Source organism: Salvelinus alpinus, chromosome 4 (assembly GCF_045679555.1).
Source record: "Salvelinus alpinus chromosome 4, SLU_Salpinus.1, whole genome shotgun sequence".
NCBI classification, from domain to species: Eukaryota; Metazoa; Chordata; class Actinopteri; order Salmoniformes; family Salmonidae; genus Salvelinus; species Salvelinus alpinus.
Genome location: NC_092089.1, coordinates 62,107,184 through 62,246,254, shown reverse-complemented (window position 1 = coordinate 62,246,254; position 139,071 = coordinate 62,107,184). Strand labels below are relative to the sequence as shown.

Sequence of the window (139,071 nt, the reverse complement as noted above, 5' to 3'; positions counted from 1 at the left end):
ACAGGACGACATACCTGTTTTGTAACGATGTGGAGACAGTCATTCCTTCTTCACTCAATGAACCCCGGTCCACTGTCATTCTTCAGATGAAACACATCTATTTGGTGGAAGAATGGCTGACAGCGTGAAGTACAAGAAAATAAATGTATGTGATAAGAATGTGATGAAAGCCTCAATACCATTTTATCAGTACTATTTGTGCCTTAGGAAAAGGATACCCACATAAAGTGTCAGCTTTATTTCTCAATAGAATGCAATAAACTGTTCTATACCGATAGTGTTCATTTCAGGACTTGGCCGATTTTATGCATGTAATTTAATTTTGTTGTTTGGCAGAAAAAAACATTCTGTGAAATTAAGTAAACAAATGCACTCAGAAAAGTATTCACTGGTTCTTGTGGGCCTCTCTTTCCATCTTCACATAACTTTTTCTTAAACATTGGAGTCCACATTTCTATGTACTTATTGACCTCATTTACATTTACATATACACCAATATCCAGTTATTATTTGGGAGTATTCTGTTTTTGAGTTGACGCATATAAACATCATATCCAGTTTACAATAACCCGAAAAAGCTTGTCTCCGGGTTAAGAGAAAGCCTGATAAGATGCCTGGGTTGTGCTGTTCTAAAATGGGATACTGTGGCATATAAATATCTTATCCCGTTTACCGTTCTTCTTGTGGTCTGCACAGGTTCAGTTTCACATACCATGAGCGTTGTGTGAGGATGCTTTCATCTGCTTGTCAAACAAATCACTTCAAAAAGTAGGCTACCTGCGCAGCTCCATCCACGATAATAATGTTTTTTGATCATTTACTACTGGCTACTTGCACCTCTAATTTAGACACGTTTCTGCTTATAATTCCAGACATTTGGTAGGCCATTTGTTTAACTATAGTTTGATACGTGCAGCTTCTCTCTCTTCTGTCATAACATTTTGCCCCAGAAGACTAAATAAAGAACTGGTCACCAGAATAATGTCTTACATCGATATAATTAATGCATTAGTAATCGAGTTAATAACACCGGAAAAGTTGTCTGTTTCGTTTAGTTACGCGGAGAAAACGCAATAACTTCAAAACAGTGGAAAGCTCGGTCCTGTGCAAAATGTCCAAATGTCATCAGTTTGACCGGGTTTTAAGGAAATTAAAAGCTGAGAAAACGACGAAACACGTGTATGATAAGACTTCAGTTCGTCTTGGCGGCATGTTTTATGTGGTTTAAATACTGTTTGCTTGTATAACAGTGTCAAAGATAACACATTACACGCTCATTCCCATTTTCTCAAAAGATGCTGACAGAAGGAAATTATATTTCTCCACTCCTGTTCCCTAAACAAAATTAACATTTGTTGTATAATTTCACTGCAAGAAATGCATAATTCTGCAGGAGTTAATATTATGTTAAGCTACATGTGAGAGGTCAGCATCCATATTTCAGTTACTATTCCATTTAACCCATATACTTAAATGAGGAATATGCAGTTTATTCATGGATACAGGGATACTCATGAGTGGGATATCAAAGGTGCATGTAAACAGCTTATCCCCAAATAAGACCTTAACCTGTTTTGGAGACTGGTTATTGTTCGGAATTTCTGGTTGACTGACGTGCCCAAAGTAAACTGCCTGTTACTCAGGCCCAGAAGCTAGGATATGCATATACTTGGTAGCATTGGATAGAAAACACTCTGAAGTTTCGAAAACTGTTAAAATAATGTCTGTGAGTATAAGTGAGCCACTATTCTGATGACTGTGTGCATGCAAAGGTGGTCACTGATATGTATTAAAGATCCTCATGGATATGCTGCCCTCTCGTGGTGAGAATTGGTAGCTCATTCACCACGAGAGTGGTGTTACCATAAGAAGTATCAAGGTAGTGCCGTGCCCTTGAGTAAAGAGTAGGAAGAACCTACACCTACACGCCAAGTCATTCATTCCTGTCTCGGTTACATCATGCCAGCACATATTAACATTTAACAGCAAACATGTTTGTAATATTTATCTGTGTAGAGTTGGCGCTGCTCACATAAACGATGTATCACTGTTGTAACATTTATTTGGGTTCGGGAAAGGCCTTCCTATGCATTCATTGTGCCAGGGCGTCCTGTAAGGTTTTTATTTTATTTTACCTTTATTTTGATAGGAAGTCATGCTGAGACCAAAACCAGCGAGAACATTGTTTCCTTGGGAGTTGTGGGAACGTAAGTTTAGGTTTCCCCAATGGTTCTGGGTACGAAGCCATACATTTCCTGGCCGGTAAACATTTTTTAAACGTACTAAGAACAGAAGAGAAATGTCTGCCTGTGCTGGTCGGGTGAGCTAACGCCGTGGTTCTCAAAATGGGGGTCATAAGAAGGTTTCCCCAGGTGAAACTGAATGGAAGAAAAAAATGTAATACTTTGTAACGATCGTCTACTTCGTCCTCCTCCTCAGACGAGGAGAGGCGAGAAGGATCAGAGGACCAATATGCAGCGTGGTAGTTATATGACATAATGAATTTATTAAACTCAAGACGAACACGAAAAACACTTGAGAATTTACAAAATAATAAACGAAGTCAACAGACCTGAACAAACGAACTTACATAACACGAAGAACGCACGAACAGGAAAATAGACTACACAAAACGAACGAACAAACGAAACAGTCCCGTGTGGTGCAAACATACACAGACACGGAAGACAACCACCCACAACAAACAATGTGAAACAACCTACCTTAATATGGTTCTCAATCAGAGGAAACGTAAAACACCTGCCTCTAATTGAGAACCATATCAGGCAACCCATTAACCAACATAGAAACACATAACATAGAATGCCCACCCCAACTCACGCCTTGACCAACTAAACACATACAAAAACAACAGAAAACAGGTCAGGAATGTGACATAACCCCCCCCCCCTCAAGGTGCGCACTCCGGACGCACCACCAAAAGTCTAGGGGAGGGTCTGGGTGGGCATCTGACCACGGTGGTGGCTCAGGCTCTGGGCGTGGTCCCCACCCCACCATAGTCAATCCCCGCTTCCATATCCCCCTCCCAATGACCACCCTCCAAATAAACCCACCAAATTTTAAGGGGCAACACCTGGATAAGGGGCAACACCTGGATAAGGGGCAGCACCGGGATAAGGGGCAGCTCCGGACTGAGGGACGGCAGCTCCGGACTGAGGGACGGCAGCTCCGGACTGAGGGACGGCAGCTCCGGACTGAGGGACGGCAGCTCCGGACTGAGGGACGGCAGCTCCGGACTGAAGGACGGCAGCTCCGGACTGAAGGACGGCAGCTCCGGACTGAAGGACGGCAGCTCCGGACTGAAGGACGGCAGCTCCGGACTGGCTGACGGCTCTGGCTGCTCATGGCTCGCTGACGGCTCTGGCTGCTCATGGCTCGCTGACGGCTCTGGCTGCTCATGGCTCGGTGACGGCTCTGGCTGCTCATGGCTCGCTGACGGCTCTGGCTGCTCATGGCTCGCTGACGGCTCTGGCTGCTCATGGCTCGCTGACGGCTCTGGCAGATCCTGGCTAACTGGCGGCTCTGGCAGATCCTGGCTGACTGGCGGCTCTGGCAGATCCTGGCTGACTGGCGGCTCTGGCAGATCCTGGCTGACTGCCGGCTCTGGCAGATCCTGGCTGACTGCCGGCTCTGGCAGATCCTGGCTGGCGGACGGCTCTGGCTGATCCTGTCTGGCGGACGGCTCTGGCTGATCCTGTCTGGCGGACGGCTCTGGCTGATCCTGTCTGGCGGACGGCTCTGGCTGATCCTGTCTGGCGGACGGCTCTGGCTGATCCTGTCTGACGGACGGCTCTGGCTGATCCTGTCTGGAGGACGGCTCTAGCGGCTCGGGACAGACGGGCAGCTCTGACGGTGCTTGGCAGACGGACAGCTCTGATGGTGCTTGGCAGACGGGCAGCTCTGACGGTGCTTGGCAGATGGGCAGCTCAGACGGTGCTTGGCAGACGGCAGACTCTGGCCGGCTGAGGCGCACTGTAGGCCTGGTGCGTGGTGCCGGAACTGGAGGTACCGGGCTAAGGACACGCACCATCAGGCTAGTGCGGGGAACAGCAACAGGGCACACTGGACTCTCAAGGCGCACTATAGGCCTGGTGCGTGGTACCGGTACTGGTGGTACCGGGCTGAGGGCACGTACATCAGGGCGAGTGCGGGGAGAAGGAACAGTGTGTACAGGGCTCTGGAGACGCACAGGAGGCTTGGTGCGTGGTGTAGGCACTGGTGGTAATGGGCTGCAGACACGCACCACAGGGCTAGTGCGTGGAGGAGGAACAGGGCTCTGGAGACGCACAGGAAACCTTGTGCGCCGTGTAGGCACTGGTGGTAATGGGCTGGGGCGGGGAGGTGGCGCCGGATATACCGGACCGTGCAAGCATACTGGCTCCCTTGAGCACTGAGCCTGCCCAACCTTACCTGGTTGTATGCTCCCCGTCGCCCGACCAGTGCGGGGAGGTGGAATAACCCGCACCGGGCTATGTAGGCGAACCGGGGACACCATGCGTAAGGCTGGTGCCATGTAAGCCGGCCCGAGGAGACGCACTGGTGGCCAGATGCGTTGGACCGGCTTCATGACATCCGGCTCAATACTCAATCTAGCCCGGCCAATACGAGGAGCTGGTATGTACCGCACCGGGCTATGCACACATACAGGAGACACCGTGCGCTCTACTGCGTAACACGGTGTCTGCCCGTACTCCCGCTCTCCACGGTAAGCATGGGAAGTGGGCACAGGTCTCCTACCTGCCCTCGCCACACTACCCTTTTTCCCCCTCCCAATACATTTTTGGGATTTCTTCACGGGCTTCCAGCCACGCCTCCGTGCTGCCTCCTCATACCACCGATCTTGGGCTTTCGCTGCCTCCATCTCCTCACGAGCACGGCGATATTTCTCAATGTGAGCCCAGTGTCCTTTTCCCTCCAGTATTTCCTCCCATGTCCAGGATTCCTGTGTAGTGGGCCACTGCTCGTACTCACGCTGCTTGGTCCGGGTTTGGTGGGTGGTTCTGTAACGATCGTCTACTTCGTCCTCCTCCTCAGACGAGGAGAGGCGAGAAGGATCAGAGGACCAATATGCAGCGTGGTAGTTATATGACATAATGAATTTATTAAACTCAAGACGAACACGAAAAACACTTTACAATTTACAAAATAACACTTTACAATTTACAAAATAATAAACGAAGTCAACAGACCTGAACAAACGAACTTACATAACACGAAGAACGCACGAACAGGAAAATAGACTACACAAAACGAACGAACAAACGAAACAGTCCACATACACAGACACGGAAGACAACCACCCACAACAAACAATGTGAAACAACCTACCTTAATATGGTTCTCAATCAGAGGAAACGTAAAACACCTGCCTCTAATTGAGAACCATATCAGGCAACCCATTAACCAACATAGAAACACATAACATAGAATGCCCACCCCAACTCACGCCCTGACCAACTAAACACATACAAAAACAACAGAAAACAGGTCAGGAACGTGACATACTTATTTTAATAAGCTACACATACCCTACCATTTGTATTTTATATTTATACATTTGCTTAATCGATCTGGTCACTAACATAGACCTACGACATTGCACCAAATTATATTTAAAAAAAAACATCTAATCTAATCTGTGTTTCAGAACCAAAAACATGCGTGTTTTTTCTATTGACCAATGACCAAAGGCGGGCGCACATATCCAGATTAGTAACCAGAAAGCACAAGTATAATTTTCTACGGTTTCGCCTTGCAATTTTTTTCCATATAAATAAAGTTTAGCAATATGCTATGGACGCATCTTTGCCTGAACAAACGCTACCTGGTGATTTCGTTGATAATTTTCATATTTCAGATAGGCCTAGTTTGGTTGGGTTAATTATATAGGCTACCTCAGTGGTCGGTAGGCCTACTGGCTATATGTCTAAAGATAGCTGTAACATCGCACTGCCTTCAATACATATGGGATGAAGATATAATATAGTCTGGCGAATTAATTACGATATACAGGGCATTCGGAAAGTATTCAGACCCCTTGACTTTTTCCATATTTTGTTAAGTTACAGCCTTACTCTGAAATGGATAAAAGTTTTTTTCCCCTTCATCAATCTACAGACAATACACCATAATGACAAAGCAAAAACAGTTTTTTAGACAGTTTTGCAAATGTATTACAAATAAAAAACAAAAATGCCTTATTTACATAAGTATTCAGACCCTATGCTATGAGACTCTAAATTGAGCTCAGGTGCTTCCTGTTTCCATTGATAATCCTTGAGATGTTTCTACAATTTGATTTGAGTCCACCTGTGGTAAATTCAATTGATTGGACATGATTTAGAAAGGCACAAACCTCTCTATATAAGGTCCCACATTTGAAAGTGCATGTCCGTAGAGCTCTGAGACAGGATTGTGTCGAGGCACAGATCTGGGGAAAGATACGGAAACATTTCTGCAGCATTGAAGGTCCCCAAGAGCACAGTGGCCTCCATCATTCTTAAATGGAAGAAGTTTGGAACTACCAAGGCTCTTCCTAGAGCTGGCCGCCCGGCCAAACTGAGCAATCAGGGGAGAAGGGCCTTGGTCAGGGAGGTGATGGTCACTTTAGACATATAGCCAGTAGCTCCAGAGTTCCTCTGTGGAGATGGAAGAACCTTCCAGAAGGACAACCATCTCTGCCGCACTCCACCAATCAGGCCTTTATGGTAGAGTGGCCAGATGGAAGCCACTCCTCAGTAAAAGGCACATGACAGCTCGCTTGGAATTTGCCAAAAGGTACCTAAAGGACTCTCAGACCATGAGAAGCAAGATTCTCTGGTCGGATGAAACCAAGATTGAACTCTTTGGCCTGAATGCCAAGTGTCACGTCTGGAGGAAATATGGCCCCATCCCTATGGTGAAGCATGGTGGTGGCAGCATCATGATGTGGGGATGTTTTTCAGTGGCAGGGACTGGGAGACTAGTCAGGATAGAGGGAAAGATGAACGGAGCAAAGTACAGAGAGATCCTTGATGAAAACCTACACCAGAGCACTCAGGACCTCAGACTGGGTCAAAAGTTCACCTTCCAACAACGACCCTAAGCACACAGCCACAACAACGCAGGAGTGGCTTTGGGACAAGTCTCTGAATGCCCTACAGTCGGCTGACTGACCAGGGCAAATTAATAAACCACCATTTATTCCAAATAAAGACCCTGCCAAGACAAAATGCTGATTAAAATCATGTCTTATCTTATTTTTCTCAGTAATGATGCCAGAGTCTGAAACAACTTGCTTAGGCAGGGAAGGAGAGGAATTTCCACACTTCAGTGCATTAACTGTTTCCCAACATTTAGAGGGATCACCAACAGAGTCTGAGATAGAACTCACGGGCACATGACAGCTCGCAGACGGGTGTTCGTCTGCCAGAGAGATACAAATAGATGAGACAAATTCTAGAGCCAATTCAGGGTCAGGCATCCTGCTGATAGAAAGCTCAGAATGATACATATAATGAAGCAACCCTTGGGTAGAATTTAAAAAAAGTAACGTCTTGATTATATGTGGATCAGTGTTTTTCTGTTTGGTATCTGCAATAGGACAGTGATCACTGAGATCATTAGCAAAGACACCACTGGACAAGTACTTGTGGTGGCTTTATGTCAGAATTAGGTCAATCAGCGAGGAGTTTACATTAATCTGTGTGGTAAATCCCAACAAATAAATAAATTAACAAATGAATGCATATTTTGGCTAATGGCCACATCTACAACCAGCATCTCACATTTCTTGGAACAGTAATATTTAGAGAACATGATACCATGAATATTGTTTGTACATAAATAGCAACTCCTCCTACTTTTTACAATCTATCACACCTGAAGATATTGTAACCACCAATTTCAATGTTATATATTATTGTAGTATTTTTTTATTACATAACTATTTATGAGAAATACTCAGACACATTTGATTCATTTATGGTACCTTAAATTATGTTTTGAATATTATTTTTGTCATGTTTAGTCTTTTGTTGTTTAATTGGATTAACTACAGTATGTTTGGTTTGTCTCCGTACGAGGAGCTATGGCTACATAAAGGCTTGAGTAGAGTCCTTCACGGCAGACCATGGGAAACTCTGATGCGTGTAGCACATAGACATCGCATGATTGTATCTGTCCCATTATGGCGTCTGTGAGAAATCAGGCTGCACCATTGAGGCCTTCTCCATTTTGAAGTAGTGCATTTTTTTCTATTATTTCTGAGTTGGCTAAAAAAAAATGGATTGGGCAGTATCCAGATTTTCAAACCATCATATCGTTTCTGATCCAGGTTACCAACAGAGTCTGAGATAGAACTCACGGGGTGTTCGTCTGCCAGAGAGATACAAATAGATGAGACAAATTCGAGAGCCAATTCAGGGTCAGGCATCCTGCTGATAGAAAGCTCAGAATGATACATATAATGAAGCAACCCTTGGGTAGAATTTTTTAAAAGTAACGTCTTGATTATATGTGGATCAGTGTTTTTCTGTTTGGTATCTGCAATAGGACAGTGATCACTGAGATCATTAGCAAAGACACCACTGGACAAGTACTTGTGGTGGCTTTATGTCAGAATTAGGTATTACCGGAAGTGCACACTAAGGAGTTATTTCCAAAAATATTTTATTTTGATGCACAAAACTATTTGGGCAACAGGGATCTTGATCCAGGAGGAGATTAAATCTCTCTGCTGTAACCAATAAACTTGATCTTGACATCTGGCCACTTAGCCAGCAAGTTAGCAAACCAAATGCATAGCTGGAGCCCTGAGCTGAATATAATACACATCTTAGATTTCTTATACACTGAAAAAAATATAAACGCAACATGTAAAGTGTTGGTCCTGAAATAAAAGATCCCAGAAATGTTCAAAAATATGCACAAAAAGCTTATTTCTCAAAAATATTTTTTGTTTAGATCCCTGTTACTGAGCATTTATCCTTTACCAAGATAATCCATCCACCTGACAAGTGTGGCATATCAAGAAGCCATTTAAACAGCATGATCATTACACTGGTGAACTTTGTGTTGGGGACAATAAAAGGCCACTCTAAAATGTTCAGTCTTGTCACACAACACAATGCCACAGAGGGAGTGTGCAATTAGCATGCTAACTGCAGGAATGTCCACCAGAGCTGCTGCCAGAGAACTGAATGTAGTTTTAGAGAATTTGATAGTACGTCCAACCAGCCTCACAACCGCAGACCATGTGTATGGCGTTGTCTGGGCGAGCAGTTTGCTAATGTCAACGTTGTGAACAGAGTGCCGCATGGTGGCGGTGGGGTTATGGTATGGGCAGACATAAGCTACGGACAATGAACACAATTGCATTTTATCGATGGAAGTTTGAATGCACAGAGATACCGTGATGAGATCCTGAGGCCTATTGTCGTGCCATTCAAACGCCGCCATCACCTCATGTTTCAGCATTATAATGCAAGGCCCCATGACGCAAGGATCTGTACACAATTCCTGGAAGCTGAAAATGTCCCCGTTTTTCATTGACCTGCATACTCACTAGACATGTCACCCATTGAGCATGTTTGGGATGCTCTGGATTGACGTTTACGACAATGTGTTCCAGTTCCCGACAATATTGAGTAAGTTAGCACAGCTATTGAAGAGGAGTGAGACAATATTCCACAGGTCACTATCAACAGTCTGATCAACTCTCTGTGAAGGAGATGTGTCGTGCAGCATGAGGCAAATGGTGGTCACACCAGATACTGACTGGTTTTCTGATCCACGCCACAACCTTTTCTTTAAAGGTATCTGTGACCAACAGATGCATATCTCTATTCCAAGTCATGTGAAATCCATAGACTAGGGCCTAATGAATTTATTTCAATTGACTGATTTCCTTATATGAACTGTAACTCAATAAAAAAATTGAAATTGTTACATTTATATTTTTGTTCAGTATAGTTAAATTACAGTTATAAGCAGTGAGTCGGGAGTTAATGGCGCTGCCCACGCTAAAAATGACTTTTGGGCACAAGAGTCCTCTATTTATCTCTATGGTGTAGCATCAAACATTTTGGAGCGTGTAACTTTTTAGGGCCAAATAGCCGTTGCCCAAAACCAAGTTCAAATAATTAATCTAATCGAAAGAAAAAAATCTGTGGTTGAAAACAGCCTCTGTGGCATCGATATGAGCCCAAAAAAGTTATTCTAATGTCAAAATTGATTACAAAGTGTAAATAGGATCATTTTGGTCATAAAGTCAGTCTTGTCCAAAATTGAGCTTTGCTAAATAATTAGGAAAAAAGGGTATGTCACAGAATGAGGATACGTAACAGTTTTCCTTGGGTTGGGTTTATTTCAATACTGCCAATATGCCCACAGCTGGCAGCACCCAAGTAATCATCAATTTGGAGCGCAGCGGCACGCTACCAGAGAGGAAGAGGCGAAGCAAGAGGGTTTACTCTGCCCAAAATCTGTCCACAAAAATAAGACTATGAAGTTAGGAGTTTTTATATGGAGGTCAAAAAATGTAATTGCTCATTTGCTATGTGAGGCTTATTTGATCAAATAGAAGTTTTGAAATGGTTAGGTTGTTACGAAAGCACTGGTTTAATGACTTTATATCGGAGTTGTGCCTGTTGTTCACACGCGTATTTGCTTTCTCATTTGCTAGAATGGTCCCACCTGATCTGTCCTGCCTTCCAATGTATTTCCATTGTTAGAGTGGTCACTCGACCATCTTGTCAATATCATAGATAATCTTTGACAAAACCCGATCATAAACCCATGGTAAATTTGGTTTGACTTTGATAACCATTTGGGGCTGGTTAGGGACCGTCATTAAATGATTAGGGACCATCAGTAAATTACACAATGTACATGGGACATCGTTTTAAAATTTCAATAGCTCAACATTTCAATGACTTAAAATCCTCAAACCAACTATTGTAGAAATTCATATACAAATACTGAACGTATTTAATGAATGAAAATATTCTCCTATTTACATTGTGTAATATATTGACGGTCCCTACCTAGCCCCACAGGTAAGTTATTCAAATACATTTTTCCATAGCCGCACACTGGCCGGCTGAAGCAAATTGGCGAAACAAGTTGGCTAGCTTGCTAGCTATCCTAGGTTACTTCCAGACACAAGACCTGGTTAGACTGTTTCAAGTTATCTAGAAGAGTGAGTGACTGTAGATGTGTACTGTTTTGGCAGACAATCTACAAACGCTTCCCACGTGCGAAAACACACACAAGAAACACCCACATCAAAGCACGCCTCCAAGACCCATATCTCATTCTCAGTCGCATTTCCTAATGAGGATTGAAACCGAGGCTAAATCAGTCAGTTCAGCCCTCTTTTAAGTCTAGCCTCTTGTTTTCTCAAGTTTATGATTTATTTTTGTGTGTAAAATAAACCAATGATAACTATGTCCCGCAGCCTCAATTCCAATGCTTTCAGGCCTCCTACTGCTGCAGGGCCAACCCCACAACTCTACTCAATTGAATGAAAGGACAACAGGAGACAGCAACTCATCAGATTACAAATAAAACAGAACCTGTGAAGATACTGTATGTGTTCACAATGACCAGGTAACAATATATCAGTGTACAAAAACACACTGTGTCATGCATAAAGCATGAGAAGACGCTCCAGAATGTCCTATATAATTACATGTCTCGGCAGGACCTTGGGCTTTGTAGTGAAGAACCTGTTTGGCATTCTAGACCCATTCCACGACATAAGGCATGGCAGAGCTAGTTTGTAGTGGGAGGAGTGAGAGTGGCATTCAAGAATGAGCATAGGGCAAGATGAAGTCTGGGGCAAGGTCTTCTCATAATCACTTGGTCATGATCTTGTTGAGGTACATAGGGTGTTAGACACAACTACATCGATTTACTGAGAGTGTATGTAAGGATTTCCACTCACCTTGAAACTCTTACAGACTTATGTGGAAACCAAAATGAATCTCTACGTATCTCCAATAATTTACATTGAGTGTGGATAAATGTGGAACATTTAAGTTCCAAATTTGCACTTCATTGTCCACTGAAAAAGAACCGAACCGAAGTCAGAGTAGTTTGTTGAATAGTAATGCAAAAAATGACTTGACTTAAACTGTTGAAGAGGGAAAGACCAAATCAGCTGCACTGACCCACTATGGCAGAGTGACGGCAATGTATGTTTTTGGTCCTGTCTGGACGTCTTTTTTTTAATAAACTATTTTGGTGTGGTCTGGACCAGCCTTAATTTCAACGTCCACGGACGTTGATATTTGGTCCGGTTTGGACCTGACCTAATCTAAACCAATCATAGATGTCTATTTTTGGTTCAGATTTGGTCCGGTCCGGCCTTGATTTGCCCCAAACATAGACGTCTATAATTGATTCAGATTTGGTACGGTCCGGCCTTGATTTGGCCCAAACATAAACGTCAATCAAGTTTGGACATCACAGTACAACACAGTACAGTAGAGTACAGCAGAGTACAGTACATTACAGTACAGTAAAGAAAAGTCGGATATAGTACAGTAGAGTACAGTAGAGAACAGTACAGTATAATATACCCTACTATGCTCTAATGAACTAAACTGTACTGTACCGTACTGTACTCTACTGAACTCTACTCTATTAAATAAAAATTGACTGTCCTGTACCTTACTGAACTGTGCTGTACTTGTGAAACATAGCCTAGACGTCTATGATTCCTTCGGATTTGTTCTGGTCCGGATCGACCAAATTTGTACTGGTTTGGAGGCAGAGCTCATTAGAATAATGCCCAGCATGCTTTGCAAGTGTTTGTTTTTTTACATTTATACAGTGATTTACAGTCAGTGCATTCAACTAAGGTAGATAAACAACAACATATCACAGCCATAGCAAGAAAAAAATATTTATGTAACAGGGGTGGAAGGTAGCCTAGTAGTTAGAACGTTGGGCCAGTAACTGAAAGGTTGCTGGATTGAATCCCCGAGCTGACCAAGTAAAAATCAGTTTTTCTGCCACTGAACAAGGCAGTTAACCCACTGCTCCCCAGCAGGCCATTATTGTAAATAAGAATTTGTTCTTAACAAACTTGCTCAGTAAAATAAAGGTTAATAAAAAAAATAAACTGTTACTGAGAATATTATTGTAGTGGCTTCATTCTATAGCTAGAGGACTCCTGAGCAGGGCTGTGGTGGTCATGAAATTTTGTCAGCCGGTGATTGTCACCCAAAAACAACTGCCGGTCTCATGGTATTTGCCAACTCACAAGGCAGGCAATACACTTGACTTCATCGTTACTAGATGCTGCTCACCCACTAATCTCACTACCACCCCCTCCAGGTCTCTGATCATTACTTTGTTTCCTTTTCTGTCTCCCTCTAACCACTCAGCCCCCTACCCAGATCAAATCACATCAAATTTTATGGTCACATACACATGGTTACCAGATGGTCATGTGCCGTCGCAATCTTCGCTCTCTCTCTCCCACTACTCTCTCCTCTTCTATCCTATCATCTCTCCCTTCTGCTAAATCCTTCTCCCTCTTGTCTCCTGATTCTGCTTCTTCGACACTACTCTCCTCCCTTTCCACATCCAATGACTCGCACTGTCCCCTTTCCTCCCGGCAGGCTCGGCTCTCTCCTCCTTCTCTGTGGTTGAGTGACTCATTGTGAGCTTACAGAACGGGGCTGCGGGCAGCTGACCGAAAATAGAGGAAGACCTATTATCATTTCACTCCCTCTCACTCTGCATCTGGTGCTAAAGCCACTTTCTACCACTCTAAATTCCAAGCTTCTGCCTCTAACCCTAGGAAACTCTTTTCCGCCATCTCCTCCCTCCTTAATCCTCCACCCTCTCCCCCTCCCCCCCTACTTCTCTGCGGACAACTTTGTCAACCACTTCGAAAAGAACGCTGTTGAGTCCACTGGTCTCACTCACACAGAAGTAATCTACGTCTTGACCTCTTTCTCCCCTCTCTCTCCAGATGAAATCCTGTGACTAGTGAGGTCTGGCCGCCCGACAACCTGCCCGCTCAACCCCATCCCATCCTCCAGACCATTTCTGGAGACCTCCCATTCCTCACGTCCCTCATCAACTCATCCCTGACCACTGGCTGCGTCCCCTCTGACTTCAAAATGGCCCGAGTCGCTCCCCTCCTCAAGAAACCAACACTCATCTCATCTGATGTCAAAAACTATAGACCTGTATCCCTTCTTTCTTTTCTTTCCAAGACACTTGAGCGTGCTGTCTCTGATCAACTTACTCGTTATCTCACTCAGAATTTGCATAGGATGGTTTTCTGGCCGTGTCAGACTTTTCTTACCCAAACTATGTCCATGCGACCGAAGTAGCTTGTCTTTTTTTGATTTTTGATTTTTGATTTTATTTTTAAAAATTTTATCCCATTTTCTCCCCAATTTTCGTGGTATCCAATCGCTAGTAATTACTATCTTGTCTCATCGCTACAACTCCCGTACGGGCTCGGGAGAGACGAAGGTCGAAAGCCATGCGTCCTCCGAAGCACAACCCAACCAAGCCGCACTGCTTCTTAACACAGCGCGCCTCCAACCCGGAAGCCAGCCGCACCAATGTGTCGGAGGAAACACCGTGTACCTGGCCCCCTTGGTTAGCGCGCACTGCACCCGGCCCGCCACAGGAGTCGCTGGAGCGCGATGAGACAAGGATATCCCTACCGGCCAAACCCTCCCTAAACCGGACGACGCTATGCCAATTGTGCGTCGCCCCACGGACCTCCCGGTCGCGGCTGAACCCAGAGACTCTGGTGGCGCAGTTAGCACTGCGATGCAGTGCCCTAGACCACTGCGCCACCCGGGAGGCCCCGGTAGCTCGTATTTTAGGTACGAGCTCCGTGTCTCCGTGCTCTGTGTCACGTTCACTCTCCTCCATGTTTGTTTGTGTTGCAAATTTCCTTCCACACGTGTCGAAAGCGCCATCCAATTGACAAAAAAATATTGCCGTAAAGAGTGTGCTTTGTGACACAACGAAATAAACGATAGAGCATAATATGAAATGATAGACGTTTTCATCGTCACACGATATATATATCGTCATATCGCTCAGCACTAGCACCAAGTACTACAAACCGTACTTTGTATTCTCCGATGGCTCAGAAATTGAACAAGTCAAATCACATCAAATCAAACTTTATTGGTCACACACACATATTTAGCAGATGTTATTGCGGGTGTAGCAAAATACTTGTGTTCCTAGCTCTGTCTGTCACACCATGATCTGTTTCACCTGTCTTCTTGTGTGTTTCTCCACCCCCCACCAGGTGTCTCCCATTTGTTCCCATTATCCCCTGTGTATTTATACCGGTGGTTTCTGTTTGTCTGTTGCCAGTTCGTCTTGTCTCGTCAAGCCTACCAGCGTGTTTTTTCCGTACTCCTGTTTTTTCTAGTCCCTGTCTTTTAGTCCTCCCGGTTCCGACCTTTTCTGCCTGCCCTGACCCTGAACCCGCCTGCTATACCATTCTGCCTGCCCTGACCTCGAGTCTGTCTGCCGTCCTGTACCCAACTGACTCTAACCTGGTTTATGAACTCCTGCCTGTCCTCGACCTGCCTCTTGCCTGCCCCATGTCTATTAATATATATCAGAGACTCGAACCATCTGCCTCTTGTGTCTGCATTTGGGTCTCGTCCTGTGTCGTTATAGCACAAACTGGCCCTGACTGACCGAGGAGACTCGGACCAGCTCCGCAACACTGTCTCCCTGCATGAAGTCACCATTGGAAGACATGAAAAGCTACTCCAGAACCTTATGGAAGGACTCCATACTTTGGCAGGACGCCATGACCAGTGCTTCAAATCATTACTGGAGCAATTTCGTAGACTATCTATCAGGCAGCATGCCACAACGGAGACCACCCGGATGCTCAGTAATCCCCGTTCCAGTGGTGATTTTGTCCAGCCTACCCTGGCTTCCCTGGAACCTGCCAGGCATTTCTTTCCCAGTGCTCCCTCATCTTTGAGCTGCAGCCTTTTTCGTTTCCTTCCCAGATCGTTCGAAGATAGCGTATCTCATAACGCTGATGTCTGGAAGGGCGCTGACCTGTGCTACGGCGGTTTGGGAGCAACAATCCGCTATTTGCCTTCGTCTGGAGGATTTTGTGGCAGAGGTGAGGAAGGTGTTCGATTCTCCGGTGTCCGGGATAGAGGCACCCCAAAAGCTACTTCTACTATGTCAAAACTCCCGTAGTGTGGTAGACTACGCGGTACTCTTGCACGTTGGCCTCCGTGAGTACCTGGAACACAGAGTCCCTGTTCGACACCTTCCTTCATGGATTATAGGAGGAGATTTAAAGATGAGCTCGCAGCTTGGGAGTTACCCTTGGACCTAGACTCCCTCATAGCCTTAACTTGTTATGGATAGGGGGCAGCATTTTCACGTTGGGATGAAAAGCGTGCCCAGAGTAAACTTCCTCCCTGCTCAGTCCCAGTTGCTAATATATGCATATTATTAGTACATTTGGATAGAAAACACTCCGAAGTTTCTAAAACTGTTTGAATGATGTCTGTGAGTATAACAGAACTCATATGGCAGGCAAAAACCTGAGAAAAATCCAACCAGGAAGTGGGAAATCTGAGGTTTGGAGGTTTTCAACTCTTGGCTTATCGAATAAACAGTGTCTATGGGGTCATTTTGCACTTCCTAAGGCTTCCACTAGATGTCACCAGTCTTTAGAACCTTGTTTGGTGCTTCTACTGTGAAGTGGGGCCGAATGAGAGGGGATTGAGTAAGGTCTGCCATGAGCTGAACATGCGCTGACCATGCGCGTTCACGTGAGAGCGAGCTCTGTTCCATCGCATTTCTGAAGATAAAGGAATTCTCCAGTTGGAATATTATTGAAGATTTATGTTAAAAACATCCTAAAGATTGATTCTATACTTTGTTTGACATGTTTCGACGGACTGTAATATGACTTTTCGTCTGAACTTTTGCCTGGACCTGCCCGCAAAGTGAGTTTAGATTGTGTACTGAACGCGCGAACCAAAAGGAGTAATTTGGACATAAATGATGGACTTTATGGAACAAATCAAACACTTATTGTGGAACTGGGATTCCTGGGAGTGCATTCTGATGAAGATCATCAAAGGTAAGTGAATATTTATAATGCTATTTCTGACTTATGTTGACTCCAACATGACGGATATCTTCTTGGGTTTTGTTGGTCTCTGAGCGCCGTACTCAGATTATTGCACGGTTTGCTTTTTCCGTAAACTTTTTGGGAAATCTGACACAGCGGTTGCATTAAGGAGAAGTATATCTTTAAATCGGTGAATAACACTTGTCTCTTTTATCAATGTTTATTATGAGTATTTCTGTGATTTGATGTGGCTCTGTGCAAATTCACGAGATGTTTTGGAGGCAAAGCCAAATGTAAACTGAGGTTTTTGGATATAAATATGAACTTGATCGACCAAAACATACATGTATTGTGTAACATGTTGTCATCTGATGAAGAAAATCAAAGGTTAGCGATTAATTTTATCAATATTTCAGCTTTTTGTGACTCCTCTCTTTGGTTGGAAAATCGCTGTATGCTTTCTGTGACTAGTTGCTGACCTAACATAATGATATGTTCTGCTTTCGCCGAAAAGCTTTTTTTGAAATCGGACACTGTGGTTGGATTAACGAGAATTGTATCTTTAAAATGGTGTCTAATACTTGTATGTTTGAGAAAATTGAATTATGAGATTTCTGTTGATTGAATTTGGCGCCCTGCAATTTCATAGGCTGTTGGCGAGGGGTTCCGCTAGCGGAACGAGTCCTAGACAGGTTAACTAGCCTCTCAAAGCACTTCATGATTACAGAAGTGTGCTACGGGGCGATAGTCATTTAGTTCAGTCATCTTTGCTTTCTTGGGTACAGGAACAATGGTGGACATCTTCAAGTAAGTGGGGACAGCAGACTGGGATAGGGAGAAATTGAATATGTCCGTAAACACTCCAGCCAGCTGGTCTGCGCATGCTCTGAGGACACGGCTAGGGATGCCGTCTGGGCCGGCAGCCTCGCGAGGGTTAACACGCTTAAATGTCTTACGTCGGCCACGGAGAAGGAGAGCCCACAGTTCTTGGGAGCGGGCCGCGTCGATGGCACTGTGTTAACCTCAAAGCGGGCGAAGGTGTTTAGCTTTTCTTGGAGCAAGATGTCGGTGTCTGCGACATGTATGGTTTTCCCTTTGTAATCCGTGATTGTCTGTAGACCTTGCCACATACGTCTCGTGTCTGAGCTGTTGGCAAGGTGACTGGGAATATGGTTGAATACAAACAGTGTAGTTATTCCCTCCGTAAGGCAATCAAACAGGCTAAATGGCGACAAAGTGGAGTCTCAATTCATGGTTAAATGCTGTGGTTTGCACTTTCAGTTTAGCGCAAATGCTGCCATCTATCCACGGTTTCTGGTTTGGGTAGGTTTTAATAGTCACAGTGGGAACAACATCCCCTATACACTTCCTGAGTCACTGTGTCCGTGTATACATCAATGTTATTATCCGAGGCTACCTGGAACATATCCCAGTCCGCATGATCAAAACAATCTTGAAGCATGGATTCCGATTGGTCAGACCAGTGTTGAATAGACCTTAGCACGGGTACTTCCTGTTTGAGTTTCTATCTATAGGAAGGGAGGAGCAAAATGGAGTCGTGAACTGATTTGCCGAAGGGAGGTCGGGGGAGGGCCTTGTAGGCATCCCGGAAGAGAGAATAGCAGTGGTCGAGTGTTTTCCCAGTGCGAGTACTACAGTCAATGTGTTAGTAGAACTTTGGTAGTGTTTACCTCTATGTTAAAATCCCCAGCTACAATAAATGCGGCCTCAGGATATGTGGTTTCCAGTTTGCATAAAGCCCAGTGTAGTTTCTTGAGGGCCGTCGTGGTATCGGCTTGGGGGGGAATATACACGGCTGGGACTATAACTAAAGAGAATTCTCTTGGGAGGTGAAATTGTCTGCATTTGTTTGTGAGGTATTCTAAGTCGGGTGAACAAAAGGACTTGAATTTCTGTACATTAATGCAATCACACCATGAGTGGTTAATCATGAAACATACACCACCGCCACTCTTCTTCCCGGAGAGTTCTTTATTCCTGTCTGCGCGATGTACGGAGAACCCAGCTGGCTGTATGGACGGGGACAGTATATCTGGAGATAGCCATGATTCTGTGATACAGAGAACGTTACAGTCTCTGATGTCTCTCTGGAAGGAGATCCTTACCCTGAGCTCGTCTACTTCATTGTCCAGAGACTGAACATTAGCGAGTAATATACTCGGAAGCGGTGGATGGTGTGCCCACCTCCTGAGTCGGACTAGAAGTCCACTCTGAATATCTCTTCTCTGCCGGCAGCATCTTGGAGCAGCCTCTGGGATAAGTTCAATTGCCCTGGGGGGTGCGAACAAAGGATCCAATTTGGGAAAGTCGTATTCCTGTTTGTAGTGCTGGTGAGTTACTGCCGCTCTGATATCCAAAAGTTATTTCCAGCTGTATGTAACAACACAAAAAACATTCTGGGCTAATAGTGTAAGAAATAAAACACAAAAAAACGAAATGCTGCAAAGTTGCTTAGTAGCTAGAAGCAGAGCTGCCATGTATGTCTGCGCCATTTTGCTAGATGCTAGATGTGAGTGAGGATAAATTACCTGCTTTTGCAGGTGTGGTGAAGTCCTCTGAACCTCAGCCTGATGGTAATGCAAAGGATGATTCTGGCCAAGTGGAAGTGACATTTTTGGAGAAAGTGGATCCCTGCCTTTTGGCTGACCCATATGTAGGCTCAGGCTGGGTAGAAAATAAATTGAGTACTGTTAAATTAGTGAAGCTAGCTCGAAGTGGACTTCTGATTATTTTCTGTGTTTCTGTGTGCTGAGGTGGAGCAACTGAAATGGATGTTTCCCTGTGTCTGACTCCCGTCGTTTGGCGAGTGTGGTGAAACTGAGAAGACACTGTCTGTCCTTTTGAGTTTTTAAGTTTCTTGAGTTTCTTTACCTGACAAAGTCAGTTATCCCGTGAGAGCTTTGTGCCAAACCCTCAAAGGTGTTTTAGATGCCAGGCATATGGTCATGTTGCAGCAGTGGTGTAAAACAGGTGTCGTATGCTGAGAGAGTAAAGGATGATGGGCGAAGGTTGAGTAGTAGGCCTAGGCCAATACAGAGTGATACGAATTTGTGCTTCAGTAATGTTGGCTTCTTAGCGTTCATTCGCATGGATGTCAACTGTACCGCAGAAATGGAATGTAAATCACACAGAATAGATGCTTGGGTGTACGAGGTTTTACTGCAGAAGAGTTCAGGTGTGTTGAAAGAAATAATCAAAATAATCAGTTAGGGTCAAATAGTGGAATGGGGTGGTGATTACTTTTTTTCTAATGAAATAGTGTTATATAGGTGTAGGGTTAGTTGGTGGTGCAATGTTTTCCTTTCCTTTTGTGTCACAAAATGTAACACTCCTGCACAGTAGGTGGCGGCATGCACAAAAATGTGGGAACACCATGATACCGAAGAAGGTTTGAACAATATCACTGCCAATTTTACAAGGGGAATGCAGTCAAAAAAAAAAGGGAAAGGGGGATGCATAGTTGTACAACTGAACGCATTCAACTGAAATGTGTCTTCCACATTTAACCCAACCCCTCTGCATCAGAGAGGTGCGGGGGGGCTACCTTAAATCGACATCCACGTCATCGGCGCCTGGGGAACAATGTTAACTGCAATGTTAACTGCTTTGTTCAGGGGCAGAAAGACTGATTTTTACCTGGTCAGCTCGGGATTCGATTCAGCAACCATTCGGTTACTAGCCCAACACTCCTACCCGCCAGGCTACCTTTAATGATATTTCCACACTACGAGGTCAAAATAACACTGAAATTGTGAAAATGAAGATAATGCCCTTTAAAGCTTTTGAAAAAGCTAACAAGTGCATGAGACAGATGGGCGCAATAATAAATATTCTATGTTGCAATCTTCAGTTGGCTCCTCGTTCTATATTACATGGATTTAAAAGTTATCGTGATATAATGCAAACTTCATTGAGAATGTATGTGCAGTTGAAATGTATGACCATTTAATGACCAAAAAACACATTTCCAATGTCCATCAGGTTAATTCTCGGGTCAGACTGAGAGTTGAATAATAAGTCAACTTCCGGAAAATACGTCTTTTCACCTCATTCAGAACCTAACTTCAACATCTGGAAAATACTTATTTGAAGTATTTTCAACTCATTTCGCTTACTGGAAAATCAAAGAGCAAAAGACTGGTGTATATAAATACAGGGACAGTCAGAAAGGCACTTCATAAAACATGATATAACAATCTCAGAGGCACTTGAAAGTACAAGAGGACATTACAATTTTTAGTAATAGATGTTTCCCTTATAATTATTTACATTTACATTTACATTTAAGTCATTTAGCAGACGCTCTTATCCAGAGCGACTTACAAATTGGTGCATTCACCTTATGATATCCAGTGGAACAACCACTTTACAATAGTGCATCTAACTCTTTTAAGGGGGAGGGGGGGGTTAGAAGGATTACTTTATCCTATCCTAGGTATTCCTTAAAGAGGTGGGGTTTCAGGTGTCTCCGGAAGGTGGTGATTGACTCCGCTGACCTGGCGTCGTGAGGGAGTTTGTTCCACCATTGGGGTGCCAGGGCAGCGAACAGTTTTGACTGGGCTGAGCGGGAACTGTACTTCCTCAGAGGTAGGGAGGCGAGCAGGCCAGAGGTGGATGAACGCAGTGCCCTTGTTTGGGTGTAGGGCCTGATCAGAGCCTGAAGGTACGGAGGTGCCGTTCCCCTCACAGCTCCGTAGGCAAGCACCATGGTCTTGTAGCGGATGCGAGCTTCAACTGGAAGCCAGTGGAGAGAGCGGAGGAGCGGGGTGACGTGAGAGAACTTGGGAAGGTTGAACACCAGACGGGCTGCGGCGTTCTGGATGAGTTGTAGGGGTTTAATAGCACAGGCAGGGAGCCCAGCCAACAGCGAGTTGCAGTAATCCAGACGGGAGATGACAAGTGCCTGGATTAGGACCTGCGCCGCTTCCTGTGTGAGGCAGGGTCGTACTCTGCGAATGTTGTAGAGCATGAACCTACAGGAACGGGTCACCGCCTTGATGTGAGTTGAGAACGACAGGGTGTTGTCCAGGATCACGCCAAGGTTCTTAGCACTCTGGGAGGAGGACACAATGGAGTTGTCAACCGTGATGGCGAGATCATGGAACGGGCAGTCCTTCCCCGGGAGGAAGAGCAGCTCCGTCTTGCCGAGGTTCAGCTTGAGGTGGTGATCCGTCATCCACACTGATATGTCTGCCAGACATGCAGAGATGCGATTCGCCACCTGGTTATCAGAGGGGGGAAAGGAGAAGATTAATTGTGTGTCGTCTGCATAGCAATGATAGGAGAGACCATGTGAGGATATGACAGAGCCAAGTGACTTGGTGTATAGCGAGAATAGGAGAGGGCCTAGAACAGAGCCCTGGGGGACACCAGTGGTGAGAGCACGTGGTGCGGAGACAGATTCTCGCCACGCCACCTGGTAGGAGCGACCTGTCAGGTAGGACGCAATCCAAGCGTGGGCCGCGCCGGAGATGCCCAGCTCGGAGAGGGTGGAGAGGAGGATCTGATGGTTCACAGTATCAAAGGCAGCCGATAGGTCTAGAAGGATGAGAGCAGAGGAGAGAGAGTTAGCTTTAGCAGTGCGGAGCGCCTCCGTGACACAGAGAAGAGCAGTCTCAGTTGAATGACTAGTCTTGAAACCTGACTGATTTGGATCAAGAAGGTCATTCTGAGAGAGATAGCAGGAGAGCTGGCCAAGGACGGCACGTTCAAGAGTTTTGGAGAGAAAAGAAAGAAGGGATACCGGTCTGTAGTTGTTGACATCGGAGGGATCGAGTGTAGGTTTTTTCAGAAGGGGTGCAACTCTCGCTCTCTTGAAGACGGAAGGGACGTAGCCAGCGGTCAAGGATGAGTTGATGAGCGAGGTGAGGTAAGGGAGAAGGTCTCCGGAAATGGTCTGGAGAAGAGAGGAGGGGATAGGGTCAAGCGGGCAGGTTGTTGGGCGGCCGGCCGTCACAAGACGCGAGATTTCATCTGGAGAGAGGGAGGAGAAAGAGGTCAAAGCACAGGGTAGGGCAGTGTGAGCAGAACCAGCGGTGTCGTTTGACTTAGCAAACGAGGATCGGATGTCGTCGACCTTCTTTTCAAAATGGTTGACGAAGTCATCTGCAGAGAGGGAGGAGGGGGGAGGAGGGGGAGGAGGATTCAGGAGGGAGGAGAAGGTGGCAAAGAGCTTCCTAGGGTTAGAGGCAGATGCTTGGTATTTAGAGTGGTAGAAAGTGGCTTTAGCAGCAGAGACAGAAGAGGAGAATGTAGAGAGGAGGGAGTGAAAGGATGCCAGGTCCGCAGGGAGGCGAGTTTTCCTCCATTTCCGCTCGGCTGCCCGGAGCCCTGTTCTGTGAGCTCGCAGTGAGTCGTCGAGCCACGGAGCAGGAGGGGAGGACCGAGCCGGCCTGGAGGATAGGGGACATAGAGAGTCAAAGGATGCAGAGAGGGAGGAGAGGAGGGTTGAGGAGGCAGAATCAGGAGATAGGTTGGAGAAGGTTTGAGCAGAGGGAAGAGATGATAGGATGGAAGAGGAGAGAGTAGCGGGGGAGAGAGAGCGAAGGTTGGGACGGCGCGATACCATCCGAGTAGGGGCAGTGTGGGAAGTGTTGGATGAGAGCGAGAGGGAAAAGGATACAAGGTAGTGGTCGGAGACTTGGAGGGGAGTTGCAATGAGATTAGTGGAAGAACAGCATCTAGTAAAGATGAGGTCAAGCGTATTGCCTGCCTTGTGAGTAGGGGGGGAAGGTGAGAGGGTGAGGTCAAAAGAGGAGAGGAGTGGAAAGAAGGAGGCAGAGAGGAATGAGTCAAAGGTAGACGTGGGGAGGTTAAAGTCACCCAGAACTGTGAGAGGTGAGCCATCCTCAGGAAAGGAACTTATCAGGGCGTCAAGCTCATTGATGAACTCTCCAAGGGAACCTGGAGGGCGATAAATGATAAGGATGTTAAGCTTGAAAGGGCTGGTAACTGTGACAGCATGGAATTCAAAGGAGGCGATAGACAGATGGGTCAGGGGAGAAAGAGAGAATGTCCACTTGGGAGAGATGAGGATCCCAGTGCCACCACCCCGCTGACCAGAAGCTCTCGGGGTGTGCGAGAACACGTGGGCAGACGAGGAGAGAGCAGTAGGAGTAGCAGTGTTATCAGTGGTGATCCATGTGTCCGTCAGTGCCAAGAAGTCGAGGGACTGGAGGGACGCATAGGCTGAGATGAACTCTGCCTTTTTGACCGCAGATCGGCAGTTCCAGAGGCTGCCGGAGACCTGGAACTCCACGTGGGTCGTGCGCGCTGGAACCACCAGGTTAGGGTAGCGGCGGCCACGCGGTGTGAGGCGTTTGTATGGTCTGTGCAGAGAGGAGAGAAGAGGGATAGACAGACACATAGTTGACAGGCTACAGAAGAGGCTACGCTAATGCAAAGGAGATTAGAATGACAAGTGGACTACACGTCTCGAATGTTCAGAAAGTTAAGCTTACGTTGCAAAAATAAAATAAAATCTTATTGACTAAAATGATATAGTACTGCTGGCGATGAAGTAGGCTGGCTAGCAGTGGCTGCGTTGTTGACTTTGTTTGAAAGTGTAGCTGGCTAGGTAACCTCGACAATTTCTCAAAACTACACAATTATCTTGGATACAAGGACAGCAGAGACAACTATGTAGCTAGCTAACACTACGCTAATCAAGTCGTTCCGTTGTAATGTAAGTTGTAATGTGAGTTTCTACAGTGCTGCTATTCGGTAGAAGTTGGCTAGCTAGCAGTGTTAGCTAGCAGTGTTGACTAGGTAGGGGAACGGCAGCGCGGCGGACGAAAATAGCTGGCTAGCTAACCGAATAATTACTCTAAACTACTCTAAGCTACACAATTATCTTAGATACAAAGATAGCAAAGACAACTATGTAGCTAGCTAACACTACACTAATCAAGTCGTTCCGTTGTAATGTAATCGTTTCTGCAGTGCTGCTATTCGGTGGCTAGCTGGCTAGCTAGCAGTGTTGACTACGTTACGTTACGACGAAATAGCTGGCTAGCGAACCTCAATAACTACACAATTATCTTTGATACAAAGACGGCTATGTAGCTAGCTAAGATCAAACAAATCAAACCGTTGTACTGTAATGAAAATGAAATGGTAATACTACCTGTGAAGCGGAGCGGAAAGCGGAATGCGACTACTCGCTCCAAACCGGACACACATGATCTCAACATTGAATGTCTCTATATTCTACACGCAAAAAAACTGTTTTGCAACTACAACAAAATAAAAGGTTACACTCTACCAGCACTGATTACAAGTTCAGTCAAATGCAGCCATTAATACGGTATATAATGTCTAACGCTAAACAACAGTAAAAACATACATAGAAAATAAAAAAGAATAAAGCATTAAGGCATCAAAACCCCTGAAAGCACAAAGGCTACAGAAAATCAAATAACAAATAAAGCTTTGTTTTTGAACTGGTATCACCAAATCTTTCTGATATAAACTGAAACGTTCTCAGTAAATTAAAACTTCTGGCATGGCCTAAGCTGGCTGGAAGGGAGTATTCTGAGTGTCACTGAGCTGCAGTCCGGAAGGCTGTAATTGGTCAATGGAGGCATTTTTCACCTTGCCTACCTGACTGCCCTTCACTACTACTACCATTCAGGGCAGGGGTCACATTGACTAGTCCTACCGGCCAAACTCCTCCTCTTACAGTACACTCCCCCCAGGACGCCTGCCAATCTGTCTGTACACTATAAACTCATCATCTACACAGAAACAAGTGTGTTAGTTTTCTTTAAAGTAAAGGGGTATGAGAACTCTGTAGTGTGTAAAAAGTACATTTTAATAAGCTAAATCCCTGAATCATGCTTGTAACTAGAGGAGGGCATGGCAGGGCTTTTTGTAATTCATCCCCACACCATCCTTCAAATTCAACACAATAATATGGACGTTGCGAGAATACACACTCCCCTGTAACGGCTTCAGTAAACATTGGATTTTGCATAGTCATCTAGGTGAGAGAACATCGCAACTCATTGCAATGTTATTCCTGACTGGCTTCAATACATTCACCATTGCACCTATTCATGTATTCCAGGAATTAAAGCATTCAAAGAAAATAGGAAATGGAATGCAATCATAACAGCGTATCTGAAAAAGAAAAATAATGACATTGATGTATAGTAATAGCATTATAACGACACAGCATTTTTTGGTTCGTTAATGTGATCAAGAGTACGATCAACATAGTCATCACCTGTAAAAAAATATATATATATATTATGATCTATGTCAATGAACTTCTTACAATCTCATTCACCTTGAATGTAAATAGTTTGGTTCCAGAAAGCTAAGACAACACAATATCAAACCACTACTTCAACATGTTGCAGGTCAAAAAACAATCATGTATCATTTCAAAAGCTACATAAGACTGACAATCTTATATGGTATTCAAAACAGACATCTTCAGTGACTCTATGACCATTCATCTTATTGACGGCAGCTCTATTTTTGCCAGAGTACCAAAGGCTCCCTAGTGGTGCAGCGGTCTAAGGCACTGCATCGCAGTGCTAGAGATGTCACTACAGACCCTAGTTTGATTCCAGACTGTATCAAAACCGGCACATGATTTGGAGTCCCATAGGGCGGTGCACAATTGGCCTAGCATTGTCTGGGATAGGGTTTGGCTGGGGTAGGCTGTCATTGTAAATAAGAACTTGTTCTTAACGGACTTGCCTAATGAAAATAAACAAGTTCTACAACAGTAACATTCCCACTGTTTGCACAAGAACTGAACATGGAGGAATAAATGAGGTGTTAAATCGACCAAAACCATCTCAGAACATTGCTATTGCCCTATTGCATGACAATGGATTATATCTTCGATGAGATTGTAACAGAAAATTCATTTTTGGTCCACAGTCTGACAATATTTGCTCAAAATGTTACACTGTGTAGCTGCACTGTAAACATTCAACTTTCAAATCAAAGAATCTGTAGTCTTGCAAAAAATGTCTAGAAAAAGGCACCGCATCTTGGATACATTTACACACGTTCCTGTATGGCACAATAACAATATTGGTTGTGTTTTATGTTGTTTGAGATAGATACTGTATATGTACACTGAATAAGACAAAACATTAGGAACAGCTCCCTAATATTGAGTTGTACTTCTATTTTCCCCTCAGAATACTCTACAAGGTGTCGAAAGCATTCGACAGGGATACTGGCCCATGTTGACTCCAATGCTTCTCACAGTTGTGTCAAGTTGGCTGGATGCCCTTTGGGTGGTGGACCATTCTTGATACACACAGAAACTGTTGAGTGAAAAACCCAACAGCGTCGCAGTTCTAGACACATACCATGTTCAAAGGCACTCAAACCTTTTGTCTTGCCCATTCACCCTCTGAATGGCACACATACACATTCCATAGCTGTGTTCGAATACCCATACTAACATACTGTATACTACATACTTAATGAGTGTATATACTACATACTATTACTTCATTTTAGTATACTGTAAACCAACAGTATCGTTCCAGTTGAGCATACTAGAGATTCGCCTGTCTACATGAAGTTGATGCTGTTGCTATGCAACGTCTTGCTAGCATAACAAATGACTAGCTAGACATTTTACGATTTCGGTGCGTTCGTAAATTCAATCTGGAGTGCCAGAGTGCGCTCTGGGCGTTCATAAATCCAGAGCGTTGTCAGATTGTTCTTTCTCAAATTCAGAGCGCACCCTGGACGCTAATAAATTGTCAGCCAACAATAACGTAACTTATTTGAAAAGTCTTTACTTTATTACATTGATCAACATTTTCTTAACATTTGGCTGTGAAGCCAAAAACGCTGTGAAGCCACACCCATTTTCTGAAGAATTGCATTATGGGCCCTAAATGCACAGAAATAGTGTACATTGCATGTATACTACGTATTTTGGCGAATTTGGTACAACATTCGAGAACTTTTGGCATACTAACTATATCCATACTATGACCAATAAGCATACTATATACTCAATTCACATCACAAATAGTATGGTTAGTGCGGTTAGTATGAGTATTCGAACACAGCTCATGTATCAATTGTCTCAAGGCTTAAAAATCCTTCTTTAACACTGATTGAAGGTAACATCAATAAGGGATCATAGCTTCACCTGGACAGTCTATGTCATGTAAAGAGCGGGTGTTCCTAATGTTTTGTACACTCAGTGTATATGTTGTGTATTAAGTAGGGTTGCAAAATCCCGGGAACTTTAAATAAATTCCCTGGTTTCCCCAGAAATCCTGGTTGGAGGAGTCAGGATTTCCTGCCTGTTCCCTTCTGATTCCGGGAATCCTCAAACTGGGATTTCAGGAAAACCAGGGACTTCCCAGAATTGTGCAACCCTACATTAGTATTAAGATCTATTTCTGTAGATATACAATCTTTAAAGCTGTTAACAGGACGTGTCACATTCTCCATTTTGAGATGAGAGGCTCTGTGAGTAGTGGACGGCATTGCTAATGGTGAAAAACAAAACATGTTTTCCTTCTCTTCCTTAGGGTAGTAGCCACCTCTGTCCAGTGACTCCAGTACTGAGGTATTACACTGGGCCAGGAACACCTGGTCCCCCAACTCCTTATAATCCTTACAGACCTCCTTCAACGCATTCACCCCTGCTGTGTCCAGAAACAGCACGGGGCTGCAGTCTATAACCACAGAGTGAAAGTTGACTTGATTTGGTAGGAAGATTTTGGTGGCGTTGGTCAACTCTGTCTCTTTATTAATCTTAGTCCTGCCCTCCTCTCCTGCTGTCATGGCTACTTCTTCCTGTTTCGTCCTCTGTTTCTCCAGCTTCCTCTGCTTGACCTTCTCCTTGATGGGGTTCAGGCCCAGGCGGCGGTACAGGGCCGTCTTGAACAGGCTCTGGTTGGCGTAGTAGATGGGCGCCTCATAGCGGAAGATGGCCACCCCAGGCTGGGTCTGCAGGCCCTTGTAGGATGCCAGGTCCACGTAAAGCTCCCGTTGGCCGGCCCAGCCCAGCTCTAAGGCCTGGGCTCTCTAAGTGCGCCCCAACACACAGAAGGCTGAGACCATCACCCCAACCAGCAGGCCTAGCTCTGTGTGTATCAACGCTGCGGTTGCCATGGTCACCAGCCAGCTGGCGGCATCCACACGGTTCACACGCCACATCCGCGGGATGTCTGTAAACTTGCGCAGCTCTCCCCGGAGATTCACCACAATGATCATTGCCAGCACACACCTATAGCCTCAAAGCTCATCACTAAGCTAAGGAACCTGGGACTAAACACCTCCCTCTGCAACTGGATCCTGGACTTCCTGATGGGAAGCAACACATCTGCCACGCTGATCCTCAACACTGGAGCTCCCCAGGAGTGCGTGCTCAGTCCCCTCCTGTACTCCCTGTTCACCCACGACTGCATGGCCAGGCACGACTCCAACACCATCATTAAGTTTGCAGACGACACAACAGTGGTAGGCCTGATCACCGACAATGACGAGACAGCCTATAGGGAGGAGGTCATCAACAGGGCTGTAGTGGAGCAGGTTGAGAGCTTCAAGTTCCTTGGTGTCCAAATCAACAACAAACTAGAATGGTCCAAACAGACCAAGACAGTCATGAAGAGGGCACGACAAAGCCTATTCCCCCTCAGGAAACTAAAAAGATTTGGCATGGGTCCTCAGATCCTCAAAAGGTTCTACAGCTGCAACATCGAGAGCATCCTGACTGGTTGCATCACTGCCTGGTACGGCAATTGCTCAGCCTCCGACAGCAAGGCACTACAGAGGGTAGTGCGTACGGCCCAGTACATCACTGGGGCTAAGCTGCCTGCCATCCAGGACCTCTACACCAGGCGGTGTCAGAGGAAGGCCCTAAAAATGGTCAAAGACCCCAGCCACCCCAGTCATAGACTGTTTTTCACTGTCTTTTTACTGTTGTTTTTATTTCTTTACTTACCTATTGTCCACATAATACATTTTTTGCACTGTTGGTTAGAGACTGTAAGTAAGCTTTTCACTGTAAGGTGAACCTGTTGTATTCGGCGTACGTGACAAATAAACTTTGATTTAATTTACTTCTGTAGAGAGTAGAAGAGGGGAACGATGACCAGCAGCACCAGTAATAGCACCAGGGCTGTGACCAGGCCAGACAGCAGAGTCTGGCAGCCTGTGGACTCCTTTCACTGGTGGTGCAACAGCAAAAGAAGGAGGGAAGGATGTTACAGAAGCCTATGGCATACATCTCCTGGTTGGGATCCACCACATAGCCATGTTTGTTGGCAAACATCTCAGACAGGGAGACGGTGATGGCAAACCCCACGATGGAGGCCAGAGTGGCGGCGATGACAACAAACTGCTCAAAGGGGATGGGGGCTTTGAGCTTGGCCTTGAAGCGGTTGTTGATCTGCTTGGTGGGGACCAACACTGTCAAGCACACCAGGCTGGTGACCAGGTCACACAGGTTAGTCTGGCCCGAGGGAGCCCCAGCCCTGGGCGCAAGGAAGCTTCAGTCCCAGGAGGTACTTGACCTGGGAGGTAAGGATGGTGAGAGGCCCCCGTGGCAAAACCACTCAGGAGGGAGTCTGACAGGTAAACAGATACAAAGCCCAACTGCAGGAAGCCCATCAATACCTACCACCACAGATTAAAAACAGAGAAGGAGTAAAGGCATTAGAAACATTTACATACAATAAAATTCATACATTTTATGACCAATGTCAATCAACCTGTTAAAACATGAATGCGTTCTGTTCGTCAGTGCTTTTTATCATGTGAGACATGAGGCATATATTTACCTGGTAGATCCCTGCAGTAAAGGTGACTGTGGCCCTCACCATGATGGCAAAGCAGCTCCTATCACAGACCGGCCCTGTGGTAGCGTTCCCCAGGCCCAGTGTAGTGTTGTTACCGCTACTCTCTGTGAGGTACCCTGCCAGGGCCAGCTCCCTGTCCACCACCTGGCCCACCAGCAGGCACAGCACCCTGAAGATGCCAACAGAGATGTGGCGTGAGGTGCCAAGCAGGGTATAGATGATGCTGGAGTAGAAGGAGGTGCAGAGGCCGTAGATAGGGCCCTGGCCCGCCAGCAGAGAGTAGGCGATGGACTGGGGCACCAGCAGGATGCCCACTATCAACCCTGACATGACGTCAACCAGGATCCAGTCTCTGATTTGGTAGCGTGGTAGCCAATTAGGATGGGGATGAACCCCAGAACCTGGGCCTTGGCTCGATCTGAGCTGCATGTGCACTGCTTTTTTAGTTGGTGTGAAACAGCTGCCTTCCAGTTTTCCTGCTTCTTCTCCCTTCTCTCCAGCACTAAAGGGACGTGTGGTCCACTCTTCGCTCCCTCATCTGCTGAGGCACAGCAGTCTTCTTCAGCCATCATACCAGGCCCACCTTGTCCCCTTTTGATAGAACAAGTCAGTTAAAGTCAAGACCCAGCTAGCACATTTGGTTCCTTAGAAGTTGTGGGAACACGTTTTTGGTTTCCTATTGGTTCTGTGAACGAAGCCATACATTTCCTGACCTGTAAAACAAAATGTTTTTAAAACGTTCTGAGAACGGAAGTGAACAATTCACTTTCATTTTTTTTGGTTTGAGGGAGATACTGAGAACGTTTTACTATGGTTCCCTGAAAGTTTTCCTGGGAGGTTTTATTAGCATTAATGAGAACATAAATTATAGGTTTCTTGGAGGTTTTCACTGAACGTTTCAATAAGACTGCTACCTCGTTTTATCTCTTTTGAACTCCAAAACACAGATAGGACATTTGCTTAGGAATTAATCATGCAAACACATTTATTTCCTTATTGTGGCATGGCGTCAGTGAGTTGAACCTATGATCTTTTGAACCTAGAATCTTTTCATATTTTCGTAAAAACTACTCCACAGATATGGCTCTTTTGCAACTTGGGGATAAGATATTTACAGCCCTTAACAATAATGAATATGCTCTTGGCATCTTTTTAGATTTATCCAAAGTGTTTGACATGGTTGATCATGAAATATTACTTTCTAAATTGCATTATTACGGTTTTCATGATTTTACATGTAATTGGTTATGTTTATGATAGAGAACAATGTGCTTATGCAAATGGCTGTGCATCTACCAGGGCCAAGCTATCCTGTGGTGTGTCACAGGGTTGGATAATCTGACCTTTGTTATTCCTAATCTATATCAATGACCTTGCCGCTGTGTCTTCTACCATACTTCACATGCTCTTTGCTGATAATACCAATTTGATTTTAATCACACAATAATTTTGATTCACTAATTTCTGAATGGTTCCAGATCATTTGTTTATCTTTAAAATGTTTTTTTTTTTATTAAACTTTATTGAATTCACTACTAAGAATAAGAAATATTTAAAAAATATATATATTTATATAATTTTTTAAATATTTCTTATTCTTAGTAGTGAATATATATATATATCAATTGGTGGGAATGAAATGGAACAAGTCACATCCACTAGATTCCTCTGAGTTCTAATTGATGAAAACTTATTCTGGAAAAATAATTTACAATTTGTCTGTAGCAAAGTGATGAAAATCGTTTGTATTAGGGTTGCACATTTTGGGGAATATTCAGAGGTGGAAACTTTCCGTGGGAATATATGTAAGATGGCTAAATAATGTGGTCCTATAAGACACAAACTCACAGTCATTCTTATGTTTAATAAATGCAACGTATAGTGTGTGTGTGTGGCAGGCTTACAATGATGGCAAGAAAACAACATTTGAGAGTGCACTGACCCTGGTGATAGAGAGGGTACGCAGCTGGAGGTTGAATGTTTGAAGGGGTAACGTTACGGGACTAAAAAGTTTGAGTACCACTGCATAATGGTTCTAACAACTTTAATCTCGTTAAGAACACATTCAATAAAGTCTTTGTAATAAAGTTGTTAGGCTATCAATATCTATATAATAGCTTAAAATATTTGTTGATAACTTTTACAACGGTACAGATTACATTATGTTATGAATGGGGACCATTGTAAACATATTGCCAATGTGTGAACCACCAGGTTACCTCCTGTACTTTGTTGACAGCAGTTTAGACTACATGCACATTTTAATACGTTACTCATCTGCTGAGCCTGTTACAACTCTTCGTTTATAGATTTATTAGTAACAAAACCATTGGATACTTTATGTATCGTTCTGCGAGGGATTCAGCATAGCACTCGGCTTGTGTGGCGTACGTCCTGACATATTCATTGTAGCACTCGGCTTGTGTGGCATACGTCCTGACATATTCAGAGTAGCACTCGGCTTGTGTGGCATACGTCCTGACATATTCATTGTATCACTCGGCTTGTGTGGCGTACGTCCTGACATATTCAGCGTAGCACTCGGCTTGTGTGGCGTACGTCCTGACATATGAAGCCAAACGCAAACGTCCCCATCACGTGACACACACGTTCGATCAGAAAAAGGGTTGCATTTTATTCTTACCCTATGTCTTTCAAGGGAGAAAAACAGTCTGAAGAATCATCCTTAAGAACATCACAACATGAATGTAGTATGTCAGTGTTATGACAATTTAATGTCTGCTTGAGAAACTATACAGTGCTGCAGATGCATATTCTTTACTGCCCCCAAATGGCATGCTGTGTAACTTTGACATGCTAGACATCCTAAACCAGGGACCCCCAATAGGCAGACCAATTATATTTGGCCCCCCAAAATGGTCATCCCAGTGTAATCAAGGTTTGAAATTATTCAATTTTTTGTCAAATTCGATATCTGTTTGAGGTTACTGTGGTCAATTTGCAGTGTACAAATAATTTACAACTATGTTCTGGACCCCTGACCATCCGCTCAACAAAAAAATCAGCCCTCGGCTGAATGTAATTGGGGACACCTGCCCTAAACCCAACCCATGGATGCATTGGCTTCTATTTCCAGCTCCCCCTGATAGGGTAGTCAAATCTGGGTGCAGATACATGAACGAACATAGATCAAAGGCTATATACTACAGCAGGGGTTTTCAAACTTTTCTTGCCCAGGCAAACCAGCGAAATTCTTCCATTAAGCTGTGAGAAAATGTTGCCATTTTTAAGCAAATTTCCAGCAATTCTACACAGTTTGGTATAGAGTTGTCAGACAAGCAAATGTTCTGCAATTCTACGCATTTTGCCATGGCTAATGCTGTGTTCCTCAGCTCAAACATTATAAGAAAATCAATGTGCCATGAATACCCGTTTTTTGGAACTTAGATTTTCCCTGACTGTCTAGCTTTTATTTGATTTGATCAATATATTTTCTGCATGCTTTCTATCTGGTTGTCATGCCCTGACCTTAGATCCGTTTTATGTCTCTATTTTGGTTTGGTCAGGGTGTGAGTTGGGGTGGGTATTCTATGTTCTATTATTTGTATTTCTATGTTTTGGCCGGGTAGGGTTCTCAATCAGGGACAGCTGTCTATCGTTGTCTCTGATTGAGAACCTACTTAGGTAGCCCTTTTTCCCACCTGTCTTTGTGGGAAGTTGACTTTGTTTTTGGCACATAGCGTTTAGCTTCACGGTTTGTTTTGTAGTGTTTATTGTTTTGTTCGGCGTCTTTTCTAATAAAAAAGAAAATGTACGCTCACCACGCTGCACCTTGGTCTACTTCATTTGACGGCCGTGACACTGGTTTAGGTCATTTAAGTTGACACTCACTGAAACTACTGTTTTTCCATCCTGAAAATGACCCCTTACTGTACATGTCCTGCCTCATTTTTTTATACAGGAAAAAACCCTGTAATTATGTCCAATTACTGTAATTTCCTTCATATTAAAGAGAGAGTTTTGACAATGAAGCCCTTTATCTACTTCCCCAGAGTCGGCTGAACAGGAACAGCTAGAATGCTAATTGTTCCTGTCGACTTCCAGTCATTGCACTAATACTTCCTTCATACTGGACGCAAGAACATAACAATGGTATCCACAATGGTAATCTCTTACAGTTAGTGATATTCATAAATTAATTATTTTCACATAACCTCCACACCAAAAAAAGTGTAATTCTAAAATAAAACATTGTGGACCGCCTGCACTACATCCGCTGACCCTCTGAGGGCCACTGACTCCAGTTTGAAAACCCCTGCACTACAGCACAGGACATGCAGGCTGACAGAAAATATAGGTCAGGAGTATTTGATACAAATATTGTCATATTTGTCATTGCCAAAACTCAAGGTAAGTTGAGGTTTTCATTAGGCAAGCATGTCACACAGGCTGTAAACTCACACTCTGGGAAATATTTGAACTTAAGAGCTTGGTAGGTCACACTCCATCTCATTTCAACATTTAATAACATTATTTATTAACTCAGCTGCAGGAGGGTGATACACTAAACCAGTTAAAATCATTCTACCACTCCTCTGTTTATTGCTTTTAGTGCCATGATAATTTTTCTGCTCAGTCTGTGAGTAAAATAGTTATTGGAAAGCACAGTAGGCTACGAATTATTTTCACGACACTTTAAGATATTTACCGTAGGACGTTCTGTACACCCAGGAGTACTGTAGGCCTACAAAAGGTTATTCATTGAGGAGACAAATTCCAGGTGGGCCTATAGGTCTGGCAACATGTGAACATAACATTATAATCTCAATGTGTAATTGGATGCAGGCTTATCAACACACATGACCATTTAAAACCATCCTGCTAAGTTCTTCTCAACTACCTGCAGACAGTTTAGGTACTCTCTGAGGAGAAGGAGGATACACACACACACACACAGCAACTGAGAAATGGCAGCCGTGGACAAAGATGTGGCAGAGAAGTTTCTCGACAGCAACCCCGACTTCGCCAAAAAATACTATGACGCCAAGTTCCGCCCGAAGGTCATCTCTAACCTTTTTCAAGACAACATGACTTCCCAGGTGAATATCAGCAGCTTCCATGAGCTGAACATGGTGGAAGAGAGTGAGATCATATTTGACATGGTCAGAGACCTGCAGGACAACCTCCAGATGGAGAAGGCTTCAATTTCATGAAACATCTCAGCTTCGTGTTTTCGGTCAGAGAACCGGATGAGTAACGGCACGGCTGGCCACGAGACTCTTGAACGTGCACAAGGACGCCACCCTGGAGGAGTGCCTGGTCCAGCCGGATAGTGAGATAGTCTTTCCCATGGACATTGGCGTCGTGGGCCATGTGATCACCACCAAGAAGACTGTTAACATTCCAGATGTCTGACAGGTCAACATATAAAGCGATAGATCAATTGTGGAGGTAAGAACCTAATCAGGTAAGAACCTAATCGCCACTTTACAGTTGATCTCCCAATGTTTGTGTTATCTTATACAATTGGACATGTTTATTTCTATGAAATTTAGTAAACATGAAGTATTCCATCCCGCTATATAGATGAGAGCATTAGTACTGACGGATTCAGAGTCCTACTTGTCTACTGCCCCTAGATGGCAGCATAAGGCCATCATATTTGTAATACTAATTCCCTCAAAGCCAGGTCAATTTTTATTAGAGCCAATACATTTAACATTTGAAAATGATTGCCAAGCTTATTTTCATACTTGACATGTTTGTCACGTTACTACTTGTCCTCAGTGGATGGCCATCATTGTCCATACCTGTATTAAAATGATTTATGTGTTTGCTGTTTTCATATTAAACCATGCAGTGCCTTTGATTACAGATGCATTCTTAATATCCACATCTGGAACCTTGTTATTCACAAACACTCACAGATAATATATCCTTTATCAAATAATAACAAAGTAATACAGCCAAAGTATCATCATGATTAGACATGTTTTCCTGTCATAGACCTCAAAGGTAGCATTGCTTGTGAAATAGAGACATATGATTACTCAACTGATATCAAGGATTACAGAGTGTCCAACCACTGAGAGAGACTGCTCAGTTCACTCTGGTATAGTTGGCAGAATTATTTATGGTAATTAGGGAGAGGATGGTTCGAGCTCTGTGTCTTCCTTTTCCCTAGTGAAAGGCAGAGCCACCATCCCTGCGATATGTAAGTGTGGTGTGGGATTGCCACGGCAAGGCAGTCCCCTCCCCCACCAATCGGTTGTGCAGGGAGGCATGGCTGCTGGGTGTTACTGGGCCTGCAGGGGATAAAGCCCTTTAATCTCAGCTGAATTAGAGCGATCCTGGATTATTTCTAAAGGTCATAGCCCAAAGCCATTTTCCCCAAGTTAGCGTAATTGCAAGAGATCTCACCTTCATTCTATTCAAAATCACCTGTAATGTCCTTTCCTTTAATCCAGATGTTTTTCATCATGATACATATTCTCCAGTCAAGAATAGCTCACAATGACACTGAGAGAACAAACCATTCTTATCGTTAGATGATATGACAGCGAATTCATTTATTCCTGGACTAATATGAGTCTCCATAAAAGCATATTATGTTTTTAGCAATGTGTTAGTAGTGTTATCGAAGTGAGTTTTTACATAATCACGTAATAATTTGACTTCTTATTTTACTTTGGCTCTAGGGATTCACTGTGACACGCAAGTTAAATGATCTCAACAATGGATGTATGGTCAAAAGTAACACATGTAACAAGATGGAGCACATTGACAGATGCTTGTTTATTAGTCTAAAAACTTTTCTCTGGATTACCCCTCAGAGCAGCTACTACAGTGACTTTGTGGACCAGATCCAAGAATACCAGAACAAAAGTGTCCTGGCTAACACATCATGAGCGGCAAGGATGTGGTGGCTTTTATGCTAGCTGTGAACAAGATTGGAGCTCCCCACTTCACTAAGCAGGATGAATAGGTAACCTCTCTAGCCCTACCCACTCCCCTCAGCAGCTGCGGACTGGGACCAAAAATCGGCCCTGGCATTTCTAACACACCCAGACCATTATTTTCCTTGAGGCCCCCACACCAGCACATTTTTTTTCACGAGGCCCCCACATTGTACCTTTTTTTCCCCCCTTGCGGCCCACATTATTAGCCAAATAATTATAACGTGCATAAACCCAAGTTAGACAGGCCCACTGGGCACAAAATGGACCGGCCAGTCTGCCGCTGCCCCTCAGCCTCCTTATGTTGACAGATTAAGCTCAGAAATACATCACTGCCTAAGTAAGACTGAATTTAGATTTTTTTGCACTTTACAGACTCTGTTGAAGTATCTCAACTATGTGAACTTGATCCTAAGAGTGTTCCATCTGAGCCACCATCACAATTGTGTCCAAGATTGTGATGCACAAATGCACAAATAATTGTTGTTGTTTTTTTGTATCTATTTGTATTGGTATTCTTTCACAGGTACAGTGTCAACAATGATTGAAATACAGAATATTGCACATGTGATTTTATACATTCAAATATACCATGAAAAAATGCTTTTTGAAGGATGTAGGAATGTATATGCCCATACAAAAATATTTAATTCTTAAGTAACACTTTCATAACAAAACACGTAATAAACAACAACAAAGTTTTTAAAAAACACGGCTAGTCTTCAAAATGAATAGAACAATTATAATAATAAGTCAGTCTAATATTAAACCCTAACAAAGGTAAATCAATTAAATACAAAACTAGGCTAGGCAGTTTGCTGTGGAGTAGAGGGAAATTGCATAGTTAAAGAAAGGCTGCCACCTTCGGTAGAACGCCGTAGGGTATATCTTCTCCAATTTACTAAAGTGTAAGACATTTTTAATCCACACAAAATGAGGAGGAGAGGGTGATTTCCCCCGAAGTAAAATCAACCTTCTTGCCAACAAATAATGATGTTTTGGCAGTAGGAGCAAAAGGTACCTGTAATACTTCAGATATGGTATTAAAGATGGCAGACAGATAGTTATGTAGTGAAGGGCAAAACCAAAAAGTATGTATCAATAAAGGAGTAGCATGCCGACACCTGTCGCAAACAGGGTCGACGTCAGATCTTAGAGAGTCTGAGCTTGAATGCATCAATTAAAACAAATATGATCTCTGCTACTGAAGGGGCTATAGTCCTGTGGCCAAGTGGATTATCATTGTAGTAGATAAATTGATACTGCTATTTCCAACACTTGGCAATGACTTATCCATACAAAGTATTTTAAATTTTAGTTCCAAGTCATGCATCGCTGAGAACTAACACATTCAATGTCAAGGATGTCAGGTTCAAGTCGTCAAATATTGTTTTTGTACTGCTGTGAACCCAATGCAAAGCCAATGACGTCAGATGGTTCCTGTTTCCTTGTCCTGTTCAGAAAGGGCCTGTAGTGTCACGCCCTGACCATAGAGAGCCATTGTTTCTCTATGGTGAAGTGGGTCAGGGTGTGACTGGGGGTGATCTAGTTTATTTATTTCTATGTGGTGTTCTAGTTTATTTTCTATGTTGGTGATTTGTATGATTCCCAATTAGAGGCAGCTGGTAATCGTTGTCTCTAATTGGGGATCATATTTAAGTAGCTGTTTTTCCCACCTGTGTTTATGGGATATTGTTTTGAGTTAGAGCACGTAGCACCTCTGTAGTCAAGGTTCGTTGTTAGTTTATTGTTTGTTGTTTGGTTTTGCTTTGCTAAGTTTCACTTTCTAATAAATTATGTGGAACTCAACATCTGATAATTATTCCAGCGATCGTGACATGTAGATACATCTGGCTTGACCATTAAGAACGTGCTGTCCCACCCCATTGTGAATAAGAAATAGTTGCAGTGGCCACCTTCTACAACAGGAAAGATGGGGAAACCCTTTGACGAGCAGGATGAAACTCTAATGGAGGTATGCAACTCTCAAGTGTTACTGAGGGGGAAGTAGAGCGAAGATACTGAGTCACCGCTGTATAAATAAACACAGGCCATTGACAGTATCTGCATTATTTATTGGTTGGAGTCAAGCCTCCTACTCTACTCTCATCCACTCTTACATTAGGGATAGTGCCAGTTAACGCATATTATAACTTTATAGAGCCTTTGAAATATTTATCAATAACATTGTAAGTTACAGTAATCAATTTTAAAATATAGCTTCCCAATCGTTATTGTACCACATCCCCCTCTCAAATCCCGTTTGATAGTGCCTGTGTATACTGATTTTGTGAACCAAGGTCTGAAATACAATAGTCTAACTCTATCGTTGGTCATTGCAGTCTCTTACCCAGTTCCTTGGCTGGTCTGTGCTCAACACAGACACCTATGACAAGTGGAACAAGCCGGAGAACAGGAAGGACATCTTCCAGGACATGGTGCTGTACCACATCAAGTGCAGGACGGATGAGACCCAGAATGTCTTGGTGGGTCAAGTTATTCACACACAGGTGGTGAAAAACAAATGTATAACATGGTAAATAGCCTGCCATACTAGATACAGAGTAATCAATCAATGGTGGAATGTTAGTTACCATCTGTGAGATTTGGACAGAGATTTTTACAGAAAAATAACCAAGGTTTTCAAGGAATCCAGAAATGGATTGATATAGCGTTATGTCATCCTAGGTGAACACTTATGGTGTTATTTGCTTTTAGAATACCAGGGCGAGGTATGGAAAGGAGCCACATGAGTGTGAGGATGCTGACCTGGAAGCAATCCTGGTAAACAACTATTCCAACTTCCATTTATTTTCTATTTGCCACTTGTGTCGGCTGGCTGGCTGACTGGCTGGCTAGCTGCCTTGGTAGTCTACATAATGCACTTTGTTTCCCTGTTTCCATACAGTCTGAAGTTCTACTGCCCTCTACCAAGTCGGAGATCTTTGAGTTTCACTTCTGTGACTTTGAGCACAGTCATTTAGACCTGGTCAAGTTAGGCATTAAGATGTACTACGAGTTGGGTGTGGTGGACAAGTTCCACGTCCCCCGCGAGGTGAGACATCTCTGATGAAGCAGCATCTTGGCAAGAGTCTCTTGTTCCTACTGTTACCAAGTCATGTTTTTCCCATTATAGATGCATAGTTCTGCTCAATAATGTGTAATAAAGCAACGCTATACAATTCAGTCGTAACAATTGCATGACTAACATTTAATAACTAAATCATGACAGTTTATGCTGGTTATAGGTAATATGATCCCGATGTAGAAGATGTTAGCTACCCTGGTTACATTGGCTTTATGATATGTGTTTCTGCTATAACTAGCTGACCCATAACTATCCCTATGTATGTTCCTCTCAGACCCTCACCAGGTTCTGTTACTCTCTGAGTAAGGGCTACAGGCAGATCACCTACCACAACTGGAGTCGTGGCTTCAACGTGGGCCAGACCGTGTTCACTCGGCTCATGGTGAGTGCCTCCTCTCATCTACAGCTAACCAGCATTCTATTACAAAACTAGGAGTCCCAAATGGCACCCTATTCCCCAGGTACTTGTAGTACTTGTAGTGCACTCTATAGGGAAAAGGGTGCCCTTTGGGACGTATTAAGCCTTACATTACACAAACCCTCATGGATAAAAACATAACCTACATTATCGTACACATACCGTGGGTGATGATACCATGACAGTTGATACATGTAATACATCTTCAAGCTGTGGTGGCCAGGTGTAAGAGTCTATCTTTACTGCGTTGTGAACCTCCTGACACCAATACCCTCCTTCCATGTAATGTAACGAGTCATCCAAGCGTGACCCTTCCTCTCTCTGCAGTGTCCCTATAATGTATAATCACAGTAAATTCCTCAGATATTCATAACTCGCAGAGGAAGGAGGAGCAGAGAGGAGCGTCAAGCTCATTATCAGCAGCCCTGCGTGGCTGTGTAGCTTGGTGGGTCCATGCTTCATTGGTTCTAATGAGGCCTACAGAGCCAGGCGTCTCCATAGGAGCAGGCTGGGAGCGGCGTGGGGGTGGATAGGGTGTCACTGCAAGGACATTAATAAGAGGCGCAGGTGTGGCTCCGTACTGCCCCTGGGGGAAGCTCCATGAATCCTGGCCCTAACCTAATTTCTTGTATCATTAGACATGTGACCTAACCTAACTTTCTGTATCATTGCATTAGACAGGTGACCTGAAGCGTTACTACACAGACCTAGAGACCATGGCCATGGTAACAGCTGGCTTATGCCACGATATCGACCACAAAGGCACAAACAACCTCTACCAGATGAAGTAATGGAATGACTGTGTTCAAATAGTGTTTGTTGTCGTTCAATTACTTTGAATGTTTGATTTGAGCCTGTCTAGCGTACCAGAGTAAGCTAGAGTAAGTTCAATCAAGCGTAGCGTAAGTATTTGAAGGAAAACCAATACTATTTGAACGCAGGTCTGCTGCCTACAGTGATACCTGGAAAAGTGTAGAGACAACAACTGAGAGAGCAATGACTCGTTTCTTACCAATGGCTAATCTATCTTTGCAGTCGATCTCAATCTTCCTCTCCCTCCTCCTGTGTTTGTCAGGTCTGGAAACCCTCGTGCCAAGCTACACGGCTCCTCCATCTTGGAGAGACACCATCTGGAGATTGGGAAGACCCTGCTGAGAGATCTTGTGAGTGAGGTTGCCTCCCAAATGGCGCCCTATCTGTACATAGTGCACTAGTTTAGACAAGAGCCCATAGGGCTCCAGTCAAAAGTAGTGCGCTATATAATGAATAGGATTCTATTTGGGATGCAGCCTGAGCCTCTCTAGGTTCTGACCTGAGAGGGACTGTGAATGATAATTAGGCAACTTTCAGTGTTCACAATATCGCCGGACCATGAACTGTGGCAGGCAGTGGCTTCATACTTCCCTCTAGGAATTGGAATATTTGAATTATCCTAGGACTTTGTTTGTTATTCCTTATTCATACATTTGATATATTATACACGTGTTGGTATTCCCGGATTCAACAAAAAAATTAAGTTATCACATTCAAACTTATCTTGGTACCTGTTTCAGGCCTTAAATATGTATCAGAATCTAAGTCGTGCTCAGCACGAGCATGTCATACATCTGATGGACATCGCCATCATCGCCACCGACCTCGCTCTCTACTTCAAGTGAGTGTATTGTATTTTTCAAATATGTTTTAAATGCATTGCCCCATAATACATACAGTACATACCTGAGGGCATAGAGATTGTTTGTTCATCCCAAATGGCACCCTATTCCCTACATAGTGCACTTGTGTTGACCAGAACCTTATCGGCCATGATCAAAAATAATGCACTTTATAGGGAATAGATACAGGGAATAGGGTGCCATTTGGGAGGCATCCTGGGTCATGGTAACTGAGGATGATTTTCTCCTGTCTGTAGGGAAATAACCATGTTCCAAAAGGTCGTGGACCAATCGAAGACCTACGAGAGCTGGGATGATTGGACCAAGTACATGACGCAGGAGACCACTCACAAGGCGATAGTCATGTAGGTGAATTTCCTAGCTGAGTAGTAGGCCTAAGCATATGAAGGTAGTTGTGCCCTATGGAGGAAACTATGGATGTCTTTGTATTATTTCACTTTTCAAACAAAACAGGGTAGATACTAAGACAAAACGGGGCAGAATCTAAGACAACACGGGGCAGAATCTAAGACAAAACGGGGCAGAATCTAAGACTAAACGGGGCAGAATCTAAGACTAAACGGGGCAGAATCTAAGACTAAACGGGGCAGAATCTAAGACTAAACGGGGCAGAATCTAAGACTAAACGGGGCAGAATCTAAGACTAAACGGGGCAGAATCTAAGACTAAACAGGGCAGAATCTAAGACTAAACGGGGCAGAATCTAAGACAAAACGGGGCAGAATCTAAGACAAAGATAAACTATGGATGTCTTTGGCTACAGGTCCAAGACCATATTGGACTTCAAAACACAATCCGTCATCAATTATGTTTTCACTAAGGTGTGGAGAAAAGAATTGTACAACTGCTTTTCCTAGAGACCTTCGAACTGTAGTACTACTCACACTCTATCTGTCCTCTACATACTCAGGGCTATGATGATGACGGCCTGTGATTTGTCTGCTGTCGCCAAACCATGGGAGATCCAGAGCAAGGTAATGCCTCATGTCCACCAAATGCATCAAACTCTTTGTGTTCCGGCAGAAGACATTCATTGTCAATGGAGTCGTCCCCAACGCTGCGTTGCGCTCTGTGTACTTCATGCGTTCAGTATTTTCCACTCGTGCGTTGCTTTACTTTGCGGTGGTACAAACGGAAGTACACACACAGACTCCAACTAGCTAGCTTTTATCTAGTTGAAAAGTTAAGCATATATATATTTTAGTTAAGCATATACAGTGGGGAGAACAAGTATTTGATACACTGCCGATTTTGCAGGTTTTCCTACTTACAAAGCATGTAGAGGTCTGTAATTCTTATCATAGGTACACTTCAACTGTGAGAGACGGAATCTAAAACAAAAATCCAGAAAATCACATTGTATGATTTTTAAGTAATTAATTTGCATTTTATTGCATGACATAAGTATTTGATCACCTACCAACCAGTAAGAATTTCGGCTCTCACAGACCTGTTAGTTTTTCTTTAAGAAGCCCTCCTGTTCTCCACTCATTACCTGTATTAACTACACCTGTTTGAACTCGTTACCTGTATAAAAGACACCTGTCCACACACTCAATCAAACAGACTCCAACCTCTCCACAATGGTCAAGACCAGAGAGCTGTGTAAGGACATCAGGGATAAAATTGTAGACCTGCACAAGGCTGGGATGGGCTACAGGACAATAGGCAAGCAGCTTGATGAGAAGGCAACAACTGTTGGCGCAATTATTAGAAAATGGAAGAAGTTCAAGATGACGGTCAATCACCCTCGGTCTGGGGCTCCATGCAAGATCTCACCTCGTGGGGCATCAATGATCATGAGGAAGGTGAGGGATCAGCCCAGAACTACACGGCAGGACCTGGTCAATGACCTGAAGAGAGCTGGGACCACAGTCTCAAAGAAAACCATTAGTAACACACTATGCCGTCATGGATTAAAATCCTGCAGCGCATGCAAGGTCCCCCTGCTCAAGCCAGCGCATGTCCAGGCCCGTCTGAAGTTTGCCAATGACCATCTGGATGATCCAGAGGAGGAATGGGAGAAGGTCATGTGGTCTGATGAGACAAAAATAGAGCTTTTTGGTCTAAACTCCACTCGCCGTGTTTGGAGGAAGAAGAAGGATGAGTACAACCCCAAAAACACCATCCCAACCGTGACGCATGGAGGTGGAAACATCATTCTTTGGGGATGCTTTTCTGCAAAGGGGACAGGACGACTGCACCGTATTGAGGGGAGGATGGATGGGGCCATGTATCGCGAGATCTTGGCCAACAACCTCCTTCCCTCAGCATGAGCATGAGTCTTCCAGCATGACAACAACCTGAAACACACAGCCAGGGCAACTAAGGAGTGGCTCCGTAAGAAGCATCTCAAGGTCCTGGAGTGGCCTAGCCAGTCTCCAGACCTGAACCCAATAGAACATCTTTGGAGGGAGCTGAAATTCCGTATTGCCCAGCGACAGCCGCGAAACCTGAAGGATCTGGGGAAGGTCTGTATGGAGGAGTGGGCCAAAATCCCTGCTGCAGTGTGTGCAAACCTGGTCAAGAACTACAGGAAACGTATGATCTCTGTAATTGCAAACAAAGATTTCTGTACCAAATATTAAGTTCTGCTTTTCTGATGTATCAAATACTTATGTCATGCAATAAAATGCAAATGATTTACTTAAAAATCATTCAATGTGATTTTCTGGATTTTTGTTTTAGATTCCGTCTCTCACAGTTGAAGTGTACCTATAATACAAATTACAGACCTCTACATGCTTTGTAAGTAGGAAAACCTGCAAAATCGGCAGTGTATCAAATACTTGTTCTCCCCACTGTATATATATCACCTTTAGTTAACCTCTAACTAGCCACAAACCCGGATCCGGGATCCCCCCATCAAAAAAGCAGACTAGCATAGCCTAGCCTAAAGCTACAGGGATATCATATAATCAAATGTTCATGAAATCACAAGTCCAAGACACCAGATGAAAGATACAGGTCTTGTGAATCCAGCCATCATTTCCGATTTTTTAAATGTTTTACAGGGAAGACACAATATGTATTTCTATTAGCTAACCACCATAGCAAAAGACACAACTTTTTTTTCTCCACCATTTTTTTCCTGCATAGGTAGCCATCACTAATTCGACCAAATAAAGATATAAATAGCCACTAACCAAGAAGAAACTTCATCAGATGACAGTCTGATAACATATTTATTGTATAGCATATGTTTTGTTAGAAAAATGTGCATATTTCAGGTATAAATCACAGTTCTACATTGCAGCTGCAATCTGAAATAGCGTCGATGCAGGCAGAATAATTACAGAGACCAACGTCAAATACCTAATTACTCATCATAAAACATTTCTGAAAAATACACAGCGTACAGCAAATGAAAGCCCAACATCTTGTGAATCCAGCCAATATGTCAGATTCTTTAAGTGTTTTACAGCGAAAACACAATATAGCATTATATTAGCTTACCACAATAGCCAGAAACACAACCGCATTTACCAGCAGCAAATGTTAGCGATCGTAACAATCCAGCAAAAGATATATAATTTGACTAACCTTGATAAACTTCATCAGATGACAGTCCTGTAACATCATATTACACAATGCATATAGGTTTTGTTCGAAAATGTGCATATTTAGCAGCACAAATCGTGGTTATACAATGTGATCAGTAGCAACATTTCATGCATTCTGGCCGGCGCCATCTTGGAGAGGCACCTAATCTAATCGATAAATAATCGTAAACTTGACAAAAAAATACAGGTTGGACAGCAAATGAAAGATGCATTAGTTATTATTGCAACCGCTGTGTTAGATTTTTTAAATTAACGTTACTAGACATACAGTGTGCGTTACAGCCAGACTAGTGCCGCAATTAATGGCGGACAAATCCTTTTACATTTTTCCACATAAATACGGAATAACATCATAAATAGCTCTTACTTTTGGACGAGCTTCCATCAGAATCTTGGGCAAGTTGTCCTTTGTCCAAAAGAATCGTTGCTCGGTTGTAAAACGTCCTCTTCAACTTTGGAACTAGCAGCTAACAATAGCTATGTGGCGCAGACATGCCCAAATCTTCAAAACGCAATACTAAGGAAATTCCGAAAATCGCAATATACTCGCATAAACTGATATAACTCGGTTTAAAATAACTTAGTTATGATGTGCAAGATCCCAAGTCCTTCTGTGGGGGCACTCCTCTCGCCTCACCTGTCACCCGGGCGTAGGTCGCACCTTGGAGTTCATTCAGCGTAAGTTCTGGTGGCCCACCATAAGAGAAGACGTTGCCACTTTCGTCAAGGCCTGTCCCGTGTGCTGCCAGGGCAAATCTTCTCACCTCCGCCCTCAAGGACTCCTTCACCCTTTATCTATTCCCCACCGACCCTGGTCCCATATCTCGTTGGACTTTATTACTGGCCTTCCTCCGTCCCATGTTAATACTACTATCCTAGTCATCATCGACAGGTTTTCTAAGGCGGCCAGGTTTGTTCCCTTGACCAAATTACCTTCTGCCAAGGAAACAGCTGAGTTGGTGATTAACCATGTGTTCCGAGTCTTTGGCATTCCGCAAGATATGGTTTCCGACAGAGGTCCCCAGTTCGCCTCAAGGTTTTGGAAGGCCTTCTGCCAACTCATAGGGGCCACGGCCAGTTTATCTTCAGGGTACCATCCGGAGTCCAACGGCCAAACCGAGAGGATGAATCAGGAGCTGGAAACCACCCTCAGATGTATGGTTTCCAACAACCCGTCCACATGGTCATCCTTCATTGTTTGGGCCGAGTACGCGCACAACACCTTGTGCTCCTCCTCCACTGGTATATCCCCGCACGAGTGTCAGTTTGGCTATGCTCCTCTATTGTTCCCGGACCAGGAGGCAGAAGTCAGAGTGCCTTCAGCCTCGAGGTTCATCAGACGCTGTCGGCTTACGTGGAAGAAGGTCCGTCTTAATCTTCTGCGTTCCTCACAGCAGTACCAGCGACAAGCCAACAGACGTCGCCGTCCCGGTCCTACCCTGTACCCCGGCCAGAGAGTATGGCTCTCAACAAAGAACTTACCGCTACGGGTGGAGTCTCGTAAGCTGTCCCAGAGATTCATCGGTCCCTTTAAGATTGCCAGGAGAGTCAATCCCGTTACTTTTCGCCTGCACTTACCCAGATCCCTTAAGATCAATCCAACATTTCACATTTCTTTATTAAAACCTGTTGTTTTTTCTCCCCTTATCCCGGCAGGCAGACCTCCCCCTCCGCCCCGTGTCATCGGAGGCCAGTCGGCTTATACCGTCCACCGGATACTGGATTCCCGCCGGGTGCAGCGGTCCTGGCAGTATCTGGTGGACTGGGAAGGCTACGGTCCCGAGGAGCGCTCCTGGGTTCCTGCCAAGGACATACTGGACCCTGACCTCATTCGTCAGTTCAGGGCCCTCCACCCTGAGAAGACTGGTAGGAACGTCAGGAGCCGTTCCTAGGAGGGGGATTCTGTCAGGTTTTGGCCAGGACTGTTCAGGTTTTGGTCACTAGATGTCCCCATTGCACCTTTTTTGTACCTTTTGTTTTTTCCTTGCTCTAATTATTGTTTGCACCTGTGTGTCGTTCCCTTGTTAGTATTTAAACCCTGTGTGTTCCTCAGTTCTTTGCTCAGTGTTTGTATGTTAGCACCCAGCCCCAGCCTTGTTGTGAACTTATTTCTCTTATTGGATTTTCCAGAGGTTCTCTGGTTTAGTGCTTGTGTATTTTTGAGTAGTCTTTTGAGGTTTGTTTTTCCCTGCTGTTTTTTCCACTTTGTGGAGTTTCTTTGTATTTTGGAGGATATCCATTTTGTGCCTCTTGGCTTTATTTTTGGACGTGGTGGATTTATATTCTTTGCCTGAAGATCTTGTCCTTTTATTAAACCACCATTTCTACTACTGCTGAGTCTGCCTCATCTTCTGGGTTCTGCCGACTATTAGTGACTGTTTCTCTCACCGGGTCCTGACACAAAATAATAGCAAATTAGCATTAACGCTGGAGTGATAGATGTGCAGATGATGATATGCAAGTACAGATGCTGGGGTGCAAAAGAGCAAGAGGGTAAGTAATAATATGGGGATGAGGTAGTTGGGTGTGCCATTTACAGATGGACTGTGTACAGCTGCAGTGATCGGTAAGCTGCTCTGACAGCTGATGCTTAAAGTTAGAGAGGGAGATATAAGACACCAGCTTCAGGGATTTTTGCAATTCGTTCCAGTCATTAGCAGCAGAAAACTGGAAGGAAAGGCGGGCAAAGGAAGTGTTGGCTTTGGGGGTGACCAGTGAAATATACCTGCTGGAGCGCGTGCTACAGGTGGGTGTTGCTATGGTGAGATAAAGAGGGGCTTTACCTAGCAAAGACTTATAGATGACCTGGAGCCAGTGGGTCTGATGACAAATATGTAGTGAGGGCCAGCCAACGAGAGCATACAGGTCACAGTGGTTGGTGGTATATGGGGCTTTGATAGACTACATCCAGTTTGCTGAGTAGAGTGGTGGAGGCTATTTTGTAAATGACATCGCCGAAGTCAAGGACCGGTAGAATAGTCAGTTTTACGAGGGTATGTTAGACAGCATGGGTGAAGGAGGCTTTGTTGTGAAATAGGAAGCTGATTCTAGATTTAATCTTGGATTGGAGATGCTTAATGTGAGTCTGGAAGGAGAGTTTACAGTCTAACCAGACACCTAGGTATTTGTAGTTGTCCACATATTCTAAGTCAGAACCATCCAGAGTAGTCATGCTAGTCGGGCGGGAAGGTGCGGGCAGCAATCAATTGAAGAGCATGTACTTAGTTTTACTAGCATTTAAAAGCAGTTGGAGGCCACGGAAGGACTGTTGTATGGCGTTGAAGCTCGTTGGAGGTTAGTTAGCACAGTGTCCAAAGAAGGGCCAGATGTATACAGAATGGTGTTGTCTGCATAGAGGTGGATCAGAGAATCACCAGCAGCAAGAGCGACATCATTGATATACACAGAGAAAAGAGTCGGCCCGAGAATTGAACCCTGTTGCACCCCCATAGAGACTGCCAGAGGACAACAGGCCCTTCGATTTGACACACTGAACTCTACCTGAGAAGTAGTTGGTGAACCAGGCGAGGCAGTCATTTGAGAAGCCAACGCAATTGAGTCTGCCGATAAGAATGCGGTGATTGACAGAGTCGAAAGCCTTGGCCAGGTCGACGAAGACGGCTGCACAGTACTGTCTTTTATCGATGGAGGTTATGATATCGTTTAGGACCTTGAGCGTGGCTGAGATGCACCCATGACCAGCTCGGAAACCAGACTGCGTAGTAGAGAAGGTACGGTGGGATTCGGAATGGTCGGTGATCTGTTTGTTAACTTGGCTTTCGAAGATTTTAGAAAGGCAGGGCAGGATGGATATAGGTCTATAACAGTTTGGGTCTAGAGTGTCTCCCCCTTTGAAGAGGGGGATGACCGCGGCAGCTTTCCAATCTTTGGGGATCTCAGACGATACGAAAGAGATTGAATAGGCTAGTAATAGGGGTTGCAACAATTTCGGCTGATTTTTTAGAAAGAGAGGGTCCAGACTGTATAGCCCAGCTGATTTGTAGGGATCCAGATTTTGCAGCTCTTTCAGAACATCAGCTGTCTGGATTTGGGTGAAGGAGAAGCGGGGGGGCTTGGGCAAGTTGCTGCAGGGGGTGCTGAAATGTTGGCCGGGGTAGCCAGGTGGAAAGCACGGCCCGCCATAGAAAAATGCTTATTGAAATGATAGATTATCGTAGATTTATCGGTGGTGACAGTGTTTCCTATCCTCAGTGCAGTGGGCAGCTGGGAGGAGGTGCTCTTATTCTCCATGGACTTTACAGTGTCCCAACATTTTTGGAATTAGTGCTACAGGATGCAAATTTCTTTTTTGACAAAGCTTGCCTTAGCTTTCCTACACGTCAAGTATAGAAAATGCAGGCTAGACATCCGGCAAAACAAAACACATATGTCTGGTGGACATGGGGGATTAACACAGATGTTTGAAGAATGAAGTCCTGCTGCTATTCTCATATGGCAGCATAGTAACTGCAGAACACTGTACACTGTTGCGCTCAGCAGAGGATGTGAGAGAAATGTGGAATATCCTTTCTGTAATGGCATTTTGCTCGTGAGGTCTGGATTGCATCAGTAGCAGGCCTTTCATACTACAGTATCTATGAAATCTTAATATAATATTTCCGTACTAACAAGAGTGCACAAACAAATGCACTCTTGTTGCTATGGACATCATCATACTGTAAGTTTCATATTCAGTGTTGTGTGTGTGACCATTCCTGTGTGGGCCTACAGGTGGCGCTGTCTGTGGCTGCAGAGTTCTGGGAGCAGGGTGACCTGGAGAGGACTGTGCTGGAGCAGCAGCCTATTGTAAGAACTGCATGGCGGGAGAGAGAGAGAGCATTCCCATTGGGCATGTGGTGATGTACTGCCTATTATGTAGTACACTGAGTCAGAAAGAGCGGTCACCACGGCCCAGTCAACTGGACCATATCCTGACTCACACCGTTTTACCCAGCCAGCTCCCTAGGAGTTTAATAGCATTTGTGTCAGAATGGGAAACTTTAGTTTTAGGTTTATTTGATTGCTTAAGCTGGAGTAAGTAGAGCCCAGTTGTTGTTTCAGTACATTTGCACTACTAATCCCATGATTCATATCTTTCCCCCCAGCCAATGATGGACAGGACTAAATCAGCTGATCTTCCCAAGATGCAGTGTGGTTTCATTGATTTTGTCTGCTTTTGTGATCAAGGTGAGTCCCTGCGTCTCTATTATGAATCAATAACTACTAGATGGCACTGAAGACCAAGCAAAATAGATCTAACTAGTATTTTGAACGGAATGTTTTCCCTCCCTCCTCATCTACCTCCCTCTTGTCTCACACCTCCCCTCCTTCCCCTTTTCTCCCACCTCCTCTAGGAGTTCTCTCGTTTCCACGTGGCGATCACCCGCATGCTGGACCGCCTGCTGATCAACAGAAGGGAGTGGAACGCTCTGAAGGAGATGCACGAAGCCAAGGTGGCCGCTCTGGAGGAGGCCAAAGACGAGGTAGCCGTCGCCACCACCGCAGCCAAGCAGGGTAAGACACAAGACACAAGGGGACACACACACACACACAGCACCAAGAGACACAGAGACAGACACAGGAAAGACCAGGGATTTAGACTGTTGATATTAATTACACAGTGGAATTTATAACATTGGTGAAGAACCTCATTCATAGTAATGACCATATCATTAAGAGATGCTCCAAACGTCCTCTTCAGACATGGAGGAAACTACTAAGAGCAGCTATTTTTGGGGAATCCAAACATGGCAGACTACCTCTCAAAAACTTGGACTATCTCTGTTTGAAACAATGTAAAGCTTATGCTCTGGGGCTAATTACATTTAATCAATGTGAGATCAGGGCCCATATCCATAAAACTTCTCAGAGTAGGAGTGCTGATCTAGGATCCCTTTTAGATCATAATGAATACGAGTATATGGACAGGGAGGACCTGATCTCAGATCAGCGCTTCTAGTCTGTGACGCTTTGTGAATACGGACCCTGTACTCTAACCCTGTGTTGTTCCATCTCTCACACAGGAAGTGCAGCCGAAGCAGCCCCCCAGTCAAAGACCTGTGTTGTCAACTAGACTAGGGAGTTCCCAGTCCTGGACCAAAGTGACTATTCTTCTCAGCACCAAGACAGGATCTTTCAGTCCCTGTACCCGATATCGATTTACAAGAGCTGGTTAACATTAGCCTAGCATAGCTTTACAGTATACGGCACTGTGCTGTACACTGACCTATATATGGAAGGAATTGTATCAGGATCCACAGGATGGAGCAGGGTGTGGACAATGTCAAACACAGCCTATTCCTGTGCAATGAATGTGAATACTTAGGCATTTTAGTGGAATTTACAATGAACTGATTGTACTCGTTGATTAGGCAGTATGAAATTGACTTAGAAATATGGAATTCAGTTAGAATGAAGTGGGTGGGTATCATTTCCAATGGCTAAACATATGTAGACATATATCTTTGATTTCAACAGTGGTTATCCTATGGTTATTAATAATGTACATAAACCTGTAATTCAACTCTCTGCACTGGTCCCTCACTGCAGAATTAAGTCCACAGCATTAGCATCGTACACTCTGCGACGCAGCATCCTCCCTCAGGATATAGTGTGTGTGTTAACTGTCCCACTGGGGCCATACATTACAATCTTACAAAACACAGAACGATGCCCGTGAGGGTGGCAACCTAATTGAGCGCGTATAATGAACACTGATTGGAAGAGGGGATCAGAAGGCGGGTTTTCCTTTCCTGTAGCGAAGAGCCGTGCGTCACCACTATACACCACACAGCTACACACGCAGTAGTGAGCACACGCAAGCACTTTGCTAAGCACTGCATTGTAGTGTCGTCACTCGCGATGGTGACGCTGCTGCCTCGCTCTCTGTGTTTCACCAATAGGGGAGAGCTGCAGTCAGGGTTGCCCGTATAGGGCTGTGATGCTCAGTGATGCTCGTAAGTGTCTCGTCCTGACACAAGGGCAGCGTAGCCGTATAGAGGCTGAGGCTGCAGAGGAATGAGAGACATCCAGTTAAAGAATATCACACTGATATGTGAATCACAGGCAAGAAGAGCGGAAAACTGGCCAGTAGCTCCTTAAGATACATGTTAGTCATTTAGCAGACGCCCTTATCCAGAGCGACTAGGTTAAAGTGCCTTGCTCAAGGGCACATTGGCAGATTTTTCACCTTGTGAGCTCTGGGATTTGAACGAACGACCTTTCGGTTGCTGGCCCAACGCTCTTAACTGCTGGGCTACCTGCCGCCCTTAATCAGTCAGTGTGTCCGCCCGCCTGCTAGGCTAGCTAGATATGTCCCCTTAGCAAGAATAACGGCTCAGTGCTGACATAGACACTCCAAGGGACCCCATCTCCCCTTCCCCAAGCCACTGTATCAAAATAATGAATTATAGAATCATACCAAATATGCTTGTGTCAGATGAGATGTTACTCTTTGTAGAAAGCAGGGGGAATGGTAGGTAATTGCTTTACTCCGACATTGCTCATCCTAATATTTATATATTTCTTAAGTCTATTCTTTTACTTTAGATTTGTGTGTATTGTTGTGAATTGTTAGATGTTACTGTGCGGTTGGATAACATCCGCTGAATATGTGTATGTGACCAATAACATTTCATTTGAATTGATTTGCTGTGTAAGCCTTTAGCTAGAGAAATACCCTTTTGTTGCTTCCTTGTGTTGTAATTACTAGTTGACGCAGGTCAAGGATCAGTGGCCTAGTATGCATAGTGTCAATGCACTTTATGTATTGGCTCTGAATCAGCAACACATAAACAAGGACTGTAAAGATATGATTTCAACTATTTTAACTACTGCGATTGTGTGTTGTCTTGTCCTGGTGGTGTTACACCAAATCATAGTAGCACAGGGATACTTCAAGACCTGCTCTACTCTATTTGCTCCAGTACATGTGTACAGTCTCAACCATTGACACATCAATTAATGCCCAACTGATTGTATAATGTCCAAACCTTCACATGTTGTTCATTAGGGTTTTATTTTTTGGAGGCAAATCAATAAAATATGTACTTTTTACAGTATATGAGGAACATTTCTACAGTTTAATAATGTAAACAATCTCTGAAGAGAAATGTATTCAGTTTAAAATGAAGCCATAGTCTTCATTTTGAAACTATTTACATGAATTAAAATATAATTTATAACATCAGATAATTTCAGTCTATAGATAAATGTATCTACGAAACTAGATTTGAACAATTCAAAAGTACTGAAATGCATTTTGTCTCCACATTCTGAAGACATCTGAAATCACACAAAACAGGGGGAAAAACACCATTAAAAGACATCCAAACTAAGTGGCGTATAAATAAAAAATAATAAACGTAAAATAAACCAACAGATGTAAAAATATAAAATCTTACTAGCAGTATTTACCGTTTACCAAAACTACATTAAAAAAGGAAATCATTTTGTGAATTTTGATAGTTATTAGATCAATAGCAATGAAAAAATCTAAACAAGAAAAACAACGTATGCCCTTTTATGTCCATTTTTTTCTTCCACCAAAGACCTGCCCACCGCTAGCTAGATTTTTACAGTTTGCAGCCTCCAAAGTGGCCATTGACATCACATTACCATTATGTTATCAGATGTTTTCTGTGTGTTGACAGAAAGCGCTCTGTCTGTTTGGGATACAAAATAACCTTTAATACACATGGCCATTTACATCCAGAGTACAGTGAACAGTGGTGATTCAAGGACCAGTATTGCACGAACTTTCTTTCTATAGGGCAAGTTTATTAACATGGTGAGTTTAAAGAGACATTTTCCAATGAAATAAAATCGGAAAACTTAAATATGTATTTGTGTGGACTATGTAGTTGGATAATGACAGTTAGAAAATCAATCTGACAAGGCTCTCCGAATTCGATTTAAAGCCAACGTCAAATATTGTTTTGGTCAACTTGCCTCAAGTTCATTTCTTGCCATTTTTTGAAATGAAGAATGGGAAGAATTGCATTCTGTTCTGACGAGGGTTACCTTTGGAAGGGGTTCAATTTGGATCATCTCTCAACCTAACAAATCCTAGGTTGACAGTAGTTGTTGAAATGTGCCGAAGTGCTCTGAAACACTGAGGAAAATGGTCAACATCAAAGTTTTCTATAAGAAAGTATATAATCATCTTAATATCTACACAAACACACAAATATATATTCATATGTATATATATTTATATACCTTTTATAATATGGCTGTATTGAAAAAAAGTTGTAATAATAAAACACATTGGATTTGAAAGGAGATAAAACGGTAATATTAAAAGCTATAGTGATAGCTTTAGCTTCCCCCTATTTGTTTTAAGGCTCTCCTCGTGAGAAATCGTTTTGTTGTCATTCAATTCTACTGATGGAAGGACTTCACTGGCATCAAGTAGTCTGAAAATTCAACAGGGGCTAAAAAGCGCAGTGACTGTTTTCGTTCCCTCTCTCCAAAAATAGAGTCATACATGTTCACAAGTTGCCAATCATTATACGAGTGTCCACTGAATTTCAACAAGTTTAACAACCTGTCTACCAACAACGTGTGTCAGTAATAGGCCTAGCTCCTTTCATGAAAAGTTGTGAACAGATATTTCACTATTTGGGGCTTTATGTGCAATGGTATTATTGTTATACATGATTTTTTTGATGTATGGCATGACTGACCACATTATTATTATTTGTCATTTTATATATATATATATATATAAATATTTTTTTTAACAGCAGTTTTACAACGTACAGTACAGGATCAGTTTTCAAGGATTTATTTAAACAACCAACCACTGAAATAACCACTTCCAATCTTTGAGAAAGGCTGTCTCATAGATATATGTATTGCATCTCAATTGCGTAAAAAAAAGAAAAATCATCAAAAATATTGAAATCATTAAAAAAAGAAATTCAACTTTCTATAGCATATCTAAAGGGATACTTTATACAACAGTGTTTGACTTGTGTCAAGTCATTTTAAAATAAATTCCCTTCAGTTCAGTTACTCCCTGTATTGTTCAACCTTGCATCTTTAAACAGTTTATCCTTGCCAGTCTGATTTGCAATGGTGTCCCACCACCTTTATAATGCACATCTACAAATCGCTGTATAGACACAACGATACATTTCATGTTTACACTACGTATAGTGCTATATACACATTATATATCATATTTAATTTTTTATCATGTAAACCAGCACATTCTCTCACTTTTTAGTAGTATACATACTAAGCACAAATAGTTATTCAGCTTTTCTTCTTTTGATTAGCAAGTTTTTTTTTAAATATGTTTTTTTATCAGTATGTATAGCACTAAATATTTTTCCTTTAGTAAACCTACTAGGGTAAGCCACGAAGGCACATCCTGATAGGATACTCTAACACTGAATAAGGCGTCTTTGTACTTAGTGTGCGCTCTAATAAAGTCGAACGAGAATTCAGTGATGTAAACATTCAATTTCATGTGTGTTACAGAGGAGAAGATTAGATAAATGGAGAAGATTAGATAAATGGGGAAGAGAGAGAGAGGAGAGAGAGAGAGAGAGAGAGAGAGAGAGAGAGAGAGAGAGAGAGAAAGAGAGAGACACAGGGATAATCTGTTAGAAAAAAGGAGGTTTGCCAAGGCTGGGGCAGCACGAGGCCCCATGCCCACACACAGAAGAGCTAGGCTGTACAGTATTGAGGGGCTGGGGGACAGGGGGACCTGGTCTTTGAAGAAAACAAGAAAGAGAGCGGGAGAGAAGAAAATTGGTATTCAGTCTCCCAGCACACCAGAGGGCCATTGGTCCTCCTGGGATCCCCAGCGATGGCAGCGCCAACCCGAACACGAGACAGACAGACGACACACTCAGGTACACATTGGATACACGGTCCAAAAACTGACACGCAAACTATTTTGAGTTTTTAGCCACGAGGCGAGTTATGGGAGTTTTAGTAGGAAAAGCAAGCTGAACTCTCCACCAATAAGAAAGGATAGCTTGGGAGAAGTAAATGAGTGTTTCAGAGGAGGAAGAGCAAGAGTAAAACGAGGGAGAGAGCACCCGAGAAGAAGAGGGAAGGATCTAAATTAGGTGGAGACGCTTGTCCGATGTGGTACCATCCATATCTCTGGGAAAATTCAACAGAGTTCAACAGACTTTTGATTTACCACCCCTCTCTGGTGTTAATGGTACGGTGAGCCTTGGACGCTCTCTCCCTCAGCTATGCTGCTGGGTGCATCACAAAGATACGGGCTGCAATGGAGCTCTATTAAGGAGCACAACTCCAGAGACTTGGATTCGGGTAAGGGCTCTACATTCAGATCAGTGAGGTGTACATTCCATTACTATAGTATAAGGTATATTCTAGAACCTGGAGTAAATGTCTGATTCTGCTCTGTCCTTGGCTGGGTTGCGCTTACTGATTGATATCAGACATGTTCAGATAGTACAAACAGTGCAGAGAATTGGCTGGGATAGATTGTGATTTTGCTCTGGAGAGTGAATGAGTTTTCATATGGTAAATATGCCTTGACGTTTACTTCATGACATAATAGCGTTAGTTGTCATAGCCCCATTTATGTGGAGTTGGTAGGATAGGAAGTGACTGCCATCCTAGATCAGCGTAACCAGGTTGTGAGAGTGGCTAGCTCAGCAGCAGTGAATAGGAAACCTATAGAGTAAAGCAGCCAACAGCATAGCAGTGTTGAGTGGCAGAGTAGGGGGAAGAAGTCGAGTGAGGAAACATGATTACCTCGTTAGAGTGCATAGATTAAATCAAGGAAGCACTAAAATGACAAAAAACAAGATTTTTTTTCTTTTCATTTTTCGATTTGTAAACTTTAAGCTGTTCCAAAGATTTTTTTTGTTTTTGTATTTTATGTCATAACACACACAGTTTGAACATCCACAATTTTGCTAATATTAAGCAGGTTTTGTTATATACCGTACAACGTAATGGCGAATACAGCTTGCAGTTCCACCAGTAGTGACCAAGGGGGTACAAAAAAACGACACACACACGCAGACACACACACCACAACGACCAACGGAGGGAGCAAGGTTTGCTACAGAGGTCTCGCCCGCCCACACGCCCATCGGCTCTCAACGGGACCACGACGAGTCACAACAAAGTCATGAACACAGACAGGAAGCAGCTTTTTGTGTTCAGATACATTTTATGTGGTTTCGTTGCTTTTTTTTTCTCCATCCCTCCAACCCCCGCTAGCTTCCTCTGTAGTATCCTCAGCTGAAAGAGACTAGGTCCGTTTCTTAATCCAATGTTAAAAATGTAAACATGACGAGGTGCCTTGGTTGAGGTACTGAGCCGAGTCTGGGGGTGGTATGAGGGTTCTAAGGCGAGTCCAGCCGAGTCACAGTCAGCGATGCAGGCTCTTCTGGGCCTCCTTCAGCAGGGTGTCAAAGTCCAGGGCGTCATACTTGCTCTTCACCGGCCCTGGTCCAGCTTCGTCTGGAGAGGGAAACACACAGCTTTGTTAGAACAGTGTCATCATAGCCATCAACATTACATGGAGATACAACTTGAACAATATCTTAGCATTGCTGCCATCTAACAGTTCATACTCCTTTGGGCGGCAGGTAGCCTACAGGTTAGAGCATTGGGCCAGTAACCAAAAGGTTGCTGGATCAAATCCCTGAGCTGACAAGGTAAAAATCTGTTGTTCTGCCCCTGAACAAGGCAGTTAACCCACTGTTCCCCGGTACGCCGTCATTGTAAATAAGAACGTGTTCTTAACTGACTTGCCTAGTTAAATAAAGGATAAATACAAGTAAAAGGTGCGACACATTTCCTTTGCATTGTAATTTCAGAAATATGTCCATAATATATCTGCCACTAATAGTGAAATGATAGTTTCACAGTATTACTTTTTATGTGAGAAAACAAGCATTGAATAGTGTAGGGAATCATTGTACCATCTAAATTGCTGTGAAATATACTAAATATATTTCACAGCGATTTAGATGGTACTATATTTCACAGCGATTGAGATGGTACTATATTTCACAGCGATTGAGATGGTACAATGATTCCCTACACTATTCAGTACATGTTTTCGCACATAATCTGAAACTGAGGGAACAGTGTAGAATTTCAGCAAACAGGAAACGAGCCATTTCCACAAGATAACACAGCCACAAAGTCAGAACAGCTTTCCCAGTTTGACAACAGTTGCCACTGGGCGGGAGAAATCAATATCAAAATATCACATACAATCACAACACTGGTGGGTAATACTGTGCAATACTGTGAAACACAGTATATCATGGACATGTTCTGAAATTACAATGCAAAAATTCTAAGAAATCCAATGTGTGGCACCTTTATCAACTTTCTACATTCATTTCGTTTGACTGTATCTCTGTTTACCCAGATCTATGTATCTCTTCCTGCTGAGCCTGTGCATGCCACCCGCTCCGTTCTGGAAAAGCGGCTCTCGTCTGTGCCTCTGGATCTGCTGCCCGCTGGGTGCCGGACGGAACTTGATGACTCCACAGCGTTCCCTATGCGCACACACACAAACACATGCGCACACACATCAACACACACAAAAGACAGAGAGTTTCGGCACGTGGTCCTCACCTTCACTGCATTCCGTACTCTGGAAGGTCACAGACAGGCCAGACAGGCTGATTTAAAAAAAAGGACCTACTCGTGTTTGGTGATGACTTTGCAGTCCTCCGGGTCTCCAAAGGCCTCGAAGCGTTTGCGCAGCATCGTTTGTGTGACGCTGCTTGGCAGGTTGTGTATGTAGAACACTTGGCAGTTGTCCTAGGCAACGACACAATGGCAACCGTCAGAACAAGACACTTGCCGCAGTGGCAAATCATGCCGACTTCACACACACGGTAAAAACTCATAATAGCAGAACTGGTATTTACCTCGTCAATTTGAAACACAGACTTGGAGATTTTGTTTCTCTGCTTGTCTCCGTGGCACGTCTCAGAGTTCTCACAGCTGAGGAGAGAGACACAAAGCAGAGACAGAATAAGACGGGAGCTAATGGAAGAACCTGAGTCACATGCCAATGAGAGAAGACAGTACACCTGGCTGTGACTGCTAATCAGACTAACAGTGGTTTACATTCTCACCTGAAGTCGGGCTTGCTGCTAGGCGAGTGGGGCTGGCAGCAGCTGGAGTGGAGAATGGGGGAGGGTGAACGGGAGGAGCGTTCCCCCGCTTCATCTGAGTTGTGGGGGGATAAAGCGTCCCCCTTTCTGTCAGCCCTGTTACCGTTACTCAGGTACTCTGGCACCTTGGAAAAGAGCCTGTCTTCACGCTGCTGTTCCAGCCTCTTGTCCCCTTGGACCCTGCGCTCAGCCTTGTCCCCCTTAGGCTCTGGCCCCTCCGGAGAGGAGCGTCCGAACAGCGAGTGGGCCAGCATGGCGGCGGTTCTCTTCCGGCTCTCCCCCAGACTCAGCAGGCAGTAGTCGTGGTCTCCGAACGTCCTGTGGACTTTGGGTTCTGCATCGATGGCCTGGCCCATCTTGCGGAGCTGGGCGTAGAGTTCAGTCTGCTCGGGGAGCTTGCGGGAGTGGGCACGGGTCAGCCACGAGCCCTTCGGTGTGGATTCTCCTTTCCCCTCTGGCTTGAACAGCTCGTCCTCCACTTGCTTGTGAGGGGGGGTGGTGGGAGGGGTGAGGCCTGAAAACACACGCCACTCTAATAAGTCACATGTACCTCACAGTGGTTTCAAACAGCTCTGTTGGGTTAACATTAGAGAAACATCAACAGTTCAGACAATTTCACTGGTCACGTTTTAAAACACTGCTCATGTTTAACTGTTACTGGGAGTACTCTCTGTTACTCTGTTCACTTCTATCTGTCTTTCAATGGCTTTCCCAATACAACAAATTGCTTTGATGCTGTTATTTTGTAACATTACAGTTAACACAGCACCTTGATACGGCACAAGGCGAGCACACAATCTCATATTAATTTTGACCGAAGTGCGTATTTGACTTTCAGTTGTTATTAACATCATGGCTTTTGAGGACGATATCAGCGGCAGACACTGTAAAGCATTGTTATATCGGTCTTCTCCGCTTCCCAAGTAGCTACGCAACCAAATTAGCCATGTCAAGATGACATTTACCCAGGAGACAGATCACGTCCTTAGACTCCAGTCATGCTCTTCACAACACGATACAAACACATTCCCCCTCTCCTCTACTGCTTTGCTACCGAGCTGTGTTAGCAATAGTATATCTAAAAGAGATAAACTAGTCTACAACACAGTATATTTGCTAGCTAGACTTTATTTCCCTCTAGACAAGCTACTTCTGACAGACACAAGGATTACGGGACATAGCTCCAAAACGTTGTCTCGTCAAGCCAAGGCGTAAAAGACGCCAAGATGATCAACACCAACTCAAAGCCCCAACATTACCTGCTGTGCCACACAGGTCCACGCTGAGAGTCTGCTCAAAGGGCCTGTTGGCATACTGTGTATCTCTGATCATGGGGAAAAGAGAGAGAGCGATTGCAGAGTCATCATCAGGGCCAGGGGAAGGGGGTGCAGGGGTCGGGGTAGAGGGGCGACAAAAGGATGTACTGTTCGGTGATGTTTTTTTTTTTAAAGGACTTCTTTTCTTTTGTTGGAGATTGTATTACATTTTCATTGTGAACGTGAACTACATGAGAATAGCTTTCCTTTACAGCCGTCTATGATTGGTATTACAGTACAAGCTCCTTCTCCTATTGAGGTCTATTTTTGGATCTGTGTTACCATGAAAGGCTTGTGTGGAGTGCTTTGGGGATATTACAGAGTCCACAAAGCAGCAAAAAACTATCTGGGGGCCAGAGAACAGCACAGTCATTTCACACATGGAAGAGTTCCAGAAGTGTACATTAAAAATAGCTTTGTGAGTCCAGTGGGGCTATGGGCTAGCAGTATATGTATTGTAGTGTATAGGACTATAGTACGGAAAACAAACCCGGTAGATTTGGGAGTCAGCGGCAGACAGAGGCAGGCGCGTTTCTCTGCAATCAGAATGACAGAAAGAGTCGTTGGTACCAATGATTACATACATGGTCAGAGAACACAACAGCAGATTCAGCAGGTATAAAAACAACATTTTTACCAGCCTTTTAACAGTGGCACTTGTGTTATTCATTCACATCAAATTGAAGAAAGATACTGCACGATGGAGCCATGTGGACTGAAAAATCGGGACAGGCCTTGAGAGCTTGGGGCTTCTGACATCGTCACCATCTTGCCTTACCGTTTTGACAGGAGAGGTTATCGGGTTCGGCTGCGTCTGCCGTGGTTTGGGAAGTACTGTTGTTATTGGCGGCGGAGTCTTTCTCCGGGTCGTCTCCCAGGGGGTGTTTGACCGCCTTGTCCTCCTCGTTAGGGCGCCGCTCCCCAGACGCAGGCTCCTCCCTCACCCGGCCTGCACGCACCTTCTTGGCGAAGCGGCTGGGGAAAGAGGCGAGCCTGCGGGAGCGACGGACTGAGAAGGAGGCGTCCTCCAGGTCAGGGCTCAGAGGGGCCTCTAGGCCGCGCTCTTTCATAAGCTCTGGTTTGATTGAGCTGGCAGTCGGGCTAGGGGTCTCAGTCTTTCTGTCATGCGCTGACTTGGTGATAGCATCTCTGTTATGGGTGTAGGGGGGGCTGTGGAGTCTGTAAGGCTTGCTCACGTCAAAGGAGTTGACCGTTTTGAGCAGTTCGCGCAGGAGAGAGTTGGCTTTCACCTCCCGTCTGCGGGTAAAGGCGAGGCGCGGCCGAGGTGCGCTGCTCTGGGCCTGGGGGGCAGCCTTGTGACAGTTCGGGTGGATCAGGGTCGTGGGGCACTCGGGCCTGGCCCTGCGTGCCTGGCCTGGGCACTCGCGCTCCTTGCGCTCCCAGCCGGCCTGCTTGCGCATGGGCAGGCAGTATGTGTGCATATACTTGATGAGCTCCACAACAGATTTGAGTTCTTTCTCCGAGGAGAACTGGGGCTTGGTGGGCTCAAGGGGAGTGGAGCGTTCACTCTCACTGCTCGAGGACTCCTCCTCTTCTTCCTCCTCGGACTCACTGTCCTCATCGTCATCATCTTCCTCCTCGTCCTCCTCATCCTCTGTGTCGGCTGAAGGAGTGTCTTCCGCCTCCTGTGCAGAGGTCAGGTGCCGGTGGAGCTCTGTGCACAGACGTCCTGCTGGTCGCACCGCTCGGGGCTTACGCTCCTGTGTGCTTTCACGCTACAGAAAGAAAGAGTTAGAGTTACTGACGTAAACTCACCCCATTCCGTACAAATGTGCGCAACCGCAACATTCAAACGAGGCTACAACGAAATGGGACTGTAGCGACTGTGTTGACTTCAAAATCGGGGGTGTGAACTAGGTTTCTATTCAAGCGTTGATCAACATGGTAATGGCTCTATAGTATTGGAGAAAAGTTGAAAAAACGGACCCTCCGTTACATCGTGACGTGTCATGTCGTAACGTACAGCACGCATAAAGCAACTATTTCTGTCCTACAATCTCTCTCCACCAGGTGTAGCACTTCTCTCATCGTTTAAAAACAAGAAATGGACAGTGACTGGGGTAAGGGGGAATACCTAGTCATTTTTTGTGTCATCATTGCATGCGATCATCATTCTCAAAGCCGCTCCCAAGATCACTTTAGCACCGCCCTAAAAACCCGATTCAAATTCGACACAAACCTTCAAATAGGTATGTAATCACACATTATATAAACTCTTTATAGTGTTTTATTTACATTTTAGAGGCGATAAGGTGATAAGTTGGACAGATCGAGTGAAAAAAAGCAATCTATATTGCTCTCACTATCACGCATTAGTTTCGCTTCCCCACTTGCCAATTTTTAAAAGACCCGACGGGGCTCATTGCCTGCTTGAATTATGCAGAAACGGGCAGCGTTTAGGTCATGTAATTGATTCTGTTGGAAAGGGCAGAAATTGTGCTTTACAATGGTATTGACATTACAGTTGATCTGGAAGTATTACGTTTTTGGGGCGCTAAAATAAGAGCAATTGTACGGACCAAGGCGATGTACGAGTTTACGTTACCTATAAAATTACCTTGGTGAGCCTCTGTGCACTGTATGGCCCAAAATATTAAGGAATGTCTAGGCAATGAGAACATACAGTGCCGAGTGAACATTTTCAACTTATGAGTAACCAAAACCAGCACAGAGAGCCACAAAGATCCAAAGTTATAAAACATTCCTTCATAATCATACCAACGTTCCCAGTATCATGAGAGAGAGAGAGAGAGAGAGAGAGCTTCTATGATGCACTCTATCTTTATGTAACCACCAGCTCATTGCCAGAGCTGCCCTAGCCTTTCTCCTGGTAGATACTACATCCATCTGTCACTCCAAACCCTCAGCATCACTCACTCTAATGGCACAGATGTCACATGCCTCGGCCACCACCACCGTAGAGGAAAAGCCAAGGCAGGACTGGGGTAATAAATGAGAAAATAAAGGCTAAAGGTTACTACAAGCCTCACGCCGTTGAACTACGTGCATGGGGGGGTGGAGATGGATTTTTGGAGCAACTGACACCTTTTGGTAACATGATCTCCACACCGGTCCCAGTCCCATTCACAAGAGGGAGATAGCAAAGTTTTTTTATTTGTATAATTTCAATTTGTTAGTAGTAGCTAGCTGACAGCCTGGCTAGCTAGCTTTAGCCTCGCTAAAAAACATAGCAAGCTAGCTAGCATTTTTAGCTTTCCACATCTCCATGTGAAATAATCAGATTTATAATAAAAAAATATATGGCCTGGCAAATATTTGTATACTTGCCGGAGTAGCATAAATCATTATCCCAATTTGATATGCTGTTTGTGTATTGATTCCGATATCAGCTAAAAATAGAACGTCATGTTTTGGTCATGAAAAAAAAAGCACATGGCTAGCTGGTTGTCTATAGCAGGTTCCACCATTTCACAATAGCCTGGAATCACGAATTATTATTTATAAACAAAATACCTTTTTGAGTGGATTCTTGTTGTTTGGTTTACTGTTTGAACAGTCGCTGAGATTATATTTGGTTATCAATGCAAAATAGGCTACTTTGATGAATAGCCTATAGATCAGATTAAGCAACCAAACAACAAACACTTCTGCGGAAAGAATGATACGGCGTGTCTCAATTTAAGTGATAATGCCCAAGAAGCCGGGGTTGGAGGATATGTTGGCATGGATGTTGATAGGCCCGAGACAAAATCTCGGGCCGGCAAACCATGCCAATATATCCTCCAAACACAGGCTACGAGGGCATTATCACTTTTATACAACGGGTTACCAACATATTTAAATAATAATTTACATATTTTAATTAAAAAAAATATTTTGATGAATTTATTCATACTATTTCATCCTTCCACAACATATAGTCCCGAAACAAATCTAGGGTTGCTACCCGACATATCGAGGGGTTTGTGCTGATTGTACGGACACTGTGACAGCCGGTTAAATGGCATCCCTTGACAAGGCAACAACAAGATGTATGTCAGGAGAAGTGCAGTATTATCATAAGGAGAGGTATACTTGGAATACGGAGGAGGAATGGAGGGGAAAAGAGAGGCAGAGGAGGTTTAAGAGAGAGAGGGAGGAAAAGAGTGAGCTTGAGTTGGTTAAAAATGGTGGGAAAAAGGCAGATGGTTTGTTAAAGAAGAATGGTAGAAAGTGTAAGCAGAGTGAGCTGAAGACAGGAGGAGAAATGGAAGTGAATGAGGGTGAGGTTGTAGGTGTGGTGAAGTTCTCAAAGCCCAAGGCTTGCACCGAGGGTCAGGATGAAGAGGAGTCTGGAAAAAGTGGGTATCAGAGGTGGTAGGTGAGGTATCAGAGGTGGTAGGTGTGGTGAAGTTCTCAAAGCCCAAGGCTTGCACCGAGGGTCAGGATGAAGAGGAGTCTGGAAAAAGTGGGTATCAGAGGTGGTAGGTGTGGTGAAGTTCTCAAAGCCCAAGGTTTGCACCGAGGGTCAGGATGAAGAGGAGTCTGGAAAAAGTGGGTATCAGAGGTGGTAGGTGAGGTATCAGAGGTGGTAGGTGTGGTAAAGTTCTCAAAGCCCAAGGCTTGCACCGAGGGTCAGGATGAAGAGGAGTCTGGAGAAAGTGGGTATCAGAGGTGGTAGGTGAGGTATCAGAGGTTGTAGGTGAGGTATCAGAGGTGGTAGGTGTGGTGAAGTTCTCAAAGCCCAAGGCTTGCACTGAGGGTCAGGATGAAGAGGAGTCTGGAAAAAGTGGACCCTTGCCTTTTGGCTGATCCATTTGTGGTTTCAGGGTGGGTGAAAACAGAGTTGGGTGCTGCGGAATCGGTGAGGGTAAGCAGAAGTGGTCTTATGATAATAGTTTGTGTTTCTGCTGGTCAGAGGGAGAAGGCGCTCCATGTTAAACGAATTGGGGCAAGAAATGTGAATTATTTTGCTCTCAAGAAAAGGGCACCATTGAAAGGAGTGATTACTGGGGTAGCAGTAAATGTAAAAGTTGACCAACTGAAGGGGAAGATTCCCAGTGTTTGCAATGCTCATCGTTTGGTGTAACGCAGACAGGGTGGCGTGAGTGGTGAAACATAAGAATCATTGTCTGTTCTTTTGAGTTTTGATGTTGAGTCTTTGCCCCACAAAGTGGTGTTAGGATATATAAGCTATCCTGTACAAGCTTTTGTGCCGAATACATTACGTTGTTACAGGTGTCAAGCTTATGGGCATGTGGCAGCAATGTGTAGGAGGGAGGTTCCTAGGTGTGAGAAGTGTGCAGAAGGGCATGAAACAAAGGAATGCATAGCATTGGGGAAAGTTGTTAATTATAGGGGTCTCATGGGGCTGGGGATCAGAAATGTCCCGTGCGAGAGAGGCAGGTTGAAGTTTCCAGGGTTAGAGTAGTGCAGAAGTTATATGCTGAGACAGTGAAGAAAGTAGAGTAAGATGGGTCAAGGGGGAGGGATCCTGAGAGGAGTGGTGTGAGTAGTAGATCTGTAACAATACAGATGCATAGGCCAACAAGTGATACATGTTTCAGTAAGATTGGATTTTTTGAATTTATAGCAATGGTTTATCAACTGTACTGCAGGGATGGAACATGAGTTGCAGAAAATTGAGCTTGTGGTGGCAGCTGCAGAGGCATTTGGGTGTGCGAGACTTGACATCAGAAGAGTTACAGGGTGTGGTGTTCCATCCTTTCAGGTTGTTGGCCTGAGGTAGGACTAAATATATTTAAATAGTGGAGTAGGGTGGTGTTCTTTTTTATTATTTGATTTGTTTATTTATTCATTTTTTGGTGAGTGTTGTGTTGGATGGTAGGGTTTTGTTTATTTTTATTTTTTTCAAGCAATGTATAAGGGAGTTGTACTCCAGTCTAGTAGGTGGCAGTAATGCAACATTTATTGGATGCCAATAGCCAATAAATCATCGAAGAAGGGTTTGCTACCCAAGCGGTCTGGTCGTTCGTTCTATTGGTTCGGTTGCCAGAGACGCGACACAGTTCAGTCTTTTTGTTCTGTATCTACGGACGCGACCCAGTCGTTTGTTCTAAATGTTCCATTGCCATACTGGCTGGCAATGTTCTTATCTCTTGCTTGCTAGCTAACCAACTACGGCTAACTTACAGTCACGTCAAACAGTGGAGACAGAATAACAAAAGTAGCTGCATTTGTTTAAGCTGTTTTCTAGTGACATTTATTTGGATACATCCATAACAATGAACTAATGAGGCACGATTTCGCCTGGCATAGAACATGTGCTCTGGTTAGGACACTGTTGTTCAGAGGAGCTAGCCAACAACACAGCTAACACAATAACTTCAAACTGAAGCTGGAAAGACAGCAAACTAGCTGCACTTACTTTCATTTAACCTTTTTTCAATTGACATTTCTTTGTATATATATCCATAAAAATGATGCTAGCTGATTCATGATTTCGACTAGTTGAGAAACGCTGCCTGCCTCTCTCTCATCCTGACTCCTACACGTTCATTACTATGGGATTTGACAGTTGGAGATGGAATTTGAATATTGAAACAATGTTGCAAATGTCGGAGAGACGGACAGTAAGGTTTATTCTCCGTAGAGCTTGTTGTATGTTTTAGTCTCTGAAAACACTATAATCTAAGCATTACCTTGGTGATTAGGACCCCTATTCAACCCATATCCTGGATCCGGTGTCAGAGCAGTGAATGAACTAGAAAAGGACTAAGGATCATAGCTATAGAAAACCTTTCCTGTCGTGGGGCCTATGTATCCGCTCCCCCTCTCTTTAAGTCTCTTGTGTTGCCTTCCCTGCTCTATTCTGAGATGCTAGACAGAGCTCTATTCTAGAACACCACACACAGAGCTCCAACTCACTCACCTTAACCAAAGGCCTGACAGGTTTTAGATGCAGGCTCCTGCTGCAATGGCGATGCCCGCTGTTGCTGCTGCCCTCTTTGTGTGATTCCAGGCCCGTGGGCACGTTGGGGGGGGACAGCAGGAGCTTTTTCAGCTGTAGGGGGACATGGGTTGGGACAACTGTAATGTACATGTCTGCCAATAAATCAATCAATCAGCAGAACATACAGTAGCATCAACGTGTAGTATCACTCTTGACATGACTCATCCACTCGCAAATCTATTTCCCCCTCTTTATTCTCCTCTTTCATCCAGCGTTTGAACAATAGAGCGCTCAAACCGAAGCTGGCAGGAGGAAGCTGTGTGAATATAAGATCAAACGGAAATGCGATTCTATAGCTCTCCTGCGCACTTTGCAATGGGGCGGTAATGCTGTAGCATTGCATTTCAAATGGAGATTTTACTTCCTCACATTTCCTTCATTACACTTTGAGGCAGCAGCATCACATGTGAAATCATCAGATGATATAAATCTGCTTACAACAACAATCCCCTAAGCTGCACTGGTTTTGGCACAGACTGAGGATAGCACCGGAGCACGCCTACTGTAGATGTGAGGGAATGATGCGGCTGGTTATGTTTGGCTGATAGCTAAATAGTGTCTGGTCCTATATGTCATGTTTAGAGGCTTGTTGAAACAGATGATGAAATAGATGAGTAGAGTGCTAATTGAGTTGCCCATCCCTGTCAGCATGTGCCAACTTGGCATGGGCTTCAATGGTGCCTCTCAGTGTTTCATTGAGGAAGTGAAGGGGCGCTGAAGGTTTCTGTGTACAAAATTCTGTTGGCACGCCAGGCCCATCCATGCCATGAAAGACTACTCTACTCTGGCCCACTTCCTGGCCAGCCTGGCTCAATGCAGCCCTTGTTCTCTGCCTGCTTACAACCTCATACACGCACACACACTGTCTTGCACACTCAGGCACGCACGCAATTTAGAGAACGTTTTAGAGGCCGCTATCTTGGCGGTGTAGAGAAAATTGTGATTTTTTTTGCCAATTTCCTGCAATTCTACACATTTCTCCATGGAGCTGAGAGACATTTTTGCAGTTTTAAAGCTAATTTCCTGCAATTCTATGCATTTTGCCATGGCTAATGCCATGTTATTTTACTCAAACATAATAACAAAATCAATACTGCTAAATTAAAGTCTTTTGGAATTTTCCATTCTCTCTTGACTGTCTAGCTTTTATTTGGTGATTATTAGTTCTCAAATATTATATTATAAAAATATATATAGGTCCATTATCTTTCCTACATACTTTATATCTGCTTTTAGTCGTTTAAAAGTTTACACTGAAAGCCTTTTTCCATCCCGATTAATTTGGGGTAATTATTTCATTTCCCCAAACATTTTTTTACACTGCTTGGTCTTAGGCGGCCTGAAAAAACACTTAGGCAGCCCACCCAAGGATTTCAATGGCAAAAACACCCCACACACACTGAGATCAGCTGCAGTTACAGCTTCTGCCAGCAGAGGGAGTAGTCCTCCACTCACACACCAGTGATGACAACACCAGGGTCACATGCAACAAATCCTCTAGGCTGTCTCTGGGATGGAAAGGGACTGACAGGCAGGGAGGGAGGGAGGGAGGTGGACTGGTACATGTCACCATGTTAAACCACATTTCACCATATGGATGGGCCCTTTTTTTGTCTAAAAACAGTGCAGAAAGTTATGAACATTATAATGAAATGGTGGCATCTCATTGGCCATCATTCCACTCTTCTAGCCCATAGGATCTACGGTATATATAGTTGTTCATGACTTAACATGCACAACAACAGTTGCATAATACCAGTTTTTGCTCATTTTGTCTTATTGCTGTTATCAGTGCCAACTGATACCAACTCCCATTAACATTCTTAAGCCATCTAAGGACATCATTAGGAACATGTAATCAAATTGGGAAGAATGTCCCTTCAGTAGGTGTATATATATATATATATATATATATATATATATATATATATATATATATATATAGTCTGCATGTTATCCTGTAATTGCAATTATCGCTGAGAGACAGAGTGAGTAGGGGAAGTCAGTGAACATGTAGGTATGTACATAGCTCGTTTCACTCAGAGCTGTAACACAACAGGACCTTTGTAACCCTTGCCTTGATAATGTGAGATCTCTGTGTCTCTTTAAACCCAGTCCAAAGTGTGTGTCCGTTTGGAACTTAAGGAAGTATGTTGGCTTTATTGTGGACAAGAACAATAAGGATGTATTACAGAACAATAAGAGGACATACAGTATATTACACCAGACTTCCTAGTTCACGTGCATGCTCATCCGAGCACACCGAATAGCAGCCAGCCAAATGTTTCCTAATGTAATGAAATCCTATCGTATTCTCTGTAAAAGACACCCATTTTCTGTTGCAATCCAGAACAAGCATGAGTAGATAGGGACAACAGTTGAAAAGAAAAACATGTTTTTCCTGGAAGCGTGGTTCTGAGAGGAGAGGGTTGCAGGGGTGAGAGGGGTGGAGGCATCCCGCAGGACAGTGTGAAAAGAGGAGAGGGTGGGGGGGTGTAGAGGGGGGGAGAATGGGGACAAGGGGGGAATAGTGGAAAAGGGAGGGACTGGGTCACAGGGTACTCTGCATCAGGATTGGCTCAACAGTTTAACTGCTGGAGCTATAGGAGGCTGGGCTAGGTCCTAGGAGGCAGACATGGGCACGAGAGTAGTATATTACCCCTTTAAGATGGCAAAGGAGTGAGAGAGAAGTAGAACAATGGGGGGGAAGGGGAAAAAAGGAAGATTTAATGAGAGTTAGGGAAGATAGGGGGGGTCAAAAATAGGTGAGAGCCACAGTTTCTTTAAGAGACCATAGTTGTGGTCCAGCCAGGTTGCCTGCCGGTAAAAAGCATTCTCATTAGAAGTAGTGGTTGCTAAAAAGAATGGAAAAGCCCAAAATGAGAAAAATTCAGACCTTTGTTGCCTATCATACCCATGCTGTGGGGTAGTCAGAGCAGAGGCCCATCCAAATCCACCTTAAACAGTGAGGAAGGGTTCTTACTAGAGACGGGGCTTCTGTCTCTGAGCTCAGGGAGCCGTCACTCAGGGAGCCGTCACTCAGGCAGCCTGAAGGGAAGGGAAGGTCCTCCTCAGACCCCTCCCCCAGCGAGGGAAACACAGACAGCCCCCCCACCTCGTCCTCCACCATGCCGTCCAGGCTGTCTGTGAGAGCAGCCAGCAGAGCCGCATTCTCATCTTCTATCTGGAGGGGGCAGGAGAGAGAGAGGGCATCAGTGAACGCACTACCCACTTACAACACAGTTCATTCCCCTCTTCTAGGGGGCAGGAGGGGGGGGGGGGTGTAAGTTAGGATACCACTCACTTATAGTTCCTTACAACACAGAGTATTCTGCTTTTAAATCCCACTCTTTCCCTGTAGTCTGAGGGGCGCCAACCATCCACACACTGTGTTGTTCGTTTCAACAGCAGCCATCTTGCTAAGAAGCATCGAGTCTGGTGGTGGGATGATAGCGGAGCGGAGACAGCCTACGGGAAGTGAGCGCGGTTTCATTTTACACCCCCCACCCTCCCAGCTGAAGGTTAAATGAACGAAGCTGGGAGATCAATGGATTCCACACAGGCATCCAAAACGAGGACCGGAGGGAATCGTCCCAATCCAACTTATACTCTACGTCTCCAAAATCAATCTGAACAAGGGATTATGATCAAGTGGATGGTAAGGTAAAATATACCCAGGAACAACAGTGTTGTGTTAGTGGATGATGTTTATGAACACATTATACGAGATCTGTGCATTAGAGAGATTGATAACGATCACTGAGGGGAATTCTAAGATGGGAGTCTAAAACCTTATCATAGACTCAGACTGGAGCCTCTTCAGTTTACCACTAATGTAGTCCACTGTGTAGTCTAGTCCTACGCCATAGGAGTCTACAGCCATATCTCAGGGCTATTCTAGTCCTAGTCCCTATGTTTGAGTTCCATTACATAGGTGTGGGAGGGGGTGGTCCTGGTGGAATCCTAGCCTGGTAGCCAGATCAGTTTCCAAGACAGTACAAACAGATCTGGGACCAGGCTAGTGGAATCCTGAGGTGGGAGGAGTGTCTCACCTCAAAGAACTCAGGGTCTCCTGTGCTGTACTGGATGGAGGCAGCAGATATGTCTGATTGGTCGTTGCACCAGTGGAGCTCGCTGAGGCAGTTGACTGAGTCAAAGTCGCTGGCGTCCAGCTGAGAGAGGTCAATGTCAGGGAAGTCAGTGTCCAGGCGGTCCGAGCAGACCTCCTCCTCCCCATACTGTAGAAAGAGAGAGAGGGAAAGAGAGAGAGAAAGAGAGAGAGGGAAGGAGGGAGTGGAGGAAGAAGAGGGAGGAAAGGTCAGTTTAGACTCTTGTTATATCAAAGGGCGACTCATTAAGAAATACAGTACATTGAAGATATCTTATAAAATATCAAATAGTTTGGAAAGTTCATGGGAATAATCATCAGCATTAATACGCTCATGTTAATGACACAGTGAGTAAACTACTACAGTACAGTACAGTGTGGTTGTCAATGACACAGTGAGTAAACTACTACAGTACAGTACAGTGTGGTTGTCAATGACACAGAGACCTCTGAAAGAGACAGTCCCCCTAATCGCTCTGCACACGCTCATTATAACTAATGGACATAGTGATGAAACATGTGCCACACAAAGTCACGAGACTGGCACCACCGTCTCCTAATGAGCCCTAGTGAAAGACTTGAGACCACCGTCTCCTAATGAGCCCTAGTGAAAGACTTGAGACCACCGTCTCCTAATGAGCCCTAGTGAAAGACTTGAGACCACCGTCTCCTAATGAGCCCTAGTGAAAGACTGAGACCACCGTCTCCTAATGAGCCCTAGTGAAAGACTTGAGACCACCGTCTCCTAATGAGCCCTAGTGAAAGACTTGAGACCACCGTCTCCTAATGAGCCCTAGTGAAAGACTTGAGACCACCGTCTCCTAATGAGCCCTAGTGAAAGACTGAGACCACCGTCTCCTAATGAGCCCTAGTGAAAGACTGAGACCACCGTCTCCTAATGAGCCCTAGTGAAAGACTGAGACCACCGTCTCCTAATGAGCCCTAGTGAAAGACTTGAGACCACCGTCTCCTAATGAGCCCTAGTGAAAGACTGAGACCACCGTCTCCTAATGAGCCCTAGTGAAAGACTTGAGACCACCGTCTCCTAATGAGCCCTAGTGAAAGACTTGAGACCACCGTCTCCTAATGAGCCCTAGTGAAAGACTTGAGACCACCGTCTCCTAATGAGCCCTAGTGAAAGACATGAGACCACAGTCTCCTAATGAGCCCTAGTGAAAGACTGAGACCACCGTCTCCTAATGAGCCCTAGTGAAAGACTTGAGACCACCGTCTCCTAATGAGCCCTAGTGAAAGACTTGAGACCACCGTCTCCTAATGAGCCCTAGTGAAAGACTTGAGACCACAGTCTCCTAATGAGCCCTAGTGAAAGACTTGAGACCACCGTCTCCTAATGAGCCCTAGTGAAAGACCGAGACCACCGTCTCCTAACGAGCCCTAGTGAAAGACTTGAGACCACCGTCTCCTAACGAGCCCTAGTGAAAGACATGAGACCACCGTCTCCTAATGAGCCCTAGTGAAAGACTGAGACCACCGTCTCCTAATGAGCCCTAGTGAAAGACTGAGACCACCGTCTCCTAATGAGCCCTAGTGAAAGACATGAGACCACCGTCTCCTAATGAGCCCTAGTGAAAGACTGAGACCACCGTCTCCTAATGAGCCCTAGTGAAAGACTTGAGACCACCGTCTCCTAATGAGCCCTAGTGAAAGACTGAGACCACCGTCTCCTAATGAGCCCTAGTGAAAGACTTGAGACCACCGTCTCCTAATGAGCCCTAGTGAAAGACTTGAGACCACCGTCTCCTAATGAGCCCTAGTGAAAGACTGAGACCACCGTCTCCTAATGAGCCCTAGTGAAAGACTGAGACCACCGTCTCCTAATGAGCCCTAGTGAAAGACTGAGACCACCGTCTCCTAATGAGCCCTAGTGAAAGACTGAGACCACCGTCTCCTAATGAGCCCTAGTGAAAGACTTGAGACCACCGTCTCCTAATGAGCCCTAGTGAAAGACTGAGACCACCGTCTCCTAATGAGCCCTAGTGAAAGACTGAGACCACCGTCTCCTAATGAGCCCTAGTGAAAGACTGAGACCACCGTCTCCTAATGAGCCCTAGTGAAAGACTGAGACCACCGTCTCCTAATGAGCCCTAGTGAAAGACTGAGACCACCGTCTCCTAATGAGCCCTAGTGAAAGACTTGAGACCACCGTCTCCTAATGAGCCCTAGTGAAAGACATGAGACCACCGTCTCCTAATGAGCCCTAGTGAAAGACTGAGACCACCGTCTCCTAATGAGCCCTAGTGAAAGACTGAGACCACCGTCTCCTAATGAGCCCTAGTGAAAGACTGAGACCACCGTCTCCTAATGAGCCCTAGTGAAAGACTGAGACCACCGTCTCCTAATGAGCCCTAGTGAAAGACATGAGACCACCGTCTCCTAATGAGCCCTAGTGAAAGAATGAGACCACCGTCTCCTAATGAGCCCTAGTGAAAGACATGAGACCACCGTCTCCTAATGAGCCCTAGTGAAAGACTGAGACCACCGTCTCCTAATGAGCCCTAGTGAAAGACTGAGACCACCGTCTCCTAATGAGCCCTAGTGAAAGACTTGAGACCACCACCGTCTCCTAATGAGCCCTAGTGAAAGACTGAGACCACCGTCTCCTAATGAGCCCTAGTGAAAGACTTGAGACCACCACCGTCTCCTAATGAGCCCTAGTGAAAGTGTGATATAATATAACACAGTTGACTTGGCGGTCCACGGATAGTAAAATTATTTTTGGGTATAAGCCAGTGTGAAGGGAAGTGACTCTAGTCACCTCAGGGGAGAGATGGAAACCACATTTCATGGAGAGAGGGACAGAACAGGAAATAGGCTATGCCTGTGGAGAGTGGAGCTGGAGAGGAGGACATGGAGGAGACTTGTACTGTCTGTGTGTGTGTGTGTGTTGCTGATAGCCTTCTCCACCTGTTGTCTTTGGCATGCCAGAAGAGGGGACACTTGTATACAGGGTGTGCCTGACTTTGACAATGCAGTTTGCAGGAGGTCCCTAGCCTAGCCTAACCACAACCTGAATATTCTGTGCCACAGAGCCCTAGCTATGCATCTTTGATGAGTGACTAACACTAAATACTCCAGCTCTGTTTCACGTCGCAACCGTCTCCGCTAACCAATCCAATCCAATCCAATTCCACTCATTTCATTAAACTGGCTTGGGGTCAGCCCGGTTTCAACCAATCATCAGCCATCACTTCCAAAGATGCTTTCTGGGGACAATGAGATGGGCAGTCGCATATAAACAAGTAGAACAAGTGTCATTTGTCCTTTCTAACACATATTCCATTTTTAGGACATGGATGTGCCACAAACTATCGGTGCCTCCTTGTCGAGTTAGTGAGATGTACCCAAATCTTATCACAGGAAGGATGTGTTCTCTTTGAAAAAACGCCAAACCTCAGTGACATTTTAGCAACTGTTTGTTGGATCAAAGATTAGGGCGTAATGAATTGATACCATTTATGAGTTCATAAATTGCAGATGTAAAGCAACACAGTTGTAGTGTGTGTGCCATTGTACTGATCAAATGACTGGTTCCTCAAGCAAACTGAATTACAATGTTCTATATATATATGAGAGAGAGAGAGAGAGAGAGAGAGAGAGAGAGAGAGAGAGAGAGAGAGAGAGAGAGAGAGAGAGAGAGAGAGAGAGAGAGAGAGAGAGAGAGAGAGAGAGAGAGAGAGAGAGAGAGAGAGAGAGAGAGAGAGAGAGAGAGAGAGAGCTGTGGTGGCAGCCTGGCTGGTGTGATATCTCAGAAGTTGACTCATCCCTTCCCCCTAGCTAAATTTACCCCTCCATCCTCCTTCTCTCCCCCTCTAGTCCCTCTCAGGAAAATAAGAGGCCAGGCTAATCAATTTCAACAAAGTCCGACCGTTCTTTATTTCCAGGCAGGCTTTGTCTTTTTTACCTGTTTTCTCCCCTCCCTTCTCTCCAGTCTCCTTTGCAGACTGCCTGGATATCAATCAATAAAAACATCCTTGGGCTCTGAAGGTTTAAGGTCACAAGCAGAACGTTCAGGCACACACACAAATACACACACATGTGCTTGCACACACACACACACACACAAATACACACACACAAATACACACACATGTGTTGCACACACACACACACAAATACACACACATGTGCTTGCACACACACACACACACACACACACACACACACACACACACACACACACACACACACACACACACACACACACACACACACACACACACACACACACACACACACACACACACTGACTGCTAACGCATTTGCAGTTACTTGAAGGATGTGACATGGACATGCATAATGACCCATTATCAGGAGCAGTCACAGCAGCCATGCTCTATGTAGCAGAGGACATAAGAGTGGCAGATTGAATCACATACCAGAACCACACCATTGCCTTATTTGAAGTGGATCTGGCCTCCGGAATCATTTAGTCATATCACATGCTGCTCACACACTGACTGTGGGGATAATGGGAGTAAGCATTAGAAGCCACTCCATTCAACTCAAGGGTCTTCTCCTCTGACACTCCACCCACCAATCCACACTGGTGGCCAATCAACTGAACTGAACACCAAGGCCACGCTCAGTAGCCAAACGTTGCAGATAGAAATGGCACAAATAGAGCCGACGTGATTCCTTATTCTACACGTCAGAAAGGGGTGTTTGTTCTACTTAGCATATTTCTATCTGAACGTTCCCAAAACGTTGTGTCCTGCTAAATGTGCCCCAGTTCAGGAATCAAAACGCAGGAATCTAAAGTCTAAAGCCACGTCTATGTGCCGTGATGCGGATTGTTGCCAAGTCAAAACAATAATCAACGAATCAAATGCAGAGTAGATATTGTCCTGAGTGCCTCTAAAAGGAAAAATGTGTCATCTGACAAACTAAGCTAGACACTTCAGTGTTCTAGTGGCATTAGGAACTTCCAATTAAGACATGAAAACAGTGTTAGCTCAGCCCTGTTCATTTATTTCACCTTTATCGAAGCAAATAAGTCAATTGAGAACCAATTCTTATTTAGAATAACGACGTGGCCAAGAGGCATAGCAGGCTCTGCGTTGTGTGGAACTACATACAGAGATAATTATGCTACTGTGGGTAGGCTGCCGCATCATTGTTAATCCAGCCATAACCTACTATCAAGAACACCAGCGCCCTCCTTTCAGCTCTTCTGTTCTCATCTCTGTGCTCTTTCTTCTTCTGTCTTCCACCTCATTCCTTGTTCTCTCGCTCCCTCTCAGCTGCTATGGGGGACACGAATATCACCACCTCTCAAATATGTGACATCATCAGAAGGCCTAAGGTGACCAGAACACTTGGGGGGGGCAGTATGCAATGTCAACTATGCACTCTTTTAGATATCCCTGTCTGCTTACAACCAACAGCCTTAATATGCTGCATTCAAAATAGGGAGGGAGGGGTGAAAAAAAGAGAGAATAGAATCGATGCTTTGTTGAATTTCCATTTGTGTTCGCTTAGGCGACACTTTCCTCTCCGTTCATTCAAAAACGGCAATGACATCTATATCGACTCCCCATGAAACTAATTACAGACGGCATATGAAGGATCTCTATAGCGTGTGTTGTGTTATATAAAACTCACACAGTCACAAGTGCAGTCATGTGCTACAAAGTCAGTGGAACGAGTCGCACAGTGCGGGTCACTGCTGCTCTCTCTCTCTCTCCCAAAGCGCAACCATACAAGGACAACCTGTAGGCTAGTGAGGACAGGGAGCATTGACTACTGTTACAACTACTGTTACTAAGATCACTGTGGTGTCTGGATTGTGAATGAATGGACAACTACAGTGCAATACAATACAGTACAAAGCCGACTGAACTGACAGACAACTGTCCTTCACTTTAAGGCCGTCAAAAGAGAAATAGTAAACCCTTTGCTTTGAGGTATCTTACTATGCCCATCAAAAGGGCTCAACTCTGAGAGAGAGAGAGAGAGAGAGAGAGAGAGAGAGAGAGAGAGAGAGCGAGAGCGAGAGAGAGAGCTCCTGTCCAAAACTCCTGACTATCCAGCATTTGGGAATTTCTGATGAGGGGGGAGGAAAAAAGGACCAACCCTTGAGATTCAGCAATACCTATCAAGTCCTGTGATTTAATAAGCAAACAGGTTGCTCATTCATCTCCAGCACTTGCTAGCTAATAGGCTCTTATCTAGGTGCCCTGTTCCCTTTGAGCCCCTTGCTATCTAAGGTATGTTATATATAGCTGTTATCCTCAGTCTTATGACTGGCTCTTACACAAGCTGCTTGTGACGGGCCAGCCAGGCTTTACATTCTGGCCATGCCAAATGCAGATGGGCTCTGCTCTATTCAGCCTCTCCAGGAAACAGACACACAGACGGCTAGACAGCTAGGAAGCCAGACGGACACGCATACACACAAACACGACACTCAAGCTGTAACTGTAAATGCAAATGAATGGTCTAGATGGGTTCAATCCAACGTCGTCTTCAATCGTCTCATTTAACAAATCCACAACAAACAAATAGCCGCCATGTCTATAACACTCCTCTAGGAGTCTCTGTCGTCTTTCACTATGAGGAGTATTGATGACTAGTAAAGTCTAGCTGTGAGGTCAAAGGTCAATGTGCGTCCTGTTAGTTTCCCCTGACCCCCGACAGCTAGCCTAACGTGACTAATATGACCCATCTCTAGAAACAGACGGACTAACTGAATATTGACGAGAGAGAGAGAGAGGCTTTTGATGAATGAAACTCCAAATTGGCAAGCACTTGTCCTGCTTGAGTTGTGACTTGTGAGTGGGGGCTATTAGATTTGTTCCTCATGAGAAGCCTCTCTGAAAGAAGGATGTCTCCTCTCTAACCATTTTCATTAACCGCAAACAGTCGGTTAGTAGAAGAAGTAGGTCAGTTAAAGTGGGATCTGGGAGAGCCTTGTACTATACACTCAATTACTGATTGTTCCTGTCATGGCCATCATTCAGTGCGATTGATACGTATGTCTTCCTTACAGGTCCAGTAAGCAGTTTATTACTTTGTTTAGCCTGGGTACAGTGTCCTTATGGCTTAAAATGGAGTGCCTGAGTGCCCCTCTCGGTCCCATCAGACATTGGCTCACTTTCAGCGTACCTTTTATCTCCCATGAAGCAACAGGACGATTGCTGTAATTAGATATGCATCTTACTGAGCTCCTGTTTGACGACCCAAGGAGAAGCATCCAGGAAAAATAAGAAAGGCCTATTGTATTTGGGAGGTGAGCATGTATTGAGTTGAGTCCATCTTGCTAAACAATACAGTTGGCAGTATAGTTGGCTAATATATCCATTGTGGTGGTGCCACTCCAAACTGTCTATTGTTTTGTGGTTTGTTGTGTTTGTTCACGATGCAGAACTGGGGGTTATTGTCTTGGAAACCTTCCTAACCCCTGTTTATTTTCTAGGGATTGTCGAGATTTAACGTGAATTAGAACAATAGCAGTGTTTGGATTGGGGGCCCTTCCTCTGGCCACTGCTTACTCTTGTAGAATAGATCCTTTACGCTCACCTAACCTCTATCCAACCCCTCACTGACAGTCACACTCTGACAGTAACATACTGTAATCTGTTCTCTATCCAGACAGGAACACACGCCCACGACGACACTAAATCTGGACTAAATCAGCCACCGGCTGGTGTGAAGAAGGGCTGATGACGATCGAAGGCCGATTCTGACAGATGACCCAATATTAGCTGTGCTCTGTCCTAGAGAAGTTATTACGGGACCCTTGTGTTCCTTGGGTGCCCTCAGCAGTCACCAAACAGTGCAGTAGCCACACCCCTTTTGAATCCCATTTAACTGTTGTCAGATTAGTAGTCAAACTAAATCTGAGTGGTCCTGGATGAGGCGCGTATCAAGTGCGCGTCAAGGACGTCCACGGTGCGGGGGAAGAGGTGGGCGATGCTGAGATGGAGGAGGGATGGAGGGAGAAAAGCACTGGGCTCTCAGGCACACAATCTCTCTCCCCTAGGTAGGACAGTAATGGGATCTGATTGGAAAGCGGATTCAGTGCTTAGAATAAGGATAGTCTACCAGTTCATTCAGGGGGAGATCTTTGCATTAGAAAGGAATGGACAATAGGTTACCAGTTTAAGACGGGGGTTGAAGAGGAACAAGAATACAGTTACTATAGTAACTCTTCCTAACAGAGTCAAATATCTGGTGCTTGCAGATCAAGTTGTTTCCAGGGACAGTTCGTACTACAGGCTAGTTGCAACACTAGTGATTCATCACCTGTAAATCAGTGTATCTGATGTTCTTTTCAATAACGTCATTATCAATTAGCGCCTGCTGATTAAACCAACCCCTACTCAAAAAAACACTACTTTGTTACTACAGGTAATGTGTCAATCACATTGTGTGCGCTCGATAGGAACCAACCATGCCAGACAGAATAGGATGGTGTACAGGTGTAGTATAGGCTTATTGAAAACGAGCTCCACTGTAGTAACAGATTGACACGTTCACCACGCCTCTCTCTACTACACAAACCTCTGGTCGCTGAGACTTTCCTGTCACGTGTCATCCGAGGCGTGACAGCAATTATTTCGGTCACATTATTTTTAACTGACATCACTTGGTAATCTAGGGCCCTTAAGGCCCTGTTTGTAAATCCTTAACGAGATTGGAGAGAATGGCGAAGGACCTTATCAGTAAGGGCAGGCCAAGAGATCACAAGGGTTGACAAGTCTCTTCGTCCGTCTGAAAATTGCAGTTCGTATGTGACGACTGGACAGGAATGTGTTTATATTTACATTGTGCAACTACACTGTCTGTATGTCAAGCCCTTGTAATTTACATTAGGTACAGACTATGCAAATATCATAGCCTAGGCTAAATCTCCATTTTGCATAGAATCAGATGACTGACAACTTCCCTTCTTACATCATAACTGGCATCTTTCCTCGCGTTGGTTTTAGAGACAGCTCATTCTGAGAAACCTTCCTACACTCACCTGTTCTGACTCTGATCCTACACTGACTACTATACTGGACCAGCTTACACTCCTTCAGAACTGCAGAACTCCACCACCAATCCCCCGGCATTGACCCTGAATCCCCCCCGCCTCTCTACTCCTCTCCTCTCTGGCGACGGTGATGCGTCCTGATTAATTACACTGCCTGTAGAGGCACAAAGGCCGACCACTGCAGAAAGAGATACCGTTGCTGCAGACACTCGCCCTCCTATTCTAATAAGCAGTATGTGAGGATACAGGGAGAATAACTGCAATGACCGACTTGGTGAAGTGCAACTTGGAGCCTGAGGTCCTCCTGGGGAGGTAACATGATTCAGTAACACTGGGAGAACATGTTATTCAAATCTGATCATCAATTATTAAAAGGCAAATTAAGTGACGCCATCATGAGTATCTAAACTTAAGATGTCAAAATACAGATAGATGCCACAATGATATATGTACTGTATGTCATATAGGCTGTGAAATCGTACATGTACCTTTTTTAAACATGCCAAAATCTAGACATCGTTTGCTAAACACTTTAGTCTGACACTGCCATCATTGAATTTGTTCGTGGTGACGAGGGGCACAAGGCACGTTGTACAAAATAAAGTAATCAGCGGTTGGATCGTCTCTAACCAATCAGAGTATCAAAGCCAATGACGAGTTTTCAAACCACCGCGTTACCATGTGTGTTCTGGCTCTGGCCAAAGCCATTGGTTTCTGGACCAATCAGACGGCCCCGAACGTGTTCACATTCGGTGAAGGATCAAGAAGGTACTCAGATCCAGACTCGTTGCGGAGAAGAAACTAACGTCTGTGGGCGTGGCATAGCGTTTGGATGGAGCTGGATAGCCAGGCAAGCCAAAATCTTCTTCCACTATCAACTGCATGTCAACCCTTGAAGCAGTGCTCAGATGTGGTCAAAATAAGACTGACGGCGTTTAAAAGAAATACTGCGAGAGGGATGAGAGAAGGGAAAGCGTGCCATCCTGTCTTGATATACATTTTTGATTGCTTTCTACTGGAGGACTCCATTCCCATCCTATGAGAGCGGAGCTTTGTCAAGTGCTGTCGGGGCTGTCTGCAGCGCCAGCCTGGGAGCAGCCAGCCCATCCAACAGGGTAATGAGATGGAGACTGGAGCGACCAGGGGAGTAGAGAGAGACAGGCTGGCTGAGACAAATGGGCATTGCAGCATTAGCAATGAGAGCTAATGATCACCCAAAATGTATTCTTATTTGTATTCCCAGATAGAAACACAAACAGCTAGCTAGTCTATTGCTTTGCTTACCACAGACACGTGTTCATTTCTGAATCCCTGCTGCTAATCAGCTGAACGTTTGTTAGTGATATGATGCTAAAACGACAACCCAGACTTCAATTACCCAAAAGGTCATGCACGCCTGCCATTAACTGACTGCCTGAGTGGGGGAAGACTGGGTGGGGGGAAGAGATGGTATGGGGTGAGAGATAGAGCTGGTTACCAAATGTTGGAAGAGATGAAGGATCTGCAAGAGATATAGAGGGGTAGTCAGCACTTCTGAACTTCCGAGGCCATATCCCATTGCAGTGGAAGAATGAGACGCACGCTTCTCAAATTTCAACACCTTGTGTAAGTTTGCTGGCAGGCTACTCCGTGTCACATGTTATGTTCTTAACACAACCTAACACAGCACAATTATTACCTGAAGAGGCGATGGAGGGGGGGTTTATGTTGGACCAAGCCAGCACTGGGCTCAGCGTAACCAGGCAGATATCATGCCGCTAGGCTAGCTATCACAGTAGGGAATCTTAATGACTTGGTCGCTACATCCTTCATCATACACATCTCTACTCTAACCCTGATTTATGGGCAAAGCAGCCATTCAATTATGATGACGGAGTATGGTGTGTGACAAATCAGGAGCATACTAGTTTTATTAGGGCGCTTCATCAGTGACGGCCAGTTGGGCAGGTAGCAAATTCCTTCCACTGACTGGATTAACATAATGCAGCATAACAAACAGAGGGGAGGATGAGGGAGAGGCCAGCCTGAGAGGGCGGGAGGAAGAGAGAGGGAGGGAAAGGAAAAAGACAGGAAACGAGCTTGGCCCTGGTCCCCTCACATATCGGAGACTGCGGAGCAGACGTATCACGACGCAGGGGGAAATCTGGCTGGTGTCCAGCTCCATCTAATTCAAATGCAGCAGTCAGCGACTGCCTGATAGCTGATCAGTGAAGACGGCTTGTTCTGTAATCAAATCAAAAAATGCTTTTTCCTCGGCTGAGTTCTCCAGTCTTGCCTGCGCAACAGGGCAGCAGCAGACACTGTTAGGGATATCACTAGGCTTTCTCAGGTGACCATTCCCCAATGAGCTGCGAGGGCAATTCATCTTCAGGGCGATGGGGCCAGCCAGACTGCTGTGTCCTTGAGCTATGCTCTGTGAGCCATGTCTCAGGCTGTTGAGGAGTGATGTACAGGCAGCAGCAATCTGCAATCAGGGCATGAAGAGCATGGGAAGGAATAGGAATATGAATTGTAATTCATATCCACTTAAACATAGAGGCGAGATGTCTGTTTCACAACATCTATATAACCATGTAATGGTGCAGAGCGCATGGCACACAGATCAAAGCGAGTCACGCTTTTTCAGGGGCCCTGTCGTCTGTGTCTCGCTTTTAATGGGAGTGAACATTCTTCTCCTCTGGACTGTCCCATAGCAACCCTGGCCTGCTGCATATGTCTCTCAGTTTAAATATGGAAATATTTTTTTGCCCTCTTGCTTTCGGGATGTCCGTCAGGAAAATGTACTGATGCACCAGAATGGGAAAAAAATTATGAATGGCTTCACTTGACCCGCGCTTCCCAAATGCAGTCATCCAAAGCGTTGCATTATGGGTATGGGAACAGTTAGACTAGGGGGAGGAAGGGAAGAAGGGTAAAGAGGGTGGGAGGTATGGCACTAAAACCAAAGTCGTGCAGAGTGTCACGGCCACCGGCATAAATCTTCTCAGGTTTCCCCGTCTACTGTTTGATAGTGGCCAAGAAATCGAGGTAGAAAATATCTGCTCCTCTATTTTGGGGTGCCCTGTGAGAACGAACGGGGTTTGTTTTGAAACCCAAGAATGGACTGAAGAGCCGCGCTGATCTTTGCCGCTGGAATTCAAAGGTTGAAAGGACAGCGCTGAGACACAGCTGTTCTAGTCTCGCACACATCGCTGGCGGTCGGCGGTCTACTCCGAGCAGACCGTTTGGCTGTAGAAACACTGAGACACTGTAAAAACCTCCAACAGCTGTCAGCTAAAACCTCCAACCTTGTCAGGAGATGTCCGAAGACCTTTCTTTGTTTAAGCCCTAGGGCTATATGACCCTGTATGACCAATAGGGCTAAACAGTATCAGTTCCACAATTATGTAAGGTGACCAAGCTAACCATGTTCACTGACAACACAGTAAGTATGGCCCTCAGTTTTCAACCTCTTAAGAAATGACTTTGACGCTCCAAAATACTTGACCCCATGACATAAATAGAGTTGGATTGACGCAAACACATTTTGATCCAACATCCTCATGACCAAAAGTGCTCTCTGGCATTAAATACAACCTAATAAAGGAAATCCGACTGACTGTAGATAATAAAATGCCTGGCAGTGCTAAAGTGGTCACCGTGAACCTCAAAATTCACACTGCTGCTGACATTGACCATGACATTGCTCGTTCTGATATTCCTTCATTAGATTTTTTTTGTATTTGTGTGTATTGTTTTGCACTGTTTGGTATAACTGCACTGAAACATAAGCATTTCGCTGCACCTGTGATAACATCCTGCAAAATATGTATATGTGACCAATAAAATTGTATTTTGATTTGCTGCCAGCTGCTCCAAGCGTGTTATTTCAGTGACAGTAGGTTCCAACCTCCCAAACCGGCAGTTTGCCCCTTCACAGACCCATAGGACAAGCTTCACACTCTGTAAATCTGCTTTTCAAACAGATGCAGACGGTATGGTAATCGGTTCTACATAAACGAGACACAATAAGAAGGCAAACATCATAACCCCTCAGATATCTGCTCTGAAATCTACTCTCTCAGTTCCTCCTCAGCCTGCCTAGCATAGCCTATAGTCTTCAGAATGAACCTGCATCAACGTGAGGTGTTTCCTATGATTCAGCATTTTTCCACGCAGCCCTTGAGGAAGAAGCGGTCGTTGGGTGAGAAAGAGGTCTATAGGACACTGCTGCACATGGATTCTTGGCCAGGTGAGCTTTGGAAGTTGGGGGTGACTCATCCCATCTAATGGTCAAACAGAAGGCTCTGCCATCTGCTAGCCTTCCTTCTTACTGCAGCCATTAGGGGGCTGATATCCAGTAGTAAGTACCTTCATAATGCTTCTTAACAACAACTGGCTTTGTTTACTGCGGATCCGCCTATTATCACTGCCTCCCTCCTATGCCTAAGGCTGTTGAACTGTCTTCTTTTTAAAATTATGACTAGGTCTGAAATAACAGAGAGATACTGACAGGTATGTATTATTTAAAGCACAGAGCCGTTGGCCTTGGGAAATGGTAGACAGGAAGACACTGTACTAACTGAACTCAGTTATAGCCTAAACTTAATATTGTTTCCTCTGGAAGCATTGTAGAAGTGTGGGGGGGGGTTGCCGCGGTGGGCTTGTGCGCCGTTTTCAATAACTCAGTTAACTATCATATTAATTCAGGCTTTCGTTCATTAGACCACACACAGGACATATAAAGTGTAAACCGGTGTGGCTGGTAAAAGTTTGAGTAGCCTTCTAAATAAATGTAGCCTATTTTTGAAGCCTATATTAGATTCTGGGAATCCCCTCCGTATGGCACTTGTAACTTGAATGCGCCTCGAGAGGAATAATTCTCTCGCACAGAACACACAACAACAAGTCGCCTAGGTAAATAGATTATTCTACTATGAGTTTATCAGCTTTTTCTATTCATCACTCGTTTTGTGTGCAGAGGAAAAGTAAATGTGGACTGTTTCAGCATCTTCAAAGGGCGCCTCATGTACCATCTTCTTTCGGCGTGGTGGCAATGATTTGTCTGTGACGCGGCGCAGCGGAAACACTGCTAGGCTAGCTAGGCATGGCTACGATTTAGCCTAGCACTCAACTCAGAGGAGGTTATCAGGCAACCTGTTTTTGGCCCCTAATGAATCTTCCAGGCTAAGCCCAACAGTTAAGGTCTTTAGCGGTAATTACTGCAGGGCAAGATTTCTTTTCCACTTCAGTTTTCTTCCTGTCTATGGTAGAGCGGGCTGTCATGTTAAAGACGTTGCACCAGCTTAACACGTGCTGAGCACTGCACCTAGACAGAGGGAAGGGACAGAAGGTCGTGACTGCGGACCGGCAGAGCAGGGGGGTTGAGGCAGGGGGATTAGTGGGCGGGAGAGTTGACCTGGCTGTACCCCGATGATGTACCCCGCTAACGACCAGGTCCCTCTGGGTGAAATGGCACATTCCCCATCAGGGACCCCCTTAACGGAGGGAAAGGGCTAATCAGGTCCTTCCAGCCATCTAAAATCCATGTACACATTCCATTCCTTTTAAACAGCAGGATACATCTCCTGTATGAAATGTACTGCACACAAATGCCTCACCAAGGTGAGCTAAGCCGTGAATGGGAGCCCCTGTTCCAGTCGTCTGGCATTACTTTCCAGAGTGTAGGAATAGGATCATATCTGATTGGTCTATGGACTAATCCATTCATCAATCAACCGGCTGTATGTAGGCCTATTAGAGCACAGTTGGATGCCCCCCAAAAAGTAGCTCCTGTGAACCGCACGTGTGTCATAAAGCTAACAGACTAATGAGCTTTGTGAAGCAAGGGGTCTGATCTGATAGTCTTTTAGTGTAGATTATGTGTGTACTCTTAGACATGCCATTTCAAAGGCACATGCGTGCCAACCAAATGAATTGCATTTTCTGAGAAATTGTGATGAATTCTCTTCTTGGCAGGTGACCAAGACAAATCCTTCTCTTTTTATAATTCAGTGCATTCAGAGTACTACGTGTGGAATATGATGGTATTTTCCTAGAGGACAACATTGCAGATGTATTTTCAACACAATTTAACAATAAAAAACGGGTTTACTCCCTGGAGACCTGTGACAACTGAGCAACTGTAATTCTGAATGTGATTGGAGCACCCATGGAAGTCATTCTGAACTCATGTGACGATGGTCAACCTGCTGCTTGCTTCTGTACCTGCTATTTCACCTCAGAGGCATGGGGTGGTGGGAATACAATGTGCCAGTCCCATCTCATCCCTGTGGTGTCTCTCAGCACCTTGCCTCTCCAAAAGGTCAGACCTTTGGGGTGCTAAATATCCGGACTCTAGCACAGATGGGTGGAAACAGAGACCCCCCACCACCAGAGATATTTGAGCATCTGAAACTCATGAGGAGACGACGGGCGGCGGGGGAGTCGGCCGCCGTGTCGTATTCCACACAGTGCACCGCCTCACCTTGGCCTGACTCATTTCTAAATGGAGAGGATCCCCTTTCCCTACTGAACACAGTAAACCTACACTAAGAGCTAAGCTACCCGGTAGTAGCCTGCACCCTCTCTCTCTTATGAGCCTGTCCACATTAGGCCATATTCACTGGACTGAGAACAGTGAATATACCTCGATCCGTCTAGAGAGCATGCAGACCGAGACAAAGCTCAAAGAGTACCGAGCCCTGGCACAATCCATGTGTGCCGTGTTGTTCCCTGCACGGCCAGTCCAATAAAAGCACCTTTCACAAGTGCTGAAGTTTGATGGATAGACTTGGTCCTTTCAAACGGAGAGAAGAATACTACAAAGACCTCGTATTCACCGCAGTGGGTGTAAGCAGAGAAAACATCAGGCACCTTCTCCCTTAATCATTTATCATGGACCTGGGTTGATGATAAGAAAAGTTTTTTTTTAAATACACAAGGAATGGACACCCTTTCACAGCCAACGACTTCTATGGAAATCAGGGTGCGAGGGGGCGACGCAATGGGCGTCTTGCCTTCCGCAAAAATGTTCTAATATGCTTTGATTGTGAAGCTTGAACTTGCTTGGCAGCCAGTCGTGAGGGAGGGCGGTGGTAGTAGTGCCACTAAAGATGTCTGTCAGACACATCCAGCTAAGCTGTTGAGACTAGGCTACACCTTGACCCATTCTTCCTCTGACGGACTTTCACTCAGGCATTAATTCCATGGTGAAATCAACCCTAGCCTAGGGATGCCTAAACAAAAGCATTGCTAGGAGACAAATACAGTAATAACCCCCCAAAGAGCACCTGTGTGACACATGAAGAGAATATGTAACTTATTACACATGAAGAGAATATGTAACTTATTACACATGAAGAGAATATGTAACTTATTATACACATTTTCTTATCTACCATCTACCAGACTGTTTTTATAGGTTAAGCCTTGTTGCACTAAATAGGAGCCTAGTTCAAATAAACATTGAGTAATGAGAAAGAATAGAGGTAGAATAGATTAAACTTGAAGTCAGTACAGGCATGCTCAGTGCAGTCACACCTTTCTCTTTAGCCCCCTGCCCCTCCCTTTGAGCCAGATGGAGAAAGTGTCCGTCTGCCTGCTGACTGATAGTTCACACATGTTCTCCATCGCCGCTCCTCTCATTAGCCGAATGAGCTGTGTCTGTCTGTCAGAGGAGGAGGAGGATAGGAGCTGTAGTGGTGAAACAGTGGTTGGTTTGCTGGTTGGTCCGTCACTCCCCCGCCTGACTTTACATCTTTTCACTGTCGCTAACCGAGCTGGTCTATTCAGCTGCTTTCATTTCAGCAGCAGAGAAAAAGGAGCCTAGCAGACGCTGCTATCCTTAGCCGACCCACGCACGCGCACCGCAAAAACACACACACACACACGTGACTGCAGTGAGAACTCAAAGTGTGAGAGAGTGAGAGGGAGAGAACCGGAGAGGGGAAGGGGCAGGCGCGAGTGAGTCAGAGATAGCAGGAGACAGAAAGAGGTAGAGGGAAAGAGGGGAAGGGGCAGGCGTGAGTGAGCAAGAGAGAGCAGGACACAGAAAGAGGTAGGAGGGAGAGAGAAAGACGTGTGGTTTCTAAGCAAAAAAAAATGTCTCCACTCCTTTAGCAGCCCCTCTTTCCCTCTCCCTCCAAGCCCGGCAGCATTGTAAAATACATCACGTTTGGTGCTTTTCACAACTCCCTGCTCTCCCTCTTCGTCTCTCTCTCTGTCTCTTCATCTATCCCTCTCCCTCAGCTCTGGTAGCAGGGTGCTGTGTCTGTTTCTGTGTCACTGCCAGTGTGTCTGCCGGTATCAAGGGAGGTGTGCTGTAGGAAAATAACAGACAGACGGGCAGCCACTTCTCTGGCTGCCATAGGTACAGGGATTGGCGCTAAGCGACCGACGCGGTGTTAAACCCCCACGGACGGCCACACCTTTCCTCCTGCCTGTCTGCCCAAATCTGCTGATACGCACAACACAAGCCATGAAGGGCACATTGACAGCGCAGCACACCGGTCCGTCCCTACCCGGCATCAAGGACACTATGGCAGAGTGGAGTCGTGCGGTGCAGTAGGCAGATCCTATGTCTCCCTTTCCTCCTCCTACACCGAGACTAGGCTACTGGCTACAGTAGGAGCCCTCCTGAGGGAGCTAATTGAAATGCTAAGAAAGTGGTCCTTGTCCCCTAAGGCCTATTACACTTGCCTGGCCCAGATTCACATTCGCTGCTGGGTGGACATACAGATGTAGGATCTTAATTTGATCACCCAGTTCTTGCAGGAAATTTCGTAGCGTATTCAAGGTATAAAAAGGCTTCTAAAGTTGTACTTTCCACTTGAACATTTCAGACTTGATTTGCAATAACAAAAAATGTATCAACCCCTACAAAAATGTCCAATAATTATAATCCACACAATAATTCACATTTCCATTTGCTGTAGGATAATTTTCCTGCTGTGAGAAACTGGTTGAATTAAGATCCTACATCTGTATGCTGTTACGTTGGTGACCAGATCTGTAGCACCTTTACAGGGTACTAATGTGCAGATCTCTGAGTAGAAACAGGCTCCAGCGTTAGTCCCTGCCGTGGTATGGTCAGGATGGCCCCTTTACAGTACTTTACAATCTCCTACCATCTCCCCTAATGATTATGAAGCCCTTTGAAATGTGTCATTGGCCTTCACGAGTAGCCATTCTGACAGCTGCATCATGAAGAGAAGAGCCTAGGCAGACACTAAACAGGGCTCTACAGTGCGACCATTTTACTTGCATATGCGCCTAAATATTTTGCTGCGCGACCTGGAATTCTAATTTAGGAGCAACCAATTCGCCTAGAAGAATTAAGGATTCTAGCTTTAATATCTCAAATATTTTTTATTGTGCTCCTAAATTTCTCTGTGTGCACCTACATTTTTTAACTTAGGCGCACACGTGCTCCTTGTAAAAAATGATTAGCGTAGAGCCCTGCTAAAGAGGGGGCTTAATTCCACTTAACATCTTAAACATGTAAAAAGGCAATTCATTGTGGTGGTGGCCGTAATATGCTAAAAAGTGTGTTGCTGGTGACGGTTTCTATTTTTCATGGCTTTAACCACTCAACGTGGGGAACACATTAAGCACCTTGAGCTCCTACGTTTCTCGCAGTTATCATTTGCTTATTGATTCAATTAATTAGACGAGGGGCCATTTGGGAAGCTTTTACTTTCTTACCTGTGTTCAGGTTTACCAGACAGACGAGGACTTGGTTCTACATTTCACATTACATTTTAGTAGGCAATCTTATCCAGAGCAATTAGACTTAAGTGCCTTGCTCAAGGGCACATCGACAGATTTTTCACCTAGACGGCTCTTGGATTTGAACAAGGGACCTTTCGGTTACTGGCCCAACACTCTAAACCACTATGCTAACTGCCACCGCTCTATGATCAGTGACCTCACATAGGGACTTTTACTATGTTGGCTAGTTCCATAAACAAAAGACAAGGTCCAGGATGATGCAAAGCATGACGGCATTACAGGGATTTTAGGCACTCTCTCTCTCCCTCACAAACACACGCACACACAGATACGGAGGGAGCATGTGTGTGCCTGGGGTGTAATAAATCCAGAGGGAGGGATGTTGGAGGGAGCTGTGAGGTCACAGCAGATGTCATTCTCTCTTTCGCAGTCTGTCCAATCTATCACTGTCAAGGTCCGGCTCACTGACAGAGACAGAACAGGGGGCTGGAGCTGGACCGTCTCCATGCTCCCTAGCCCCCAACCAACCAACACCACCCTAGCCCCTCTCACAGCCCCCCTGCTGTGAACAATCACTAGTGTCACTCAGAGTACAACCAGCCTCAATCACTAAGCCTTTCTGCAAACCCTGAAAATGACAATTTAATTCAGGGACTCGCGTGAGTTTGTCTCAAATCAGTGATCATTAGCTATTATGCGGTAGGTAATTATCAGAGCTGCTTGTGCATTAAAAGGTGACTTTTGGCCTGATGTTGACGAGATTCCGCTACTCAATTACAAGGCTGCTAGTGTGTTTGTGTGCAGAGAGAGAGAGAGACATAATAAAGGGTTATTATTTTACAGGTAACATACTCTGGTTAAAGTCATGCATGTTTAAAGTGGCAATCAGCAGTTGAAACAATCGAAAAGCGTTCTCCACGCCACTGTTTCGGTAAATATCTGAGGAATGGGGCTGGGGAAATGTAACCACTCTCAAATGAATAGACAGAGCTATGGATGCAAGGACCGACCATTCTTGATATCGAAACTATAGTTTTAACCATGTTTTGAGGCTATAAAGAGTTTGTTTACATTTACTTTGTTTACAAACACTGGAGTAAAACAAGCTTATATTTTGGGTTCCTATTGGGTACAACAGTTGAACTAAGCTCACGAGGCACTTACTGTATAAGTTATATTCTTTAAGAATCAATGGGTGCATATCATGAATGTAAGTCCATGCTAACCTGAACCACACTCTGGCATATTCCAAGAACTGCCCCTGGCGGATTAAGGTTGCACACTAGGCGATGTTTCAGATGAGTGTTCAGATATCGGTCACAACCCCGGCGACCTCACAACGACTGCTGTGCCCCTACCTCCCCTCCTCCTCCAAACCCCACCCCTGTGCCTTTGCTGGCCCACTGCCAATATAATCAGCATTGCTGTCCTTGAGCGCCAAACACAGGGTGAGGGATGTCTCTGTGACACATCATCACCGCACTTCCACCCCATTACTCACCTCTCTCCACTTTGCTCTCATCAACTAGCCCCCTGCTGAATCACCCCCACTGCCCGATACCCCACACGACGACAGTCAACAATGAACCCAGCCACCCCGCTCTCTCCCCAAGACTTCCTCAATCTGATATTGACAGGGACATGGTCAATGTGAATAAATCAGGGCAGATTTACACCATGCAGCCACATCTGGGTTACTGCCTGAAGATCACCGATCCCTGTCCCAGGCACGATTCCAGGACAGTGTCTGTGTGTGAGTGTGTGTGTGTGTGTGTGTGTGTGTGTGTGTGTGTGTGTGTGTGTGTGTGTGTGTGTGTGTAATGTTTTTTTTTGCCATTGAAATCCTTGGGTGGGTCGCCTAAGGGTTTTTTCGGGCCGCCTAAGACCAAACAGTTTTTTGTTTTGTTTTTTTATGGGGGGGAAATGAATTAATTACCCCAAATAATCGGGATGAAAAAGGCTTTCAGTGTAAACTTTTAAACGACTAAAAGCAGATATAAAGTATGTAGGAAAGATAATGGACCTATATATTTTTATTTTTTATAATCTTTGAGAACTAACAATCACCAAAATAAAAGCTAGACAGCCAGAGGGAATGGAAAATTCCAAACAATTAAATTTAGCAGTATTGATTTTGTTATTATGTTTGAGTAAAATAACATAGCATTAGCCATGGCAAAATGCATAGAATTGCAGGAAATTAACTTTATGGAGCTGAGAAAAAATGTTGCCGTTTTAGAGTGTGTGTGTGTGTGTGTGTGTGTGTGTGAGTCTGTGCGTCTATGTGTACAACAGACGTGCGTGGCGTGCTGTGATAAGGGATGGTGGCGAGGTGCATGACAGTTTAACTGTGTGTGTGTCTGCCTCAGGACGCCGTCGTGACGCCATCTGTACCACAGAGCGCCACGTGCTGCTGTGTGCATCCCTTTATTATCTCCGCAAATGGCTGACATTTGGGGCACTTTTCACTTCACGGCGCGAGACTTGGAGTAATGCTCCCTCTCTCTCAGAGATTCAGAGCACCACGGATGCCTGAAGGGGGATGGGGAAGGCAGCCACAAGGCAGCCATTTCCTCCTGTTCACCTCACCTCAGACAATTGAGAAAGGATTTCCTTCTGCGCTCATCATCACGACTCACTCTGGACACATTGGGTGTTCCGCAAAATGCATACTACCAAACCGGAGCACACGAGGGTCGGAGTATGAGTCCAAATCATAGTATGCGAAATAGACACAGCGGGCTCTTCTTGAATGCGTACCCCGTTTGTACATATTTTGAAGCATGCGTCGATGCAAGCTTCAACGGAAAGTATACAAAGAAATACGACGCAACCATGTAAAAAATGGCGCAAAAGGTATTGAAATCAATGGCGGCCATTATTTGAGCTGAAGCAAGAGAAAATAGACTCCAACTTCGGAATGAAATGTTGCCTATTCACATCTCATATGTTGCCTGACTCCAATATTTTATTTTGATACGTTAATAAATACATGCTGTGTTAATTTTGGCATGTTTACCTGCCTATGTACCGTAGATCACAAGCCCATAATAAGTCAATAGGGCTCACTGGCTAGCTACTAGTACTGTTAGCTAGCCAGATAGCCACAAAGAAATGTTAGCTCGCTACCCACGAAGAACCGACATATATCTTGCATAATATTAGTATTTTTTGCATGTTAAACTATCTGGTTAACTACATTATTATGATTCACATATAGCTAGCTGATAGTTATGAAGTAAAACAGTTGCTTTGTGTATATCTTGTTTTGTCTCTATTGCCATTGTTGTCCTGCTTGGAAGACGGTTCAGTGAATGGGTTAGTCCATAGTCAAAAGTCAATAGGGCTAAATGGCTAGCTAGCTACGAAGAATTGGTAATTACCTACAAAAAAATGTATATCTACCTTGCATAACATTAGCTTAAGGTAATTATTGCCTGTTTAAATAGCTGGCTAGCTAGATTATTAAGATTCACATATCTAGCTGATAATTATGAAGTAAAACGTATGCTTTGTTCCCATTGTCCTGGCTGGAAGAAGGTTCAGTGAATGGGGAGGTGAAGCGTGAGTTAATACAGTAGGGGGAGAGTGAGTGCTTCTCAAATGTATTGTTTTATGCATTCTCCACACTCTCGTCCTCACAAGAAAGTACCCAAGAGAACGTGGTCGGAGAATGAACTTGGAGCATGAGAGTGTGGAGCATGGTAGTATGCATATTGAGAAACATCAATTGGCTTTAGCCTTAGCAGCACTGACTGACAGCCTGCCTAACAGTAACACGTCTTGCCAAATTAGCCTCTTAAATTCCACACATTCACACAGAAAGACAGAATAGTACTAGAGACCAGGCAGCATCGTTGGACTGTCCAGCCCGTGAGACTCGCTGGCTGCTATCTTTCCTCCATTACCATTTTGGGTGCCTGGGTGAAGTGGGCAAAAGGGCAGGTGCTGTCAATCAGAATAGCTGTTGTGGGAGGGAGCTTAACTGACTGTGAGGAGATAACTGGGCATAGTGGTTAAGCTATTACTGTTCTAAGGGTTGAAAGAATGTTAGGAATTACACTACTGTAATGATTTTTAAGTAAACTGCTGTTTGCCTGTATTTGCAGGGTCTTATAGGCTTTCTTCTGTCTAATTGAGTTATAGAGAAAAACATCACACAGAAATGAACGTTCACATTTAACATCACACAGATGGCAGACAGTCTCAGCTCTGCCTTGACACAACAACCCTAAAAAAGATCCTCCTAGCTTGACTAAATAAATAAAAAAAGCTTGAAAGCTTACAGAGTTGGCTATTTTTCCCTTTGGAGACGAGACTTTAGTGGAGAAATCGGTGACCTCTAACATTATTTCGCCATGATACAGTTACAACATTTATAGTGTGAGTAAATCATCATGAGCAGATCTGACATTGGTGTCGTGTTGGTTAGCGGTACATTTTTTTCCAAGAAAATTATTGGAAGAGATTAGATGTGCAGTGGAATAACCCCGTTGAAACACTGTTGAAACACTGTTGAAACAACCAGGACTATGAGAACCACGTCAGTGAACTGTGAGGCTCTAGCAGCATGTGACTCCCCAGCTCACGGAGCACCACTGCCATATTTGGTAGAAAAACCTCATCTGAGTAGAACAGGGACAGAGAAAAGCGTCTGCAGATTCTGCACTAAACCCTGCTAGGCTGCTTGACTTCCTCAATCAATCACCAAATACAGTCAACTCAAGACAAGCCCACTGGCTGACTAAAAATAATAGTTACACAAATCTGTCTTTCGTTATTGGCCATTTATTTTTATAAAATGGTGTGTGTGTGTGTGTGTCTCATCGGTGCAGCGTATCTTATCAGAGAGAACAGCAGCTGCAGTTAAAAAAGGACATGGGCGACTACAAAAGGACACGCGTTCTCTCATCAGACAAGGCGCTAGTCCTTTGAACTTCACAGCTGTCCGATCAAAGAGCATCTTCCTTTGAGATTTCCACAAACAGCCTTGTCTCTGCCAGTCCCGCTATCGCACAGATCCGTGGCAATCACACAACACAAGCCTACGTCCCCAAAAGCGAAGACCCCAGCCCAAACACATGTAAAAATCACCCGCTTCACAAAGGTAACAATCAAGACTATTCTATTCATCTCTCTTATTACATTTCACAAAAAGGTGATTATACATGAATTCAAACAAACAGACCCAGTGGAGGAGTAATGTGGACCAAATGGCTCCACTCTCCATCAATCTCTCTCTTTCTCAGAGCTAGGCCTATAGGCCACCATGGGGCTGCTTCATTTCCCCCAGCTGTACTGTAAACCTTAAGCCATGCAGGTTCAAACTGTCTCAGACCCCCTCGTATGGGGCCACTGTATCCAGGCAGGCAGGCAGCACTATACGCTTGTTTGCTGAGGCAGTACTAGTAGTAAATAATACATGGCTGTGAAGCTCGTTCTCCCGGGCCAGTTCACTTCATCTCACGACTCACGAGTGACCTTGTGATTCCAAACTTGGAAGGCCTATCCCGGCCCCATGTTTCTTCCCTGCAGAGGGGAGGGATGTGGACACGCTACACTGGTGTCACCCTCAGGATGGAGCGGGTGACCTCGAGCAGTGGAGCTGTTTATGGCACCATGGTGACCTTCACGCCAGGAGTCCCACAGAACACCCTGTGATTGGTTAGGCTTGGCTTTATTTTATTCTTCTTCCTAACTGTGTAACCACTCTTGCTAATTGTGATACACTATATAAGTGTTTGAAATGTATCGATAAGGGTCATGGGTTTAGGAGCTAAACTAAAGAAGCGCAAACAAGTGCAGGCGTGTGAAGCGTGTTGCAATTGTTTTGGTGATTGTTCTGAGGCAGAGCAGCACCCTAACCCCTGGTACTGTTAATCACTGCATCATGTTTCTGCTGTCGACTGACTGTGTGACACTGTGTCCTCTCCAATGTCCCTGTGGCAGTGATAAGAAGATAGGAGAGGTAGAGGAGGGAAACAGTGAAAGAGGGATTGTGAAAGAGGTCCTCTCTAGACTTTGTGCCATACGTGATGATCAGTGGAAAGAGACACCAGGTGATCCATCTCCAGGCCCCTCTCCCCTCTTCTGTCCAGTCCCACCTCCTCCCATCCCACCTCATGTCATCAGGAAGTGTCCACCCACTGACTAGATGTCCCCCGTGACAGTCCACAGAGGAGAGAGGGCTGGCCTTGGTGTAGGAAGGGAGGGATTGGGGCAAAAGAGAGGAATGTCCCCTTCACAGCTCAGTACCCCTGCGGGACAACAGAAGACCAAGGGGGGGGGGGGCTCTGTGCTGCTGACGCTCCGCTGTCATTCACAGCCACGCTAATCCACTAATGGAAGCCCCTGGCAGTGGCACACACACGATTCACCAGTGACGGATGTGCGCCTTTGATGAAAGTGCCCCAGTACGTTTCCAACTAGTGTCGCAAGAGATCGTTTGCTAGCCCTGAACAGTCCACAACATCAAGGCTAGTGGTTTACTTATTAATGCCAGTGATATAGAGAGAAAATAGCCCTCTGGACCTGCCGGGCAAATACCTGAGGTACGGTTTGCTGAAAATTCCCTGGTGTTTTGTAAGTGCTGCCGTAGAATATTTCAGGACAGGTGTCGGTGTCAGTCGGCAGCACAGCACAGGGTGAATTTGTGGGTGTTTGTCGGGAGGTGAAGGATGTACTTATGCAAGGTTCACTGCTAGACGAGAGGACAGAATCTTACTCATTTCACCAACACTCACATTTCCCTCACATAACTGGAGTCGTTTGCTAATCCTACAGAAACGTAACACGACTGGCCTCACATTCATGGTAACGGATTGTGAAACGTGAAAAGTTACTACTCTGGCATGCAGATGTAGTAACTTGCCCCTTCACCTACAGTACCAGTGAAAAGTTTTGGAACATCTACTTATTCAAGGGTTTATCTTTATTTTTTACTATTTTCTACATTGTAGAATAATAGTGATGACATCAAAACTATGAAATAACACATATGGAATCATCTAGTAACCAAAAAAGTGTAAAACAAATCAAAATATATTTTATATTTGTGATTCTTCAAAGTTTGAGTTTATTTTATTTTTACAGGGACAGTGTACATTAATCAACGTTTCAGTAAAAGTGCCGGTTTTAGCCAGCCGGCTAATTTTCAACCGCAGTCCCTGGGCAGGTTGTTAAAAGCAATTACAATATAGACAATCATTGAGCAGTGAGCACACACAGAGCAACATAGGACAAGCAAAACATAGCATACAGACAGTAGCCACCCTTTGCCTTGATGACAGCTTTGCACACTCTTGGCATTCTCTCAACCAGCTTCATGAGGTCAGTCAATCCAGAACATTTTAAGAAGTACTTTGCACTTGAAGAAACCATGGCTCTCAACCATGGCTCTCATGAGGAGGAAAGGAAGGAAAGGAAGACCCAGAGTTACCTCTGCTGCAGAGGATAAGTTCATTAGAGTTACCATCCTCAGAAATTGCGGCCCAAATAAATGCTTCACAGAGTTCAAGTAACCGAAATCTCAACATCAACTGTTCAGAGGAGACTGTGTGAATCAGGCCTTCATGGTCGAATTGCTTCAAAGAAACCACTACTAAAAGACACCAATAAGAATAAGAGACTTGCTTGGCCCAAGAAACACGAGCAATGGACATTAGACCGGCGTAAATCTATCCTTTGGTCTGATGAGTCCAAATTTGAGATTTTTGGTTCCAACCGCCGTGCCTTTGAGACACAGAGTAGGTGAACGGATGATCTCCGCATGTGTGGTTCCCACCGTGAAGCTTGGAGGAGGAGGTGGGAGGGTGCTTTGCGTCATTACGTCATGTACCTATGTTATATAGGTATGCACGGCAGCTTTGACATCGGTTTTTAACATCGCCGTTAAACTAGACATCGGGCTGATACCGATGTCGGCATTTTTAGCTAATATCGTCCGATTCCGATATATCGTGCATCCCTAGTTGTAACGTAATTAAATCTGTGTTGCTGGTATGTCTCGTTCCTTCAGCTCGGCTGCATTGCTAAGAACATGGTGCTAGAACATTCTAGAAAAACTTACTCCACAGGTTCTTAACAATTCCAGCTCTATTCAGCCTTGTTTTGTACCAACCTTGAGGTTAAATAGCATGAAACAAATGGCCCAGCGTGCCTCTCGCATTCTAATGACCCTTCAGATAGAGACAGAGAGACCCCCTTCTGAAAGCATTCAGTCCTCACTATGGCCCACCACAACCAACAGACAATCATGGTGACACCACCCAAACACTGCCATGTACCCCAACATAAAAGGACAACTCCAGCAGCCTCCACATGACCCGACTCCTAATTAGGCAGGATTGTATTGTCAGTGATACCGCGGCTTGGCAGAAGCCTCTAAAACATGTGCTTGGCCTTTAGAGTCCCTGATGAGCTGTCTGAGACCAGAGGATGATGCATTCCCTTTCCACTGCACAGTGCCATACTCTCTCCAAACAGAGTGGGGCTTTTTTGTTGTTGTTTAGCAGACCGTCTTATCCAGAGCGATTTATAGGAGTGAGTGCATACATTTTTCATACTGGTCCCCCATGGGAATTGAACCCACAACTCTGGCATTGCAAGCACCATGCCCTACCAACTGAGCCACACGGAACATTTTGGGACAACGTCCTAATGAAACAGATCCCAAAAGATTGTTTTTGAGTGGAATTTGAAGAAAAATCATCAGGCTGCTGGGGAGATCCAGCACAGTCTTGTGACTTCAGCATAGCACCTTCAGTAGAGAGAGAGAGAGACAGCAGCGAAACATTGGATCTAGTTACAGACAAAGGAAAACTGAAATGGCTTAGCACGAGTACAAATCTTCCCAGGCAGACATATCTTCCGCATTTCTAGACTCGCAGCCAACCACAGACCTTCCCCCTTGGCCACATTATCTAAATAGAGTGTAGAGAAAAGCAGAAACAGTCCCTTGAGAAAGCGTCTGTAAAGTGGGCAGAGTGGGAATCTGTGCAAATCGTTTTCCATATCTTTCCTAAAATCACCTCAAGACAAATACCTGCAGAGAAATCAATGAGTCATCAGGGCCAGAGAGCATCCCCATCTTAACTCTCTTCAATATTTGCCTTTCTCATCCAGGCATCTGCCCCAGGTTACTGACACTTTTACTAGACACATGATAAATAAAACGGGGATAACGCCTACAGCCTCTGCTAATAGGTGTTCCTGTGTGTGTGTGTGTGTGTGTGTGTGTGTGTGCGTGCGTGCGTGCGTGCGTGCGTGCGTGCGTGCGTGTGTGTGCTTGCTTGCGTGTGTTTTCACCTGTCTGCGTCACACAATCCATTCTGTATCGAACCTGATGATGCACTGATATCATCAGGTTCGAATAATTTATTCAAAGAATAACATGCAAATGAATCTGCAGTCGTCCCAATGAGTTGGCTCTTGCCTCCTTGTGTTGACGAATACGGAGAAAGGCTGAAAATAAGGTCAGGCTAGGCAGCAGTGAAGCAGTGAAAAGCACAAAGAGTGCTGAGAGAGTACATGAAAGGACTAATGCAGGGGGAGAGAGAGAACGAGAAAGAAAAAGCATTTTGTGGAGTGGGCAGAATTCAAGGCTTTGACAAGGAATAGAACTGACTCCGGAACATTCTTTGGTGATTGCAAAAAATGTGCCCATTGGCATTGAACAACAACGAGGGCCCAGAGTAGACCTTGTCTAAAGGACTTAACTCACTCGTCCCTCGGTGGTTGAAGACTAGGGCTTTCGAGGACCGAGACAGTCAGTCCTTTATCGCAGGAACACACCACTTTCTTCCATGAAGTTAGAAAGGTTTAACTTAGGCTACTTATACCTAGTTTCTAGTGGGGCAAACGCAGTCAAACCTAAGACATAGAGCTACAATATCATCCCAAGATATGTCCAGCAAAAGTAGAGAGAGAGTCATCTTCAATTTGATTTCTCTCTGTGTTAGTCAAGGTTGGGAATCCACAATTATACCAATATTTTCTCTTAGTATTTTTATGATTCTATTTGGGAGATGTAGCCTACCATTCTAATACGCATGTTGGAGGGAACTCAACGTGTGGATAAACCAGTTTTAAAAGGTAACAGCCTTCACTGAGGATTGTAAGAGTTACCTGTATTGCATCATGGCACACCGTATTTCAACAGAGTGAATCTGGTATGTTTCGAGTGGGAGGAAATACTATGAAATGGGTTTGTATTCTTAGTTTTAATCATGTGCAGACAGAGGACAAGCCAACACTAGTTAGAACAAAATTGTACAAATCCCAGCTGAAGACACCATCTAGCCAATACAAAGTTAGCTCACGCTTACAGAACAAGGTAATAAAGTATTGTGTCTCCAGGCCCTTCCCCACCTGTGCATTAGACAGTCAGCGGAGGAATGGTCTCTTATTAGAACAGCAAGAAAGCCTGAGGGAGGGGGAGCAGTATAGGGGGTGGTGGGGAGGGACAGGGCGGGGTGTGAGAAGGACATTTATGGCGCAGGGCGGCAGCAAGGGTCAGAGGGTTGCTGTGAGTAAAGCCAGTCAAGCTCCCAAGTCAAAAACCAGATTCAGCTCCCAAGCTCCAGTCACGCAACCAACACCTAAGCCTGCCAAGCAAAAGGTTCACTGTTGAACTAGGTCAGTGGCGGGGGGGGGGGGGGAGATAGAAGGGGTGATTCTACCTACTGTTCACCTGCGACGCTAGGTGCCATAATGGTGAACCAGCCATTGTTGTTGCCAAACGGCCTGAACAGAGATAATGGAAATGTACAGGTTTTGAGCAGCCTGGCTGGCGGGAGGCCACTGCCAGGTAATCAGAGAGTTTAGGGAGGCACTAGAGAGTCAGGCCACCAATCAGATCCCTCCCTTGCTCCTGTAGTTTCCCTAGCCAACACACCGTGTGGTGGAACACTGTGTTGCATGGTTGTCGTGGGAGGGCACTGCGCTGGTCCCTGAACACCGTTACCAGTAGACTGCTAGCTACTCGCATCCCTGTACTGTTGAGCTGAGCCCTTTTCTTCTCCGTGAGTGGAATGTTTTTTTTACACGTGTGCGGGTAGTGGCTTGCAGTGCACCCCATCACTCACTCACCTAAACAGTTTCATACTGTGTAACATTTACACCCTCCCCGGCAGTAGCAGCCCTCAGCAACTTGTTTACTACCTACCTACCAGGGTTTCCATAAGGAAAATGTGACCGGGAAGATTTTAATTTTAATGCATTGGGTGCATAACCCATTAGGGCATCCACCCACCGTGCTCAGAATGACACAAATCACATTTTGATTATGGTAATACATCTTAACAGAACATGCAACTAATGTAATGAAGCAGCCAATAAAAAGTCATTTTCAAACATTTGCCAAAATGTTATTTGCAGGAAAACACCATTTTAAACAGCGCACCTGGGAAAACACCATTCTAAACAGCGCAACTGATAGCGGTTCCACACGTGACAGGAAAATCTCTGTTAGAAACTTAGAAAGACGGGGAATCTAAAGATGCAACAACTAGGATGGGTTGCTAACATGACTAGGATTGTGCCTTTGGCTTCTGGACAACGAAAGAAAGTTAATATGAAAACCAATAGAACAGGAGAGAAATGGCATGGCGGTGGGTCCAATAGGGAAGTAAATGGAAATACATTTGCCAAAATTATATAATTAGTGAAAAGCATCTGAAATATGTGTGAAGATAATGTCTTGAGTGAAATTTCAAATGTTGAGGCAAGAAAAGGGGAGGGATGTGTGGCAAAGATATAGGGTCTCTTCCCAGAATGGCTCAGTTGTCTCCCACCAATTCTTGCTCATTCATTGACTCTTTTGGGGCGGCAGGTAGCCTAGTGGTTAGAGCGTTAGACTAGTAACCAAAAGGTTGCAAGATCAAATCCCAGAGCTGACAAGGTAAAAATATGTCGTTCTGCCCCTGAACAAGGCAGTTAACCCACAGTTCCTAGGCCGTCATTGACAATAAGAATAACCGACTTCCCTAGTTACATTTTTTTTTAATGTTCCCTTTGATCTTTTTTAAAAATCAATTCCCCATTACATATGTCACCAGTAGTAAATGTACCGTTAATTCACGTCATTTGGTTACATATTTCTGTTAATGCATGTATTAATTACAGTAATTTACCGTTGTTTGCAAAGTTCACAAACTGTTATACAGTTTTGGTTTATTTCATTTCAAGTTTTGTAGCCGCCAATGGATCACTGTGTATCAATATGTCCATATGGCAGAGGCTGGTGATCTAGCATTAGTTGACTTTTAACTTTTAGATTTTTATCATTTTAATTCAGACTTACAATTAACCATGCGACAATTATTTTGAGAAATTAAAACTTTATTATTGAAATTGTTCCACGAAAATGCGCATTTGAAAATCATAACTGGCACACAGAATGGTCGAAATGGTAGGATAAATTGTAAGCTTCCCCAAACTTGAAATTCACGAGCTGCCTATGAAGTCTTTATAAAATAATTACCTCCATGTTTCCATGGTCGGATTTTGCCTATAGGCTACTATGAAGCAAGGTAAGCCGTGCCTCATAATAGGAATTAAAACATTCAGGTTTCAAACAATTAAGTATGTTTTCAAAATGCATACTGCCTCCTGCTCACATTGTAAAGTGGTGGGTGACGCGCTGATAGCACTTGAATGGGGAATGGGAGGTGCGCTTCAATTACCAATTGAGAAATAAAAATAGTAGCTCTTTTTAATGGTGCAACAAAACTGTTTAACACGCAATTGCATTAGAATTGTTGCGCAATGAATGGGCTTATAAAAGCATGTATTACTCCAGCAGCAACCAACTGAGGAGCTGCAGGAGAAATCCTGCTCAAATAGGCTCCGTGTGCTGTGCGTGTATGATAGTGGTGTTGGATAAATAAGATACATGATGACTAACGAAAATACACAAAGACCAATTGAATTCCCCCAAATTATGCTAATTAACCTATAAGCATGATGGTCAAATGTATTTCCATCGACTGGTATTTCCATTAATAAATAACTGGGTTTTGGCCAATAAAAAAAAGGAAAAGCTGATAAATAAAACTGTTGCCGGCGAAAATGACCGGGAGAAGATTTTTTTCTTCTTCTCCCGGTCATTTTCGCTGGCGACAGTTTAATTTATCGGCTTTTGATTTTTAAACGGCCAAAACCCAGCAATTGTCGGCTAACGGAAACAACCCTGCTACCTACATACCTGCTGCCGTCAGGTCCTCAGGCCCCGCACCAGCACCATTCCCCAAGGTGTGGCACCACAACACAACACAAGTGAAGTATTAAAAGTGTGTGCCAGGCGTCCATGAAAAGGTCACCATCATGGTTAAAGTGTTATACTCATAACTCCGAGGTTAAGTTAACAGTCAGATCATGATGATAGTGATGGCCTGCACTCATAATGTTACAAGGGTCAGATCAATTGTCTGGTCCATTTCCACAGGGCAGGTTCGTGTTTACCCTTTCATAACTGGATACTAAATAACAGAGCAGTGAGGAACAGATAGGGCACTCTGGATAGTGCAGATGGGAGATCATATAGAAAGACAACCAGGCAGTAACTCTTACTCTATCTTGTGTTCAGGTTGCAGTGAGGAAAGTAGTTGTAAGGAGTCGTAATCCCCCAGAGAGCTTGATGATGATTAGACGGCATCATGACTTCACACGGTCAGGTCATCTAACCTGACATGCTGACAACACATCATGCAGATGCAGAACTGTGCCACTGCCATGGCAGCTATTTATAAACTGCCCCTTCATTTGAGCAGAGGAAATACAAGGAATCGTGCTGATAAGAATAGTAATACAAGACCATGGTGCTTGCCTACGGAGCTGTGAGGGGAACGGCACCTCCGTACCTTCAGGCTCTGATCAGGCCCTACACCCAAACAAGGGCACTGCGTTCATCCACCTCTGGCCTGCTCGCCTCCCTACCTCTGAGGAAGTACAGTTCCCGCTCAGCCCAGTCAAAACTGTTCGCTGCTCTGGCACCCCAATGGTGGAACAAACTCCCTCACGACGCCAGGTCAGCGGAGTCAATCACCACCTTCCGGAGACACCTGAAACCCCACCTCTTTAAGGAATACCTAGGATAGGATAAAGTAATCCTTCTAACCCCCCCCCTTAAAAGAGTTAGATGCACTATTGTAAAGTGGTTGTTCCACTGGATATCATAAGGTGAATGCACCAATTTGTAAGTCGCTCTGGATAAGAGCGTCTGCTAAATGACTTAAATGTAAATGTAATGTAAATGTAATACCCTAGCCTTAAAGAAATGCAGGATTTCTGTTCACTTCACTTACTGTCAGCCGGTCCTAGACTCTGTATGCCTGGCTGTGTCATTAGTAGTGATTGATGCAGCTACATATCGCAATATTATTTTGGCCGATATTATAGCGATACTTTGACTCCAAGTATCGATTGTGTAAGAACTTTTTTATTTTTTATTATTTTTATTTATTTATTTTTAAATGTGTGTTAGCTTGCGCTAGTCGGCTGTACCTGCACCTGTTTTTCAACCTATAGCTTGTTCTCCATCTTTTAAATAGTGAGCCGTCATGTTTTCAGCACTTTTATTCCATGACTGACAAAAACTACTTTTGCTTTCTCTTGTCTCTCTGCAGCAGTCATATAGTGAGCAATAGGTTTGGAACATCAAATCTGCCCTAGTCATTAGTGACCAGTTTTTTTAAGAACAGTGTTATAGCCATGAGCTATGTTTTCAACTGCCAACAGAGGAACAGTACATGGGAGATGTCTGACACAAGGTTATTGGGTTCTGATTGGGCATGTGATATACATAACTAATATCCAGCCTGTATAATAAATAACAGAGTAGGCTATAGCTGCAGGTCAAGAACTACATACCGCCTGTGCATGGCCACACATTTGACATAATAACAGATTAGGCATTTACTGTCACCCGGTGAGTTCTAAACTTGTTAAACTAAAGAACAGGAAGTCAACATCCATTCCTGCTCTGAACAATACACACCACTACTTAATGAGCAGGTTATGAAATTGAGTTGAGCTGCCATCCATAACCCAGCCGGTGTTAGGAGGTAAGCCCTTGCCAGTCTGAGCTTGCCCTCCCCAGTCCCCAGTCCCATGTGCTCAGTTACCATGGCAGGGCTAGTACACAGCGAAACCGTACAGTACTGCCCTATCAGGACCTTGGAATTTTCCTTTAACCTTTCCGTGGTTTACAATCACACCCAAGAGAGAGAGAGAGAGAGAGAGAGAGAGAGAGAGAGAGAGAGAGAGAGAGAGACACAGAGAGAGAGAGAGAGAGACACAGAGAGAGAGAGAGACACAGAGAGAGAGAGAGAGAGAGAGAGAGAGAGAGAGAGAGAGAGAGAGAGACACAGAGAGAGAGAGAGACACAGAGAGAGAGAGAGAGAGAGAGAGACAGAGAGAGAGACACAGAGAGAGAGACACACAGAGAGAGAGCGAGAGTGAGAGAGAGAGAGAGAGAGAGCGAGAGAGAGGAGCCCACATCTCAGTGATGTCGTCTCTGAACGCTTTCTGACCCTGGCCACGTCCTCTGGCTACTCAAGCCACCAGGCTATTTACAGTGCACATGACTTTACTACAAATAGTGGAGGTCATTTGGTATGAGGCAGGCTTCCGCCTCAACCGGTTGGTCCGCCAACAGTGAGGGTTTATTATGAAGGAGTCATGCAATTATCACCCAGATCATCAGATGGATGGGCTTTAGGGATAAATAAATAACAAAACAGAATCACATGTAAGTGCTATCTTGGATATCATTAACTGGGTGGTTCAAGAACTGAATGATGATCGGCTGAAAGCTGTATGACCCAAACATTTATTTGTACTGCTTTAATTACGTTGGTAACACGTTTATAATAGCAATAAGGCACCTTGGATGTTTGTGGTAAGGCCTGTATCCAGGCACTCCGCATTGCGTCATCCCTAAGAACAGCCCCTAGCCGTGGCATATTGGCCATATACCACACCCCCTCGTGCCTTATTGCTTAATTCTATTCAATGAATCTATTCATATCTACATCGAATGGTTCTCCTGACACACTCTGAATTAGTGAGCAATACCGATCAGACTGGCCTAAACCTCAGGGTTTAAGTATCTCAATCCATATTCCACACGCACTCACTGGCGCATACACACACTCTCCACACTTTGACAGAAGAGGAGTCTGTACTCTGTTACCCTAGCGCGCACTGTATTTGATCATGCAAGACCACTCTTTGGGCTGTGAAGTGTTATCTGCCAGAGAATGTGTTCATTTACCATGGCTCAGGGCTGATGAAGACTTGGACCGTTGCCCACTCAACCTGACCAGACTTTAATTTACAACTGAACCAACTGCAACCCTCTCGCTCTCTCATTAATCGCCGTTTTACAAACTACTACAAACTGTCCAGAAAAGATGGTAGGGGAAACAGTGCCACTGTAGGGGAATCCGCCCCACCGCCGTTGTTAATATTATTGCTATTGTTTGTTGATGAAACGGAGGTAAGGAGCATCACCTAACATGGTAAAAAGTATATATTACTCTGTTCTATCGCGTGTACAATGAGAAAAAAAAACGTGTTTGTTTTTTGCAGTAACTCCTTTCTTGTTGTATTGTCGCAAACAGACGTGGCAGTTTGACCATTAAGGATTCCAGCTTTAAATCATCTAAATGATTATGAACGTTCATCTTATATCTTTCAGGAAAGAAATCTTCAGAAAGAATGCAGCCCATTTCAACTTAACACAATACACTGAGTGTACAAAATACTAGGAACAACTTCCTAATATTGAGTTGCACCCCCTTTTGCCCTCAGAATAGCCTCAATTCATCGGGGCGTGGACAAAACAAGGTGTCGAACACACGTTCCACTGGGATGCTGGCCCAATGCTTCCTACTGTTATGTTAAGTTGGCTGGATGTTCTTTGGGTGGTGGACCATTCTTGATACACAAGGGAAACTGTTGAGTGTGAAAACCCCAGCAGCGTTGCAGTTCTTGACACACTCAAACAGTGCGCCTAGCACCTACTACCATACCCTGTTCAAAGGCACTTCAATCTTTCGTCTTGCCCAATCACCCTCTGTATGGCACACATACACAATCCATGTCTCAACTGTCTCAAGGCTTAAAAAATATTATTTGACCTGTCTCCTCCCCTTCATCTACAATGACTGATGTCACCCTTTCAATCCACTTCAATAAGGGATCATAGCTTTCACCTAGATTCACCTGGTCAGTCTGTTCAGGTGTTCCTAACGTTTTATACACACCATACAAACCATCAAATTCAAAAACTAACTTGCGAGCCTGTTGACCCTACATTCACACAATCGGTCTCCTAATCCATCAACAATAGGCTACCTGCAGATCCATTGTTTGCCTGTAGCTGTGGTACAGTACAATGACCTGGAGGATGCTGACTACGGCCAAATGCCTGATTGCACATTTAAATGGTAAAGCAGGTGGTGGTGAATATCATCAGGGGACGGGCACACCTGGCAACCCAGTTCCAACTTCTCTTTGCATAAGTCAGCCTCATCAGACAGTCTGCTGCTGTCCTGGCCTCTGCTGCATATGATGACCTGTCTCAACAGTCATCTGCTTTAGTGGCCAGGAAAAGCAAACACACACCGCAGACTACAAAGTGAAGCAGCTGCCTGTGCTCCTAAAGTTTCCACAGTAAATTTGTGCATCCCAAATGGCCCCCTATTCCCTATATAGTGCACTACTTTTGACCAGAGCCTATGGGTGCTGAATCTGCGTTTCGACCTTTCTCAGCACTAACGTGTCATTTACTCCCATAGGCATAATGTTAAAGCCCTTGATGTATTTCCCCAAGCAAGGCACAGAATATGAAACAGCCTCATGATGGTGTTGTCAATATCATTAGAGTTGTTGTGATGAATACAAAACAGTTGGATATGAATTAATTAAGGACCTAACTTAATCTTAAAGGCAAAACAGCATGGCTCGACTATACATAACCCATTCTTTCATAATATCATATTTCTAGACGAGTTTAAAAACCAAGGCTAATTTCAAAAAGAAAATGCAAAAAGATACGACATTTGCATGTTCGCACAGCAAAAGATGAGTCATAGGACAAGAGATAATAAAAACACAATAAAAAGCAAAAAACATTTTCTCCTTATTGACTTAGAACTACACAGCCTGAATATGTAGACAACCAACTGTGTGATGTAGTCAGTGTGTGCCTCAGGAGTCCATGCAAAGGCTAACCTTTGATGCCAGTTGTGCAATCAGCCGAAGACGGATTAGTCTGCATCAATTATTGATATCTAATCACCTGTTTCATAGTTGCTGCAGCAAATTGGCTCAAATTAAGATCCTACGTCTGTACTTTTGAGCAGAGCTCATCAGGGCTACTGTCAAAGGTAGTGCACTATGAAAGGGAATAGGGTGCCATTTGGGAAGCACATAGAGGCTCAGAGCGAAGGGGAGGGGAGCGGTACAGTGATCCGTGACAGTGCATCCTCAGGCCTCCCTGAGGAGAAGCCTCAGAGCTTTAAAGCCTCAGCCGGATGATGGATCTCTGGGGCTTTGGGAGAGGAAGCAGCCATTCACATCCTCAGTGACAAACCACACAGCCAGGCAGTGACACATGCAAAACCTCCCAGTAACACTTCTGGGAGATTAGACTCCTTAATCCTCATTTGATTTGATCATTTTGAGTGATGAACAAATTGAAACATGAAAATACTGAAAATGTTCCAACTGGATATGGGTAATGAACATTAAAAGGGTGGGTGGTATCTTTCAGGATGACCCTCATATGATAATGTGAGCGAATTTGAAAATATAGGGAAAATGCTACTCCTAGATCAACATTACGTTAACTTTAACTCCACCAATTGGTCAAAACTGGTTGAATCAACGTTGTTTCCACGTCATTTTAACAAACAAAAAAATGTATATTCGATGACGTTAAATCACCGTGAAAAACTGATTGGATTTGCAGAAACTCGTCATGGTAAGGAACTTCCATCTCTTTTTCACTCAACTTTGAACCTAAATCCAATGACATGGTGCATTTCTTTTCGTTGATGTCACGTTGAATTCACATTAGTTGACAACTCAAACAAATGTCAATTAAAACTAGACATCGAAATGATCTCTGTGCCCAGTGGGCTGTATATTATGATAATCCACTCAAATCCATTTGAAAACATAAGAGGTAAAGAAAGAAACATCCTTATCAGTGATAAGAATCATTTCTGTAACGGTCTCATTGATTGATTTTCCAGATTGGCACCATTTGAAACAGGGCTAAAAGATACAGTAATGTCACAGTGAACATCCAAACACATAAGCCACTCTCTGACACTTCTCTTCAAAGTGTCCTGCGGATCGTGCCCAGTTTAAATCAGCATCGAACCCCCCTGGGCAAAAACAAAGGCCAGTCTTATCCATCATCTTCAGTCAATCAATCAGTACACAGCATAGCCAAACCTCATTTCATGTATTCCATCTGAGAGACAGGGAGGTGTACGGTAGGAAGTCCTCATTTCATAGACATAGCCTAACGCATTTGCTCTAGTTACAGAATAGGTCTGCACTTTGGGGCTGACAGGTGACTCAGCCCATATCACGGAAGCTGAACACATAACACTGCAGTATTCCATCACGACAGGACAGCTCTGTGTCTGTGTAATAATACACAGCATTTCATTGCAGAGAGAGAGACTGCTGAGCAAAGTGAGGACTCTGCCTGGTGCAGTGGGCTATATTGTTTCTCTGTCTGACTAAATCTGGGAACATAAGACTTCCGTTTCCAAGCTGATATGACCATAATACATTTGACGACTGAGGAAGGAGTCCTTTTGGACAACAACTCTCTCAGCAACCAGAATCAAATGAACCACTGGCTGGCAGCCGGTAAAACCACATTCTGTATGATGTAGGCTATGATGAGGCAAACTACACAAATGAATTTGCTATGTATGTATCTCATTAATATTAGGGGAAGAACATAACTGGGCTACATAATAGCACAGGCTTTTAAATATTTACGTCAAAATGGATAATTACATTTGATGAAGCATTTCAAAAAAATGTAATACTTCTAAAAAGTTGGCCCAATAAAAATGGATTGAGATGGATCTGCAAATACTAAAGGACATAAGATCCAGCATGATCAATTTCTAAAACTAGAACTATGTGGTTCGGGCAGGGTTGTGTGTAAGTAGGACTGATCTTTAGATCCCTTGACTGGACAAGACTTGAGTAGACCAGTTGAAGTGGGAAGGTGGTAATTACCCGTTGTAAAGTCGTAAAACCAGTTGGATGCATTCACGTGCTTTGAACGTGTTGAGTAAGGCTGATTGGCTAATGGCCAACAAGCTGCTTACACCATAAACTAAAAGTACAGCTAACATGCTTGTAAACAAATTATATTGTTTAAAAAACATATTAATAGATTGCTTCTAATAAATAATGTTTTGTTGTTCTATTTAACTGCAGAAAATGATGTTATCGAGGTAATTTCCTCAGTAGGTGACGGCAGAGGTCATCATGTGGGATAAATCAGAACTCACTGATAATAAACGAGTTTCCCACTTATTACCAGTTGGAGGGGCGTTAAAAATATTTTCCCCAGTCGTATGTGGTAAATACCACCTTCCCACGTCGTTGTGAACGCAGCATTAGTCGTGATCTAGGCTGCTTAGAAGCAGCAGCAGTGGCGGCAGTAGCAGTCACATGATGCAACCAAAAGAAGGGAGTGTAGCTGTCGCTCATGCACGTCACTGGAACCGCCTCCGTACTACTACGCATAACTGCAGAAAGCACATGACTGCAGCAACTACTTGTTCTATAATTCTGGTCACGAGAATCGAGTACTATTACAATGACCATATAGCACTGTCAACCCAACAACCCGACTAAATGAACATGCAAAAGCATGTAACACCGCAACGAATCTAATTATACAATGCTAATATCACGAATGCGATCAGACCCTGAATGTTTCACTAGAACAGACACTTTTGGGAACTACCGGTAACAAGGTTTTGTAACAATAGCTCGGTGCTTCCGCAAACGATTGGCTACGAATACATAATCGCATAAATTTTTCACAGATGGGCACAATATTACGCATTTCTCAATCTCATCGTCATTCTTGCAGCACCTGAAACTCCCAAGGACGTCGACTATCAATATCGTTGCATTGAAGTTGCCAAACTTTGAACCGTGAGAGGCGCACTATACAGAAACAGCAGCCGACCGGTCTAGTTGAAATATCTTTCGTTTTCAGATGGCTGGTGATGGTAAAACAGTAGGCTAGTCAACACAAGCAAATTGCATTGTTTTGCAATAACAGAAACATTAATCAAAACATAACCTTGCTTCGTCCCGTAACGACTCATTGTTTATAGATTGTTGGCTATTAACGTAGATAGGATGGTAAAAATAGCGGTGTAGAACCAACATAACACATGCATCAATATTTCTAGATAACGTTAGTCAAACCTTTGTATAAAAAAATATTGCCAACATATCCGTATTTTACAGTTATTTCAATATCAAATGTTTAAAGAGACACAAGTCACATTCATGCCATTAGTACTAACGTTAGCTACTTGCTGATGTCTCTGATTTGGCACGACTGACGTTAGTAAAACAATTGTAAGAAGGAGTAAAAGTAGAGTGAACGTTTTAAAAGCAACATATAAATTGTTATATCGCTGTTAAAACAAAATCATTTTGCACAAACAAAACTATTAAACTACATGTTTTATGACTTCCTATCACCACGTTGTATGCGCTAATGACATTTCCTTAAAACTCCACGTGAAGCCCAGACGTCAAGGTTTGAAGACGCCGGTTAGCTAAAGAGAGCGGAGATGCTTACAGCCAGAGCACACATGATGATGAAATTACGCATGCTTCTGCAAATAACATGCAAACATGAACCCCCGGCCATGTAGTCCTGACTCTGCACATATAGAATATGAGCATCCCTTACCTGGCTCCCGGAGTTTTCTGTCAGGTAATTGAAGACAAAGGAAGAGAGCTCCTCATCTAACAGTGAAGCGCAGTCCGCCATCTTCTAGAGAATGAGAGCGGAGAAGTCAGAGAGCGGAGTATACAGGCAAAGACTGAATGTAGTACAGTGTGATACAGGTCTGTTCACATGCAGTTGCAGTTAATCGCCGGTTGAGGGCGTTGTTATAGACTGCATAGACTGAATACAAATATACTATTACCTAGCCTAGTAAGTAATGATGTCATAACACTGTTTGAATAAGCAAATTAGATACATTTACCTACGAAAGGTGCAAATCAATCGATGTGTAGGCATATTGTCCTTGACATAAGTAATGCTTGGAAAAACAACATTGATATGAGCTAAATATGAATTTCTGCCAGGCTAGAATGGACTCAAAATGCTATGGTGACTACGATGATGACTCATTTACAAGTCAAACACGCAACGCAACTAATGTGTTTACACAACAAGCCTAACAATTTAAAGTGCTGCATATCTATATCTCATATTTGAACATACTTTTACATTTTCATTTAGTTCTATTTTGATTCACTCCTGTAATCCACAAGTGCACAGAATTCAGGGCATTTGCCACCACTCCAACAGTAGGCCTTTTCTAACACCCATGTTGAGGTCTGTTGCCTGGTTAGGTTTGGCAACCCAAAAAATAAATGGGGTCAAAATCTAAATATAATAAATGGACATTTGTCATTCCTTGCTATTATGCCTACAATATCCCTATTGGCAGCAGGTAAGGATATATGGTTTGCTCATTTGGCCCACCTTTGCCCCTCCTGATTGCATATCAGTTGGATCATGTATCAGGGACAAGTTTAAGCTAGGCAACTACATTATGGTTCCTCCATCTACTCCCCAATGCCCCACTTCATTTATTTACCATTCACAATTCAACACAGGCAGCTAGTGATGCTTATTGTTGGCTTAGCTATCTTATGAAGGTTATGGATTGTACAATTGCCCTAGCAAGGTTTACACCTGATTAGCTAACTAATTGGTTTGCTCACCACACACAAACACACACACATACACAGTCCTTTATGCGTTTGTATGCAGCTGATGCCAGCATGTCACACCACTGGACAGTAGGGCTTTGAACATGACAAGGCCAGGGACAATTGCTGGTACGTCTTCACTCTGTTATGCCACTGTCTAAGAAATCATATACCGGTACTCTCATTTGTATTTTTAGGTCCCTTAACCCTTTCTATGACATGTCTTCATCATGTTGTGTTGGACATTTGGTTTAAATTAATTAATCTAAGGATGTTCCAAAAAGAACCCACATAGGCTGGCATTAATGTTCGCTTGTAATCTTCCTGTAATCTTGGCCAAGTCTTCCAGCAATACAGGTGAATGTGGGCCAAGCATGTTGCCCAGTATATCAAAGAACCATAATGCATTTGTCATTTCATTAGAATTTGATTTGTTCTAATATGGTATTTTTTATGTACAGTATGATTGATGCTCTGTATGTACATTTTAGGTTCTTGAGATGAATGTCTGGTGGTTGGTTGTGTGTCTTGAACTCGAAGTTGAATGTATCCCTGTGCTGACCTAAAAGAAGTCCTTGGAAAATAAATAATCAGCTCTTGGATCTGATTTTAAGGCAAATAATTAATTGAAATATATCTTTAGAATGTAATTTCTTGGTTGGTCAATTCCCTAATTCCTAGCCCTTGATCCTAACTGATAAGTAATTCACAAAGACTACACCTCAATGGAGACAATATCACTCAGATTGGGGTGATATCTAAGGAAGTTTCAGGATTTTGCTCGCCTGTGGTAGAGTATCTCATGATAAGCTGTAGACCACACTATCTACCTAGAGAGATTTAATCTGTATTTTCGTAGCTGTCTACATACCACAACAGACCGAAGCTGGCACTAAAACCGCACTCAATGAGCTGTATTCCTACAATAAGCAAACAGGAAAACGCTCATCCAGAGGCGGCGCTCCTAGTGGCCGGGGACTTTAATGCAAGGAAACTGAAATCAGGTTTACCTAATTTCTATCAGCATGTTAAATGTGCAACCAGAGGGAGAAAAAAAACTCTAGACCACCTGTACTCCACACACAAAGACGCGTACAAAGCTCTCCCTCGCCCTCCATTTGGCAAATCTGACCATGACTCTATCCTCCTGATTTCTGCTTACAAGGACAAATTATAGCAGGAAGCACCAGTGACTCGGTCTATAAAAAAGTAGTCAGATGAAGCAGATGCTAAACTACAGGACTGTTCCGGGATTCTTCCGATGACATTGAGTAGTACACCACATCAGTCACTGGCTTTATCAATAAGTGCATCGGGGACGTCGTCCCCACAGTGACTGTATGTACATACCCCAACCAGAAGCCATGGATTACAGGCAACATTCGCACTGAGCTAAAGGGTAGAGCTGCCGCTTTCAAGGAGCGGGACTCTAACCCGGAAGCTTATAAGAAATCCCGCTATGCCCTCCGACGAACCATCAAACGGGCAAAGGGTCAATGCAGGACTAAGATCGAATCGTACTACACCGGCGCCGACGCTCGTCGGATGTGGCAGGGCTTGCAAACTATTACAGACTGCAAAGGGAAGCACAGCCGAGAGCTGCCCAGTGACACGAGCGTACCAGACGAGCTAAATTACTTCTATGCTCGCTTCAAGGCAAGTATCACTGAAACATGCATGAGAGCATCAGCTGTTCCGGGTGACTGTGTGATCACGCTCTCCACAGCCGATGTGAGTAAGACCTTTAAACAGGTCAACATTCACAAGGCCGCTGGGGCAGACAGATTACCAGGATGTGTACTTCGAGCATGCGCTGACCAACTGGCAAGTGTCTTCACTGACATTTTCAACCTCTTCCTGTGTGAGTCTGTAATACCAACATGTTTTAAGCAGACCACCATCGTCCCTGTGCCCAAGAACACTAAGGTAATCTGGCTAAATGACTACCAACCTGTAGCACTCACATCGGTAGCCATGAAATGTTTTGAAAGGCTGGTCATGGCTTACATCAACACCATTATCCCAGAAACCCTAGACCCACTCCAATTTGCTTACTGTACCAAAAGATCCACAGCTGATGCAATCTCTATTGCACTGCACACTGCCCTTTCCCACCTGGACAAAAGGAACACATGTGAGAATGCTATTCATTCACTACAGCTCAGCGTTCAACAACACAGTGCCCTCAAAGCTCATCCCTAAGCTAAGTATCCAGACTAAACACCTCCCTCTGCAACTGGATCCTGGACTTCCTGACGGGCCGCACCCAGGTGGTAAGGGTAGGTAACAACACATCCGCCACGCTGATCCTCAACACGGGGGCCCCTCAGGGGTGCGTGCTCAGTCCCCTCCTGTACTCCCTGTTCACTCATGACTGCACGGCCAGGCACGACTCCAACACCATCACTGAGCACGCACCCCTGAGGGGCCCCCGTGTCGAGGATCAGCGTGAGCGGTCCCTCTACACAATCCTGTCTCAAAGCTCTACGGACATTTCCTTTGACCTAATGGTTTGGTTTTTGATCTGACATGCACGGTCAACTGTGGGACTTATAGACAGGTGTGTCCCTTTCCAAATCATGTCCAATTAATTGAATTTACCACAGGTGGACTCCAATCAAGTTGTAGAAACATCTCAAGTGTGATAAATGGTAACGGGATGCACCTGAGCTCAATTTTGAGTCTCATCGCAAAGGGTTTGAAAACCATCTTTTGCATCTTGCCTATGCCACTCGGTCATTGCTCATCCATATATTTATATGTACATATTCCATCCCTTTACTTAGATTTGTGTGTGTTAGGTAGTTGTGGAATTGTTAGATTACTTGTTGATATTGCTGCCCTGTCGGAATTAGAAGCACAAGCATTTCGCCACACTCGCAATTATTTTTTATATTTTTTATAACCTTTATTTGACTAGGTTAACCTTTCTAGCGCAGGCGTTCCGCTAGCGGAACCCCTCGACAACATTCCGCTGAAAAGGCAGCGCGGGAAATTCAAAAATATTTTTTTGAAATATTTAACTTTCACACATGAACAAGTCCAATACAGCTAATGAAAGATAAACTTCTTGTTAATCTACCCATCATGTCCGATTTCAAAAAGGCTTTACAGCGAAAGCACAACATATGATTATGTTAGGTCAGAGCCAAGTCAAAAAACACACAGCCATTTTTCCAGCCAAAGATAGGAGTCACAAAAAGCAGAAATATAGATCAAATGAATCACTAACCTTTGATGATCTTCATCAGATGACACTCATAGGACATCATGTTACACAATACATGTATGTTTTGTTCGATAATGTGCATATTTATATCCAAAAATCTCTGTTTACATTGGCGCATTACGTGCAGTAATGTTTTGATTCCAAAACATCCGGTGATTTTGCAGATAGCCACATCAAATCCCAGAAATACTCATAATAAACATTGATAAAAGATACAAGTGTTATTCACAGAATTACAGATAGACTTCTCCTTAATTCAACCGCTGTGTCAGATTTAAAAAAAAACTTTACGGAAAAAGCATAATCTGTGTACGGCGCTCAGAGCCCAATCCAGCCAAAGAAATATTCGCCATGTTGAAGTCAACAGAAGTTAGAAATAACATTATAAATATTCACTTACCTTTGATGATCTTCATCAGAATGCACTCCCAGGAATCCCAGTTCGACAATAAATGACTGATTTGTTCTATAAAGTCCATCATTTATGTCCAAATAGCCACTTGTTGTTAGCGTGTTCAGCCCAGTAATCCATCTTCATGAGGCGCGAGCACTACGTCCAGACAAAACTCGAAAAATTCCGTTACAGGTCGTTGAAACATGTCAAACGATGTATGGAATCAATCTTTAGGATGTTTTTAACATAAAACTTCAATAATGTTCCAACCGGAAAATTCCATTGTCTGTAGAAAAGCACTGGAACGAGAGCTAACTCTGTCGGGACCTCGCGTCACGAGCCTGAGACACTGCCAGACACCTGACTCATTCAGCTCCCATTCCCCCCTCCTTTATAGCAGAAGCCTGAAACAAGTTTCTAAAGACGGTTGACATCTAGTGGAAGCATTAGGAAGTGCAACTTCACCCCATAGACACTGTGTATTCGGTAGGCCAAGCTTTGAAAAACTACAAACCTCAGATTTCCCACTTCCTGGTTGGATTTTTCTCAGGCTTTCGCCTGCCATATGAGTTCTGTTATACTCACAGACATCATTCAAACAGTTTTAGAAACTTCTGAGTGTTTTCTATCCAATACTACTAATAATATGCATATATTCGCATCTGGGACAGAGTAGCAGGCAGTTTACTCTGGGCACGCATTTCATCCAAAAGTGAAAATGCTGCACCCTATCCCAAACAGGTTTTAAGAACAAATTCTTATTTTCAATGACAGGCTAGGAACAGAGGGTTAACTGCCTGTTCAGGAGCAGAACAACAGATTTGTAGCTCGTCAGCTCGGGGATTCGAACTTGCAAACTTTCTGTTACTAGTCCACCGCTCTAACCACTAGGCTACCCTGCCACCCCAATAACATTTGCGAACCATGTGTATGTGACCAATAAAATTTGATTTGATTTTGAAACCATGCAGTTAATTTGGCTACAGATCTTATCAATTCTGATAAACTTCACAGGGTGGTGAAAGTGCATGGTGATCTTGATGCTCCTTTCCAATAATTATTGAGGGTCTTATTCTGGTGACATGAACAATGCTTGACTACCATAATAATCTCACCAGGTAGACTAGACTACCCGCACAGCCTACCTGCACTGTATCTGCGAGCTGTTGGCTCGCTAAAGCGCACATGCTAAAACCAGAATAGTCATATTTGCTATTTAATGCAACAGTTTTTGTGACAAAATTATCGGTAGAGTTATCGGGTACATGAAAACTTAAGCACAGATTTTTATCCACAACAAGTCAATTTGGTGGAAACACACCACTGGTGGGAAAATGCGCATATTTTCTTAATGCCGATTCTAGAATATTACCATAAAAATATGTCGCCAATTGTATGGAAACCTGGTTAGTGTTAGGAATGTTTGTCACCTTACCTATATTTCAGCACTGAACAGGTAATTTGATTCTTGTCATCTTTTTAGTTGCATGGTGTTGTTGTTACTCAACTGTATTGAGTTCATTTCAGTTAACTCTCTCAGCGTGAAAAAGACGTGGGAGGGGGAACTCATTATCATTTTTCCTGGTATGCTTTGTTGCAGGTTTATGTTTAGAGTAGTTTGTTTTAATACCTGTTTCCTCATGCACATTGATTCATTTATCTTATACTATACAAAGATAAATAAATAACATTTTTCTGAACTATTCCAATCTGTAAGGGGTTGGACTTACTGCACCCGTTACTGAGATGGTTGTTCCAGTTTAGATGGTTTGGGTAGTCTTTTTTATTGAGACCTTCACCTTAGCAGTCATTCTGAGTACAGGTCCTGGGTGTTCAAATATTCAAATTCTTCCCTCTGGCAGGATTCCGATAGGAATTACTAATCACTTCACAAACCAGCATAATGTGCAGGTCTGATGTGGCCCATGAGCCAGGATTTTCAGACCATAATGTTGAGGATAACAAAGCCATAACTAAATGCCTTATTAAACATATAATATGGGGTCATAAAGTGTTCACTTTTAATTGAAACACATTCACTCAGGCAGTCACTTGGTGAAGGCTTCAGGAATATAAGTTAATGAATGCAACAGTGATGTCTCTGTCACTAACAAAGACAGTCATGGGTGGGTATCTCTCACATTCACTCAAAAGGCATGCTGGGAAATATGCAAATACAGCTTTACACCTTCTAGTGTTAAAACAACACCCCAATGTTTAAAACCTAAAAGCCTTATACTGAATAAACGTGTTCATGTGTTTAAAAATTGTTACAGCAAATAAACATGTTTACAAAAACACTAATGTATTTTTATTAAAAGTTTTTAGTTATGTGTTCAGATCCTAAACACTTGATTTTACAATGACAATGACCATAGGAATTGCACAAACAGAACCGGGACCAGGCTAGTGGAAATGTTGCTGTAGACTACAAGGAAACGTTGTCGTGGGCTACTACTAGAACTAGGCTGTCTATGGTCATCAATCAGTAGAGTGCCCCATTTCATCAGTTATATCATCTCATTGATCTGTCAGGAGGAAAGGCCTGATGCGATGTGGGAGGTCAATACAGCGGGGCTGCCTGCTGCACGTTCAGCCCAGCCTACCCCAGTTGTTCAAGGACGCCAATCAATAGGATTCACACAATCTTTTCCGTGAGGGGGGGCTAGCACGCCACTGTTGTTGATTGGTAACAGGGGTATTTTGCTCAGTCGTGATCAATGGGAAGGAAAGGAGAGCAACACGTCGCTTTCGACCGCACGTCGACAACATTTCCCAATGCGACGCGGCCTGGCATAGCCCCAGTCACATGTCTGATCTAACGGAGCTGATCATTTTAGAGGTTGATGCACCGTAAGTGGTAAGCTCGAGTCTGGGTCCTCATCATACCTGTGACTGATCACTGACAATTTTGTTGTGATCCATAAGAGGTTAGGTCAGCTCATAAGTCAATAATTGGCCTCATCGATACCATGTCCGTTATCAGTCAGTAATGTATGGTTGGGAGAGTGCTATAGAGAGAAGAACGAAAATGCCCTATTCTATATTTTCATGCCAACTTTTGATGCGGTTGTTTGACACTATTTGGATATTAGTGGCTTTTCTTGTGGTCGATTGATTTCATTGAGAGTTTAGCTTACACACGTTTATCTCTGGTAATGTATACAAACAAAACAATGATTGATTCTGACATCTCTTCATAGCATCCAATTTCATCCGAATCCTAGGTCACCCTCATTCATGTAACATGGATAATCCCTACTGAGTGATAAATCTACAATACATGTAAAATCACTGACATGCTCTGAATAAGTCAATATACAATTAACAACGAGAGCGGGAAAGAGTGTGAATGAATGGTGTGCGTGTGCTTCTTACGACTGAGCATCACCTACAATCACAGATCTGTAGAAAAAACAGCCAGATGTTCAGCAACCTAAATGTCTCTCCACTGAGGCATGTATAAAATGCAATGTATTGAGGGGGGAAGCTTAACCCGTAGTATGACCTATGTGCCACGGTGACGTGGTGCATGTAGCGTCCTATATCCATACAGCAGAGCACAGCACACTGAACCCGTTGAGCGCTCCTCCAGCTTAACGGTTTTCATTTCGGAGGCAAGTCAGAGGACTCGACAAAGATGCAAAAGATTCCGTGCTCAGCGCTCTGTGATTGGCTGGCCAGGCTCTTGTCTCTGAGTGGAGGAGGAAGGAGAGTGAGTCTGTAGTGCGCTAGAGCGAGAGAGCTGGAGACCCGATACCCCCGGCCAACACGTGCCTTTCCATCACGACTCCCTTTTTCTTCCAGCACAATGCTGGCAGGCAGGCAAGCTCAGCTCCCTCCGCTGCTCACCACTCTCTTTCTCACTACTTTATTGTCGTGCTGGCTAAACAAACTGCCACAACCAGTCACTCAGGTGATAAAGGGTTTCAAAGTCGTCTGATCTAACACAAACAAGCAGTGGGGGTGAAAGTTTGCTCCGGCCGAGCGGTCACATGCCAGACATTTCTCTGCATAGACCATAGACGTCCAGTCCTCCCTCCCCTTTCTCCCCGGGCCACTACCCCCAGACATCGCCCTAGGGCAAAGAGGAGTAGGGTTATATTTAGGAGCTAGTGGATAGAGGGATGCCAAAGGCCCTATTTACAGTTGACCTAACCATCATAGTATTTGGTCATATCATATCCCCTGTAAATTTGAAAATTTCTAGATTGAGGAATGAGGACAGAGCCATGATGATCACCAACAGACCAAACTGCAAACTGTGCTTGGAAAGCCCTTGCGTTTGGAAAGCCTCTCCACGTTTGGACTTGTTTGAACAATGACAGGTGTAAATGAATAGAGATCCATATTCTGTTGTTTGCCTCCTTTTGTCCCGACATGGATCTGAATGTCAAATTCAGAAGTCTCTTGGACCATCCCAGAATATTGATCAAGAGCAAACACACACAGTATTTACTATATGTTCCTGGATGGGTAGGAATGTGTTAACACTAAAAGCAAAAAAAAAGAAACTATGATTAGTCATAGGATGAAGCAGAACGGAGAAACCCAGCAGTTTGTTACACCATTGACCCTTTTTCTTCCAGGAAGTGTGATGCACGGAGTTGCTACAGGTAGGTTACATATCAAACCCACCCAGCTGATGTTGGCTCCTCTTCAGTCTCATTACTGCACTGTCGATGACAGGACCGCAGAAACAAGTCCTGACGAAAATGGTTAATTACTCTGACAAATCTAAAACAAACTTTCTAGACAATGGACAGTGGCATTTTCTTTGGGGCTGTCTGTTCCTTGACCTGTGAGAACGTGTGCACTGCATTGAGAGTGGCTGAGTCAGTACAGCGTGTGTGTACATTCTGGGATATGTAGCATTCCTGCCATTGTTTTGTGAATAGAGGGGTGTCGGGAATAGAACAATTTGGATTTTCAGACACGCTAAGCCAGCAAAGTGATTCCAAAGGCACGATTTTCCACGCCTTGACGTAAAAGATTCACACACCACACACTCCCCCTACTCATGCGCACACACACACACACACACACATGCACACACTCTGTGCTCATATTCTCACACAACAGAAAGCTGTTAGGCTTCTACTGCTTGGGACCAGAGTGACGCAGGTGTGTGAATCTGTAAGGATCCGACATCCTCTCCTCAGAGAGAGAATGTGTGTGTGTGTGTGTGCGTGCGTGTGACCACTTGATGGGTGGCTGTCAGGGGGCAGGTCATCTGGCCTAGAGCCTGGGGAAGATATCTGTCACTGTCTGCAGACCTGGCAGTCTCTCTCTCTCTCTCACACACACTCGCTCTCTCTCATAGTTCCAGTAAGCTTCATTCCGCCTTCTCACCACCACCAGCCAAGCCCTTCCTCTGTGTTCCTGCTGGACAGACAGGCAGCGAGACAGACTGTAATTAAGATAAGCTCACATTCGAGGGTGTGGAACCCCGTACTGGGGAAATGAGAGATCTGAGTCTCTATCCTATCTACTAAATTATTATCCTTCAGGACACCAAAGCGGTGCAATCAAAGCACTGGTAAATGGGGAAAGAAATGTGAATGTGTTAAGACCAAGTAGTCTATTCTATAATGATATTCCCTGACTACTGGGTGACTGGATGTTGGCTACCTTCTTAAGATAGACTAGCTGCATGTGTACATTGATTTGAAGTGATGAATAGAGAATCTAGGATAATGCTGAATTGTCTGATTTGGTCTCAGCTGGATCTCTGTGTGTTTTCTGGGAAATGGGAGAGGTTAGACTGCTGGAGTTAGCCTGTGATGTTGACAGCCCACCTGCTATAATGCTGTGTGAGTGCACCGTTGCAAGATGTAGTCCAGGCAGGCAAACTAGGCCAGATTAGTATTGGAGGCTGAGCCAGAGCGTTGCCTTCTGGGTGCCCTGATGCTACCTCCCAAGTCTCTCCCCCTCACCTCCCCTTCCCTCATGCCTCCCCCTCCCTGCCTTCTCCCTCCCTCTTGCCTCCCCATCTACCTCACTTCCCTCCCTCCTCCTTGCCTCCCACCCTGCCTCTCCCTCCGCAGGGAGAGACTGATTTATCGAGGAGAGCACCGGAGGGGACCCACGACAATCTTGTTTCACAACCCTCCTAGGTTTAGCAATAATGAAGCAATGCTTAGCGTTGGGTATAATAAACATTGATCCCATTCAGTTGGATTTTTAAGACCTCAAATACACCCCCCCCACACACACACACACACACACACAAACATATGCACACACATACACACACACACACAAGCACGCGCACAGACAAACACGGACGTAAATCCCGATTAATATATAGTGCACACACAAACACGTGCACACACACACACACACACACACACACACACACACACACACACACACATATACAAAATGACAGGCACATGTCAGAATAAGCAGTGTAACCAATAGGAGCGGAGGTATTTATTGAGGATTGAAGGACATTAGGGGCATGCAGTGGGTGTAGCATACTTTGGTGAATATAGTTTAGCCACGGTGGCCAGTGCCAAGCACTCCTGGGGGGTTGTGCCATTGGGTGGGGTAGGGGGGGGGGGGGGGTGTAGGGGGTAGGGGGCCTGTGTTGCCTCTGGGAACACAGCAACACAGGGAGCAGCCGATAAAGAGATTGGCGTTTGTTATATTTTGGTCCATTCCGTGGAAAGACAGAGGCATATCTGGTAAGCATCCCAGATGTTTGGCATTTAAGCGATCTGGATATGCAAGTACCAAGGGAAACTCCTCTCTATCCTCCTTATGTGAGTTTCACACTGCTCTGGACCATACAGGCAAACATAGGAATCCCTCATGGCACAGTTAAAACACAACATGCAAGAGATAGATGGAAAGTGTCATTCCAAAACGCTACATCCATTTTCAGAAATGTGAGTAAATTATATATTTTATTGTTTAAAGACATTATTAAAGAGCTTGGTGTGTTTTTTTCACTATCTAATCATGGCATAGGTTTGTTCAATGACAGAAATGTATTTGTTTAAAATCTACCACTTGATGGTTTCATTTTAGAGAAACAAATATTTATTTATTTATTTTTGCTAAATGCTATATATCTGCCTTACTCTCAGAGAAGTAAGTTTGACATTTTTATACAGTCAAATGTAACAAATATGTTTTTTTAAATAACTGTACAAATTATACATTTATGACATATTTTTTTATTTAAATAATTAAATGTAGTTATTTGAGATCAGTATGTAAAACATGTATATTTGACATTTTAGTCATTTAACAGATGCTCTTATCCAGAGCGACTTACAGCTAGGTGAGAAAACCACATATCACAGTCCAAAATACAGAATACAAACATCCCATTCCAGCAAAACAATGGATATATAGCGTTTTGCAAGAGAAAAGGCTAACATTTGATGATTTTTTTTCTGCCTCTAAAATAAAAAAAACATCTGAGAACAGTAATATCTAACACACACATGAAAGTACTCATAAACAATCATTCTGATGAATAAACACAAATGTGAAAAATTTGTGGATATACAGTAGTGTTTTAGAAAATAAACTTTTCAGATACACTCCTTTGGAACCTTTTTGGTTCTAGGTAAAACCATTTTGGGTTCCATGTAGAACCTCTCTGTGGAAAGGGTTCTATATGGAACCCAAAAGGGTTCTTCAAAGGGTTGTCCTATGGGGACAGCCGAAGAACCCTTTTAGGTTCTAGATAGCACCTTTTTTTCTCTAGGAGTGTAGCGATTAATGATATGAACGAGTAATGAGTCACTCCCAGCAGGTGGTAGGAAATGATCAAGCTTTAGAGTCACTTCCCTCTATAATCATTCGGACCAAAAGTTACATCCAGTTTGAGGCTAGCGTCTCATTTTGGGAGTCTGAAATGGGTGTAGGAGAATGATTGGTCATAATCTCATCATACACACACACGTCATTTAACATACACACAACCACACACAAAGATTCACTCACGCGTGCTCACGCGCATGCACGCACACCAAAAACACAGAGACATAAAAGCTTCTAGAACAGAGCCTTCTCATCTCAGTGCAGCACACCTCTTTACCGCTGATACGGGCAGTAATTGAATTGTGCATGAGGCCATTTGCATGAATAGGGGAAGAATTCAGAAAGCATCACGGACAGTTGAACAGACTCTGTCTTCTGGCTCCTTGTCTTGCTTTGACTCGGACTCTATGCTCACCAGCCTCTCCGCTGTTCAGTGTCTGGTGTGTTAGTCATATGCAGATTATACAATATAATCCTACTGGATTCACCTTGGTTCATACAGAGAAAAGAGCATTATATAACATTACGCACAGGGATCTGTTAGGATCCCAGGACGACACTACATCATCACACTCTACCCTGCCGGGATGGATCCACGAGGGGAGTAGATTGTTTTTGTGGTGTAAATGTAACGTTCCATAAGGGACCGTTATGAATGCTGTAGCAGCATTTCTAGATGGGAACTATTTTTCCAGTACATCAAAGTGTCACATTAAAGAGCTTTTTATGTAATCATGCATTTCCTAATGCTGGGTTCAGCCCTTTCAACGGTCCATTCCGGGAGACCCATGGACAGATCAGTGATTTGAAATAATGCTTAGATACAGCATGACTCAAGACATCTTGTGAACCAATCAGATGCATACATTTTTTTTTCTTCTCCCACGTGACTAGCCCCAGGGTAATCTCTACAAACCCAAACAAAGCTGTTCATCTAATACTAAACCATCCAGCCTGGCTTGCACACTTTATATACGCATCGTATTCTCTCATACTATGCTGGCGTGTGTGTGTGTCATGATATATTGACAGGGCAGAGACCTTTCCCTGCCAAGCTCACTCCTCCGGTGGTGATCGAAGTGAATGCCTCTACTACACCCCACTGTATAATATGTCACCCAATAAATGTTCAATCAGAACCAATCATGCAGGCATGTAAGGTTAAGGGACTCTGGCTGTGGCCACAACAGACAATCTGCAACTATGGCTTGTCTGGCTTCACCTCAGTATGATTACATTGCTACAAGGACATTACATGACCACATAGCCAGAGTTGGATCTGTGATGTGGTGTATAGACCACGAACCCATTCCCCTCCCTTCGCACAAACACAAACGCATCAACTGTCTCTCCCTCCCTTGGAAACAGCTGTTGTTGGAGTTGAACCAGAACACCAGCTTACTGGGTCTTCTCAGTTTGAGCACAATGAGAGGGAGGCGGGGAGGGAAGGGGGAAGGAGCCCATACCAGCAGCGGTTCACCCTGCACCGAGGATTCTGGCTATTACAATACATGACCCTGGCCTTTCTTATTCCTACCGTGAGAAGGCCAGAATAAGCTGGTCGTCAATATACCCCGGAGCGACTGCTGGGGGGAATACGGAGGGAGATTAGAATAGTAGGGATGATAGAAAGAGAAGAACAAGAAGATAGCATTACAAGGAGGATTAGATTAGGAACACTTTATTATCCCACCAGGGGGAAATTGATTTAGTCATGTGCTTAAAAAGACAAAAGACATTTCATATGGAAAGTGCAATAGGCAACGTATTTACAGTGAAAGTTCAATACACATGTACTCTCCTATTAACCAATCAAGAGTCTTTTGGTAAATGTATCCATTAAACAGCTGTATTAAAGAGTTCCTGTATCTATACGTCCTGGACTTCTTTTAAAGAAGGTTTTTCCCTCTAAGTCAGGCTGCGGATGCTTTTGACAGAATCGTGGATGAAGTGGGTGGATATGTGATGGAAGACAGTGGGCTGTCATCAACCTGTTGTCAGAGCGACACACTCACTCCTCATGGGCCGAGGCTGCCGGTGGAAATAAAGAGGGAGAATAAGGTTAGAGAGGATAGAGAAAGAAGAAAAGCGAAGATATGAGGGGGAGGATATTTGATGGAAGAGCGAGTGCCGGTGTCAACCTTTCACTGTCTGTTGTCATAGCGACACACTCACTAGGCCTACTCATGGACCAACGCTGCTGCTTGGGAAACAGTGTGAGAATAGGGTTAGCGAGGATCGAAAGAGAAGACGAATGTGCTATTATGAGGAGGGGGATATGTGATGGAGAGAGAATGCTGGCTGGTGTCAATCTTTCAGTGTTTCCACATCGACACATGGCTAGGGCCAACTGTCCCTGGTGGCCTGATGTGGTAAAAGGGGAAATCTTCCATAATTACCTCAAGATTAGAGAGCACATGACCACAGTAAAATCCCCAAATAACCTCTACAAATCCTCCAATTCTGCAAGCTTTCGGAAACACCACTAGAATACTAAGAGGGGAGGGAGTCAAAACAATTTGATCTACATACCTCCACAGTTATGTACAGAATCTAGAGCTATGTCCATAATGGCACACTTTTTCCTATATAGTGCACTGCGAGCCCTGTGTTCCCTGGTCAAAAGTAGTGCACTATATATGGAATAGGGTGCCATTTCAGACGCAGCCTAGGAATTTCCCCTCAGGCCTTATACACAGGCGTCAACTGAGTCAGGAAGAGTACAGCCCTTTTAAAGAAGGAGTCTGAACCACGCAACGCCTGAAAAGAGGAAATCTTTCTGATTCATCTGTGTGGGTTGGGGGTGCATTCAGTTCACCATCCAACTCACTCTCAGGCAGTCACTGTGTCTGCAATGCAACACACCACTTGTGAAAGCAAATCCCAATACCTTCACCGTCCTCCTCCTCATCATCTGTCTCACTGATACTGACTAACACAGTGGGCTGGGGGGTCTGCAATCCACACCTCCATCTGGGCTTTTTGAAATACTTCTGTATTGTCTCGTATGCTTTCGGTAAAGCTACTGTTTCCTTCTCTGTACCAATGAGTGAAAATGACGAGCCAGATGTGCAGGAAATACCTGCAGTTGTTGCTCAATCATATGTAGTCATAATTAGGGACCTGGGTTTTTCCTAGTCAGGTCACATGCTCAGGAAAAACTCTGGGTCCACAGTAATAACATGTAATAATCTGAACTCTCTGTTCTCTCTGAGTGCAATGTGAGACTGTGGTTGTGTCCCAAATGGCACCCCATTCCCTACATAGTGCACTATGTAGGGCACGTCATAGGCAATATGGTGCCATTTGGGACGCACTTTTTTGAGACCAAGGCCATTTCTAAGCTGCAATATGTATACAGACAGTGTGACGGGGACAGGGACCTGACAAAAACCCTGCTAGGATAAGAGCTACCATGACGCCATCATGACACTTCCCCTCCCACGTGATGTGTATCAATTTGCCACAGATCAGATACATACCAGGCTAGAGTCTGGAGGCTGGCACAGCAGTACCTCTGCTCACCTTAGGCAGCCTGCCAGCCACCATAAAACTCCTTGTCATCATTCCCTGTTAGCTTTTTATACAGATACAGTTCACTTCATTACACTCTTATAAAAAAGGGTTCCAAACGGGTCTTTGGCTGTCCACCACAGGAAAAGCCTTTTTGGTTCCAGTTAGAACCCTTTTTGGTTCCAGGTAGAACTCTTTTGTGTTCCATGTAGAACCCTCTGTGTAAAGGGTTCTACATGGAACAAAAAAGGATTCTCCTATGCGGACAGGTGAATAACCCTTTTAGGTTCTAGATATAAAAAATAAAAAAAAGTGTTATCTAGAACCTAAGAGACACAAACACACACCCTTTCCCAAGAAATGTGATCATCTGATTGTAATCTGAATAGAATTACATACATACATACAGTTATCAGTTTCTCGATCAGTCAGATTGGTGTCTGCTAGACTGAAGTGCAAGTACAAAGTGATTGCTGCAAGGAATGTAGGGGACGTGGGTGTAAGGTTATTAATATGTTATAACATGATTAATACTGTTTATTACCAAGTCTGCAAAGTGCATAGTTCATTGTGTAGCCAACTATTGCTTAAGCAGCATACACCGAAAATATCATAATTTCAAGGTTTTCTGTCAGATCACCTTAATTTCACAACTTTGTGGCTATAACTTATCAAGCCTCTCCTTCCTTAGAGTCAACAAGAGCTTGGCATGCCCTGTGGGTGGACGGTCACTGGCCAGGCTGGTGTCACTGAGGGTGTGTGTGGCAGTGGGTGGCAGTGTGTGTGGTGTGTGGTGTGTGGGTGTGTGTGTGTGTGTGTGTGTGTGTGTGTGTGTGTGTGTGTGTGTGTGTGTGTGTGTGTGTGTGTGTGTGTGTGTGGGAAATCATGAACCAGCCCGACCTCTGTGCCAACCCCTCCGGCCCTGCCCTAGCTCCAACGGAGTGCCGTCTTGCCAACGGTGACTGTGAATGTTTGCATTAATTATCTTATCTGAGCATTAGCTTAATCAGTCCAGAAATAAGACCGGTAAAACCTTGGGCCTTAAACAGTTACCATTCCTGAGACTATCTGTCATTTGGTGTCATTGTAAAAAATACAAATAAATTAAACTGTCCAGCTGTTTGGTTCTAATAAAACAATACACAGTCCAGCTGGTGCTCTGTCCCTGTGGTACATGATTTATATCCATATGATCTATTTTATATCATATTTATAAAATAGTATCGAATTGAAGGCTGAACTTTATGTACTGTACGTCTTTGTTCTAACCCAATACACAAATGTGATGATTTATGACTATGCTTAGCTTCATTTTTTCTTTAAAATTACATTTCATTAATGAGCTCCATTTAACTGATGTAGTGTACCAATCCGGAGACCTTTAAATTATCTGATATGCCCTAAATAAGGAACACTGTTTTATTAAGCTTTTTAAAGTGCAATGTGTAGCATGCAGAGTTTCCTTAATCCAAGCTTGGTAGAGACGGACAGAGTAATCCTCCAGGGCTATAGGAGGTCAGGGGTCAGCTACAGGTTCCTACAGCCGAGAAAAGCATATGTCAGCAGCCTAGCCCCAGTGTGTGTGTGTATATATACTCTCACTCTCTAACTCCCTCCCCGCTGGAGAAAGGTTAGTTCCAAATGAGCAGCTAGTTCCAACATTCCAGGGGTGTCGCTTCACATCTAAGAGTCAGCTGCCTGGTAGAGGAGGGTGAAGGGTGACCTCCAGGCACCATTGACATTTTAACACGGCAGCATGGAGGGAGCATGCTGCATGGCTCTACTACACTGTAGCTTACAGGCAGCTCGGTGGCAGCGACTACAGGGGAAAAAACGATCAAGATGACATGGCTAAATGCTCAACAATTTAAGGTTTAAGACTTGCTGCCACTCCAATCTGTCCAAAACTATGAAATAACATACAGTTGAAGTCGGAAGTTTACACACACCTTAGCCAAATACATTTAAATTCAGTTTTTCACAATTCCTGACATTTAATCCTAGTAACAATTCCCTGTCTTAGGATCACCACTTTATTTTAAGAATGTGAAATGTCAGAATAATAGTACAGCTCCTGACAGAGCAGGCGTAACTGAGTCAGGTTTGTAGGCCTCCTTGCTCGCACGCACTTTTTGAGTTCTGCCCACAAATTTTCTATAGGATTGAGGTCAGGGCTTTATGATGGCCACTCCAATACCTTGACTTTGTTGTCCTTAAGCCATTTTGCCACAACTTTGGAAGTATGCTTGGGGTCAATGTCCATTTGGAAGACTCATTTTTGACCAAGCATTAACTTCCTGACTGATGTCTTGAGATGTCGCTTCAATATAACCACATCCTTTTCCTATCTCATGATGCCATCTATTTTGTGAAGTGGCCCAGTCCCTCCTGAAGCAAAGCACCCCCACAACATGATGCTGCCACCTTCGTGCTTCACGGTTGGGATGGTGTTCTTCGGCTTGCAAGCTTCCCCCTTTTTCCTCCAAACATAACGATGGTCATTATGACCAAACAGTTCTATTTTTGTTTCATCAGACCAGAGGATATTTCTCCAAAAAGTACGATCTTCGTCCCCATGTGCAGTTGCAAACCGTAGTCTGGCTTTTTTATGGCGGTTTTGGAGCAGTGGCTTCTTCCTTGCTGAGCGGCCTGTCAGGGTATGTCGATATAGGACTCGTTTTACTGTGGATATAGATACTTTTGTACCCGATACAGTGATACAGTGAATTATAAGTGAAATAATCTGTCTGTAAACAATTGTTGGGAAAATTACTTGTGTCATGCACAAAGTAGATGTCCTAACCGACTTGCCAAAACTATAGTTTGTTAACAAGAAATTTGTGGAGTGGTTAAAAAACTAGTTTTAATGACTCAAACCTAAGTGTATGTAAACCTCCGACTTTAACTGTGTATGGAATCATGTAGTAACCAAATAAATATATTTTATATTGGAGATTCTTCAAAGTAGCCACCCTTTGCACACTCTTGGCATTCTCTCAACTAGCTTCATGAGGTAGTCACCTGGAATGCATTTCAAGTGTGTCTGTCATTGTTCCACCTGTCACCAGAGGGCGTCCTTGAGACATTAATGACACTCAGGTGTGTCCAATTTACTCATTATGATTTCCCTGTTAAAAGATGTGTGTTTTCTGTTGTCCTTTGCAGAAGATTGAATTATTTACCGTGTGTGTTCGTTTCCTGAGTGAGTTTTCGAGAGTTAGTGTTTGTTGTTTTTTCAAGTGTACTGTGATCCTGTGGCTACTGTTTCTCAGTAAAGTATTATGTTTATCCTTAACCACTGATTCCCCATCTGCTCTCTTCTCTGCACCTGGGTCCAACCTTACCACGTCACAGCAAGGTTCTGCCAAAACATGGAACCAGCAGAGATCACCCAGATCAAGGTTGTAACCCACCAAGAAGCACTGCTGGGGCGGCAGCAAGAACAACTCTCCCAAATATCAGAGACTCTCTGGGCACTTACCGAATCACTCCAACCACAGTCCAACCTCAACCTAGGAGGAGTCTCATCGGGAAACCAAGATCCCAGCCCCCAAGCGGTATGACAGCCACCCAGGAGGATGTAAGGGGTTCCTCAAGCAGTGTTCGAGCTACAGTCCTCCACCTTCCACACCGATTGGGCCATGATCGCCTACATTTTCTACATTCTCTCTACTCTCGGGCAAGGCCCTGGCGTGGGCAACGGCGGTGTGGGAACAGCAGCCACCATCCTGCAGCTCCATATTAGCCTTCATTGCCGAGCTGAGACGAGTCTTCAACCACCCAGTCAGTGGACGAGGAGTGGCCAGCCGACTGTTCAACATCTGCTAAGCGAGACAGTGCCTTTTTGACACCACCCCAGTATCCCGGTTTCCTGAGCACCCAAGCCCCTCGAACACAGCATTGAGGACCCATGCAGCTGGGACACACACGTCTGAGCCCACAGGTGTGTGACAGGTGCATGATCGAAGGGTGCTACCTCTACTGCGGATGTCTTGGCCATCTCCGTGCTACATGCCCAGAGCTGACGGGAAATGCTATGGCTCGCCAGGACAAGGGGAGACCCTGATGAGCTGTGCAGTTACCTCCCGGCTACCCAGTCACCATCTGTCACATGTACATTTACATTTAAGTCATTTAGCAGACCCTCTTATCCAGAGCGACTTACAAATTGGAAAGTTCATACATATTCATCCTGGTCCCCCCGTGGGGAATGAACCCACAACCCTGGCGTTGCAAGCGCCATGCTCTACCAACTGAGCCACACGGCTCACTACCCGCAACCCTCCACTGGGACAACCGTCAGCACCAGATTAAAGCCTTCGTGGACTCCGGGGCAGCAGATAATTTAATTGATCAGGACTTCGCCAGAGAATTACAAATCTCCTGTGTGAAGTGTCCCATCCCTCTGCAGATTCAAGCCCTCAATGGATGGACCTTTGGCTCCGGTCAGGTGGAATATCAGACCAAGCCCATTTTACTGCAGGTTGGGGTGAACCACTCAAAGACTCTTAGTTTTCTTTTGATCACTGCTCCCGAGAACCCCCATATCCTAGGGTACCCCTGGCTAGCGCTACATAACCCACTATTCTCCTGGTCCATGGGACACCTACTAGACTGGGGTAAGGACTGCCAGACTAAATGTCTAAGACCCCCACCAAGAGCCTCGCCGTGTTCTCCTGCATCCATTGAGACCAAGACTTCTCCGCTCTCCCTCCCGAATACTTCAACTTCCGAGAGGCCTTCAGAAAGAGGCAAACCGCCTACCTTCCCCCCCATCGTCCATGCAACTGTGCCATAGAACTCCTACACGGCTCCACATCTCCCCGGGGCTGTCTGTACTCCCTCTCGACCCCTGAAGCAGCAGTCATGGACAATTACATCCGGGAGTCGCTGGAGGCAGGTTTCATCCGCCCCTCTATATCCCCAGCTGGTGCAGGCTTCTTCTTCGTGGGTAAGAAGGATGGAGGCCTGTGTCCTTGCATCGATAAAAGAGGGCTGAACCAGATTACAATTAAGAATCGTCATCCCCTACCGCTGATGTCCACCGCCTTGGAGTTGGCCCAAGGGGCCCAATTCTTCACCAAACTGGACCTCCGCAACACTTACAATCTGGTGAGAATCAGGGACAGAAATGAGTGGAAAACTCCCTTTAACACCCCTAGTGGTCACTATGAGTATTTAGTCATGCCCTTCAGATTATCGAACTCACCGACAGTCTTTCAAGCATTGGTCAATGACACTCTTAGGGATATGGCTTCTCCAAAGCCCTTCCGGAACACGTCCGGAGCACGTCCGCCATGTCCTGAGATGCCACCTGCAGAACCAACTATATGTCAAGATAGAAAAGTGTGAGTTCCCCGTATCCCAAATCCCCATTATCTCTACCGCAGGCATCCAAATGGATCCTGTAAAGGTTGAAGCGGTCACCGACTGGCCCCGTCCCACTTCACTCAAGCAGGTCCAGCGGTTCCTCGGGTTTGCCACTTTTTACAGGCGTTTAATACACAATTTTGGTGTGATGGCAGCGCCTCTCACGGTCCTAACCCACAAGTCCCAGACTCGTTTTTGCTGGACTCCCAAGGCTGACAGGGCATTCATGGAGCTCAAGGGACATTTCACCTCTGGACCCATCCTCGTTCATCCTGATCCTACTCGTCCCTTTGTGGTAGAGGTGGACACCTCGGACACCAGAGCAGGGGCGGTCCTGTCACAGCAAAACGAGGAGGACAAGAAACTCCACCCATGTGCCTTTCTCTCCAAGCGGTTCTCGCCAGCGGAACGCAACTATGATGTAGGCAACCTGGGAGCTCTTGGCAGTCAGGTGGGCCCTTGAGGGGTGGACACTGGTTGGAGGGGGGGCCCTCATCCTTTCATGATCTGGACGGACCATAAGAACTTGGTCTCCATTCAAGAAGCCAAGAGGTTGAACACTTGCCAGGCTAGGTGGGCTCTGTTTTTTAACATGTTCGATTTCACACTAGCCTATCGCCCGGGATCCAATAATCAGAAAGCAGTCGCCCTGTCCGGTCAACACGATGTCTCTAACGAGGAGAGGGACTCCGAGCCCATCATCCCCAGCTCCGGCATTGTGGCCCCTGAGATATGGAGTATTGAGACCACGGTCCGACAAGCCCGTTCCGCGATCAGCCCGTTCCCAAGTACTACAATTGGGACACTCCTCTAAATTAACTGGGTATCCAGGGGTTAATCGGACACTGGAGTTCCTGAGGCGGAAATTCTGGTGGCCCAACATGATTGAGGATGTGAGATCCTTTGTTGCGGCCTGTTCCACCTGTGCCCAAAGCAAGTCCTCACGAAGCGACCAGCTGGGTTGCTCCAACCTCTGCCCATCCCCAGCTGGCCCTGGTCCCACATGTCCATAGACTTTATCACAGGGTTACCTCCATCCCAAGGGCTTACCACTATCCTGGTGGTCGTTGATCGGTTCTCCAAGGCAGCTCATTTCATTGCCTTACCCAAGTTGCCTTCAGCGAAAGAGACCGCTGATCTCATGATTACCCATGTCTTTCGACCTCACGGACTTCCCCAGGACATCGTCTCGGATCGTGGGCCCCAGTTCGTCGCACGGTATTGGAAAGCCTTCTGTTCCCCGTTGGGGGCGTCGGTGAGTCTCTCCTCTGGATTCCACCCACAGTCGAATGTGCAAACAGAGAGGGCCAAACAGGAGCTAAAGAAGTTCCTCCGCTGTTTCGTCTCCACCCAGGTCAGCAACTGGAGCAAGTTCCTCGTCTAGGCGGAGTATGCTCACAACACACTGCTGAACTTACATGCCCGAGTAGTAAGTGAATTCTGGCAGGGTGCTGTCTGGATCTCCCTGCTTTGCTCTCTAACCTTCCCCAAAACAGATCCATGATTACTACTACCTCCCATGTGGGCTGGTGTCAGAGTTGACAGGGGGGTTTGGGGTTCCTCTTTACAGTCAATATGGGAAGCTCCCAAGCCCCTGCCCAAGCCCCTTGATACTGTTAACAGTAGAATCAATCGGTGGCCACTATAGCATGGATACTGGTGGTGGTGATAAGCTCCCATTTAATTACATGGCAAAGCCATTTCAAGGCCACTTCCCCAGTTCTACATGAAACCTCCCCACTGAGATCAATATATATTCCCAAGGAGCAACCCTGTGGTTAGAATAAGGAAACATTGTGGAAATGGAGAACTGGTAGAAAAACATGGGTAGAAAAATGTTAATGGTATATTGTGCAATGAGAAAGGAGCTGGGGAATGCTTCACTGGTCACACTGATACATGTAGTTCTCCTGAGAATGTGAATTTGACACATTTAGCACTAGTGAATTTGTCAGGGAATGTGAAACGTCACTTCAATTTCAGTCAATACTGTCCCACTGCTCCAAACAGAGCCTTATCCAACTCCTCCTAGCTGGCAGTGGTTTTCCTATCAAGCACCCCTCTGTCTAGGACTCTAGGCCTTACTTCCTGGTATATTTTGACAGTTGGATCAGAGGAATTCAAAACAAGACCATTGCCTTCTCACTGAGTGAACAGTCGGCCACGCCTCCCCGAGCACCACTCCACCTCAGCCTCCCCGCCGCCACCAGGCTCTTGTTTTCATAATGCAGTGTGAAGGTTAAGTCCAGCTTTGCTTGTTTAACGTACACACAAGGATGGTAGGGAGAAAAACAAAAGGCTTTTAACCCTTTCTAGGTGTGGAGGGCTGGGGCCCTGGTCTGAGGGGGCTGCAAGGGGACCAGGGGGCCAGCCAGCTGTGCTTGTGTTGGGTCAGTGTGCTGACCCTCTCTGCAGGCTGGACTCTAGGAGGACAGTGACTTCTGTGAGGGCCCGGGGCCCTGGGGCATGACCCTGGCAGTGTGGACGGACCTTTATCTAGCAGGAACTCAGCACGCCTGGCATGTGCTAGGACTCTCCACTATTTACCTTTGCCATCCTCTCTGCTCCCAGAACTCAATGATCCGACTCCCCACAAACACACACACACACACACACACACACACACACACACACACACACACACACACACACACACACACACACACACACACACACACACACACACACACACAGACACACACACACACACACACACACACACACACACTCTCTCTACCACCGCCCTGCACACACACACACAGCAGGTGTCTGTGACAGCTAAAGCATGCTCTTCGGTAACATGAGGAGCACAACACAACATTGGCACAATGTACAAGCCCTACTTAAGTAAAAGTGAGGGTCCGTAGGGGGTCCGTAGGGGGTCCGTAGTTTAATCGTTAACACACGGAAAGTGGGCAGCATCAGACACACAGTACATTGAGTGTACAAAACATTATGAACAGCTTTCTAATATCGAGTTGCACGGCACCCCCTTTTACCCTCAGAATAGCCTCAATTCGTCGGGGCGTGGACTACAAGGTGCCAAAAGTGTTCCACAGGGATGCTGGCCCATGTCAAGTTGACTGGATGTCCTTTGGGTGGTGGACCATTCTTGACACATAGGAAACTGCAGTTCTCGACACACTTCTGGTAGTAGGTGCGAATGGCACACAAACTCAATCCATGTCTCAATTGTCTCAAGGCTTAAAAAATCCTTCTTCAACCTGTCTCCTCCACTTCCACTTTCCACAGAAATAGTCTGTGCGAAGTGCTGCCTGCACACAGGCAGGCAGCACTTAAACACACCGACATGCTGACCTACAGCAACCAAACGGGGGGAACACCATGGCACATTGTAGTCATGTGATCCATCCCAACCTGATATAGCTGTGTGTGTGACTCACAAAGGGGAATGTGTACCAGTGCACTCTGTGGTATGGTGGAAATACAACTCTTAAAGGTGAACCTCAACCCCCTTTTATAATCAGCATCATTCCTGGCACTAGAATATATCGCCCTGACCATCTCCCTTTACTCAGAGAGTGCGAAAGAGAGAGAGTGAGTGAGTGAGCGGGAGAGAGAGATAGATCGGAAGAGAAAGAGTGATACAAAGAGAGAGAGAGAGAGAGAGAGAGAGAGAGAGAGCGAGAGAGAGAGAGAGAGAGAGAGAGAGACACCGAGAGAGCGAGAGCGAGAGACCGAGAGAGAGAGAGAGAGAGAGAGACAGAGAGAGAGAGAGAGAGAGAGAGAGAGAGAGAGAGAGAGAGAGAGAGAGAGAGAGAGAGAGAGAGAGAGAGAGAGAGAGCGAGAGCGAGAGCGAGAGCGAGAGCGAGAGAGAGAGAAGGGGGTCCAGCTATAGAGTCTAGCGGTTGGTGCAAGGTTATAGATAAGAATAGACTTGGGCTCTGAATGATTTATTAGCCCTGTGCGCTCCAGCATATTAGTCCAGAAGAAGACACACACACACACT

General features: G+C 44.6%; 1 protein-coding gene and 2 pseudogenes across 1 annotated transcript; 1 reads left to right on the top strand and 2 right to left on the bottom strand.

Annotated features, from left to right (window-relative positions):
- Positions 1 to 28,547: 28,547 nt before the first annotated feature.
- On the bottom strand, positions 28,548 to 31,499 carry LOC139572624 (sulfate transporter-like; annotated as a pseudogene).
- A 4,356-nt stretch (positions 31,500 to 35,855) lies between these two features.
- Positions 35,856 to 54,649, top strand: LOC139572623 (rod cGMP-specific 3',5'-cyclic phosphodiesterase subunit alpha-like; annotated as a pseudogene).
- LOC139574084 (peroxisome proliferator-activated receptor gamma coactivator 1-beta-like) lies at positions 54,588 to 113,917 on the bottom strand. The gene is made up of 12 exons (XM_071398251.1): positions 113,780 to 113,917; positions 73,033 to 73,218; positions 71,964 to 72,164; positions 68,900 to 69,031; positions 62,825 to 63,782; positions 62,537 to 62,582; positions 61,990 to 62,054; positions 60,692 to 61,244; positions 60,482 to 60,557; positions 60,253 to 60,371; positions 59,970 to 60,103; positions 54,588 to 59,051 (listed from the first exon to the last, which is right to left on the bottom strand). The coding sequence occupies exons 1-12, from the start codon at positions 113,858 to 113,860 to the stop codon at positions 58,960 to 58,962; spliced, it is 2,643 nt and encodes an 880-aa protein (XP_071254352.1). The 5' UTR covers positions 113,861 to 113,917; the 3' UTR covers positions 54,588 to 58,959.
- Between the last annotated feature and the right edge of the window lie 25,154 nt (positions 113,918 to 139,071).

Coding starts and splice junctions, on each gene's coding strand:
- LOC139574084 (XM_071398251.1), bottom strand. CDS start 113,860: ATGGCGGACTGCGCTTCACTGTTAGATGAGGAGCTCTCTTCCTTTGTC. Junction 62,055..62,536: donor CTGACTCCCAAATCTACCGG/GTTTGTTTTCCG, acceptor CCCCATGATCAG/AGATACACAGTATGCCAACA. Junction 60,372..60,481: donor CTGTGTTTCAAATTGACGAG/GTAAATACCAGT, acceptor GTCGTTGCCTAG/GACAACTGCCAAGTGTTCTA.